This window comes from Pinus tabuliformis, chromosome 3_1, assembly GCF_031772625.1.
Source record: "Pinus tabuliformis cultivar Carrire ecotype Pingquan chromosome 3_1, CPIR1, whole genome shotgun sequence".
In the NCBI taxonomy this organism is placed as follows: domain Eukaryota; kingdom Viridiplantae; phylum Streptophyta; class Pinopsida; order Pinales; family Pinaceae; genus Pinus; species Pinus tabuliformis.
In genome coordinates, this window is record NC_142301.1 from 180,374,896 (window position 1) to 180,519,074 (window position 144,179).

The window sequence follows — 144,179 nt, forward strand, 5'->3', positions numbered from 1 at the left end:
AGTCTTCCATAGAAACAAGTATGCACCTATCTCATCTCCCATGTGCTGCCCATGATCATAGATCAATCAGCTCCCATGTCTCAAAGGTGGTTGAGTCTCGGCTCAACCCATGTCCAAGTGTTGCCATCAATGCATCATCATCGTCGTAACTCCATCACTCCAAAGTGTCTCATATCAATCCTCCACATCAAGTCACTCTTTCAAGCCACACCCATACATGTACTCGAAAGTATGCATCCTATTCTGCATCAAAGTCTCTGACCTCAGCTCCTCAATGCATCAGATCGTCCAAGTCCACCATATATGAAGTCCCCAAAATTCACAACCTCATGTCATCATGGGCTCCATAAGCCATCCCCAACCAACACTCTAGCAAGCATACAAGTTTTGGCCCAAAGGTCTTTGCAAGATGCCTCAGCTCTCCATGTAATAGGAATGCTCCATAGTCTGCTCACAACTCCATCCAAGTCCATGGCCTTGTTGTACAAGAGTGCACAACCTCTCCATCGGCTCATAAGTAAAACATCCATGTCACACCAGGAAATCTACTTGCACAACATCCCTACATTGGCACTCCCCATTAGATGCCCATATGACACCTCTATAAGTGCTCCTACATAATGTCCCTGCATAAGACTGCCAAGATCCATGTCTCCAACCTGATGTCCATGACTAAGTTGTCCATGTAGTCCAACTAAGTAGACCCATCAAAACAATCAGTCATCCTCATCCAAGTTTGCAATCTTCAGTCTAGTGAACTCGGTCACCCAACCATATCATCATCACATGAGTCTCTCCGTCATAGCTCCCCCATTAAAGGTTCCACCAAGACTTCCTTCTTGGTCTCGGCGACGAGAAGTCCACCCAAGCATCATCATACTCAAGTGTGTTCCCTCCTCCAATCTATCCATGAGTCATGCCAGGCACTTAGCCAATTCTCCATATGGCTAAAGCATGACCCATTCCTCCGCAACGATCATCATGTTCCTCCCTTGTCACGAGCCTTTGTACCTTCTACCATAAGGTCACCAAAAACCCCAACAAGTCCTGCAACAGTTAACAATCCTTGCTTCTCCATACAAGGTCTCATCATAGACATCCATGGTAAGATGCTCCCTTGCATCGACAAACTGGCTTTGCCCTTCCCTACATATGGTTCATCTACCAAATGCTCAAGTGAAACACAAGTATCAATACTTACTTCATCATCATCATGAGGCTCCTCCATAGGAGTATCCTCATTCATCCATGTCTGCAAACTACACGATCCTGGTCCAACTTGATCAACCTCAAGTTCATCCTCCACTGTTGTCACATCTGCAACATTCTCAATCATCACAGCTTCCTCTTCTTTGTTAGCACAATCTGCAACTTCATCCTGCTCCATTGTTCAACCAAGTTGAAGAAGTTTGTCTTCAACATTATTTTCCAAGACTTCAAGTTTCTTTCGAATCCGGGGATTCTCTTCTTTCATCCACTTCAACCTGTATAAGGTAAGCAAGAGCTTCCCTTCACGTTCTTCCAAACCTGCCATGCCTTGTCGTTCAGCTTGGCCCAAGCACAATGCTTCACCTCTGCTAAACTTGTTTTACCATTCACCAGCTTCACCAAGTTCCCTGCAATCATGAACCAACCCTTGTTCCACTCATATGTGAAACCAGCTTCCTTCACCTGCAAGTACCTGCTTCCATTGTCATCAACTGTCAAGCTTCTTCAACCCTGAATTAGCTTCAATACCATCTGTTACAAAGTGCAGATCAGCAACTTCAATCTTCAACACCAGCTCCGTGCAAGACTTCTCCAAGTCTTCAGACTAGCTCTGATACCACCTGTCACGCCCCCAGGCTTGCGGTAGTCTTTCAACTGCTCTTGGTGAGGTGCGGCACCACCGAACACTTTCTTTTCACCAATACTTATGTTTGTGGACTACGCCTAACCACTTATCTTACTTAGTTTGTGTTTCGCAACCAAGTATTATTAATGTTTCCTTTATACCAATGAACACCCATACACATTCATTATCAACATCAATTATACAAGAGAACACAATTGCACAGTATAAAGGGAGGGGCAACTCCATGAATAATGAATTTGCTCGAATAATATATTATACATTCTTTCAATATTACAAAGCTTTACAAGTATACTTGGAAACACCAAGTTTCATACTTAGCCAAATTTACAACTTCATCACACCTTCGTGTAATAACCAAGATCCTTTGCCCAAGTCGGGCGGGCACACCTTCACACGACTTGCCTTCCGCACTTCACAACCAAACCTTGTTCTCCTTTTACGACGGGCGGGTGACCTCACCTGAGTCACCCGTGCACGCCTTCGCACAACTGGCAGGCGACCTCACCCAGGAACATCTTTGAACGATGGGTGGGCACACCCTCACACGAGTCGCCACCTGCGCCCAACAATCGGCACCTTCACCCGAGTTCTACCACACCGTTTATTTCCGCACGAAAATCGGTGCCTTCACTCGAACGGTGGGTGCCTTCACCTGCGCCTTCACCCAAACGGTGGGCGCCTTCACCCGCGCCCTCACCCGATACAACCTCCGTGCGAGTTTGCCGTGCAGCCTTGCCCAAGAACGGGCGCATAAGAGCTGTGCCTCTTGCGACTTGCTGCAGCTCACTCTTCTCCTTGTATCCACGAGTGAGTGATGTTCGAATGTCTTCCATCAAGCTCCACCACTTCAGTATTTATACATTTCTTGCATGGTTGTGCCACCCATGGCCGACCTGCACTTTCTTGCCAAGCCGATGCCTTCCATTTGCTACGTCGTTTGGTCAGCCCAACAACGAATGCCTAAACTGCGATTCTTCAACCGTCGGCCTGTCTGAACGAATCCACCAGCTCGTCCTCTATATAAACACGCTCGCTCCTTCACTTTTCACAGGCATGCTCCAAGTGACCGCTCTGCTATTTTATTTCTCAACCGCACGCTCATTTGGCTAACCAACTCATCGCACTTGCGTGGTGGTCATGCCTTGGACCACAGGTCCGTACAGGGCTTGTGCTACACCAACCTAGATTTTTCCCATAAAATAAAAGTTCACATGACAAAGTGACTTACAATCCACCTCATCACCACTTTGAGCAACTTTTAAAAAAATCAAAAGTAATTAAAATATATATATGTTGGCTCGAGAATAAGTCAAAACACAATACATGATTTAAAATTATTCACATTTGTATATTGAGAAATTTTCAGAAAAAATCACGATACTTTTTTAGTCTACACGTTCATCGTAATAAGATGGAGAAGTAGATGGCATACTTTTAAATAGAGAGAGCACAATATAGATATCAATAATTATAACCGTTATAATATAATAACTAGATTTTAAAAATATTATAAATATGATTGTAAGATTAATTTCTAAAATATTTTAATATGATATTAAGTCAACAACTAACAATGAAAATAAAAATAAACTAAAAGAGATTTTTTCATCTATAGGTCAAACTTAAAAATAAATTTATTTTATTTTATTTTAATTTAATAAAATAGAAATTATCACTGTCAAAATTCAAATAAAAGTCAAAATGATAATTAAAATCAAATAAAGTAAAACTACAAATATTATCTTATCATCATCATTATTGGTCATACATGATGTTTTTCATCATCATCATCATCATGATCAATAATAAAAATAAATTATATTTTCATATAAATTGATTTTCAAAAGTAAAAATGATTATTAATGATGATGATGATGATGATGATGATGATTAATGTCCACTAAGACCAATGTGGCCTATCGGAAAGACAAGAAAAAGAATGTAATTGTGATTCTTCAAAATCTTGTTTCTATGATCAAAGAGAAGGGAAAGAAGTGCTCCAATATTGTTACAGTTGGGTTGGGTTAATAAGTCAAGAAGATTGGAAGTTTGACACATGTTAGGGAATTGAGAGCGGATGTGAGGAAGAGTCGGGAAGTATAAAACGAAGTGTGTTTTTCATCTTCCACCTTCTTAGTATCGCAAATTTGACATATTCTATCATCCCAGGGAGTCTTGGCAGTAGAACACTACCCGGTTTTACTTTGAAGCTCATGAGGATTAATTCTTATCCTAGCGATGTTCATTTTTTTCTTAGTGTTGGTCAACATAGAGAGATAATTCTAGTTATCAAAGGTGGGGTTGATCACATCCTTATAGTATCTTAGCTTCCTCTTACCCTCCAGCTCCTTATCATCTCACAACTTGTCCTTAAAATTGGAGGTAATAGTATCTTTGACACTATCATTGCTTCCCATGATGATCTCCTCCTTAATCCCCAATGGTTCATCCAACACTGGGCATCCTTATGCCACTCGTGCTTGAGGTGAAGGTGGAGGTTTTGAATAAAGTTAGAAGCAATTTTTTGGAGGTTCTTGGATTCCATTTTGTAAGGCTTCTTCTTATACATCAAATATCTAAACATAGTAGTAATTTCAATGGGTGACATGCCAAATTTGATCAAGAGGATAGGATAGGGATTATTTCCCTTGATTTTTAGGTCGTAGGTTATGAATTGCTTTTGAATCATCTCAATCTTTCTCCATGACTCTCTGGATATACTACAACCCCAAACTTCACATTCGTATAAGACAACAGGGGTGACAAGAGTTGCAAAGAGGAACCTATTTTTTACTCCAAATGAAAATATTGACCAACCTAATTTTTTTTTTCAAGATTACAATAAGCTTTCCAGCCTCCAATAATCCTTTTCTCAATGCTATAATTTTAGTTGAGTTGATGAGGAAAGTCAATACCCAAATATTTATAAGAAGAAACTTGCTCTAAGAAATAGTTATCATAAACACAACTACCATAGGTGATCATTTTGGATTTAATGATCATGACTTTAGTCTTGTCGGTATTAACTTCCATACACATCTTGGAGTAGTAGACATGAAGAGTCTTAAGTTGCTTGTCTAGGTCATCATGGCTTTTTGCAAGAAGAAAGATATCATAAACATAAAGGAGAAGAGTAATGATTATACCAAGAAGCTTGGTGAGCTTGCAACCTCTAGTTTCCATACACTCCTCTAGCTTATCAATGTATATGAAAAAAAGGGTAGGGGATAGGGGACACCCTTGCTTAACTCTGATATTGCATTTAATATCTTTAGACCACCCTTCATTGGTATTAATCTTGGCAAAGATAGTCTCATAGAGGCGGATCACAACAATCCTCAGTTCAGGAGGAACCATGATCTTTTCAAGTTTCTACTAGATCTTATCTCGAGGAATAGTGCCAAAAGCTTTTCTAAAGTCCATAAAACAACATAATAGATTGGCTTTACTATTGTGACATTCCTCTGCAATGATCTTGAGAGTGACAAGATGGTCGATAGTTGAGTGATGTCTCCTAAAACCAACTTTCCCTTTATCTCTTTTACCATGGTTTTCAAGCCAAAGGTTAAGATTCTTTTCCATAATGAGCCCATATAGCTTGGATAGGATGTGGCTAATCATAATGGTCATGTAGTTAGAGGGAACACTTTTGTCCCCATTTTTAAATATAGGCACAATAAGGCTTTGAGTCCAAAGCCGAGGGAAACCATGTTGTACAGCCAAATTGAGAAGCTTGTGGAGATGAGGAATGAAGATAGATATTCCCATTTTAAAAATCTCAGCTTGGCATCCTTAAATATATTTAGCTTTCCCATTAGCGAGCTTGTTAATATGAGACTCAATGTCTTCCAGAGAAAATACATCCTATTTAATAGGAATGTTTTGTTGGACATTGGATAAACCAATGCTCCCCATGGGTTTCATGATGTTCTTAACCACCTCTCGAGGATCCATGATGTGTCCATTTACTAACACTTGAGGGTTTTGGTGTAACGACAATCATGATTTGACCAAATGGTATTAGATCCAAAGGTCTTGAGTTTGAATCACACCCGACTCATGCTGGGGGGGGGATTGTTGGAAATTGGATAAACAAGTGCTCCCCGTGTGTTTCGTGACATGTGTTTAACTGCCTCTCGAGGATCCATTAACTCTGGCGATGCATCCATTTACTAAAACCGACTGGTTTTAGTCTAACGACAATCGTGATTCCAACATGTTTAAGATGATGCCCATGGTGTCCAGAGATTCATACAACTTCTTAAGATAATTGTCCTAGTTTTCTGAGGGGATATAATGATTATCTTTAGTTTTAGGAACACACACATTCCACCAAAACTTTCTAGGCATGAATTTAGAAAGGTTGAGAAGTTTTTCTTATCTCTTATTAATATATGGCCACTTCTTCCTCTTGATGAGATATTTTTATATACTTATATTCCAGAGCTTAATGATTTCATTAGGAGTGTCTCTGATCGCTTTCTTAGAAATTTTATAGCCTTTGTCATACCAAGGATTGGAAGTTATATTATTCTACTTATACAAAGTCTCATTAGAAAACTTGCTAATGGTAGTGGAAAGGGTGGTAGTAAAATGGTAATAAATTTGATCAATGTTGCTATAATAAGTCAGGGAAACTAAATCCCTAAAGGAAAGGTTGACCTTACTTCTATTGAAGCAAATGTGTCTTTTGATTTCATTGGTCTCCTACATGTGGGTGGTATGCATAAACAAGATTAAGGGATAAATACAGAGATTTGTGGCCAGAGTTAGGCTCAGATCCATTAAGTAGCTAAAAGTGTGTAATATGGTTGAGGACAAGGGTGTCAGAAATCGCATAATCCATGACACTGCTACCCAGCCCATGGAAACAGGTCATCTGACTGGAGAGAGGCCACTTGTTAATACCATTACAAATGATTAGGTCTTGGGAACTACAAAGTTTGAGGAGCTCGGTGTTGAATAAGTTCTCGATTATGTCTCAAATTTTCTCTTGAATCTATTAGCTAAGGTACTATCTTCACCAACCCATAAGGGGTTAGGGTTAGAGTTGTTACTTAACATAATAGCTTGGTTAGTAACAATTCTAGCATTAAAGTCCTCAAGAAAAAGGATATTACCTTCATTCATTAGGTTTTATATATCTTTTTCTAAGGTATTGAAAGGGAAATTCTTATCCAAGTTGTTTTTCTTATAGGATGTAGAGTTGATAGGAGCAAAATAATGTATTTCAAGAAAGATCCTATTGGTGATAGAATTAGAGATCTTGATCCAAATTTATTGATTGAAGGGGTCGATTTTATGAAGTCAGATGTGAGAGGAAACAATGTTCCTTATATAACAGGCTATACCACCAAAACCCCTCTAAGAGGATTTCTTATTCCATGCTGACCAAAGAGTGAAATCGTCAAGGTGAGGGACCCTATATTTATCATTTTACCAAGTGTCAAAATCACTCGGGATCTAACTTAACATAGGACCTTTACACCACGGAAAACCATGACAATTCCAGAAGAGGACTCGAAGTGATGCAAGTCCTTATTTATCACTCGTGTTTGAGACTCTATCTCTAATAATAACTTTCATATTCCTAATGATTGCCCATTTCCCTTCTTTTCTTACCTCCTTGACCTTTTGGACTTCCTTCCTAAGTTCAACTTGGTCTTCTAGAATGAGATCTTCATTTATAAATATTCATGTTCCAATTTATGTTCTTTACGATTGACCTTGACACATATTAGTTTTTGTTTATGCTCAAGTATATTTCCTACCCTTATTGCTTCTGTGAGATAAGTTGTTTGAATTTGAGATTTTGTTTTTAGTTGCTCTTTAACTATTTTTTATGCATCTTCATTGTTTTGTTCTTCTATACCAAAAATTATAAGGTGTAAGTTTGTTTTGTGACGCTCATGGTCGAGTACAATTAGTTTATTAATTTCCTCTTTTATCGGTTTAATATCTAATTTATTCTTTGTGTTATTTAGGGTTGAGTTATTATGTAGTTGTTCTTTTATATTTTTAATATCGCTTTTCAAGGTGTCATTTTCTTTAACCATTGCTTGTTTACTATGTTCTATTTCTTGAATTTTAACTTTCATTCCTTGGAGTTCAGTCTCAAGTGTGATTATAGCATTTTCTAATGATTTCTGATTGTTGTCAAGCATTGTAGTTAATTCTAGTTTAAAACGATTTTCTCTTTCTTCCCTTCATATTTCTAAAGATTTAATGTACTCATAAAGACTCTCTAGGGTAATTTTACATGGTCTGCCTCTGCTAGGGAGGGGCTTAAAAATCTGAGGGGAAGCACTCATAGTGTAACAAAACAAAACATACCAAGAGGAGAGTAAGTGGGAATGTGTGCACTTGTCAAAGTTGTATTGAGTGTCACAAAACTAATGCGAGGCTACACTCATCACACCTCAGAGGATGTATCCTTGGAAGATAGAGATCTAGAGAGTTCAAACCACTCGCACCACAGAGATAATCACACCGCAAAGATCAATATATGATTCACACCACAAAGATAATAAAACGAGTCCTCTTCTCTTTTTTCATGTGTTGATGCAAATATCGCACCTCACTACACCTCAGAGAATGTATCCTTGACAAATAGAGATCTAGAGAGTTCAGACCACTCACACCACAAAGATAATCAAAATTATGCACACAATGATAATCCATTTGCACTGCAGAGGAATTCTTAAAAGTTAATACCACTCACACCGTAGAGATAATCAAAGTTTCAGACCATTCACACCACAGAGATAATCAAAATTATGCATTGCAGAGATAATCCACTCGCACTGCAGAGATATTATGTTCCGTAGAGGAATTCTGCATCGTAGAGATAATCAAAACTTCATACCATTTTCACCGCAGAGGAATTCAAAAATAAAATAAAATAAAATAAAGAAGACAGGGTTGAGACCCAAGAACTATTAATCTTCCAACCATTGTCTCTATTAACATTACTAGGCATTCTTTCGATTTCTTAAAGAATGATAAGTAATCTTAATAGAGATGATGGCTGCAAGATTATCTAGGCCTTCTCATCTTAATTTTATTTTATTGCTTGAAACTTTCGGATATGAATGGTGTGGAATTTTTCCTTGTCCGAAGTTTGACACTCCACCCATCTTCAGGGACTAGAATGTAGATGGGTGGAGTGTCCACTCAAAACTTCGGAGAGAGAAAATTTCCATACACTTGTTGGTTCGAAAGGCGTCAGCCAAAAAATTATCTCATGTGATTTCTACCTAAAGACTTCGTTTAATTCATTATAGATCACAGAAACTTGAATACACAAACTATGGAAATCTCCACTCTCAAATTTTATTTTATTTTTATTTATTTATTTAATTGATGTTAAAAATTATTTCTATGTGTTTTTAAAAATCATTTTAATTTTAAAAATCTGGTTTTACTTTTATTTTTATTTATTATTAAATATCATTTTTAAATGTTTAAACAAAAACATTTTTCTTATTTTTAAAAATTAATATTTGTTTTTAAATCATATTATTCTACATTTATTTGTTTAGTTTTATCTCATATAATCTAATAATCATTTTTACTTTTCACAATCAATTTATATGAAAATATAATTTATTTTTACTATTATATATATATTTTTTATATATAATAATCATTTTTACTTTTTATCATAAATTTATATGAAAATATAATTTATTTTTATTATTATAATTTCTAACCTGACATTAAAATTCTTTTTAATTTTACTTTTCACAACCAATTTATATGAAAATATAATTTATTATTATTGTGATAATTTTTAACTTCATATTATTTTTTTTTAAATTTTATTTTAATTATCATTTTGAATTTATTTATTTATTTTTTTAATTTTAATTATCATTTTGAATTTTAAATTTATTTGATTTTACTTTTGAAAATCAATTTATTAAGGAAAGTCCTTTGGTAGAAATCACACTTGTTGGTTGTCTGCCAAAAAATTTCTCTTAGGTGATTTCTACCGAAAGACTTTTCTTACTTTTCTTAATTCATTATGGATAACAAAAGGTTGAATACAAAAAAATCAATTTATATGAAAATAAAATTTATTTTTATTATTATTTTGATTATAATTTTTAAATGGAGTTGTCTTTAGTGCGACTTTTTGGACTTTTTGAGGTGAAACCTTGATTTGTGTTATTTAAAGTAACACCCCCAAATAATATATATATATATATATATATATATATATATATATATATTTATCCTTCTTAATTACCAAGCCTACGTGTCACCTTAACCCAATCAATGCGATGTGTAAATAAATGGGAAGGGTCATGAATGACTCTCAGCTTGGCGCGTATTAATGGAATTAAATGACACATAGGAATTCTTGCACGACTATCTAAATTAAGCCATGTATATGTGTGCCACCTACCCACACCTCGGTAGAGGTGATGGCTCCTCTGCTTGGTGATTAATGCAATGGTAAGTATGGCATGCTGTGACCCTGGTCATCACAGGTGACTTGGCAGAGGCATTTAACCTGAAATGAAAACCTAATATGACTTTTCATCTCATTTTTCATTGTTGAGAGGTGAAGACACGGCTCTGATAGCGCAAAGGGTAGGAACAATGGTGTGAGGGTTTACCTCTTCCCGAGTGAGTGTTTTTTCCCTTTTCGGAGGCAACAACTGATGCAAAGACGAGGAGGTAAGAAAAAAACTCTGCGCTTTGCTTGGAAAATGAAAATACCTTACTCCTTCTTACCTTAATCCAACGTTTGATACAGGTATGGTTTGATGGACAGTTTAGAACCCTTCTTCCACCCTGAGAGCTGAATAGAGATGTGCTTCTGTCGCCGAGGTCAAGTTCTTTCTAAACTAAACACCCTTATAGTTTTAGACTCGTCTCTGGTATGCGAGTAATGATGATTGCTATTTGATTCCAGGTATTCGATGCTCCAGTAGTGACACCATTCTCCTTAGGTACTAAATCCCTACCATGTTTTTTTTTTCATTTAGGCGTTCTATGTCATTATTCAACCTGAGGTCTGCTTCTAACATGCTATTTGGATGTTTTCACAGGTATGGTTTGATCCTGTTGCTAGGTTGAAGAGTATTTCGAGAGTCATTAACCTGAGCCAAGCTTTTCTGCTATCGACAGGTCGGTTCTCTTTCCTCCATTGTCCATCTACTTGTCTGAGTTGTTATCTCGACTCCAAAATGAGGTGGGAGAGTTTGTTGGCCTTCGACACAGTCAAACCCTCACCACAATATGAAACCCGCGAGGGTTTCCTTAGGGAATGGAGGTTATAGAAACTAACGCATCCGGTTGGGTTTGCAGGTAGAGCTTAAAGAGTAATTCTAAATTTTCTTTGAACTGATCAATAGCATGGTTATGACATACATTGCCTGTTATGATTCTATGAACCCTTTTTTTTGTTTGTATTAAGTGATGGATAGGTTATGGGCCGTTGCCAAGTCTTGGCCCTTACCCATTATGCTGTAGTGACATTCTTATTGAAGTTTATATGAAAACTGTGTAAAGGTGGAATGAATACGTTGAGATTTAGGACAGAGGGATACTTTAGAATATATATTATCTATGTTCTTGAATTTCTCAAAGATTTTGATACTTCTTTTAATCATGGTTTTGTCACCTGTTTGTGCGTTGTAATAATTCAATGAATGGTTCGGCGTATATACAATATTGATTTAGTCATTGGTTTTAATATGGGCATGAGTATTGAAATGTGGAAGTATACTTAGTTTCTTTTTGCATAAACGTGTATATATATATATATATATTTTTTGGTCTCACTCCTGTTTTACCACAAAAGTACTCCTATATGAGATTGCAGACCTTCTCATTTGGAATGCATTGCTAATCCTGTTTAATTATTTTTGGTAAAGTGGTATAAATGTATAGATAGTATAAATTGATTTCCATTCCAGGTTATTTACAGTGTAACAGGTTATGGACAGAAACTGAAACTCTATTACCATAATAGTAGTAGTTGTTTTTCCTTTTATACAATAGATACTAAATAAGTTCACGATTCTACAGTACAATAATTTTCTTCTTTACAAAGCAGATATTAAATATGTTCAAGATACTATAATACAATAGTTTTCTTCCTTTTACAACAAATATTAAATAAGTTTAAGATATTATAGCATTGACGGGTTTAGAATAATCGTACAATGTAACTAGAATATTAATATGCATCTATTTTATTCTTTAAGATGAATACGTCTTGTAATCAAATATTTCCCATAATTTTTCAGCATCTAGCTTAAGACAAGAAATATTGTTGGGTGTGGAGCCTGATTATCTTCTATTCAAAGGTATCGCCACATTGGACCCCAGTTCGAAATTGGGAAGGCAACGCCGCTCGTAAAATATTCGCTGCAGGGGGGGTACGAGGGGGGGGGGGGGGGGCGGCTGCGACCTTTGGGAGCCCCCCCCTAGTGGGGGGTTTCGGGGGCAGCGCCCCCAAAGCTAAAAACAGCTGTAAAATTTCCTTGTAAAAGTATAGTAATTTCTAGTCAATCTGGGCCGTTCATTAGGTGGATGATCTGACGGTAGAACTTATGTTTAGTTTAGGGTTTTTTTGCCCTAGAAGGCAACCCCTCTCTTTGTATGAGGGTATTGTATTTGAGGCTGTGTGATAGATGTGTATTCGGTGAGCGGGAAATAGAGAGGTGAGACTGTGAGAGAAAACAGAGGATATTACAGCGGATCTGTTGTAGGTTGTGTCTCTTCATTTTGCTGGATAATAGAAAGGAAGGACTGGCTGTTTGGGGTGGACGTAGCCCAAACTGGGTGAACCACGTATATCTGTGTCTCTCTTGTTTTATGCGTTTTCTGTGTTTATATTTCTGCAATATTTTATGTGTTCCATTGCTCCATAATATATAATTTCTAACAAAAATGAGATCATTCCTCCTAGTGCCTACCATTTTAACTGTCAGAATTAATTAAATTTTCTTTAAGTACTTATCTCCTATGAGTTGTTTGTTTCATGTAAATCAATAGTCCTTTTGGAAGGTCTCACCACCCAGCCATGGACCTGGCAATCACGTCCACGGTCCCCCACCGAGCACTTCCTGCTCCTAATAGTTGAAATAAATATAGTCGGGTATCTTGGGCGTCAGGACTACTGTCCAGCCTCAAGTCCCATACCCACTCGACTATTTGCCATGAAATGAAATCTTCCCACTGGTATCACAACCCAGCTCAAGGAGAAATTTTTGCAGCCCCCTTGCTGCCCTTTCCTTTTCCCTTTTGGAGAAAAGTGGTGGCAACTGTTTCCAACTGCTCCAGGAGTTGTTATAATTTTTTATTATTATTTTAATAATCTATCCAAAGTATTTAAAATAATAAATAACAATATTTGTTCTAGCTATTTTAGGCCCAATAGTTTAATAGTAACAAAAAACATAAATGAAATTTAAACTTGGTGAAAATAACTCATGATATCTCGCTGTATGTTATAGCTCCCTCCCCTCGAGAGGAACACCATCCTTGGTGTTCTTTCTCTACGTAAACAACGCAGGATAAGCTTTTCACATGACCTCCTCTTCCTCCCAGGTAGCCTCATCCAGGCCAAAGTGCTTCCATTGCACTTTAACTTGGATGATGGCTCGCCTCCGCAAGGTGGTTTCTCTCCGATCGAGGATACGAAGAGGCTCTGCCATAAATTCTCCCTTGGGTTCTACCTGCACATTCATATTATGTTGTTAGAACATTTCAAAACAATAATCTTTTAATCATATTACTTTTCTATTATCATTACCTGAATACTCTCCCAGTTAATAATATGTCGAGGGTCGTAAATATATTTTTTTAACAAGGACACATGAAAGACGTTGTGTACTCGGATGTGGCCTGGTAGTGCTAGTTTATATGCCACATGATCAGTCTGTTCCAAAATTTGGAAAGGCCCACAGTATCGAGGTGCCAATTTTGCACAACCTTTCCACTACAAGGTGCTCTTCCGAGGTTTCACTTTTAGATACACGTGATCACCCAGCTGGAATTCTTTATGACTTCTCTTCTTGTCTGCATACACCTTTTGCCTATCTTGTGCCGCTTTTAAGTTCTGACGAACCTTCTTAACGGTAGCCTCCATATCTTCTAGCATGTTGGGGCCCAACGCCAATTTGTTTTCTAGACTATTCCAATCCATGGGTACCTAACACTTTCTCCCGTAAAGTACCTCGAAGGGACTCATACCCAGAGATTCGTGATGCCCATTATTGTAGGCGAATTCTACCAAGTGGAGGTAATCCTCCCATTTTTGTGGTTGTTGCATTACAAACATGCGCAACATATCCTCCAGAACTTGATTTACTCGCTCTATTTGACCATCTATCTGCGGATGGTAAGCTATTATGAAATGGATTTGGGTCCCCAATCTTGCAAAAAGAGTTTTCCAGAAAGTAAATGTAAATTTTACATCCCTATCAGAGATCACCACTCGGGGTATCCCGTGTAGCCGGAAGATTTCTCTCATAAATATGTCTGCAATCTCTACTATTTTGTAGGTGGATTTTACAGGGATGAAATGAGCAGTTTTGCTTAGCTTGTCCACGACCACCATGATTGAGTCGTGTTGCTTTCTGGTACGAGGTATCCCTGTAATAAAATCTAGAGTTATGGTCTCCCACTTCCATTCTGGAATGGGTAATGGTTGCAATAGAACCGCAAGATGTTGATGTTATGCTTTCACTAACTGGCACTTTAAGCATTTAGATAAATATTTCGCCACATATTTTCTTAAGTCGGGCCAGAAATAATCTCTCTTCATAGTAGAATACAATTTCTGGTACCCTGGGTGGGCAGAATAAGGTTTCCTATGAAACTCATTGAGTAACATCTGCTTCACGGAAATCTGATTAGGAATATAAATTCGATTTCTCAATGTTAACATTTTATCAGAATTAATTGCATACTCACATTGCTTCCCTCTTTCCTGGGCTTTTGAAGCTTGCTGCCATAAGAATGCATATTCTGGATCTTTGAGGGAAGCCTCCCAGATAACCTCCGGTAGGTTAGATTACGCACAAATGAAGTGTATCTCATAGATACAATGTACTTTCCTACTTAGAGCATCAACTACTTGGTTTTCTTTTCCTTTGATGTGTTTCAAGTCAAAATCAAATTCACTCAGAAATGCGGTCCATCTGGCCTGGTGAGCATTTAAATTGGATTGATTAAAGAAATTTGTCAAACTGCTATGGTCAGTTAACAACAAAAATTTCTTCCCCAGGAGATAGTGCCGCCACATCTTTAGTGCATGTACTACTGCGGTCAACTCCAAATCATAGGCAGAGTAATGTTGTTCATAATCCTTCAGCTTTCGTGACTCATGTGCAATGAATTTTCCTTCCTAAGTTAGTACTCCACCAACACCTTCTTTACTTGCATCGGTACATACTACAAAAGGTTTTTCCAGATCCGCTACCTTTAGCACCGGAGTGTTTGTGAGCAATTGTTTTAGCTACTCAAAGCTTTGTTGGCATTCCATTGTCCAGTAGAAAGCCCATCCCTTTTTCTGAAGTGAAGTCACTGGGAAGGTGATTTTTGAAAAGTCCTTGATAAATCGATGGTAGTACCCTACCAAGCCTAAGAAGGATCTTATATCGGCCACATTTTTTAGTGTAGTCCATTCGATAATAGTTTTGATCTTCTCTAGATCCACTGCTATTCCTTCTACTGATATAACATGGCCCAAGTACTGAATTTGAACTTTTTAAAAATCACATTTGCTGAACTTTGCATACAACTGGTTTTCTTGCAAAATCTACAGTACCGTTCTCAAATGTTGTTCATGTTCCTCTTGCTTTTTAGAGTATATTAGTATATTGTCGATGAAAATCAGTACAAACTTATCTAGAAAAGGCTGGAAAATACCGTGCATTAGGCTCATGAATGTGGCTGGTGCATTGGTAAGGCCAAAAGGTAGTACCACGAACTCGTAATGTCCGTAACGAGTTCAGAATGCAGTTTTACAGATGTCTTCATCCTTTATTATGATTTGATGGTATCCAGACCTTAAGTCAATTTTCAAGAACATGCTAGCTCCTTGTACTTGGTCAAATAAGTCATTGATGCGAGGTAGTGGGTATTTTTTCTTTATGGTCAGCTTATCTAGCTGGTGATAGTCGATGCATAATCATAAGGTTTCGTCCTTCTTGCGTATAAATAACATTGGGGCCCCCCAAGGAGACACACTTGGGTGTATGTATCCTTTGTCTAACAACTCCTGCAGTTGCATTTTGAGTTCAGTCAATTCCAGAACACTCATATGATAAGGGGTTTTTGAAACAGGGGCTGCACCGGGTATTAGTTCAATTGTGAAGTCAATGTCTCGCCTAGGCGGTAATCCTGGAATAGCTTCAGGAAACACATCTAGGAAATCTTGTATTACAGGGATATTCTCTAAAGAGGTCATTTTATTTTTATCATTGTTGTACCCTACCTGAACAACATAAATTTGGCACCATTTTCTTATACATTTTCCAAGTTGGTTGGCTGTAATAGGGTGCAACTTGATATTTTTCTTAATTCCTTGAATTTCCTTCTGCTGTCTTAACTCGGTAAGATAACTTATGGACTTTTCTTTGCAATATACCAAGGACCAGTGACCTTCCAGCCAATCCATCCCTATTAATACATCATATGAGCCTAGGGGAAGAATATTTAGATTGACCTGGATAGGCTATCCTGAAATTATAATAGGGCAGTTTTCTGTTTTGGCTGCCACCTTTCTTTTGGTACCAGTAGCTAGTTGAACTAGCCACGACTGTTTGTATTTACTGCTTTGCAGTTGACATTTTTCTACCACTTTAGGACTAATATAACTCAGGCTAGCACCTGGATCAAATAAAATAGAAACAGATTGACCAACAATCATACCTTCGCATTCGATCATGGTGGGCTGATATTCAACCTGATGATCATCCAAAGCCACATTGATCCTGGGCATGCTCCTTGCGATATCCCCTACCGTAGAGGCTTCTTGCATGTTAGAAAGTTGCTTAGGCCGGGCTCTTTTTGAGTAGTTTTTGTAATAATGTGCTTCTCCGCATCCCTAACACTGTAGTGGCGGTTTCACTGGCTGTTCAAGAACAATCTTGATAATTCCTCCAGGTTGTCTATTTTCAATAAATGCCTGAGTCCTGGGTGGGTTTCTTGCAAACTTTCCAAAATTCCTTCGCTGATTGTTTATGCCATGCATGGTTTTCGGATGTCTATTTGGTGGAAAATTTCTCATTTTCTTGGCAGCAACTCCTTTAGATCCTTCATTTTTCTGCTTCATATGTTGATAACAGATATGAGCCTTCTAGATTGCATCGTCCATGGTTTCTGGGTAGTCTAATTCTAATTTATCCTTCATGAAGGTTGGCAAACTGCTAATAAACCGTTGGATGTTAGCTTTTTCTTCTTGCATATATGGTGCGTAACGCAACAAGGAAGTAAAGCATGCTACATATTCATCCATGGTCAAGGTTCCCAGTCTCAATTCATGGAACTCTTTGCTTTTTTGTCATAATAACGTTCTGCTAAATATTTGTCTTTAAAGTGTTTATAGAATTCTTGCCATGTTACTTGCTCCTCATCAATATTTCTTACGGTTTTAATCTCTTCCCACCAAAGGGTGGCTTTTCCTCGTAATTGGTACACTGCGAACCTTGCTTTAAGTTTTTCAGTATATTTGTAAATCTGGAAGTATTTACCCATGTCTATTAGCCAGGCTTTTGCTACTTCTTCTGACTCTCGTTCGAATAGTGAGGGTTTGATTTTTTTGAGCTCACCTTGTAGTTCTATCTTTGGTATTTTTGGCTTCCACTGGTAAAAAAATGTTATCTGAATTCACTTCATCTTCTTTTTTGTGACCCTCCATAGATTCTACCTGATCTTCTTCATTATGAGTAGTTGAGGTCTTTCCCTATTTTCTGTACTGGGATCTGGTCCTCTTTGATTTTTCCAATCCGAAAAACTTTTAAGAATATTTTCTTGCTCCTATCGTAAACGTTCGTTGTCTGATCTAAGGTTCATCATTTCTGCTCGAAGCTGTTGTACTGTCTCGAGTAAGGCAGCATTAGCCTGTCTCGATTCTTCTCCCAATTGCACCCATAATTCTGGGTTGGCCTTCGCATAATGTACCTCTGGCTGGCTCGATGATCTGGGACTCCTATGCATTGTACTCTTGATGCTAATTCACCTTCTCTCTCTCTTTCTCTGTGTTTGCAATTAGTCAAAACTTAGTTTATTTTGCTCTCTCTCTCTCTCTCTATATATATATATATAGGAACATCACAGCTTAATTGATTGTTAAAACTATTGAGAAGCCTCAGTGTATGAATTTGGGCCCTGATACCATTTCTAACACCCCCAAATAAATAATTTTTTTATATTTATTTATCCTTCTTAATTATCAAGCCTACGTCAGAAAACAACTCTGAGGTAAGAAAACAACTCTGCTCTTTGCTTGGAAAATGCAAATACCTTACTCCTTCTTACCTTAATCCAATGTTTGATACAGGTATGGTCTGATGGATAGTTTAGAACCCTTCTTCCACCCCAAGAGCCAAACAAAGATGTTCTTCTGTCGCCGAGGCCAGGTTCTCTCTAAACTGAACACCCTTATAGTTTAAGACTCGTCTCTGGTATGCGAGTAATGATGATTGTTGTTTGATTCCAGGCATTCGGTGCTCCAGCAGTGGCACCATTCTCCTCAGGTACTAAATCCCTACCATGTTTTTTTCATTTAGGCATTCTCTGTCATTATTCAACTCGAGGTCTGCTTCTAACAGGTTATTTGGATGTTTTCACAGGTATGGTTCAATCCTGTTGCTGGGTTGAAGAGTCTTTCGAGAGTCATTAACTTGAGCCAAGCTTTTCTGCTATCTACAGGTCGGTTATCTTTCCTCCATTGTCCGTCTACTTGTCTGAGTTGCTAGCTTGGCTCCAAAATGAGGTGGGAGAGTTTGCTGGCCTTCGGCACAGTCAAACCCTCACCACAATCCGAAGTCTGCGAGGGTTTCCTTAGAGAATGGAGGTTATAGCAACTAACGCATTCGGTTGGGTTTGCAGCCAGAGCTTAAAGAGTACTTCTGAATTTTCTTTGAATTGTTCAATAGCATGGTTATGACATTCATTGCCTGTTATGACTCCATGAACCCTTTTTTTTGTCTGTATTAAGTGTTGGAAAGGTTATGGACCATTGCCAAGTCTCGACCATTACCCATTATGCTGTAGTGACATTCTTATTGAAGTTTATATGAAAACTGTGTAAAGGTAGAATGGATGAGCCGAGATTTAGGACAGAGGGATACTTTAGAATATATATTATCTCAGTTCTTGAATTTCTCAAAGATTTATACTTCTTTTAATCATGGTTTTGTTACCTGTTTGTGCATTGCAATAATTCAATGAATGGTCTGGCGTATATTCAATATTAATTTAGTCAGTGGTATTAATACGGGCATGAGTATTGAAATGTGGAAGTATACTCAGTTTTTGCATAAACGTGTATATGTATATTTCTTGGTCTCGCTCCTGTTTTACCACAAAAGTACTCCTATATGAGATTGCGGACCTTCTCGTTTGGAATGCATCGTTAATCCTGTTTAATTCTTTTTGGTAAAGTGGTATAAATGTACAGATAGTATAAATTGATTTCCATTCCAGGTTATTTATAGTTTAACAGGTTATGGATAGAAACTGAAACTCTATTGCCATAATAGTAGTAGTTTTTTTCCTTTTATACAATAGATACTAAATAAGTTCACGATTCTACAGTACAATAATTTTCTTCTTTACATAGCAGATATTAAATAAATTCAAGATACTACAGTAGAATAGTTTTCTTCTTTATACATCAGATATTAAATAAGTTCAAGATACTATAGTACTGTTGGGTTTAGAATAATCGTACAGTGTAACTAGAAGAATACTATGCATCTATTTTCTTCTCTATGATGAATAAGTCTGGTAATCAAATATTTCCCATAAATGATCAGTATCTAGCTTAAGACAAGAAATGAGATCATTACTCCTAGTACATACCATTTTAACTGTCAGAAGTAATTAAAGTTTCTTTGAGTACTTATCTGTTACGAGTTGTTTGTTTCATGCAAATCAATAGTCCTTCTGGAAGGTCTCACCACCTAGCCATGGACCTGGCAATCACATCCACGGTCCCCCACTGAGCACTTCCTGCTCCTAACAGTTGAAATAAAGACAGTCGGGTATCTTGGGCATCAGGACTACTGTCCAGCCTCAAGTCCCATACCCACTCGACTGTTTGCCGTGAAATGAAATCTATCACAACCGAGCCTTCCCACTGGTATCACAACCTAGCTCAAGGAGAACAGTCCCCTTGTTGCCCTTTCCTTTTCTCTTTTGGAGAAAAGTGGTGGCAACGATTTCCAACTACTCGAGGAGTTTTTATAATTTTTTTTTTTTTTTTTCTAATTTTTAATAGTCTGTCCAAAGTCTTTAAAATAATAAATAACAGTATTTGTTCTGGCTATTTTTAGGTCCAATAGTTTAATAGTAACAAAAAACAATAAATGCAATTTAAACTTGGTGAAAATAACTCATGATATCTCGCTGTATGTTACATTTAAACTCATTTTTTTGGCTGTATATATGGATTGAACACCCTGAAAAACCCTTAGGGCACTTCGATTGTGCAAAGGTTACCCATCAAGCCTATGAATTCAATAAATTCTTGCCATATTTTAGAGAATTTAGACCGGAAAAATCCATTGGAAAAGCTTCCAAAAAGTCGAAAGTCACACTAAAGACAACTCCTCTTAGTTGAAATTAAAAATCTTTTTAATTTTACTTTTATTTATTTTTACTTATCATTTTGACTTTTACTTGATGTTTTGACGGTTATAATTTCTATTTTATTTTATTTTTAAGTTTGTCTTATAAATAAAAAAAATCTCTTTTCATTTTATTTTTATTTTCATTGTTATTTTTTGACTTAATATTATATTAAAATATTTTAGAAATTAATTAACATTCATATTTATAATATTTTAAAAACAATCTTCACAATTTTTGTAATAAGGATTTTGTGATCTATAATGAATTAAGCAAAAATTTTGGACATAATGAATTAAACAAAATTTTTGGCCCATGAGTTTCGAACCAACAAGTGTGGTTCATCATCATAATTATTGGTCTTTGCATTGTATTCTCTCTATTTAAACTTATGCTTTCTTTATCTGCTTCTCCATCTTATCCTGAGATGAACCACAAAATGAGTAGCTAAAAAAACGATGTGTGATTTTTTCTGAAAAAAATTCTAATATACACAATATGTATCACAAAAGCCTCAATTCAAAATTTAACATTTTTTTAACAATTTCTTTTAACTAAATTACATCCAAAAATAGAAACAATAGGTATCATAATAATTTTAGTGATATAAAATCCAATTATCAAATCAGGATTTAACACATTAGATTTCAATTTCAAAATCTTTGTTGCAATACTCACCTTCCTAGCCTTTTACGTTGTCAAAATTACAGTGAGCTTGGGAGGCTTCTTTCCAATCTTTTTGAGCATAGGAATAAAATCTTAAATCAAACTAAACAAAGTTTGGTCTCATTGGTCATTATCATTATTATCACAGAAGAATTTTGGCTAGGAATTTCAAACTAGTAACTTTGACATGACCTGAGAAAGTGACTTAACAATTCACCATATTGCCCTTTATTTTAGGCCCTATAAACAATTTTGTAAAATTTAATATATCTATATATATATATATATATATATATATATATATATATATATATATGATGATGATGATGATGATGATAATGATGATGGTTAACATCTTCTGAGACCCAACTTTGGTCTATTAAACCTAAAGAAACAAATTATTTAATTTGATTTAAGATTTTATTCCTATGCTAAAAAAGATTGGAGAGAAGCTCACTGTAATTTTGACAACCTAAAAGGCTAGGAAGGTCAGTATTGAAACAAAGATTTTGAAACTGAGATCGAATGTGGTTGTAGGCGGGGCACTCTAAGAGGAAGTGATTTTCATCATAATTTTCATATTCTCACAGAGATGGCAGAACCTTTCCATCCATGGTGTTTTAGGAAGTGCCCAACTACTTGTTTCACTATGGAGCTCATGAGAGTTTGTTCTAATCTTGGCTATATTAATTTTCTTCTTTGAGCTAGTTAAAACAGAGAGATACTTTTGATCTTCTAGGGTGGGGTTGATGACCTCCTTATAATATCTTAATTTTCTTTTAGTTGCTAAATCTTTCTCACACCACATTTTTTCTTTCAACTTAGAAGTAACAGTATTTTTAATGTTATTAATGTTTTCCAATGCAACATTCTTGTCGATCTCCCAATGGTTTAACCAAGCCCTGGTGTCTTTATACCAACATGGTTTGAGCCTGATGTGGCTTTGGCTGGAATTTAAAACTAGCTTAGAAAGTCTATAGTCTCCTATGTTATTGAGTTTGTACTTATACAACAGAACCTTAATCATAATTAAGCTCTCAACAAGAAAAGACCCACTTATATATATATAAAACATTTGAGAATAACTCAAAACACAATACATAACTTAATATATATAATCCTTTCTTCGATAACTTAATAAATATAATCCTTTCTTCAAGCACAGTTATAAATAGTTCGAGAATAAGTCAAAACACAATACCTCAAAAGCTGTAAAGATAATCATGGAATTATTTTCTTACACGAGTCATAAATCCCGTCCAGAATTGGTCAAAGCAACTCCCCTCAAAAATATTAGTTTTTCATTTGCAAGTTTTTCAAAATATAAACACTATCGAGAATAGGTCAAAACACAATACATAACTTAAAATTATAAAAAGAAAAAAAAACCAACCTCTAAAGCCCGGAAGATAATCATGGAATTATTATCTTACACCACAGTCATAAATTCCATCCAGAATAAAAGCGAATTTTTAACCCATACACATCCCAAAAAAAATAAAAAAATAAACCAAATTCCAGCTAAAAACTCAGACAACTCCGTATAATAATAGGCTTAGTGGTACCAAATCCAATTACCAACATGGCAGTTAGGAAAATGATTTCTAATCACGTGGCCGGGAGATGATATAGCGTTGAAAATCAAGCGATATTTATCCCCGGATTACGAATGTACTGTTTGGATCATGATCTTAATGTGGAAATTGACATGAAACTTCGACCTCAAGTAATAATGACAGCTCTAAAACAAGTCATATCAATCCTTCCACCAGCTTAACTATAAATGCCGTCATTCTGATAAAGCGGGCACTGCCAAAACATTCCTGGTTTCCATTCGTTGTAGCCTTTTCCTCCCGGTTGGAATTTAGAGCCAAATTGGGATTTGAGAAAACCCTATCTGGCCAGCATGGTGGGAAATACAGTCTATATTGGTAAGAAAACAATAAAAGAAGTTGTCTCTGGTTCTAATTTATCCTGCATTTTTTCTTGTTCTGCAGTGAAGTTTTAGAGTATCCAACATCCTTATCTCACAGACCATGTTTCTGTGCGTAGTGAACTTGGATGGAAAAGTTGACGAGAGAATGCTGTATGAAATCATGGTTCAGGCAGGGCCATTAGTGAGCCTATCCATCCCAAAAATTAGTAATTTCAATGTACACAGGGGCTATGGTTTCGCAGAATATACAACCGCAGAGAGTGCTGAATATGCAGTGAAGCTATTCTCAGGACTAGTTAGTCTTTATGGCAAGAGGCTTGGGTTTAAGGTGAGTCAAATTTAATCCATAAAGCCGTCTTCTGTAAATCTCTTTACTGTTATTGACCTGATTATGATTTTAAGTTTTGGTGTTGTTTGATTAGATTGCAGGCACAAAAAATAATTGGGCTCCAGTCATTAACCAAGAGGGTCATGGACTCTCTCATAAATACCAGTTTACTCCGCCCACATTAAAATCGTGTGTAGGGTATTGCATGCCTTTTATTTTACCGGACCCTCATTTGGCAGCTCATGAGCAGGTGGTCTCTTCTGGACATTTAGCACAGTCCACTCAAGTTACCAAAGCAAAACGCAAGTCAAGTAAGTTATATTGCACTGTCATATATCCAAGGGTTTAGTTTACAAGGGTTTAGTTTAATGTATTGTCATTAATAGTGATGGATCTTTGACTAGTGATGAGATAAAGGTTTGATGGATACATGACTTGTTGCCTTGCCTGCTCATTTTCTTAGTAAAGTGTACAATGGTGATCCTTTTGTGAAAAGTAGACTCCAAAATATTCTAACGAAGTACAGAATATTTTAAAATTTGCTATTTGCAATCAAATTTCTCGCAGATAATAGAATTTTTTTTCCTAACTATATAATTTACTTTCCAGGGTTCAAGTCCAAAACCTCCGCTAGAACTGCTATTAATCAATTTGTGAATGACAAGCAACCAAAACCCAAAAGATGGGATACTGATCGCCATTTTGTGAATGACAACGAACCAAAACCCAAAGGATGGGATACTGATCGACGCAACAGTTCTGAAGCAATAGAAATACAGCGGATATCTTCTTAATTGTCTGAATTTTTTGATTTCATGGACAGTTTCTGAGACAATGATGCATTCAGCGAAGTTTTGCTGACAAAATTTAAAATTTTGAAACCTCGAAAATCCACATCCACAAGTATATATTGCTAATTCTGCTTGGAAACAAGGGCAGCTTGGAAATTTTGTTTTCGGATTCCAAGAAACATGGCTGAAATTTAACATCGCAAGGCAATCGACGCATAAATCTTATTTTTCGGTATGGTATAAGGAAGGGTTAGTTGCACTCTGTAAAGAACTTTTCACGTTTTGAAAGAACCATGTTATGAATATTTAGTTGCACTCTGCACAGAACTTTTCACGTTCTGAAAGAATCATATTATAAATATTTAGTATATATATATGTTTCGAGCTCACCAAGTTCTTACGCATACATGGCTATTTATTTCACCTAAGTTATATTATTATTACAAATCTTTGTGAATTTAATGAGTGCGCTTATATTGCTAACAACTTATGATTACACTTGTTTCTGAACTTAATGAGTGCTTTTAAATTGCTGATTTGTAATAGAAATCTGTAGAGTTGAATTCTTATTAATTTTATATAAAAGCAAATAATTAAATTTAGAAACTAATATATTTTTATTTTATTTTTCCTTATGAGTAGCTATGTAATCCTTTGAGAATGGTGAATGCCTAGGGGTTTCCAACTCCTGCAACATAATTTTGGCGTCCTCAGCTTCTTCCACAAACTTTCATAGATCTCAAACTCTGATAGCCCAAGATGTCAGCCACAAGGTCCTCCCCCCTCTTATCAAAATGTAGCTATTGGTGATTCCACCTTGAAAGGTAACACAAGTTCTCTTCCTCACAAGCTCAAACCGCCCGTGATGACCAACAAAACATTCATAACACAGAGGAATCCACTCGTGGGAGCTACATGACAACATTGCTCCTGCAAGCATTGTCTCCCAAAAGCTACTTAAAACCCTAGATATGAAGTGCACTCACACATGGTAGCAAGGGCGAACTAGTATGTGCAACATCATGCCCAAATTTGTAATTTCATGTGGGCTTTTTTTGACTAAGAAGGATTTTATGATGTGGATAAAAAACAAATGGCAACCAAAGGGCCGTGTGGAGCTCCACCTCTGCACCAAGGGTCTTTTTTATAGTCATCTTCGCTAATATGGAGCATCAAACAAGGGTCTTTGAAAATGGCCCTTATTTCTACAACAATATAATGATTTTCATTAGGTTCTAGGAGGATAGATATAACCCACAGAATGAGAATTTATTGGCAGCTCCTATCTAGGTTAGATTGTACATTCCCCATTGATCACTGGCAAGAAGACATCTTACAAGACCTTAGGAATATGATCAGATCCTTCATCAAGATCTCAAAGGTTACCAAAACCAAAGGATACATGGCATATGCCCACATTTGCGTGTACCTGAATATCACATAACCACTCCCATAATCCATTGAAACTTCCTATAGGAATGAAGATATTCTCCAATAGTTGACTATGAACATATTCTATTTCAATGCTGGCATTCCCATGAATACTGGAACCTATTTAAGGATTTCTCTCTGAATCAGTCAACAGTTCCTCGGCCACAAGGCCCAACATTGGACTCAGATGGATTTCAACATCCTCCCCCTAGAAGAAGGAATTAGAAGGATCCACTTGAGGTGAATCAAAGTAATACCCAATCTAGCAATCGATAGAGTGCCCTAGAAAATCTCAAAAAAGAGATGGAAAAGCCTAAACAAACCCTAGAGGCCATGGACATGGATTCTCAACTAGAAAAGGAAAGAACCTAGAATCCCAAAAAGAGAAATTTGTCGAGAATGAAGTAGAAATGGAGGACCCTCATCTGCATTCACCTCATTGTAGCCCATAGGAGCAATCAAACGTAGTTGAGCAGATCAAGGAGGAGATGGACATGAATGAAATTATTCTCTCAACAATTTTGGATGAATGCAAACCAGGGACCTCACTGCCATCCCTGAAGCTCAATTGAAGTTATTCCAACAATCATATACCAAACTCAAAGATTCCCATGAATCACCAGCGTCAAACCACCTTGACTCAATGGTCAAGAATCCCTCTCTTTCTTCCAAAGATCCATCACCCAACTCTAAGGAAGAGAAGAAACAAGGCCAAAAAACGAGGAAAGAATTGATTCAGAGAGAAGGAAAATTCATGGCTAACTCACGAAAGGTACATATGCTATCTAAGGTTTTTCCCCCATCCTAATATTTTCTCCAAAGAAAATATTATCCTGGAACATTTGAGATCTTAACTGCAAATATATGCAAAGACATATTTTTAAAAGCATAAAAAGGGAACAACCTAACATTGGTATTCTTCAAGAGACCATATGATCATATGAACAACTAGACAAAATAACCTCCAAATGTTGGAGATGTTATCAATCTATAGCTTGGATGCCACAAAATTTGCAGGGGGCTCAGTGGTACAGTATAACAAAATAGAGATATAATTCTCTTATTGGTTTGTGGCATCACGCATCTTGGCAGGACGCTTCATACCCTTAGGATAAAAAAAAAAAAAAATAGGTTTCTTTTCACAATGTATGAGCCTTGTCTTCCAATTGAGAAGTCCCAATTTCTAAACTCTCTCCTACAACTTAGCAAAATTTTCCATGGATAATTATGCTTGGTGGGGAGTGACTTCAACTTAATCAAATCACTATAAGAAAAGAAGGGTATTATCCGCAATATAGATATAGACTTCAACCACTTGAATGAAATGATCAAATCCATGCACGCGGTGGATAAATCGGCCAACAATGACATCCACACCTAGAACAACCAAACAGGATGTATGCACTAAATAGCCTATTGTCTTGACTTCTTTATGATTTATAAATCCTTTTTAACTCAAGTGATTTTTATGGAAGATTTTATCCTTCAGTGCATGGGCTCAAACTTCAAATCACTCGCCCATCTATCTGGAAGTGGACATCAAATTAGGCCCCAACAACAAACCCTTCAAATTTGAGGGCTTTTGGTTGCATGATCCCTGTTTTATTGAAAAGGCTAAAGATTAGAGACAAAACTTAGATTTCCAAAGTCCATCCCCAATGTTCAAATTTCAGTAAATTAAAGGCCCTCAAAAACCAAATCAGATAATGGAACAAGAAAGAATTTGGCAATATCCTTCAAGCCAAAAATTGATTGGAAGCCCAAATGGAAATTATACAAGCACAATTTGTCCTAGATTGTCGCATAGAGGATCTGGATCAAGAGGAAAGAACCATCTTAGTGAAAGTAGAGGACCAAAGAAAACAAGAAGAGTTTTTATGGAAACAAATCTCGAATCAGTTGGCTAAAAGAGTGGGGGAGAAACACTAGTTTCTTTCACAAGCCTATGCTCCAACACTTGAACCAAAACATAATCTTCTCCCTCCTATATATCAAGAAATAAACTAGCTAAGCATAAGGATCTTGAGGCTGAATTGAAAAACTTATATAGCACTCTCCTGTGAGATACTTTTCCCAATAGACTAGTAGCCACAAGTAAGATTGTCTCCCACATTTCTAGTTGTATCACCCCTTATCAAAATGTGCCCCTTATGAGATAAATCACTCTCAAAGAAGTTGAATAAGTTGCAATGAGTATGCCAAAAGATAAGGCCCTCGGTCCTTATGGCTTCACTCCCGATTTTTCCAAGTCTATTGGTCATTCTTGGGCCTAGAAATATTAGATATGCTAGAAGAATCTAAGAAAACCAGAACCCTACTCCCTATCCTCAACTCCACCTTCTGCAACCCATCCCCAAAGATAACAATGCACTGGATCCTAGTGGTTTTCACCACATTGCCCTATGTGATGTTATATACAATATAATCTCCAAAATTATAGGAAATCATTTAAAGCCTCTTCTACCATTCCTCATTTCCAAGCAGTAGTCTAACTACATGGAGAGATGCTAGATCCTAAATGGCATAATAGTGGTACATGAGCTCATTCACTCTTTAGAGAAGCGAAGGAAAGCATGCATGATTACTTAACTTCTCCAAAGCCTTGAAAAATTTAGTTGGCCTTACCTGTACCACACCTTGAAATCCTTTGGATTCTCTTAAGACTAGACTAATTGGATATGCTCTCTTTTTTCCTCCCCATTCTTTTTAATTCTTCTTAATGTAACTCTAACCAAAACCTTTAACCCCTCTAGAGGCATCATGAAAGGGCACCCTATGTATCCTTTCCTTTTTTTCTTAATGGTCGAAAGCCCCGGTTGAGTTCTCCAGGAAGTAAGAAGACACGACTCTGTTTCTAGCATCCACCTAAGAAACCCTATGGACCTCATCACTCACTAGCAATTTGTGGATGATATTATGATTATGGGACAATCCTTAGCCCAAGAAGTAAGAGAATTGAAACACATCAAGAGAATTGAAATGGATGAGTTCATACTTGCATCTAGTACTTCTGTCAACCCCACCAAAGAACACATATTTTTCTTCAATACCCATAATACCATCCAAACCCATCTGGCTACAATTTTGGGTTTCCAACTATCTTCTCTTCCTTTCATTTAGCTCAGAGCCCCTAATTGTCTATAATTCTCTCAAAACTATCCAATGGAAATATCTCTTTGATAAATTCTCTGGAAACCTAGATAGTTGGACCTTCAATGCCTTAAACATTACAAGGCATCTAACTCTCCTTAATTTATTCCTATAAGCATTGCCAATATAAAATATTTCTATTATGGTTGCGCTAAAAGTGCGTTCTTTGTTTCTTTGGGGAGGTGCTACCAAAGAGTGTAAGTGGGCTCTAGTCACATGGGATAAGGGATGCCTTCCCAAAACCAAGGGGGGATTGGGACTTCAAGATCCATAAACACTTAGTAATGTCATGGGAGCCATGTTGTGGCGACATTGGATACAAGGAGGACATGAATTGTGGAAAATCATTTGGCATGAAAAATATAACCCATGCCAATCTTTGCTCCAAAAATTGAAGAAAGGTAACATAGTCCAAGGCTCAAACATATGGAACCTATCAAATGGCAACAAATCATTAATCCACAATCACAACTTTTGGGAAATAAAAAATGGTTCAAAAAATAGAATTTTTAGATCTTGAGACTGTTATCCTCCATAATATCCCAAGGCTGAGAAGGGATATCGAAGGAGGTAACCTCAAACCAAGCTTTTAGTTTGGTAGCTAGCCTTACCAAACCAGAGAGGGCTCTCTGTATGAAATCACAGCCAAAGGTTGACAAGAATGTAAAAGAATATTAGGCTAAGTATGTTAGGCTTAGGTAGGTTTTGAGTCTTTAGGGTTTTGATGTTGCATTAGGGATGAAAACCAGGTAACTAGGTAAAAGTATCAAAGGGTTACAACAACAAATATATAGAGGAGCAAGGTAGCAATACTTTTGTGATGGCTTTAGGGTTTTTTTGGTGTAGTGTAGGGTTTAAAAGAGTAAAAAGGTCTTAATGAGCATGTGCACCTTGAAATTCATTAATTAAGAAGGAAAATTACACAAAATGCTATTCTCATCAAAAAAAAGCTTTAATGAAAAGAAATATGCTTATAACCTTTAAGGAAAATAACTAAAGAAATAAGATATGGAAAGGAGAGATATATATATCTGTTGACACCTAATAATAGGGATTGGGTGAACAACTGTAATTAATGTAAATAAATAATAGAAAAGATGGAGAGTCACTGGGAGATGAACTGAACAATCACTCCTTCTTGTATATAATAATGAACAAATTGAATGAATAATATGATTTAATTTGAGGAGTTACCTCCTGGCATGACATGTTATCAGAGCCAGTGCCATTTTTGGCTTCCCTCTTTAATTTGTAACTCCTATTCTGTATATGTTCTGAATCCTTTATAGACTAACATCTCTCTCATATCCCCTACGACTCACCATTATTCTGCTGATTCTGGCTAAGCCTAGCAGCTCTGACGCTGATGCTTCCACTGGTCTGACAGTTTATTCATTGACTTGAACATTTCTATAGTGTTGCCTTCTCTGCTCCTGTCACTGCACGATACCTGCATACAAAACGCTTAGCCTTTTCTGCGCTCCTTTCTTGCGACCTGCCCTCATTATGGCATTGAGCCATCGTTTGAGCCAATTTAGTGCATCAAGCCCCCAACTACAGGCAGCTTTTCACAAGCTTTGTCGCACTCATACCACTCCCTAGACTGTGTTTCTCTTCTGAGGATGTTCAAAACTGAACTATTGCATTCCCATTACACACTATCCCCTCGACATCACTGTGATTAGAATTTCTATATTGTGTGAAAGGATTGCATGTTGCGTAGTCCATAGTCCACCCTGCTCAGCTCCAAAACGCATCAACTCCCATATGTATCTGTCGCTTTGACTGCCATATGCTCTACTTTGTCGAGAACGATGCTGGACGCAGAGTCCTCCATATACATGTGGTGCTGGTAGTGTGGAAGCCGAGACCCCGTGCTGGTGGCGCCACCCGGACATGAGCTTTGGAGCGTTGGTGCATTGAAATACTCTAGTGTGTTGCGTATAGTGTAAGTCGATTTTTTTTTAAGACTGTGTGGCATGTGCATACATGTTAACTGAGAGTTGAAATATATATATCACACAATACTCTATTTTTTTGAAGACTAGTCAACATATATATTGTATGACAGAGGTGTGAAATTTTTGTATGGTTAGCCTTATATAGTGCATGGTGCAGTGAGCATACTATAAGATTTATGCATTAAAATGGTGTGATTAGCGGTTCCTTTTTAATGTCGAGGGCATGAATGCTTGATATATCATATGAAAGAAGGTTGAAAATACGATGGTATGTCATATATTATGAATGGTGAGTGGTAATATAATAATATTATACGAGTGGTGATATTCTATATGGATAGAATATAACTTTTCTCTTTGTATATTAAATCAATTTCTTAACTAATCAAGAAGGAAGAATAATGCTGCATTATTTTGAAGGACATAGTCCTTCTTGTAAGAATGCATTCAATCATATATATTGTGGGAGTAGTTCTCACTGGCAAGGAGAACTATCCTGAGTGGTCCTGGAAGATAAAACACACCCTCATTTTCAATGAGTTGTGGAAAGGAGTGTGTGTTGGAGACGTAGATAAAGAACCAAAATAGCCTACCTCAGGCAAGGAGTTTTCCATTTGGGAAAATAAGAATAACGAGGCCTATGCATTGATTGCAACATTAGTAAATGAAGAGGTGAGTCGCCATATTTCGCCATTTTCAAATGCTTTCGAAGCCTTACAAAAACTGAAGGAACTCTATGACTCACACTCTGCACTTGAAGTTGTTCAACTCATGATTAAACTCTTCACCCTTGAATTACAAAATAATGATCCTCTTTCTCTTGCATCAGAAGTAAAATCTATAATGCATGATATCAAAGTCACTAATGTTGAACTGGATATTCCTTTGATAGCTTTTCTCAAGGCACTTTATCCCACTTACTCAAATTATCTTGAGTCATTGCAAGCAAATGGAAATCTCAAAGATATTACCTTTGACTCCCTTGTGAAAAAATTTGCTGAAAGAGAGAAAGCTTTTGGCAAGAAGACAGCTCCTGAGTCTTCTGAAGAGGTTGTGTGCCTTGCTCATAGAGAAATGAATCTTGCTCAAGATTCTTCCAGAGGAAGAGGTGGTTGAAGAGGAAGAGGAAGAAATTTCAAAGGCAGGGGATGTAGACACTCTCAAGGAGAAAATTCAGATTTGCACTGCATACACTGCAAAAGAGATGGATCACATGATGCATCCACATGCAAGTTGCCTTGGGACAGAATTGAGCAGGAACGAAATCAACCCAAAGGTAAAACTAATGACAAAGACAAAGGTAAAGCACCTGAATCCGCTCACTATGATGTGGTAAACTGTAATATTGGAGTAAATGAAGGCTTATTTAATTCTTCACTTGCTTCTTGGAAAAATGATTGGTTTCTTGATTCAGTAGCAACTTGCCACATGACTTTTAGAACATAATTTTTTTGAAGAATTTACTAACAATGTTGATGGAGCAGTATACTTTGCAGACAAATCAAAACTCAAGCCATCAGGGCTTGGCACAATCAAGCTTAAACATTAATGGTCTCAAAAGCCTTCCAAAACATCATTCTCCTAGAGGTACTCTCAAAAGCGTAGTGAGCTCTTCAAAAAGAGGGCAAAGAGGTGTTTTTTGAGTAGTTTACAACCTTTTTCACCCACCAAAACTTGTTTAAGGTCTTCTTCCAAAGTATAGAAGTGATGTACAAGTCATGAGGAATATAAATATGCAAAAAAAATGTCATTTGGAGCCTCCCATCAAAAGTGCAACATGGGTCACGCTGCGTTTTTGACCTTCTGACTGTTTCAAAAAATTGCCAAAAATTCTCGGTTTCCTACAAACATAGGTCTCAAATATGGGGCCATATCTCTATAACCATAAAAGTGCTTACCAAATGGAGAGACATTTATCTTTTGTTGTATGTTATGAACACAAACCTCCTCCAGTTTTCCAAAATACGTTCCCATTGGTTCCGAATCCAAGTTTTAATTTGGTCACTCAAAAATTGGAGAAGATTGGCGTGCTATAAGAAAAAAGAAGCGTGGTATATGAGAGGGTGTTTGGAGGACTTCCATGAGGATTTTTAGGCTGAAATGGGTATGGTTGGAAATCTTATGATGTTTGCTACACAATGGGGTCATCAAGCCCTGCAAACACTTTCTCCAAACCACCTAACCATTCAATCTCCCAAGACTACTCTAGAAGTGAAACAATTCTTCTGTAGCAACTATAACACCTGTGTATAAAATGAAGGAATTTTTTGTTCCTTGGTTGATGATTGACAAAAAACTCTTTCAAGTTTGCCAAATTCATCTTCCTTGCTTTAGAAACTAATTTTGAAGTAAGATTGTCCCAATGTGTGTAAAATGATTCGTCTCTTGGAATGATTTCTTGAGAAATGGTGACAACATGATGTCAAGTGCCGAAGTTGGCTCATACATACTGATCTGACCTCCCTTCTACTTCCTCTACTCAGTAATCTCAGAATCCATAGAAAACCCTAGCTCAATGGGAGGGGAAATTAGGGTTTGGTGTAGGGAAAAACATGGGATTTGGGTAGTTTTTGAATTTGTGGGAGATGAAGGGGTTAGGGGGTCTCAGAAAATTTGGGGAGATAAGGGTGGATGTTATGGAGTGAGGGGAAGTGAAATTTTTGGATTTGAGTGATGGGAAGGGATGCAAAACTAGGAAATACAGTCCTAGTCTAGAAATGCATAGTAGGGACTAGGGTTTGTGAGGAAAAGTGATGAAATGAGGAATTTGATGAGGGAAAGTGTGGGAGATGGTGTATTAAGAGTGTAGGAGGGTAGATGAGTGCCAGTTAATTTCTCCTTTGTCTTTTTTCCTTTTATGAGCTGAGTTGACCTCTTTTGAGTAGGGATGGGACCCACTTGTTCTTTTCCAAGAATGACTTTGCATGTTTGAACCTTGTTCTTTTGATATTTTTATGAGAATTATTACTTTTTGATGCCACAAAACACTTGAAAACATCATTTAGAACCTTTTTACAAAATTTCCTCTTCCATTCATGATGACCTAAGTGTGACATGACCTTTATTTGATTTTTGATGGTTTAACTCCATCATGACACCTAATGGACCATGAAACCATGAATTTGATCATTAAACCTCTGAAATGAGCTTTGACCATGATGATAATTGACATGATGATTCTATCCATGAATCATGACTCATGACCATCCATGATGGCAGTACCAAAATGAATTTTTAAAAGCCTAATCATGATGGAAGAAGGAAAACACCTAAACAAGCTAAACTAGTGACCAAATTTTTATTTGAAAACCTATTGAGACATAAAAATTTGACCTTATAACTTCGCCTAAGACATGGAAGAGACCATTTGGTCACTGGTGACTCCTAGACACTAACATTAGATCCATTGGGGATGGTAGCTCTGAAAGATGTGTCAAGAACACTGTAGACCAGGATGCCTTATTTATTAGGTGTACAGTCTTATGTACAAAGAATAACTTAACATAAGTAATACAAATAGAAATGACTTGACTGAGTTACAAACTGAAAACATGAACTGTAGACTAACTGCAAACTTTATTGGAAGATACTACTAAAAAAGACGCTCATAATTGGGCTTATTCATCATACCTACTCTAACTGATCCATACATCACATGATCAAGTGAAATGGGACAACCAATGCAACCATGTAAGCATTTTTTCTCCTAGTTGAATTCTCCACAAGTGCTTGCTAATGAGCAAGAAGGGAAAACTATTGAAAGGTAACTTCCATGAAAACTTGTAAATAGATTGAATCTTAATGAAATTGCAAAGCATGAGCCCACCGGCTGACCTCAATAATGCTGCAAAAGGATCTTCATAGGAATACATATTTATTTTCAGCCCATCTAATACATTACTTTTCTACTCTAGGTAGTCTTCTTACCTTGATTTTAAAATTTTCCCAACATCCGTGTTTTCATGAAGTTTCAAATTAAAACAGTTATGATAAAGCTACAAGATTTCATGTGACCTTTTTGATATATATGATGAGACAATTGATGGACAAGACATTAAAACTGTATGCCAAACTAAATCATTATCGACCAAACTGACAGCCAACCAAAGGATGAGAACTTTGAACACAAAGATCATCTATATAGTTGCCTACGGGATGATTGCAAATATGGGAAATCTTTTGTAACCCATTTTGGATTATTTCTTATGAAACGACATGATCTTGTATAAAATCTTCATGTTCCACATTTTCAGCTTGTTAATTTAAGGCATGTTCTATTCTTAGAGCAATTTATTTCAATTTTTACAGTTAGCTCAATATCTTTTCTAGATTAGAAATCACATCAGCATTAAAGTAAATTGCAGATAGAACATAAACATAAATCGCAGAGGACAAGCCAAGCCAAGAGAACACAAGATGTGGCGCTAGCCAGGGACAAACCACAATGTGGGGAAACCCTTGATCAATTCTTCTTATATGTTCAGTTCAACAGAGAGAGAGAGGGAGATAGTACATTTACAACAGAAGTCAACACTTTAACTTATCTAGATAAGAGCATAGATCATCTCTTAAGAAGATGATACATGAGATCAGTTGAAGACATGCTGCTTCAACTGATTCTCCAAGTTGACTCCTTCACCTATCATTTTGCTGCATCTCGTCATCATGCTGCAACTCACTGTCATGCACCATGCTGCAACCCATCATCACAATGCTGGACCTCATGGCCATGTTGTACACTTCATACTGCTGCCCCTCATGTTGCATTGCTGTACATTGTTGTACCATGCTATTCACTATTGTCATATGAGGCATACAACTGTGATCTAGGTGGATATTGGTGGCCACCCGCCAATTCCACTTGGACCCCCACCATTGTTTCTTTCAGCTTTTTAGTTTTCCTTAATTGTAGCATAGTTTACTATTTTTAGCAGTTTTTCGGGTCCTGAAATTCTGAAGCCATTTTGAGGCCCTAAACGAATTTTTTTGGGAAAAATCGGAGCAACATGGGTCCATGGACCAAATTTTCTCCTCCCAAAGTTGTATTTCTCCGATAGATCTTTCTAACGAGATATTGTACGTGTCAAATGGAGATCGTATGCCAAAGTTACGAACCCGGGAAGTTGATGTACCAGTTTACCCAAACGGGGCCACAGTTTGGCGTTTCATCTTCTAGGGTTATGTTTTTGGATGTTTAGGGTTTTCCATTGTTTCTCAACAATAAATAGGCCTTCAAACCTCATTGTAACATAGTTCAAAGGCATGTAGCCGCAACATATCTTCTCAGAGATAAGCTACCATTGCCCTAGCTAGTTTATTTCCACTTTTGTTTGTAAGCATATTTCAGTATTTTACATTAATGAAATGAAGTATTATTTCCACTACATCTCTGTGTTTATGGTCATCTCTGTAATTTTTTGTGTTCCTGTTTAAATCTAGATCAGTGGTATCAGAGCGGTATGCTTTTTCTCTATTTTTCTTTGCGTGTCCCCAATGAGGTCGGGATATAAGGAGTTAGGGCTTGAATTGGTCGAACCTTTGCAAGACCAGGATCACAAATCCTGACGGTCTCCCATGGTGGATGAAAAGAAAGATTAGGGGACAGGAGATCCTATCAAAATATTGCTCAAAGAAGCCCTCGAGTGACAAAGGAACACGATGATGGACAACTTTTCCCAGATCCTTTAGCGGCTATCCAGGGGTGACGCATTGGCTTCCAATAGCTACTATGGAAAGACCACACCGTTTAGGGTACAAGTTAATTTTGAAATCCCCATATTCAAGGGTTAGATAGACACAGATGCCATCGATAAATGGTTAAATCTTCTAGAGGGTTATTTTTTTGTTCATGATTTTTCCATTCAGGAAAAGTTCATTTTAGCTCTTCTCAAAGCAGCCCCCACGTCAAGGACTGGTGGGAAACGTACTGCGAACAAAAGGATGAAAGTACAGGCTCACTATTTTCAGCTGCACCCACTTGGAATTCATTCTGGGATTCCATCAAGGAGCAATACTACCCTGTCAGAAGCTATGAGGATCAATACATAAAGTGGACCACGCTGCAGCAGGGAAGGGACCAAGACTTGCCAGAGTTTACCAGTATTTTCCATACCCTTCACACAAAGTTGGGTATCAAGGATTTAGAGCAACATTTGGTACTCAAATGCTGCGGCTGCCTGCACAAGTACATCCAGGAAGAAATAGAATTCCATAACATCTCCTCGCTCAGCACGACATACCGATATGCCGTTAAGGTCGAGAAAAATTTTAAATAGAAGAAGCAAGATTTTGGATCTGCCAATCTGAAGCAAGGGAAAGGTGCCCCCAAACTACAGAACAAAGACAAAGCCAAGGCGGGGTGGCCCAATACAACCCGCCAAAGCTGCAAGCAAAGAACAACTCCGTGAAGCCGAAAAAGGACACGGGAAAGTGGTGTGAGTTCCATAAGAGCTCCACTCACAACACAAGTGAGTGCCAGGCCAAGTAGTCACTGGTGGTCGAGCTAAAGGTTTCAGAATCAGATGCATGTTCCGACTTTGAGTCAAAACCTGACAAGGGGAATGACAAAGGGAAGCAGATTATCGATGCAGAGCCGAACTCCACCATTGCCACCACAAAGATCCAGAAGGAGGAACTCGAAGATCCAGAGGAGGAGAAGTGTCTCTTCCACTCCCATATGTGGGTAAAGGGTTCCCTGCTACAATTCATTGTCAACAGTAGGAGCCAAAAGAACCTCATTTAGGTAGAGGTCATGAAGCGGCTAGGCCTACCGACCACAACATATCCACAACCATACACCATCGGGTGGCTTCACCAAGGACGGGATCTTATGAGCCAACAGTGTTGCCTTTTATACAACATCAAGCCCTTCATAGATGAGGTATTGTGTGACATTGCTCCCCTTGAAGTTTGTGATGTATTATTAGGACAACCATACTTGTGGAAGCAACATGCTGTGTATTAATCAAGGCCTCGTGTTGTTATTGTTACTTTGGGAAATAAGTTGTACAGGATACCAGAGGTAGCACCGCCTACCACCATCTCTTTGGTTACTACAGAACAATGTCGTAAGCTCATTTCCAAAATCGGAAAATTTGTTTTCTTGACGATACACCCTCAAGGAAAGAAGAAGATGGTGGCCACAACCTCTAGACTGGGCCCTTCCACACGACAACTATAGATGGACAAGGTCGTGGAGGAGTACGAGGATATCTTCACCCCCCCCACCGGGGTTCCGCTGCACTGTTAGGTCAAGCACTCTATCGATCTAACCCCAGGTGCGCTGCTGCCCAATGGACCAATCTATCGGTGCTCCGTTCTGGAGAACGATGAAATGAAGAGGCAGATTCATGAGCTGCTGCAGAAAGGTCACACCTGTTCGAGTTCATCGCCCTGTGGAAGCCCGATCGTGTTGGTACAGAAGAAGAATGGGACTTGGAGACTCTGTATTGACTATCGGGTGTTGAACAAGATCATTTTCTGTAATAGGTACCTGATCGCACGGATTGATGACCTCCTGGACCAACTAAAGGGGGAAAAATATTTCAGTAAGATCGATTTGAAGTCAAGATATCACCAGGTACCAATCGAACCCTCCGATATGTGGAAGACTACCTTCAAAGTCAAGGAGGGCCTTTTCTCATGGTTGGTTATGCCTTTTGGATTGACAAATGCTCCTGCAACCTTCATGAGGCTAATGGATGACATCTTGCGGCCATTCACCAACTCATTTGTAGTGGTATACATGGATGACATCCTGATCTTGAGCTAGAGTTGGGAAGAGCACATCCACCACATCCGATAGGTTCTCCAAACACTGTGGCAACACAAGTTATGTGCCAATTTGGAGAAATGCACTTTTGGCATGACCCAGGTTCAGTATCTAGGATACATTATTGATGAACAAGGGGTGCATGTGGATCCAGCCAAGATCCAAGTCATTCAGGATTGGCCATCTCCAACCACTCTGACAGAGCTTCGTAGCTTTCTAGGTCTTGCCAACTTCTACCGCAGGTTCATGTTGGGATTTTCTCATATCACTTGGCCCTTGAGTCAAGTCACCAAGGGAGGAGCAAAAGCAAAATTATTTTGGTATGAGTCTCAACGGAAGGCATTCATAGAGTTGAAAGATCACCTTTGCTCGGCACCAGTGCTCGCATTACCAGACTTGCAACAACCATTTGAGGTTGAGACAGATGCCTCTGACTATGCTATTGGGGCAGTCCTTACTCAACACGAGCATCCAGTGGCATATCATCGTGAGACACTTTCAGACATAGTCTAGAAGTATCCCACTTATGACAAAGAGATGTATTCCATTGTGTAGGCCTGTCGACAGTGGAAGCATTACATTTTGGGGAAGGAAACGGTCATCCACATAGACCATCGACCCCTACAGTCCATATAGACCCAAGGGAAATTGCAGAATGATCACCATCAGAAGTGGTCCACGTACCTGCAACAGTTCCATTTGAATATCAAGTATAAGAAGGGCAGCACCAATAATGTTGCAGATTGCCTCAGTCGACCACTGATCATGGCGTTAACCTCTGTGCTCAACTCTTGTGGGCACGAGATTTCTGATTGGCCACTTCTCTACAAAAGTGACCCAAAATTTGGCCACACATACTAGACACTCTTGGAGGGTCAGCATGTTCCAGATTTTCACCTCCAGGATGCCCTGTTATGCCACCTCTGTCACCTTTGTGTTCGTTCAAGAAAGCGTGCCAAGATGATTTGGGAAGCACACTATAGTTGGGCTGTTGGGCATTTTGGGGGCGAGAAAATGGTGGAAGTATTGCAAAAGTATTTCTATTGGCCGAATATTCGACAGGATGTCAGGAAGTATATCAAATCATGCACTACCTGTGCCATTTCCAAACTGACCATCAAGAAGCAAGGCCTCTATACCCCGCTGCTTACCCCTGATCGACCTTGGGAATTCATCTCCATGGATTACATGTTAGGCCTTCCTTTCACTAAGCATGGAAATGACTGTGTTTTTTTGGTCGTCGATAGGTTCTCAAAGATGGCCATTATGGTGGCCTGCAAGAAGAATATCACAGCAGAAGCCACTGCCAAACTCTTCTTTGAACGAGTGTGGGTACACTTTGGGATCCCATAGTTTATCATTTCAGATCGGGACAGCAAGTTCCTTAGTACGTTTTGGTTCAGTCTCTAGTCGATGTTGGACACCAAACTCACTAAGTCCACAACCTTCCATCCTTAAATGGATGGCCAGACAGAGGTTGTCAACGGGATGATCGTACACATTCTGCGCATGTACAACTCAAAACATCCACACACATGGGACGTGAGCCTCCCCTATGTTTAGCACAACTACAACCAGGCTCTCCACAGCTCGACTAGCCACAATCCTTTTTAGGTGGGCTTGGGATTCCAGCCACTATGTCCCATTGATGTGGCCATGCCATTTGTAGCTACTCACGTAGATTCAGCTCATGTCCAGTCCACAACAGATTAGGCAAACAACTTCATTGAGCACATCCAACATATTTGCCAATAGGTCCATGAAATTTTGGAGAAATCAAATGCCAAGTACAAGCAGCGACATGATCAACATCGGGTGCCACACAAGTTTCAGGTGGGTGATAAAGTCTGGTTGCATTTGCAAAAGGAATGCCTTACCAGAGCCTATCGAAAACTCATACCACTTTGATATGGTCCTTACAACATTACCAAGGCTGTGGGAGACAATGCATTTGAGCTCAGAATTCCCCCATTCCTTGGCCTGTACCAAGTGTTCAATGTGGACCGCCTTCGGCCATACTTTCCCCCATCACTAGACACATCCGACATTGCAGAACAACTCACACCCACAGAGTTAAACCCAGATTGCATGGAAAAGCTGCAATTGATTGGATCATGGACACACAGATCAAGCACATTCGCTAGTAGAATATCCAACTATATCGAGTTGTCAAAGCAGGCCAACTCCTTCACCAGGCCAAGTGGTTTACCGGGGACCAAGTTCAGCAGAAGTTTCCTCAACTCATGGAGGAACTCAATGCAATGGGGACCATTACTTCCTAAGAGGGGAGGAATGATCCAGGTCGATATTGGTGGCCACCCACCAAGTCCACTTGGACCCCCACCATTGTTTCTTTCAGCTTTTCAGTTTTCCTTAATTGTAGCACAATTTACTATTTTTAGCAGTTTTTCAGGTCCTGAACTTCCAGAGCCATTTTGAGGCCCTAAACAACGTTTTTTGGGAAAATTGGGAGCGACATGGTTCCAAGGACCGATGTTTCTCTTCCCAAAGTTGTATTTATCGGATAGATCTTTCTAACAAGATATTGTGCACGTCAAATGGAGATCGTATGCCAAAGTTATGACCCCGAGAAGTTGATGTACCAATTTACCCAAACAGGGCCCACAGTTTGGCGTTTCATCTTCTAGGATTAGGTTTTTGGATGTTTAGGGTTTTCCATTGTTTCTCAACAATAAATAGGCCTTCAAGCCTCATTGTAGCACAGTTCAGAGGCATGTAGCCACCACATCTCTTCTCAGAGATAAACTACCATCGCCCTAACTGGTTTATTTCCATTTCTGTTTGTAAGCATATTTCAGTATTTTACATTAATGAAATGAAGTATTATTTCTACTACATCTATGTATTTATGGTCATATCTGTAATTTGTTACATTCCTGTTTAAATCCAGATCAAACTGTCCCATTGTTCATTCCAAGTTTGCTTGCTGTCCCATGGATTTTGCAGTGCTATGTAGCCTGTTGTCCCATGCATCTTTGTTGCACTAGTCACCTTGCTGTCCCATTTACTTTGTTGCACTAGTTAGCAACACCATGTATCCAGCTGTCCTATTTAGCATAATGTTGTCCCACTATTAGTGACATGACCATTCCATGTTTGCTTGCTTTCCATGCTGTCCATGCTCTTTGCCTTAGCATACCTTTGTTGTTGTCTAATAGCCTTGCCATACTACTGTCCATGACACTGCACTACTGCACTGCATCACTAGTTAGGGCATCACCCTACAGCCCTTTATCTAGTTGTTGGCTATGGCCTCACACAGCAGTTGCTGTAGCTTTCAACCTCCCTCCAAACCTTCACCACACTTCCCTAAAACAACGTCAATCTGTCCTTAGGCTTTGTGGCCTTACAACCCTTCAATCCATACCTTAAACAATACTTGTGAAGCCCTAAAACAGATTTGTTGCACCTACAACAACTCGACTTCTCTTCCAGAATTTCCATGTTGCTCCTCAGCCTCCACACTTGCTATTCCTCGGCCTACTCTACCCTATTGTTTCTTGGCCTAATCTGCCAAGCAATACACACTAGGAGCAACCCTTAACTTACCCTCAAAATTTCTCTTTCTCACCACGATGTCACCACAGGCCTCCACAGGCAGCCTCCACACTATCGCTTTGACCCTTCATACTGCGGCTAAGGCTCCGCTGTCCACATAGCTCTTCACGCTGTCTAGGGCAGCCTCTTTCTTGGCTGCGTAGAGGCTAGCGTATAGGCTAGGGCTTCTTCTTGATAGCGTTAGTGCTTAGGCAACATATTTCTTCTTCTAGACTGCATAGATACTAGGGCTGTCCTCCTTGTAGCATTAGGGCTTCTCACTTGACTATGTCCTCTAGATTAGGGCAACGTTCTTCTTCTTGACTATGGCTAGGGAAATCTCAATCCTCCAACGTCTAGGGCTTCCACTCTTAGATTTCTCTTCCATTAAAAACCCAAGACAAGTGGAGAGAAATCAATATAGAACTGTGTATGAGAAACTACTCTCAAGTCATCTCCTTTTATACTAAAACGTTGAGCACATGTGCGGTTTATTTGGTTGCTGGTCGACCTTGTCGAATTGTCTTATAACACAAATAAATTCATAACTCCATGAATACTTATCAGAATTGGATGATCTTTAGATCAATCCTACACCTCTCAATGAGAGGGATCCAAGAAAAATATCAGCTTCCATAAATAAGATGGCCCACATGGATTTATGCCCTAGTTTCCAATTTTAACACTCCCTCTCAACTAGGGAGAACTCCATCCGCTGATCCATTTGTCCGATTGTACTATATGTTCCATCAGTACCCTGCATTGCTCTACTCTGCTCTGCTAAGCTTTGGTCTGGTATGGTCTACTCTACTAAACCATGAAGAAGAAGAATTGATCGAGAATGTCTCATACCATTCTCTACTAACCCGAAGTTAGTTTTATTGATCCCAGATCAATATCACAAGAGAGTGTCTCAAACCACTCATACTGATCCTAGATCAATGGAGGTCATCCTAGCATAGGGAGTATGGTAGATACAACGATGCGTCCATCGATAGTACTACTATGGTCCCTAACCCCATTTCCCTGCTCATTGGCTAGATGAGAGGTACTTCCCATGAGTCCCATACTGCATGGGTAGGATGCCTCGATAGGAGAACCATTCATCCTGTCCCTAAGTCACCTCGGGGTATCACCGAGGATGGCTGATCCATTCACCCTGTACATAGTGCACCATTAGGGGAGGGTGAGTCGCACTATGGTCACTGGTTGCTCCAATAAGTACCCCAAGTCCCCCGGAGCTCCCAGATCTCAATGCATGCAACATGCAGTACCCTCATAAGAGGGTCTCTCAACGACTCCAAGTCGTTCGGGAAAGTCACAAATTTGTCCTTTCCCCGGGGCTTTAATAAAATGTCTGTAACCTGTATATTAGTCTCAATGCAATGCAGCCTCCTCGCTCATCGACGTACCATATCCCAGATAAGGTAGTATCTGATTTCTATCTATTGGAGCAATCATAGAATACAAGATTCCTCAAAGATCGAATCCTCCCCTGGTTAACATAGAGGGTCACGGTGGTATCTGTCATGTGTACAAATAGCTTGCTGAAGAGCTTCCACAACCATGAAGCTTCAGATGAGATCATACTCGTAGCTATGTATTCGGTTTCAGCGGTGCTTATAGAAACCAAATTTTGCTTCTGTCTCATCCATGATGTCGAAGCAGAATTCAAAGAGCACCAACACTCGAAAGTGCTCTTGTGATCCTTCACACTGCTTGCCGAGTTAGCATTCGAATAATCATGCAACTTCACATTTCCGACAGTGCATCTCAATCCATGAGAGGTTGTGCCCCAAAGATATCTCAGAATATTCTTGGCACCAATCCAGTGAGGCTCAACCATATATGGGCTCATCATGCTAACTGCAGAACATATGTCCGGATGGAAGTTCACCAAGAACATCAATGCGAATGAGTTTATGAAACTTAGAGGCATTTCCCAAATCAGGTCCGACATCATTACCATATAAATTCTGAAAGTTAAGATCCTCGAGGTAGTCACAAGCTTGCAGTTTATCATTCCACATCTGGAATCCAACTCCCTCTTACTTCTGCACGTGAGAGGGTCTGCACCTATTAGAAATAGGTCATCCTTAGAAGGTTTTGATATGAGAGGTCTGTCATCCACAATCTTTGAGCAATGGTTTGGATCGACTTCACTTCTAGTGAATCTCCGCTTCATCAAATAGCTATAAATCCTCTCATACTAAGTTCGGGGTGTTTTGCTTCAAGCCATAGAGGGCTTTCTTCCACCTACACACATGAGATTCCCGAACATGAATCTCAAACCCCTCGGGTTGTTCCAAACTTGTGGACCTGCTACATGAGGGGAATGGTCCCCTTGTAAGATTTTCCTTCGGTACATCTCGGACATGTACCTTCATGCTCTTCTTGAATTCAGGCATCCCTATCACCATCTAACTCACATCCGTTAGGGCCCCATAATAAGTAGACCTCCAGTGCTATAGATGAGATGTGACTACTGACATGGTCCCCAATGGATCATCCTATAACTTGATACAAATTTCTAACCTTGAACCCATGAGTAGAAGCATCTTAGAAAATTCTATTTTCAAACACGTACCTTTCCATCGGTGAATGCCACCCTAAAACCTTTCACTTCGATTACCGAGATGGAAACCAGGTTCTTCTTGCGATCAGGTACATAAAAGAGATTCTGTAAATGAATCGAGTTACCCTCATTCAATTGAGGGGTAATATCCAGTACACCCTTTTCGGGATAGGTGGCATCGGCTCCAAGTATAATCCCACGATTGTTTCCATCTCTACTAAATTAGAGAGATCACCCTTCTATTTGATCAAGTGCCTTGAAGCACTATAATCAATAAGACAGATTCCCATAGAATCTGAAGGAGAGGGCCAATACATGATAACGCTTCTTTATCTTATCAGAAACAACATTTGATTCTTCATACCTAGGGTTCCTTGCTTTCTCTGAAGAGTCGGCCATTTCGTTGATGACCTGCATTACCTATCATTCCTCCGATCATTGAAGATGTCCCTGGAATTATTGTTATCATCATCAAGTGATGTGTCCCTACCATTCGGACAGTCCTTCGCATAATGGCTGAACTTATTGCAACTAAGGCATCTGCCTTTCCCTCCACCCTAAGATCCAGACTTCCCATTGAAGTGATCTTTAGGTATGCCACCAGGAACTTCCATTGCGCCATTCTGATAATATTCTCTACTTCGACTTCACCCTCGGTGAATTTGAAGAGGGACAAGGAATCCACCGATCCTTTTGTCCTTTCCCAACTATCTTCGGTGATTGCTCTTTCACTCTTTCTTGGGCTTTGTCTTCACCTCAGTTCCGATACCATGTTAATTTAAGGTATGTTCTATGCTTAGAGAAATTGATTTCAATTTTCACAGTTAGCTCAATATCTTTTCTAGATTAGCAATCACATCAACATTAAAGTAAACTATAGATAAAACATAAACATAAATTGTAGAAGACAAGCCAAGACAAGAAGACACAAGTTGTGGTGCTAGCCAGGGACAAACACCAATGTGGGGAAACCCTTGATCAATTCTTCTTATATGTTCTTCAATAGTTTAGAAGAGCGAGAGAGAGAGAGAGAGAGAGAGAGAGAGAGAGAGAGAGCATTTACAATAGAAGTCAACACTTTGAGTTATCTAGATAAGAGCATAGATCATCTCTTAAGAAGATGATACAGAGATTAGTTGAAGACATGTTTCTTCAACTAATTCTCCAAGGTGAATCCCTCACCTATCATTGTTTTGTATCTTGTCGTCATGATGCACCTCATCATGTTGCACCATGTTGCACCCATCATCACAATGTTGGACCTCATGACCATGTTGTACACTTCATACTACTGCACCTGATGTTGCACTGTTATCCATTGTTGTACCATGCTAGTCACTACTGTCCTATGAGGCATACAACTGTCCCACTATTCATTCCAAGTTTGCTTGTTGTCCCATGCATTTTGCAGCGCTATGTAGCTTGTTGTCCCATGCATCTTTGCTGCACTAGTCACCTTGCTGTCCCATTTACTTTGCTGCACTAGTTAGCAGCACCATGTAGCCAGCTGTCCTATTTAGCATAATGTTGTCCCACTGTTAGTGACATGGCCATTCCATGTTTGCTTTCTTGCCATGTTGTCCATGCTCTTTGCCTTAGCATACCTTTGCTGTTGTCTAATAGCCTTGCCATACTACTGTCCATGATGTTGCACTATTGCACTGCATCATTGGTTAGGGCATCACCCTACAACCCTTTATCTAGTTGTTGGCTACGACCTCACACAACAGTTGTTGTAGCTTTCAGCCTCCCTCCAAACCTTCACCACACTGCCCTAAAACAACGTCAATCTGTCCTTAGGCTTTGCGGCCTTACAACCCTTCAATCCAGCCCTTAAACAATACTTGTGAAGCCCTAAAACAGATCCGTTGCACCTACAACAACTCAACTTCTCTTCTAGAACTGCCACACTGCTCCTCGGCCTCCACACTTGTTGTTCCTCGGCCTAGTCTGCCCTGTTGTTCCTTGGCCTAATTTTCCCAACAATACACACTAGGAACAACCCTTAACTTACCCTCAAAACTGCCCTTTCTCACCACGTTGTCACCACAACCCTTCACGTTGTCTAGGGCAGCCTCCACACTATCCCTTTGACCCTTCATACTGCAGCTAAGGCTCCGCTGTCCACACAGCTCTTCACGCTATCTAGGGTAGCATCTTTCTTGGCTACGTAGAGGAAAGTGTATAGGCTAGGGCTTCTTCATGATAGTGTTAGTGCTTAGGTAGCGTATTTCTTCTTCTAGACTGCATAGATACTAGGGTTTTCCTCCTTGTAGCGTTAGGGCTTCTCACTTGATTGCATCCTCTAGATTAGGGCAACGTTCTTCTTCTTTACTGCGGCTAGGGAAGCCTTAATCCTCCAACGTCTAGGGCTTCCAGTCCTAGATTTCTCTTCCACTAAAAGCCCAAGACAAGTGGAGCGAAATCAAGATAGATGTGTGTATGAGAAATGACTCTCAAGTCATCTCCTTTTATACTAAAACGTTGAGCACATGTGGGGTTTATTGGGTTGTTGGTCGACCTTGTCGAATTGTCTTATAACACAAATAAATTCATAACTCCATGAATACTTATCGGAATCAGATGTTCTTTAGATCAATCCTACACCTCTCAATGAGAGGGATCCAAGAAAAATATCAGCTTCCATAAATGAGATGACCCACATGGAGTTTGGCCCTAGTTGCCCATTTTAACACAGCTGCATTGTCCTCAAACATAATGTTACTTGGCAACTATAATTGTGGTCTGAACAAAGGTTTTATATTACAAACAACATTCTCAACAATTTCAAGAGAAGGTTTCCAACTGCTATTAACTTTATTATTTGCTTCCTTGGTAACCTTAGAGTTTTCTCTTCTTATTTCAAACGAAGAGAAACACAAAGGTAAGGAGTCCTGGTCAAGAATTTCATGGTCTTCTCTGTGCTCCATATCAAAACTGAAAGATTTCTTAATTAAAACTTTGTCACCCTTGTTTTCAGTTTCATAAACAGCTAAAGGAGGATCATTAGGACTGCAGAACCCATCCAAATAATCAGATATCAAATCATTCAAAATCAAGGAAGTTTGTTGCCATTTTAAACTAGCTTTAGATTGCTTCTCTGCTTTGGTGAGTTTATAATTTTCCTTTATCAATTCAAATGCAACATAACATAAAGGTAAAGAGTTACCGTCATCCATTTCATCACTCTCTTTGTGTTCACTGTCCAAGCTGTAAAACTTCTTACCTGATTCAGAACTTTCATCAAACTCCTCCTCTCTATCATAAACCACATGTGCAAGCTGACTATCTTCCTTAAAGTGCTGAAAACATGCTGCTGGTTGCTCATCGAAATCATCATCATATTCATCGTACTTAGGCAAATCAGGTTCAGGAGAAACGTCATCAAACATGAACATTGATAAAGAAGACTGTTTTTCTTCATGTTGATCTATAAATCTAGTTTCAAGATTGTCCTCAAGCAAATACATAAAATCATCAGCTTCTAGCTCACGACAACATGAGTCAACAATGAAATAATTTGGGCCAACAACTTCTTCTTCTTCCACAAAATTTGTTTGAGTATGAGATCTTATTTTCTATTTTGTAGCTATGAGTTTATTTTGCAACATGAAATTTTATATCAATATTCCCATGGTTTTTATTACTATGTCCAGCTTATGATCCGACAATGGAGGAATCTCCTCTTTTATTCCTTCCTTCCTTTTAGCTTTAATATTGGCCCTTTTTATCATCAAATTGGCTTCCACATCAACCAAGACTTTCTACATGTCCTCCAAAGTAGTAAGCTTCGCCTCTCTAAGATGGTAAGCAATCTCATCTTCAAAACCATCCAGAAAATGTAGCATAGCTGAACTTGGGGGAGATTTTATATTTGCAGGTATGGCATTGTAAACTCTGTTGAAACACATAGAAAATTCCTAGACTGATTTGTTAGACTGTCTCTTTAGGTTCTTGTATTCGTCCATGATTTGGAAAGGGTTCACCTTGACCTCCCATATGCTGAGGAAAACATGTTCAACTGCTGGAAAGAGGAAATACTTCCAGCTGCTAGACGTTTATACCATGTCATGACTTCTCCCATAAGGCTTTGAGAAAACAACCTTAATTTTTCATCCTCATAATCAACCTCCTCCAAATCCATAAAATCAACAACACATGTTGCCTAGCTGTAATATTACCTGTAGTATCAAATTTGGGTAGTCTATGAGCATAACTTTGTGATAACTCATGCAAAGGGGCTGATAGTTTTAATGGAGCATACTGAGCAACAAACATGTTTTTTGTTTGAGAGGAAACTATCTCAGTTGGACTATGATTGTCATATGAATCTTGTTTAGGGGTAGTATTACAACCAAGAGATGTACTTGTAGTTTCAATAGGATGACATACAACTGTCAAAGGGGACTTATGTATTGTTTTGTAGTTCAGATTGGAATTAAACAGATAAGAAAAAATCTCTTTAATGTACTCAGGAAAAAATAAGAGGCACTTGATACAATAGAAAATTATATCTTGCAAAGAATTCAATTTTAAGTACCTGACTCTCACACGCTGTTTTCCCATCCTTCTTTGATGAAGTTTGTCTTTCTGCAAATCTGTTTTGAGAACTTGGAGTCACCAGGTGAATATTTCAGCCTTTACTATGCATAATTGTTGTTCACCATCAAAAATCAGATCTAATCATTGTCGTTCACACACAGGGAAAATATGATCTTTCGCTCCTCAGCAACGATGCCAAAAATGTTATCCTCCACAATATCCCAAGGCTGAGAAGGGAGATCGAAGGAGGTAACCTCAAACCAAGCTTTCAGTTTGGTAGCTAGCCCTACCAAACTAGAGAGGGCTCTCTCTAAAATCAAAGCTAAAGGTTGAATCGAATGTAAAAGAATACTAGGCTAGGTATGCTAGGATTAGGTAGGTTTTGAGTCTTTAGGGTTTTGATGTTGGATTAGGGATGAAAACGAGGTAGCTAGGCAAGGTATCAAAGGGTTACAACAAAAAATATATAGAGGAGAAAGGTAGCAATACCTTTGTGATGGATTTAGGGTTTTTTTGGTTTAGTATAGGGTTTAAAAGAATAAAAATGTCTTAATGAGCATGTGCACCACGAATTCATTAATTAAGAAGGAAAATTACACAAAATGATATTCCCATCAAAACAAACCTTTAATGAAAAGAATTTTGCTTATAACCTTTAAGGAAAATCACTGAAGAAATAAGACATGGAAAGAAGAGATGTATATCATTCATAAAAAACTATAACAAAGAAAATACACCATCACAAATGCACTGCACATGAGTTCCTAGATAATAGCGCAACTGCTCCTTTGATTTCTTGAATAAAAAGTTCAAATACAAGCTACAAGTGTTCCCACCTCTGATGTCCAACCTATTCTATAACTGAAAACTAGATACATACAGACCAAAACCATTTTCCTCTCTCTCAGGGTTGAATCCTTTAGTTTAGGAACTGATTACATGAGGTGTTCAACAAAATCCTAATGTCTACGGAGGTTAAAACAAATCCTACATTTAAACTTTGACTAAACTACCCCCATAAATGAGGCCTAAGTTTACATAAAAACAACCTAACAAGCCTATTTACCCTTAATTACATCATTATTACATAAAGGACAAGTAATTACATCATGATAATTTGAATCTAGCTGATAAAACTGAGAAAAAGTGTCTTCAGGCAAAAGCGTAGCATGCGAGGAGAAAGCATAGTGAATTTGGGAAAATTGACATTTGGAGAACTTCCCGAGGTCCAAATTAGGGTCTTGATGGCTCATTGGAAATATGTGGATGTCTGATACATGATGGAATCTTCAAGAGCTGAATTTTTTTTCTTCTAGATCTCCAAAACTTCATTCTCTAAGAGGTACTCTAAAAAGCCTAGCGAGCTCTTCAAAAAGAGGGAAGAGAGGGGTTTTTTGAGTAGTTTATTGCCTTTTTCACCCCAAAAAACTTTTTAAAGGTCTACTCCCAAAGGCTATAAGTGATGTACAAGTCATGAGGAATATAAATATGAAAAAAAATGTCATTTGGAGACTCCCATCAAAAGCATAGTGTGGGGCAAGTTGCGTTTTCTACCATGAGACTGTTTCCAAAAATTGCCAAACATTCTGGGTTTTGTGCAAAACTAGGTCTCAAAGATGGAGCCATATCTCGATAACAATAAAAAATTTTACATAAAGGAAATTCATTTTTGTATTTTGTTATGCTATGAACAAAAACCTCCTCTCGTTTTCGAAAATAATTTCCCATTTGGTCAAAATATAATTTTGAATTGGGTCACTCAGAACTTGCAGAAGCGCAACGTGCTATTAGAAAAAATGTAGCGTGGTCTTTGAGAGGGTGTTCTGAGGCCTTCCTATAGTAATTTTGGGCAGAAAGTTGTATGGTTGGAAATATTATAGTGTTTGCTACACAATGGATTCATTAAGCACTGCAAACACTTTCTCCAAACCACCTAAATATTCAATCTCCCAAGACTACTCCAGAAGTGCGACAATTCTCCTGTAGCAACTATATTTTTGGCATTTCTTCCAAATAATAACACTTGTGTACAAAATGAAGGAGGTTTTTGTTCCTTGGTTGATTATTAAAAAAAAATCTTTCACGTTTTCGAAATTCATTTTCCTTACTTTAGAAACTAATTTTGAAGTAAGATTGTCCCAATGTGTGTAAAATGATTTGTTTCTTGGAATGATTTCTTCAGAAATTGTGAAGACATGATGTCATGTGCTGAAGTTGGCTCATACCTACTGATTTGAACTCCATTATGCCTCCTCTACTCAATAATTTCAGAATCCATAGCAAACCCTAGCTCAGTGTGAGGGGAAATTAGGGTTAGGTGTAGGGAAAAACAAGGGACTTGGGCAGTTTTTGAATTTGAGGGAGATGAAGGGGTTAGGGGGTCTCTAAATTCTTAGGATACTTTGGGGAGATAGGGATGGATGTTATGGAGTGAGGGGAAGTGGAATTTTTGGATTTGAGTGATGGGAAGGGATGAAAAACTAGGAAATATTGTCCTAGCCTAGAAATTCATAGTAGGGACTAGGGTTTGTGAGGAAAAGTGATGAAATGAGGAATTTGTTGATCAGTGGTTGTCATTGATGTCAACCCAAGTAGCACTAGGGGCTACCCCGATCTTGCATGGGAATTTTGACTTGAAAAATCATATTATTTTGCATCAAAGATATTCTCGATGGATTCTACTCGTCGAGATCTTTCTGTTAATATATGGTACACCTCCTAGTTCTTCACGGTTTGAGAGTTATTTGCGTTTGAATTTAGTAACCCTAGTTAGTGGGCTAAAACCCTATGGGGTTGTGGCATGGCACTCATAATTGGTTGTGGTCATTGAATAGTCAATAATTAATAATATTTTTTTGCTCCTAAAATTCCTCCAACGTTCACTTATTGAGGACCCTCTCAAGTCAAGACATTCATATAAATAATGACCCTCATATCCTCCTCTTGTAGGGATTTTGTGGCTTCAAACAGGTCATTCGTGGAAGTTTATCTATAATATTTTTTATGCGAAGCTTCAGAAGCTAAAATGAAAACCCATTTGAATTGAAATCTTGATGAACCTTGTGACCGAATTTTAGATATAGGTTCACTATATTGTCAGCGATATGATCTGAGGAAGTTAGGGTTTTTGTAGGCTCCCAAATGTCATGTCAAACAGGTGACGCTGGGAAAATCGTCATAACTGTCTCTGTGAGCATTGGATTCGAATTTCGTAAATAGTCACAGAATGAGGACAGACTGTAGTGTGTGGAGTATCATTTTTAGGGTCGAAGGTTTCAAAAGTGACACGTGGCACTTCGTACAAGTTCGCTCTATGGAACCATGGTATTCTTAGGTCATCATGGGAGGTTGGGCATAACTCTTTCTTGAATAATTCAATCTTGATCACAGATGTGGGGTTACAAGGAGGACTTAGAGGGCTACCACAGAACAAAATTTTAGACCCTCGAGATACGAAATTACATTAGATAAAACAGATCCAATATCAAGATCCTAGAAGGAAATAAAAAACATGCATTCAAGGATCACTGCAGTAAGGACCACTCATCAAAAATCAAGGGTAAGTCTCCTACAAAAAGGTATTTATGATTAGTGTTTACATTTGAATTTTTAGTATCATCTCTGACATATGTTTTTGCAGGACAACGTAAGTATACACAGTGTCTCGGTTATATCTCTATGTCTCTATATGTCACAATTAGTTTTTCGGATGTCCTATTCTTGATACTACACATTTGATGCTACACCAAGTCTACTAAATCTATATGATTTTGTAAGTTCATGTTACTTGTCTTGTCATAGTTGATAGAATGGTCTCTGTTGTTGTACTTAGAACTTGGTTCATCACAAGTCTAGGGTTTGTCATCTGTTTTTATTGTATATATCTTTAGGTCAGTTTTGGATATAGTCTTGCATAGAGTCTTGGCCTATATCAAGAGTGGGAGTATTTGCAACAATTCAACCAGAAAGGTGACAAGCACACTTCACGTATGCATTGTAATTTTAATTTGTATTTATTCATTATTATGTGATTACATGTGTTTTGCATGCAAAGATAAGTTGAAGGGCATGTTGTTTTGTTTTGGGATTGGTTTTTCCATGTAGTTTTTGCATGTAGGTAGAAGTAGTTTCAAGTACAACTTCAAGCAAGAATTCAAGAGAAGAAGTATCAAATCAAAGGAAGCATTGCAGCGGGACATCCTTTGAAGACATGACAGCCATCCATATATTGTGAAGAAGTTTCAAGGCCAAGAGTCATCATTGTAAAGTTGTAAGATAGTTATTTGTAAAAGTGGCATCATTGGAAGAGTTAATCTGCCAAGAGTCGAAAAGGCATTATTGGGAGGTATAGGAGTCTCTGTTGGGATGATGTCATGGTTGGGTTGTAGGACATAGTGTAATTAGGTGTTCGGTCAAAATCATTGTAAATCATATTGTATCGTGGATCGTTGTCCTTTGTACAGGAATCCACACTCTTGTCTCATTTTAGTAATTATAGGGTGGCAGGGAGGTGCTAGGTAGGTGCATGAAGTTGCCTACAGGTTGGAGCCTATGAAAACTTCAGGGCGGTAGGGTGGTGCTAGGGTGAGTTGTGGCTCGTTGGGATGTTGGGGCATCCATTCAGTTGATTATTGAAGAAACCACGGTGTTGGGGCATCCTTCTAGTGGGACCTGGAGAAGAATTCTTTTCTACAATTCTAGGACGTTGTTGCTTTCATTTCAGTTGGGGCTGAAGATTAAAAAATTTATTAGAAAAGTGTTCGGTGGTTTTTTACCAGAGAGGGTTTTCCACCTAAAATTATTTTGTCTATTGTGTTCTTTTATTTACTGTTATTACTGCATAAACATTAATAATAATTTAAGATCAACTAATGCTCTAAAAATATTTAAAAGTGCTATTTTCTAAGGAATACTGATTCACCCCCCCCCCCAGTATTTCCAACAATTGGTATCAGAGCTTGGTTCCTTTAGTAAGAGCTTAACCACTGGAAGTCAGTTTTCAGAGCATAGAGATGGGAAAGTCAAAGAAGCAGGTTACAAGGATTTGAAAGGAAGGTACATGTACAACAAAATCTGAAGAAAATGAGTATTGTGTACCAACCCCTGATTTTGATGCAGATAATTACTAGATATGGGAATCCAGTATGGAAGTACATTTGCAAGGACATGGAGTATGGGAATCAGTTGTTTCTGGAGACACATCTACCAATGAAGATAAAGTGTTCAATTCAAAGGCCATGAATATAATTTTGGATGTTTTGCCAAATTCTGTGAAAGAAAAAGTTGGTCAATGTTCAACAACTAAAGCTCTTTGGGAAAAGCTTCATAATCTCTATTCAACAAACCAATCAGGACAAGATGTTATTGAAAATTTGGATCCTTCTGATTAAGATGAAGAAATGGGAGAAATAACTAAAATAGAGTTTCAAAATCAAGTGATCAAGGTGATAAAGGAACTTAAAAGTCAAAAGGAAAAGACAAGACTTTTGGAAGCAGAATTGAAGACAACAAAAGAAATCATCACAGAAAATGAAGAGTCCGAGAAGATGATTAGTAGTCTTAGAACTCAATTGGAAGAAATCAAGAATACAAGTACATGAGGCCTTAAGAGAGAAGTTCAACAAAAGCAATGAAGAAATGGGAGAAATGACTAAAATAGAGTTTCAAAATCAAGTGATCAAGGTGATAAAGGAACTTAAAAGTCAAAAGGAAAAGACAAGACTTTTGGAAGCAGAATTGAAGACAACAAAAGAAATCATCACATAAAATGAAGAGTCCGAGAAGATGATTAGTAGTCTTAGAACTCAATTGGAAGAAATCAAGAATACAACTACATGAGGCCTTAAGAGAGAAGTTCAACAAAAGCAACAAGAACTCGTCACAGCTTTTGTGGAGATTAGCAAGATCACACAACAGATGTAGGAAGAAAAAATTGAAAGGAAGGAATACGATCAAAGATACATATCCGCTATTGACCAAAAGAAAAAGGAATTAGAAACATCTTTAGAAGAAATAAGTAGGCTGAGGATTAAAAATGAGAAGTAGAAGGAACAGACACAGGTTCTCAACAGAGAAGTAGAGAAAACCATTCTTCTCAAGCTACAGGTTGAGGAGGCAGAAAAAAGAAGGAAGATCTTGAAAATATGGTTTCAAGAAGATCTTGCTCAAAAGAAAGAACAACTTGATGCAACCTGTGATGAGATCAAAAAACTCAAGGGATCGCAGAAAGAATACTTATAAGATAAGACATATGAAGAAGAAAAAATGAAGGCAATTAAAGATGGTAAAGCTATAGTTGATGAAGGTACAAGCTCCACATCTTTACATGATGATCAAAGTGAAAAGCCAAAGAAGAATGTTGCAACTCCAAAGAACAAGACCAAAGGAATCAATAACAAAGGACCACAACAAACTACAACATTGCATCCAAAGAAGAATGAAAAATCTTCCAGGTATGTTCGTTTCTTTAATGGTTATTGTTTTTCATGTGCTAACTATGGAAATATGGACAAGGATTGTAAAATTTTTGACAGGGACAATCATTATCTGTAAAACCATAGAAGAAAGTTTGCAGGATCACGAGACAGGTTCCACGATCATTTTGTCAGAAGAGAATACGTGCTAGATGGGCCAAACATTGAATGTTTCAAATGCCATAACTATGTCCGTAGTGCTCGTGGTTGCAACTATCAAATGGAATCACCTATGGACAACCTTGAATGCTTCAAGTGTCATAACTATGGGCACATGGATCGATATTGCATGAATAAGAAGGTCTGGAAAAGGAAATAGGTACAGGAAGACAAAGGAGATAATAAGGTTTTAGTAGTTATGCTTTCAGGATTTGTAAAAGCAAAAGGTCACGAGGAATTAGTAGTTGCTTCAGATAATGACTCAATTCAAGAAGGCCCGTTAGGTGAATTACTATTCTGAACAATCTGGCTTGTTGACTCCTTAATGTTTGTAGAGGAGGAGTGTATGCAGTAGTATATGGCACAAGTGTACGATTGACAGGAAGGTAGTTTGAACAAGATGTCAGTTTCATTACAGGTTCAGGGGAGCAAAATAGTTTAAGGATTACAGGTTACCAGGAACAAGGCAAGATTAGTCTGCAAAGGATATGCATAGGTTAAAGGAATCGATTTTGAAGAAAAAATTTCTCTCATTGCCAGAATGGAAGCTATCAGGATGTTTCTCTCTTATGCTTGCTTGAGAGAAATCAAGGTCTACCAAATGGATGTTAAGTTAGATTTTCTAAATTGTGAATTGGAGGAAGAAGTTTACATTGAATAACCTGACGGTTTTCTTCTCTGTGACAAAGAAGACTACGTCTACATATTAAAGAAGGCTTTATATGGTCTCAAGCAAGATCTGAGGGCTTGGTATGCTCGTCTTGATGGATATCTACATCAACTAGGATTCAAGAAAGGAAGTGTTGACAAAAATCTTTATGTGAAAGTGGATCGAGATAACCTAACAATTATCGAAGTATATGTGGATGATATAATCTTTGGAAGCAATGATGATAGATTAACTAAAGACTTTGCCACAAAAATGCAAAGTGAGTTGGAAATGTCTATGATTGGCGAACTTACATGTTGCAAGTTAAGCTTAGAAAATTCGTCAAAGAATGTGGACCAAAGGTTGTATAGATCCATGATTGTTAGTCTCCTATATGTGTCAGCTTCCCAGCCTGATGTAATGCAGACAACTGGACAAGTAGCAAGCTTCCAAGCAGCACCAAAAGAATCTCATATTATTGTCGTCAAAAGAATTCTTCGATATCTTAAGGGCACAACGGAATATGGTCTATGGTATCCCAAAGGAAATGATTTGGTCATCCAAGCTTATACAAATGAAGATTGGGCAAGAAGTGTTGATGATCGTAAGAGTACCAATGGAACAATATTCTATCTAGGTGGTTGTCTTATTTCATGGTTAAGTAAAATGCAATCTTCAATCTCGTTATCCACAACAGAAGCAGAATATATTGTGGTAGTAGCTAGTTGTACACAAGTTCTCTGGATGAATCAAACTTTGCAAGATCTTCAAGTCAAGTTTGATGAGCCTATTCCCATGTTTTGCGATAACACTAGTGCCATCAATATCTCTAAGAATCCTATGATGCATTCCAAAACGGATCATTTCGTTAGAGAGCAGGTCGCCGAAAGGAATATCAAGCTTGAATATGTTGGCACAAAGGAATAAATTGCTGACATATTTACCAAACCATTACCTCATGAAGCATTTGAGTATCTTCGCCAAAATTTTGGGATTCTCCCAAGTTTTCATTAGACTCTTTCTCTTATCTACTCGAGTAGAAAGGGGGAGTGGAGGTGTGTATAGGTCCACAGGATGGCTATTTTGCAGGGGGAGTTACCCTTTTCCATTGATGAGAAAGGGGGAGAGAAGGTAGTAGGAAGAGGTTTCATGATCATAGGGGGAGTACTTGTGTTTCCATCAATGCCAAAGGGGGAGATTGTTGATCAGTGATTGTCATTGATGTCAACTCAAGCATCACCAAGCGATACCCCAATATTGCAAGCGAATTTTGACTTGAAAAATCATATTATTTTGCATCAGATATATTCTCGATGAATTTTAATCATCGAGATGTTTCTGTTGATATATGGTATGCCTCCCAGTTCTTCACGGTTTGAGAGATATTTGTGTTTGAAGTTAGTAACCCCAATTAGTGGGCTAAACCCTATGGGGTTGTGACATGGAACTCATAATTGGTTGTGGTCATTGAATAGTAAATAATTAATAATATTTTTTTGCTCCTAAAATTCCTCCAACGTTCACTTGTTGAGGACCCTCTCAACTCAAGACATTCATATAAATAATGACCCTCATATCCTCCTCTTGTAGGGATTTTGTGGCTTCAAATAGGTCATCGTGGAATTTTCTCTATAACGTTTTTTATACGAAGCTTCAGAAGTTGAAATTAAAACCCATTTGATCCAAACCCTTGATGAACCTTGTGACTTAATTTTAGATCTTGGTTCGCTAATTTTTTGGAGATATCATCTGAGGAGGTTAGGGAGTTTTGAGGATCACCAATTACATGTCAAACAGGTAACGTTGGGAAATGTGTCATAACTTTCTCTCTGAGCATTGGATTCAAAGTTCGTAAATAGTCACAGAAAGAGGATGGATTATGATTTGTTTCTTAGTAGTTTTAGGGCCGAAGGTCGCAACAGTGACACGTGGCACTTCATACAAGTTTGCTCTACTGAACTAGGCTATAATCAGGTCATCGTGGGAGGTTGGGCGTAACTATTTCTTGAACAGTCGAATCTTGATCAGACGTATGGGGATGCAAAGAGGACTCAGAGGGACATCACAGGATGAAATTTTAGACCCTGGAGATTTGAAATTACATAGATACAATAGATTCAATATCGAGCTCCTAGAAGGCGAGAAAAAGCATGCATTGAAGGATCACTGTAGTAAGGACCACTCATCAACAGTCAAGGGTAAGTCTCCTACAACAAGGTATGTATGATTAGTGTTTACATTTGAATTTTGAGTGTCATCTCTGACATATGTTTTTGTAGGACAACGTAAGTATATACAGTGTCTTGGTTATATCTCTATGTCTCTCTATGTCACAATTAGTTTTTCGGATGTCTTATTCTTGATACTACACATTTGACGCTATACCAAGTGTTAAATTTTGGTATGTTCTATTCTTATAATAGTTTAATTCTTTTTCTTATTATATTCCACAGATTAGCAATCACATGTATATAAAGTAAAGTGCAGATAGAACATTAAATGATCGACAAAAAACAAGCCAAGACAAGAGACACAAGATGTGGCGGCTAGCCAGGGAAAAACCCCACAATGTGTGGGGAAACCCTTTGATCAAATCTTCTTTTATCTTCAATAATTCAACAGAGAGAAATAGTACAATAAATCTGATTTATATCAGCAGAAGCAAACCCTAGATCAGCAGCATCAACATTAGCGACTTCATCATAAAAAACAAGGGCAGTCGATATCTCACAAACCGACTGTCGGATCGGCTTGATTCTGCCACCAAAAGTTGCTGCCTTCAAAGGAGGTTCAGATGAACCTACAATGTAGTTCAGATGAGGAGATCTTCTGGTCCACGTAGGTCAAACTTCACTTCTACAGTTGCAGCTTCCTTCAAACTAGGGCAGTCGATATCTTGCAAACCGTCCGTCGGATCGACTTGATTCCACCACCAAAAGTTGCAGCCTTCAGAGGAGGTTCAGATGAAACTATAGCATAGATCAAAATAGGAGGTTTGATGGTCCACGCTGGTCAAAGTTTGGATTTGCAGTTGCAGCTTCAGTTTCAGCAGCTTCTGTCTTCACATGTGTGTGAGAGAGACCCTTTTCTGCGGAGTAGAGAAGAGACTCTTTTCTGTGTAGTAGAGAGAGAGAGATGTGATGAGATGAGTGAGTGAAAATGAGGAAAATTCATCCTATATTTATACACAACTATTGATGTTTGAATAGATGCGACTGTTGGGCTTCTGCACCTACATGAGTTGTAGGTTGGCTTGATAATAATTCCACAATCAAAATAAATTCATATCTCCATAAATACTTATCGAAATCGGATGATCTTTAGATCAATCCTACACCTCTCGACAAGAGGAATCTAATAAAAATATTATCAACCATTAATAAGATCACCCACATGAAGTTTGTCCCTAGTTTCCAAGTTTAACACTCCCTCTCAACTAGGGAGAACTTCATCTGCAATCTGTCTGTCGATCGCTACTATTCATCCATCAAATGCACTACCCTGTACAGCTTGACCCTTGTCCTGCTCTACTCTATTCTGCCTGTTCTGCTTTGTCTTGTTCTACCCTGTCCTGATCTGTACTGCTCTGCTCTACTTTGTTCTGTTCTGCTCTGCTTTTGTCCGAATTATGAAGAAGAAGAAATGATCGAGGATGTATCATACTGACTTAAAGTCAGCCACAGAGTATGTACCACTGGTACTAGACCAGTCTCAACCAACCCGAAGTCAGTGTCATAGTGAGTACAACTCCTACCACTGGTCCCAGACCAGTAACATCCTCCACTGGCTCAAATTCAGTCTTAGAGTGTGTACCACTGGTCCTAGACCAATAACAACTGACCCAAAGTCAATGTCATAGAATGTACCACTCCTACCACTGGTCCCAGAGTAGTATCATTGATCCCAGATCAATGGAGGTCATCCTAGCGTAGGGAGTATGGTAGATACAATGATGCGTCCATCAGTACTACTATGGTCCCTAACTTCATTTTCCTACTCATTGATTAGATGAGAGGTACTTCCCATGAGTACCAGACTGCATGGGTGGGATGCCTCGACAGGAGAACTAATCAATCCTGTCCTCATAAGAGAAAACACCAATCCTACTACAATCACCATGGAGAACACATCAATCCAGGTTGTTATGGCCTAAATCTACCTCAGGCTGAGAAAGGCAGGTCTAAGGTAACATCAAACCACGCTTAACCTGGTAGCTAGCCCTACCAGGTTGGGAGAGGGCTCCCTCCTTGTCAATCTCAGGAAAATATAGCAAATGAGGCTTGAGATGACTAATGTAAAGACTAATTTTAGGCTAGGTATATGTTCAGAGGAGTTTGATTGAGTTTTATGTTGGTTTGCGCGATCAAAAGTGAAAGGCAGTTTTAGGTCCGGGGAATGGACTCAGACCTGCAGAGGTTTCTATGGGGTGAGGTAGGAAAATGCTTTAGTACTTTGAATTGAGTGAAATGGAGAGTCTTAAGACTAGTGAGGAGTTGGAGAGGGCATGAAAGTCTTAGGAATCCTCTTCAAACAGTTGAAAACATGTAAAGCTAAACAAACCCTAGGTAGAGCACTGCAACATCAATGATTTCTACCTTTATCATTGATTCATTTAGTTAAGCTGAAAAGAGAGAGATTATGGCACACATAAACACATGTAAACTTGAATCACATAAGGAAAAACAATACTAAATCACCTTGCCACAAGAATCCCACAAAATGCTGCAAACCCTGGTCTATTTCCTTGCCAAACTGCAAAGATGAATGTACAATAATGCTCAAAGCATTCACAAGAGTCCAACCTTCTGCCAAATTCCAACCCCTACACTATGAAATTTATAAAATATATACATTTTTTCATCCTTGTACTAAGGGAATTGAGCTCAACCGTTTTCTTCAAAATAGAATCAGTTACATTAAACTTGGATCGAATTTATGAAAATAGGTGTTGAAGATGAGCTCGTTTCTCCTAAAACATACCAATTGTTACAAAAATTAAAGAGGTTTTGTAGATAAGGTCATGCTGGAGAAAAACCTCTCTCAAATTTTGGAAATTCGTTTCCAATTGCTCGTAATATGTGCCAAAAAATCATCTCTAAAACAGAAAATCATTAAAAATTTAAATCTGTGAAAATGAGCTGTAAATATCTAGTCACATATCCCAATTCAGGACACTTGTGAATAAAAGGAAAGAGGTTTTTGTTATATGGATTGTGATTAACAAAAACCTCATTGGGTTTTGCAAAATTACTTTCCATCTGTTGTAAAATGGCACCGTACTAAAATGACTAAAACAGTAAAAAATATGAAAAATTTGCTTTGTTTTAATGTAGGCTCCAAATATCACTATATATCTCCCACATAGTAGAACCTGTGCATAAACTAAAGGATGTTTTTGTTACTTGGTATGTTATGAACAAAAACCACTTTCACATTTGAAAAATTCCTTACCATTATTTTAGAAACTGATTTTGTACTAAACTTGTCATTGTGTGCAGCAACTAACCTCAAAACATGCATAACCAAGAATCACTCATTCATTTCGATCATATATTCTAATCCGGGAGCTGGTTATGAGAATATGATATACCATTGGAAATATTTTTCTGAGCTTCTTCTGATGGACACACTTGTGACATGTTTTGTGCTGAAAATCATGTGGAAAACATCTAACAAAACCAGACATAGTAAGAGCTCATGTTGATCCCTGGTGACAGGCTGCGGTGACTGGAACTAACATCAGCTCCATTTGGGATGGAAGCTCCTTGGAGGCTTCATGAACACTGTAGACCAAGAGCCTTATCTATTGGGGAATACGGTCAAACAACTGCAACCCCAAAACAACTCATACCAATCCAAAAACATATACATACTGCAACATGTACATAAACAAATACCGAAAGCTGAAATGCTGCCGCAGGCAGCTTATTTATGTACAAATCTAACCCACTTTGCTGCAAAATTGATAGATCAAGTAATGCTGTAATGCCATATAAACCAGTCAAGTAACTGTGACAAGGATGCTGCTTGAAAGTGCTTCAACCAGGACACAAATGTAAATGCTGACAGCCATACATGCACATAATGAACCTGGTTGTGTAAAAGACAATTTGATTTACCATTCAAACTGAAAAAAATCTATGTATGTTGGAATAGGATCGAAAAAACCAGACTTTGCTTGCTGCCCCAACTCCTCAATACATGCTTCCAGCTGCAAATTTTCAATGCAAATACCCACGAGCAGCCTTACCTTCTATTCCTTTTGCTAAAAAAGGTCCCCAAAGAATGGGACTCGACAGTCCAGATCCTAGGACTGTAAGATCTCCTTCAATTTTGATGGCAAACTCTAGCAAAAAATTGAGCTTAACTTCATGGCTACATCAACAGGATTTTAGATAAGAAGAAAGAGATGAAGCAAAGTTCTCATCTGCCTCATTATCTGTGCACATATCTTCCCATCTCTAAAACCTTGTATAGAGGGCACCTCTATTTTGAATTCATCCTCTTTCTCCATCCATGTTTCAAGAAAGACATGCCAAAAATCTGCAAAGGACTTAATAGATATGATAGGAAAACCTTCAATCCATTTTCTACATTTTCCTTGAAACAAATCAAAGAACAATCTTATGAAGACATCTTCCTTTTTAACTCTAAGAATTTCCACAAATGTTTTAAAATTTTCTATATGTTCTAGAGTCAAAGTCAGATCTTCCCCATTGAATTTAGGGCCATTACTCAAAATGTATGCATCCTTTGGTAATTGATTAGGAAAACTAGGAAGATTAGAAAAATCAATACATGAATACCTTGAACAAATAGAAGCAACATCTGAGTCCTTCATTTAGCTAGTGGAGCCACCATCAATACTTTGAAACTCAGGACTTCGAACAGTGGAGTCGCTAGGTAGATGATTTTAGCCTTCATATGTGTCTGACTGCTGTCCACCATCAACAATCAGATCTGCAACTTGAATGATCTTTCCCGGAGAAGATCTGTCACCTCTTCCCCAGTTGAGTTCAGTTCATAAACTAAACCGGAGATTGATTGAAGCAGCATTCATCTACTATGCACTTGCAGAGCAAGAGCAGTTCGAAGGCTACCTGGCTAACTTCAGGCTCCGTTTGTAGTTTATAAAGCAAACAAAAATAACAAACCAACAAAATTTTCATCCCCAGTGGAGTCACCACTATGTTATGGCCTAAATCTACCTCAGGCTGAGAAAGGCAGGTCTAGGGTAACATCAAACCACGCTTAACCTAGTAGCTAGCCCTACCAGGTCGGGAGAGGGCTCTCTCCTTGTCTATCTCAGGAAAATATAGCAAATGAGGCTTGAGCTGACTGATGTAAAGAATAATTTTAGGCTAGGTATATGTTTAGAGGAGTTTGATTGAGTTTTATGTTGGTTTGCTGGATCAAAAGTGAAAGGCAGTTTCAGGTCTGAGGAATGGACTCAGTCTTGCAGAGGTTTCTATGGGGTGAGGTAGGAAAATGCTTTAGTACTTTTAATTGAGTGAAATGGAGAGTCTTAAGACTGGTGAGGAGTTGGAGAGGGCATGAAAGTCTCAGGAATCCTCTTCAAATAGTTGAAAACATGTAAAGCTAAACAAACCCTAGGTAGAGCACTGCAACATCAATGATTTCAACCTTTATCCTTGATTCATTTAGCTAAGCTAAAAATAGAGAGATGATGGCACACATAAACACATGTAAACTTGAATCACAGAAGGAAAAACAATACTAAATCACCTTGCCAAAAGAATCCCACAAAATGTTGCAAACCCTGATCTATTTCCTTGCCAAACTGCAGAGATGAATGTACAATAATGCTCAAAGCATTCACAAGAGTCCAACCTTCTACCAAATTCCAACCACTACACTATGAAATTCATAAAATATATACATTTTTTCATCCTTGTACTAAGGGAATTGAGCTCAACCATTTTCTTCAAAATAGAATCAGTTATATTAAACTTGGACCGAATTTCTAAAAATAGGTGTTGACGATGAACTTGTATCTCCTAAACCATAGCACTTGTTACAAAACAGAAAGAGGTTTTTGTAGATATGGTCATGTTGGAGAAAAACCTCTCTCAAATTTTGGAAATTCATTTCTAGTTGTTCGTAATCTGTGCCACAATATCATCTCTAAAACAGAAAATCATTAAAAATTTAACTCTATGAAAATGAGCTGTAAAGATCTAGTGACATATCCCAATTCATGACACCTGTGAATAAAATGAAAGAGGTTTTTTTTATATGGCTCGTGATTAACAGAAACCTCCTTTGGGTTTCGAAAATTACTTTCCATCTGTTGTAAAATGGCACCGTACTAAAATGACTAAAACAGTAAAAAATATGAAAAATTTGCTTTGTTTTAATGTAGGCTCCAAATATCACTATATATCTCCCACATAGTAGCACCTGTGCATAAAATAAAGGAGGTTTCTATTATTTGGTATGTGGTGAACAAAAACCTCTTTCAATTTTGAAAAATTTCTTACCATTATTTTAGAAACTTATTTTGTACTAAACTTGTCATTGTGTGCAGCAACTGACCTCAAAACATGCATAACCAAGAATCACTCATTCGTTTCGATCATATCTTCTAATCCAGGAGCTGGTTACGAGAATGTGATATACCGTTGGAAATATTTTTCTGAGCTTCTTCTGATGGACACACTTGTGACATGTTTTGTGCTAAACATCATGTGGAAAAAATCTAACAAAACCAGACATAGTAAGAGCTCATGTTGATCCCTGGTGACAGGCTACGAAGACTGGAAATAACACAGGCCTCATAGGAGAACACATCAATCCTGCTATAATCACCATGGAGAACACATCAATCCAGGCCTCACAGGAGAACACATCAATCCTGCTACAATCGCCATGGAGAACACATCAATATAGGCCTCACAGGAGAACACATCAATCCTGCTACAATCGCCATGGAGAACACATCAATCCAGGCCTCACAGGAGAACACATCAATCTAGGCCTCACAGGAGAACACATCAATCTTGCTACAATCACCATGGAGAACACATCAATCTAGGCCTCATACTAGAACACATCAATCCTGCTACAATCTCCATGGAGAACACATCAATCTAGGCCTCGCAGGAGAACACATCAATCCTACTACAATCGCCATGGAGAACATATCAATCCAGGCCTCACAGGAGAACACATCAATCCTGCTACAATCTCCATGGAGAACACATCAATCCAGGCCTCACATGAGAACACATCAATCCTGCTACAACCATGGAGAACACATCAATCTAGGCCTCACAGGAGAACACATCAATCCTGCTACAATCGCCATGGGGAACATATCAATCCAGGCCTCACAGGAGAACACATCAATCCTGCTACAATCGCCATGGAGAACAAATCAATCCAGGCCTCACAAGATAACACATCAATCTTGCTACAATCGCCATGGAGAACACATCAATCTAAGCCTCACAGGAGAACTAATCATCCTGCTACACAAGAGAGCAAATCATCCTGTTCCACAAGAGCGCGAATCATCTTCTCCCACAAGAGAGCGAATCATTCTATTCCAGTGCGCACCACCAGGGGAGGGTGAGTCACCTTGTGGTCATATGTTGCTCCAGTAAGAACCGCAAGCCCTCAAAGCTCCCAGAGCTCAATGTATGCAACATGCAGGACCCTTGTACAAGGGTTTCTTGACGACTCCAAGCCATTTGGGAAAATCACAGATTAGATCTTTCCTCAGGGCTTTGACAAGGTGTATCGACCTGTACATCATCTTAATGTGATGGAGCATCCTTGCTCATCGACTTACCATATCCCAGATGATGTCTATCTGCTGGAGTAATCGACGAATATGGGATTCCTCAATAATCGAATCCCACCTCTAGTTGTTACAGAGAATCACAGTGGTATGTGTTAAGACATCTCACTGAAGAGCTTCCCAAACTAGGCAGCTTCATACGAGATCATACTCATAGATATGTATCTAGTCTCGATGGTGCTTATGGCAATCGACTTCTGCTTCTTGCTCATCCATTATATCAAAGCAAAATCCAAAGAGAAATAGCACTAAAGGTGCTCCAGTGATTCTCCACACTACCTGCTTCATCAGCATTCGAATAATCATGTAGTTTCATATTTCTGGCAGTGTATCTCAATCCACAAGAGATTGTGTCTTGAAGACATCTCAGAAGATTCTTGGCACCAATCTAGTGAGGCTCAACCAAATATGAGCTCACAATGCTAACTGTAAAACATATGTTCGGATGGAGGTTCACCAATAACATTAACGCAAATGAGTTTTTGAAACTCAGAGGCATTTCCCAAATCTGGTCCAACATCATTACCATATAACTTCTAAAAGTTAAGATCCTTGATGTAGTCACAGGCTTGCAGTCCACCATACCAAATCTTTTCAGAATCTTCACAACATATTTTCCTTGAGATAGGAAAATTTCCCTTGGCTTCTGCCACACTTCAAGTCCTTGTTTCTTCATTTCAAATTCAGAAGCCAAATCCCTCTTACATTTTTGAATGAGAGGGTATGCACCTATTAGAAAGAGGTCATCCACATACAACACTAGTATGAGAGGCCTGTCATCTTCAACCTTAAAGTAAATGTTAGGATCAACTTCACTCCTACTGAATCCCAGCTTCATCAAGTAGCTATCGATCCTCTCATACCATGCTTGGGGTGCTTGCTTTAGCCCATAGAGAGCCTTCTTCAACCTGCATACATGAGATTTTCAATCATAAATCTTAAATCCTTCGGCTTGCTCCACATAGACCTCTTCTTTGATCGAACCATGAAAGGACGCGGTCTTGACATCCATGTGATGTAGGTTCCATCCTTGTGAAGCCACAAGGGCTATGATCAAGCAGATGGTCGTATATCTGGAAACAGGTGCAAATATCACATCATAGTCTATACCTTCCTTCTGGAAGAAACCACAAGAAACAAAATGAGCCTTATACAATTCTATACTTCCATCTACTGCAGATTTATCTTGTAAAGCCATTTTGAAGTAACGATTGTCTTGCCCTGGGGTCTGGGAACTACTTTCGAGACATCATTCTCCATAATGGTCATAGCATCCTTCCATACTTGATGCTTGATGGCATCTGAGAATGATGAAGGCTCATTTTGTATAATTGTGCTCATACTGGTCAGGTATCCTTGATACCTGTTGGGTTTCTTACTTTCACGGAAGGTTCCTCAGGGTGTAGCATGTCCTTCAGCATCATCGAGTACCCCCCTAAGCCATGAAGGCCTCTTCCTAGAAGAGGAAGGCTCAGGTGTATAAATAGGATCCATCGGTTCTTCCACATCAGGCATTGTTACATCATCTACCCATAGAGATAGCTTCCACAATCGTACAGTGCCACACCATTTTGCTATGGAGTATGTGGTGTAGTAGTATCCCTCTTAATGCTAACCTCAAGTTTGCCTAAGTGAACCAACTGTAATATATCAGAGGTCTTGCTTAGGCTTGAGGGGATGGTCCCCTTTTGAGCTTTCCTTTAGCGCATCACAAACATACACCTTCTTTTTCTACTCGGAATTCAGGCATCCCTGTTACCATATGTCTTACATCAAGTAGATCTTTGTAATGGAGGTGGGCAAACCTCCAATGCCAAAGTTCGGACTAAAAAGATGTGTCATGAGACAGACACCTACTTGACTTTCATCGACCTGATATAATGAATCAACACGAAACCCAAGAGTAAAGGCATCTTTAACACTATTTTTCGATACACATACCTTGCCATCGCTGAAGGTTACCTTGTAGCCTTTGTCTTCCATTACCGAGATGGACACCAGGCTCTTTCAGAGGTCAGGTGCATTTAATACATCCTGGAATTTCTAGCTTTCTTGCATGGTTGTCCTCTTCTTTGATTTCCAACATTCCATTTACCTTTGCTATTGAATTTTCCATCCCTTCGATTACCATGAGAGGGATTTTGATCATCGTCATGGTAAGAGTCCTTTCTATCAAGGCATTCTCTTGCATAGTGACCTGCTTTATTGCAAATGTAACATCGTCCTTTTCTTCCACCCTTAGGTCCAGCCTTTCTTTTCGATTTAGACTCGGAATTATTTCTTTTCTTAGCATGAGAAGAAAAGGCAGTAGGAGGACCTTTAGGCAAGGGCATTTCTTGCTCTTCTACCCTTGTTTCTTCTAGAATGCATCTAGCCATTAATTCCTTGAAACTAGGAATTACATGATTGTTCAGAAGAGTAGTCCTGAACACGTACCATTTGGATGGTAATCCTCCAAGAGTCGTGAGTGCCATTTCCTTATCAGTAATAGTCTCCCCAATAGATAGGAGATCGTTCTTGATCTCGGTGATTCTTAAGAAGTATGCTTGCATACTCTCATCTTTACCCTTCTTGATTTCCCTTAGCTTATTTCTAAGAAACAAAACTTGATTTGCATCATTAACTTTAAATAAACTCACCAGTCTATTGTAGATTTCCTTGGAGGTGTTCAGGTCAGAGATGTAGGCCACCAAGTGCTTGTCGATAGAGTCCTGGATGACCTTCTTTGTTTTGACTCCTTCGGTTTTCCATTTGTACTTGGCAGCTGTGGATGTATTTGATGCAGGCTCAACAATATTGCCTCTCACATGGTCCAACACTCCTTTTTCTTCTAGGATAGCCTTGCCTATCTTCTCTTCAGTGATTGCTCTTGCTCTTGCTCGGGCTTTGTCTTCACCTTAGCTCTGATACCATGTTAAGTTATGATATGTTCTATGCTTATAATAGTTTACTTCTTTTTATTATTATATTCCATAGATTAGCAATCACATGTACCTAAAGTAAAGTGCAGATAGAACATTAAACGATCGACAGAAAAGAAGCCAAGACAAGAGACACAAGATGTGGTGGCTAGCCAGGGACAAACCCCACAGTGTGTGGGGAAACCCTTTGATCAAATCTTCTTTTATCTTCAATAATTCATCAGAGAGAAATAGTACAATGAATCTGATTTATATCAGTAGTAGCAAACCCTAGATCAGCAGCATCAACATTAGCGGCTTCATCATAAAAAACTAGGGCAATCGATATCTCACAAATCGATCGTCGGATCGGCTTGATTTCACCACAAAAAGTTGCAGCCTTCAGAGGAGGTTCAGATGAACCTACAACATAGTTTAGATGAGGAGATCTTCTGGTCCACGTAGGTCAAACTTTACTTCTGCAGTTGCAGCTTCAGTTTCTGCAGCTTCCTTCAAACTAGGGCAGTCGATATCTCGCAAACCATCCATCAGATCGACTTGGTTCCACCACCAAAAGTTGTAGCCTTCAGAGGAGGTTCAGATGAACCTACAGTGCAGATCAGAAGAAGAGGTTTGATGGTCCATGCTGGTCAAAGTTTGGATCTGCAGTTGCAACTTCAGTTTTAGCAGCTTCCGGCTTCACATGTGTGAGAGAGAGACCCTTTTGTGCACAATAGAGAAGAGACTCTTTTCTGTGCAGTAGAGAGACAGAGATGTGATGAGATGAGTGAGTGCAAATGAGGAAAATTCCTCCTATATTTATACACAACTGTTGATGTTTGAATAGATGTGACTGTTGGGTTTCTGAGCCTACATGAGTTGTAGGTCGGCTTGATAATAATTCCAGAATCAAAATAAATTCATATCTACATAAATACTTATTGGAATCGGATGATCTTTAGATCAATCCTACACCTCTTGATGAGAGGAATCTAATAAAAATATTATCAACCATGAATAAGTTGACCCACATGAAGTTTGGCCCTAGTTGCCAATTTTAACATCAAGTCTGCTAAATCTATATGATGTTGTAAGTTCATGTTACTTGTCTTGTCATAGTTGATAGAATGGTCTCTATTGTTGTACTTAGAACTTGGTTCATCACAAGTCTACGGTTTGTCATTAGTTTTTATTATATATATATATCTTTAGGTAAATTTTGGATATAGTCTTGCATAGAGTCCATGCCTATATCAAGAGTGGGGGTCTTTGCAACAAGTCAACCAAAATGGTGACAAGAAACTTCAGGTATGCATTGTAATTTTAATTTGTATTTATTCATTATTTTGCACTTACATGTGTTTTGCAAGTAAAGGTAAGTTGAAGGGTATTTTGTTTTGTTTTAGGATTGGTTTTTCCGTGCAAATTTTTCATATAGGTAGAAGAAGATTCAAGTACAACTTCAAGCAAGAATTCAAGAGCAGAAGTATCAAATCAAAGGAAGCATTGTAGCGGGACATCCTTTGAAGACATGACAACCATCCATATATTGTGAAGAAGTGTCAAGGCCAAGAGTCATCATTGTAAAGTTGTAAAAGTGTCATCATTGGAAGAGTCATCATTGTAAAAGAGTCAATATTCTTAGAGTCAAAAAGGCATTATTGGGAGGTATAGGAGTCTCTATTGAGACGATGTCATGGTTGGGTTGCAAGTCATAGTGTGATTGGGTGTTCGGTCAAAATCATTGTAAATCATATTATATCATGGATCATTGTCCCTGATACATGAATCCACACTCTTGTCTGATTTTAGTCATTATAGGGTGGCAAGGAGGTGCTAGGTAGGGGCATGAAGTTGCCTATAGGTTGGAGCCTGTGAACACTTCAGGACAGTAGGGTGGTGCTAGGGCAAATAGTGGCTCGTTGGAATCTTGGGGCATCCATTCAGTTGATTACTGAAGAAACCATGGCGTTGGGGCATCCTTCTAGTTGGAGATGGAGAAGAATGATTTTCTAGAATTCTAGGAAGTTGTTGCTTTCATTTTAGTTGGGGCTGAGGATTAAAGAATTTATTAGAAAAGCGTTTGGTGGTTTTTGACTTGGAGTGGGTTTTCCACCTAAACTTCTTGTGTCTACTATGTTATTTTATTTATTGTTATTATTGCACAAACATTAATAATAATTGAAGATTAACTAATGCTCTGAAAAGATTTAAAAGTGCTAATTGCTAAGGAATATTGATTCACACCCCCCCCCCCCCCCCCATAAGTATTTCCAACAGAATTTGATGAGGGAAAGTGCGGGAGATGATGTATGAAGAGTGTAAGAGGGTAGATGAGTGCCAATGAATTTCTCCTTTGTCTTTTTTCCTTTTATGAACTTAGTTGACCTCTTTTGAGTAGGGATGGGACCCACTTGTTCTTTTCCAAGAATGAATTTGCATGTTTGAACCTTGCTCTTTTGATCTTTTCATGAGCATTATTACTTTTTGATGCCAAAAAACACTTGAAAACATAATTTAGAACCTTTTTACAAAATTTGCTCTTCCATTCATGATGACCTAAGTGTGACATGACCTTTATTTTATTTTTGATGGTTTGACTCCATCATGACACCTAATGGACCATGAAACCATGAATTTGACCATTAAACCTCTGAAATGACCTTTGACCATGTGATGATAACTGACATGATGATTCTATCCATGACTCATGACTCATGACCATCCATGATGGTAGTACCAAAATGAATTTTTAAAACCCTAATCATGATGGAAGAAGGAAAACACCTAAACAAGCTAAACCAGTGACCAAATTTTTATTTGAAAACCTATTGAGACATAAAAATTTGACCTTATAACTTCACCTAAGACATTAAAGAGACCATTTGATCATTGTTTTCTCCTAGACACTAACCTTGGCTCCATTGGGGATGACAGCTCTGAAAGAGGTGTCAAGAACACTGTAGACTAGGTCGCCCTATTTATTGGGCATACGGTCATATGTACAAAGACTGACTTAACATAATTAATACAAACAGAACTGACCTAGTTGAGTTACAAATTGAAAACCTGATCTGTAGACTAACTGCAAACTTTACTGGAAGATACTATTGAAAATGATGCTCAAAATTGAGCTTATTCATCACATCTACTCTAACTGATCCATACATCACCCGATCAAGTGAAATGGGATAGCCAATGCAACCATGTAAGCATTTTTTCTGATAGTTGAATTCTCTGTAAGTGCTTGCTGATGAGCAAGAAGGGAAAACTACTAAAAGGAAAATTCCATGAAAGCTTGTAAACAAATTGAATTTTAATGAAATAGCAAAGCATGAGCCGACCAACTGACCTAAATAATGCCATAAAAGGGTCTTCATAGGAATACATATTGATTTCCAGACCATCTAATACATTACTACTCCGCTCTAGGTAGTCTTCATACCTTGATTTTAAAATTTTCCCAACATCCACGTTTTCCTGAAGTTTCAACCTAAAACAATCATAATAAAGCTGTAAGATTTTGTCTGACCTTTGTGATAAATGCAATGAGACGGATGATGGACAAGACATTAAAATTGTATGCCAAACTAAATCATTATCAACCTTATCTTCAAACTAACAACCAACCAAAGGATGAGAACTTTCAACACAACGATCATCTATATAATTGCCTACTCGATCATTGAAGATATGAGAAATATTTTCTAACTCATAGTGGATTATTTATGATAAAACTACATGATCTTGTATAAACTCTTCATGTTCCACACTTTCAGCTGCATTGTCCTCAAACAAAATGTTACTTGGTAACTGCAATTGTGCACTGAAAAAGGTTTTATATTAAAAATAACATTCTCAACAACTTCAGGAGAAGCTTGCCAACTCCTATCAACATACTTATTTGCTTCCTTGGTAACCTTATAGTTTACTCTTATTATTTCGAACGAAGAGAAACACAAAGGTAAGGAGTCCTGGTCAAGAATTTAATGGTCTTGTCCATGCTCCATATAAAAACTAAAAGATTTCTTAATTAAAATTTCCTCACCCTTGTTTTGAGTTTCATAAAAAACTAAAGGAGGATCACTAGGACTGCAGAACCCATCCAAAAGATCAAATATCAAATCATTCAAAATCAAAGAAGGTTGTTTCCATTTTAAAACTAGCTTTAGACTGCTTCTCCGCTTTGGTGAGTTTATAATTTTCCTTTATCAATTCAAATGAAACATCACATAAAGGTAAAGAGTCATCGTCATCCATTTCATCACTCTCTTTGTGTTCATTGTCCAAGTTGTAAACCTTCTTACCTGATTTAGAACTTTCGTCAAACTCCTCTCTGTCATAAACCACATGTGAAAGCTGACTGACTTCCTTAAAGTGTTGAAAACATATTGCTGGTTTCTCATCGAAATCGTCATCATATTCATTGTACTTAGGAAAATCAGGTTCAGGAGAAACATCACCAAACATGAACATTGATAAACAAGACTTTTTTTTCTTCATGCTGATCTATAAATCTAGTTTCAGGATTGTCCTCAAGAGAATACATAAAATCATCAACTTCTAGCTCACAGTAGCATGAGCCAACAATGAAATAATTTGGGCCAACAAATTCTTCTTCTTCCACAAAATTTGTTTCAGTATGAGATCTTATTTTCTGTTTTGTAGCAATGTGTTTATTTTGCAACATGAATTTTTGATATTCCCATGGTATTTATTACTATGTCCAGCTAGTGATCCGAAAATGGAGAAATCTCCTCTTTTATTCCTTCCTTCCTTTTAGCGTTAATACTCGCACTTTTTATCATCAAATTGGATTCCACATCAACCATGGCTTTCTGCATGTCCTCCAAAGTAGTAAGGTTCCTTTCTCTAAGATGATAAGCAATCTCAGCTTCAAAACCATCTAGAAAATGTAGCATAGCTAAAACTGGGGGAGGTTTTATATCTGCGGGTATGGCATTTTAAACTTTGTTGAAAAGTGTAGAAAATTCCTGGACTGATTCGTTAGACTGTCTCTTTAGGTTCTTTTATTCATCCATGATCTGGAAAGGGTTCACCTTGACTTCTCATCTGCTGAGGAGAACATGTTCAAACTTCTTGAAAGAGGAAATACTTCTAGTTGCTAGAGTTTTATACCATGTCCTGACTTCTCCCATAAGGCTTTGAGAAGACAACCGTAATTTCACATCCTCATAATCAACCTCCTCTAAATCCATAAAGTCAACAACACTATTGACATGCTGCCTAGTTTTAATCTCACCTGTACTATCAAACTTGGGCAGTCTCTGAGCATAACTTTGTGATAACACATCTAAAGGGGCTGATAGTTTTAATGGAGCATATCGAGCAACAAACATGTATGTTGTTTGAGAGGAAACTATCTTAGGTGGACTTTGATTGTCATCTGAATCTTGTTTAGGGGTATTATTATAACCAAGAGACGTACTTGTAGTTTCAATAGGATGATATACAATTGTTAAAGGGGACTTATGTACTGTTTTGCAGTTTAGATTGGAATTAAACAGATAAGAAAAAAATATCTTTAATGTACTCAAGAAAAAATAAGAGGCACTTGATACAATAAAAAATTATATTGTACAAAGAATTCAGGTTTAAGTTCCTGACTCTCATACACTATTTTCCCATCCTCCTTTGATGAAGTTTGTCCTTCTGCAAATCTATTTTGAGAACTTGGAGTCACTAGGTGAATATTTCAACTATGCCTAATTGTTATTCACCATCAAAAATCAGGTCTAATCATTGTCATTCACACCCAGGGAAAATATAACCTTTCGTTCCCTAGCAACGGCGCCAAAAATGTTATCCTCCACAATATCCCAAGGCTGAGAAGGGAGATCAAAGGAGGTAACCTCAAACCAAGCTTTCAGTTTGGTAGCTAGTCCTACCAAACCAGAGAGGGCTCTCTTTATGAAATCACAACTAAAGGTTGACTGGAATGTAAAAGAATATTAGGTTAGGTATGCTAGGCTCACGTAGGTTCTGAGTCTTTAGGGTTTTGATGTTTGATTAGGAATGAAAACCAGGTAGCTAGGTCAAAGTATCAAAGGGTTACAACAACAAATATATAGAGGAGAAAGGTAGCAATACTTTTGTGATGACTTTAGGATTTTTTCGGTGTAGTGTAGGGTTTAATAGTGTAAAAAGGTCTTAATGAGCATGTGCACCATGAATTCATTAATTAAGAAGGAAAATTACACAAAATGATATTCCCATCCAAACATAGCTTTAATGAAAAGAATTCTGCTTATAACCTTTAAGGACAATCACTAAAGAAATAAGATATGGAAAGGAGAGATGTATATCATTCATAAAAAACTATAATAGAGAAAATACATCATCACAAACTCACTACACATGTATTCATAGATAATAGCCGCAATTACTCCTTTGATTTCCTGAATAAATAGTTGAAATACAAGCTAGAAGTGTTCCCACCTCTGGTGTCCAGCTTGTTCTATGTCTGAACACTAGATACATATATGCCAAAACCATTTTCCCCTCTCTCAAAGTCAAATTATTCAGTTTAGGAATTGATTACATGAGGTGTTCAACAAAACCCTAATGTCTAGGGAGGTTAAAACAAATCTTGCATTTAAAGTTTGACTGAACTACCCTCATAAATGAGACCTAAGTTTACATAAAAACAACCTAACAAGCCTATTTACCCTTAATTACATCATTATTACATCAATAACAAGTAATTTCATCATGATAATTCCAATCTAGCTGATAAAATAGAGCAAACATGTCTTTAGGCAAAAGCGCAACGTGCCAAGAGAAAGGGCAACGAATTTGGGAAAATTGACTTTTAACCTAGGTCCAAATCAGGATCTTGATGGCTCATTGGAAAGACATGGATGTTTGATACATGATGGAATATTCAAGATCTAAAAAATGTTTCTTATATCCCTCTAAAAATTCATTCTCCAAGAGGTACTCTCAAAAGCACAACGAGCTCTTCAAAAAGAGGGCATATAGGTGTTTTTGGAGTAGTTTACAACCTTTTTCACACACCAAAACTTGTTGAAGGTCTGCTCCCAAAGGTAGGAAGTGATGTACAAGTCATGAGGAATCTAAATGTGCAAGCAAATTTCATTTGGAGCCTCCCATCAAAAGTGCAACCTGCCCCATGTTGCGTTTTTGACCATGTGACTATTTCCAAAAATTGCCAAAAAATTTGGGTTTTTTGGAAACCTAGATCTCAAAGATGGAGCCATATATCTCTAACCGTAAAACATTTTACAAAAAGGAGACCGGTTTTTTTTCTTTATTATTCTATGAAAAACAACCTCCTCCCGTTTTCAAAAATAAATTCCCATTTGGTCAAAATTTAATTTTGAATTTTGTCACTCAAAAATTCCAAAAGCGCAGCGTGCTATCAACAAAAACGTAGCGTGGTCTTTTAGAGGGTGTTTGGAGGCCTTCCCATCAGTGTTTTGGGCTCAAGTGGTATATTTGGAAATATTATGATGTCTTCTACACAATGGAGTCATCAATCACTGCAAACAAGTTCTCCAAACGACCTAAACATTCAATATCCCAAGACTACCACAGAAGTGCAACAATTCTCCTGTAGAAACTATATTTTTATAATTTCTCCCAAATAATAGGACCTGTGTATAAAATGAAGGAGGTTTTTGTTCCTTGGTTTCTGGTTGACAAAAACCCCTTTCACGTTTACCATATTCATCTTCCTTGCTTCAAAAACTAATTTTTAAGTAAGATTGTCCCAACATGTGTCAAATGATTTGTCTCTTGGAATGATTTCTTGAGAAATGGTGAACACATGATGTCATGTGTTGAAGTTGGCTCATACCTACTGATATGACCTCCCTTATGCCTCCTCTACTTAGTAGTCTCAGAATCCATAACAAACCCTAGCTCAATGGGAGGTGAAATTAGGGTTTGGTGTAGGGAAAAACATGGGATTTGAGCAATTTTTAAATTTGAGGGAGATGAAGGGGTTATGGTGTTCTCTAAATTCTTAGGAAAATTTTGGGAGATAGGGATGGATGTTATGGAGTGAGGGGAAGTAGAATTTTGGGATTTGAGTGATGGGAAGGGATGCAAAACTAGGAAATACAGTCCTAGTCTAGAAATGCATAGTAGGGACTAAGGTTTGTGAGGAAAAGTGATGAAATGAGGAATATGATGAGGGAAAGTGTGGGAGATGGTGTATGAAGAGTGCAGGAGGGCATATGAGTGCCATTGAATTTCTCCTTTGTCTTTTTTCCTTTAATGAGCTGAGTTGACCTCTTTTGAGTAGGGATGGGACCCACTTGTTCTCTTCCAAGAATGAATTTGCATGTTTGAACCTTGCTCTTTTGAGATTTTTATGCAAATGATTACTTTTTGATGCCACAAAACACTTGGAAACATCATTTAGAACCTTTTTACAAAATTTCCTCTTCCATTCATGATGACCTAAGTGTGACATGACCTTTATTTGACTTTTAATGGTTTGACTCCATCATGACACCTAATGGACCATGGAACCATGAAATTGACCATTAAACCTCTCAAATGACATGATGATTCTATCCATGACTCATGGCTCATGACCATCCATGATGGGAGTACCAAAATAACTTTTTAAAACCCCAATCATGATGGAAGAAGGAAAACACCTAAACAAGCTAAACCAGTGACCAATTTTTTTTTTGGAAACCTATCGAGACATAAAAATTTGACCTTATAACTTCACCTAAGACATGAAAGAGAGCATTTGATCACTAGTGACTCCTAGACACTAACATTGGCTCCATTGGGATGGCAGCTCTGAAAGAGGTGTCAAGAACACCATAGACTAGGCCACCTTATTTATTGGGCATACAATCATATGTACAAAGATTCACTTAACAGAAGTAATACAAACCCAACTGACCTGACTGAGTTACAAACTGAAAACCTAAACTGTAGACTAAATGCAAACTTTACTGGAAGATACTACTCAAAAAGATGCTCAAAAGTGAGCTTATTCATCACACCTACTCTAACTAATCCATACATCACCTGATCAAGTGAAATGAGATAGACAATGCAACCATGTAATCATTTTGTCTACTATTTGAATTCTCCGCAAGTGCTTGTTGATGAGAAAGAAGGGAAAACTACTGAAAGGAAACTTCCATGAAAACTTGTAAACATATTGAATTTTAATGAAATTGCAAAGCATGAGCCCACCAGCTGACCTCAAGAATGCTGCAAAAGGATATTCGTAGGAATACATATTGATTTCCAGCCCATATAATACATTACTTCTTTGCTCTAGGTAGTCTTCATACCTTGATTTTAAAATTTTCCCTACATCCGTGTTTTCATGAAGCTTCAACTTAAAACAGTCATGATAAAGCTTCAAGATTTCCTGTGACCTTTGTGATAAATGTGATGAGATGGTTGATGGAGAAGACATTAAAACTGTATGCCAAACTAAATCATTATCAACCCTATCTTCAAACTGACAATAAGACAAAGGATGAGAACTTTGAACACAAAGATCATGTATATAATTGCCTACTCGATCATTGCAAAGATCAGAAATATTTTGTAACCCGTTGTGGATTATTTATGATGAAACTACATGATCTTGTATAAACTCTTCATGTTACACACTTTCAGATGCATTGTCCTCAAATAGGATGTTACTTGGTAACTATAATTGTGGATTGAAAAACTGTTTTATATTACAACCAACATTCTCAACAATTTCAGGAGAAGGTTTCCAACTGCTGTCAACTTTCTTATTTACTTCCTTAGTAACCTTATAGTTTTCTCTTATTATTCCGAATGAAAATAAACACAAAGGTAAGGAGTCTTGGTCAAGAGGTTCATGGTATTCTCCATGCTCCATATCAAAACTAAAAGATTGGTTAACTAAAAATTCCTCACCATTGTTTTCAGTTTCATAAACAATTAAAGGAGGATCACTAGGACTACAGAACCCATCCAAATAATCAGATATCAAATCATTCAAAATCAAAGAAGGTTGTTTCCATTTTAAACTAGATTTACACTGCTTCTTTGCTTTGGTGAGTTTATAATTTTCCTTTATCAATTCAAATGCTGCATCACATAAAGGTAAAGAGTTACCATCATCCATTTCATCACTCTCTGTGTTCATTATCCAAGTTGTAAAACTACTTACTTGATTCAAAACTTTCATCAAACTCCTCCTCTCTATCATAAACCACATGTGAAAGTTGACTATGTTCCTTAAAGTGTTGAAAACATGCGGCTGGTTTCGCATCGAAATCATCATCATATTCATCGTACTTAGGCAAATCAGCTTCATGAGAAATGTCATCGAACATGAACATTGATAAAGAAGACTTTTTTTCTTCATGTTGATCTATAAATCTAGTTTCAGGACTATCCTCAAGCGAATACATAAATCATTAGCTTCTAGCTCACGACAACACGAGTCAACAACAAAATAATTTGGGATAGCAACTTCTTATTCTTCCACAATTTGTTTGAGTATGAGATCTTATTTTCTATTTTCAAGCAATAAGTTTATTTTGTAGCATGAAATTTTCTATCAATATTTCCATGGTTTTTATTACTATGTCTAGTTAATGATCTGACAATGGAGGAATCTCCTCTTTTATTCCTTCCTTCCTTTCAACTTTGATACTAGCCCTTTTTATCATCAAATTGGCTTCCACGTCAAGCATGACTTTCTGCATGTCCTCCAAAGTAGTAAGGTTCCTCTCTCTAAGCTGATAAGCAATCTTAGCTTCAAAACCATCTAGAAAATGCAACATAGCTAAACCTGGGGGAGATTTTATATCTACAAGTATGGTATTGTAAACTATGTTGAAATGCGTAGAAAATTCTTGGATTTATTCGTCATACTATCGCTTTAGGTTTTTGTATTCATCCATGATCTGGAAAGAGTTCACCTTGACCTCCGATTTGCTGAGGAAAACATGTTCGAATTGCTGGAAAGAGGAAATACTTCTAGCTACCAAAATTTTATACCATGTCCTGACTTCTTGTAAAGTTTTGTAGATGTTCTATGCTAAGAGCAATTTCACTTTTCTCACAACAATCATACAAGTAGATAAGCAAAATGCAGATAGAACATATAAGCAGATCTTACAGAAGACAAATCAGAAACAAGAAAAATGTATGTGTTTGTTTCGGCGGTCAACAGGATGCTTCAACCAGCAAAGTCTCCTTTGGTCAGCCAGCCCAGCATGTGTCACAACAACCCTCCAACCAGTAGATGAGTCAACCCAAGTCAGTTCTACAAAAGTCAACGCTGTCCTGAAAAGTCAACGCAGGGGCAGCAAGCTAAAAGTCAACGCAGCAGCAAAACGGTCAACCCTTTGACCTCAATTTTTGTGCCAGGTAGTATGGCCTTCAAAAATCGAACCTCCCACAAGTTTTCAGCTTGTTTGGACCAAGCGTTGACCAAAGTCAACGCTGGTCAAACTTCTGCGAAACCCTAGCAGCAGAAAAATCCTCTTCGTCCTTCCCACGTGTGGCTGAAATTCGTCCTCCAGGTAGCTCGTACTTTTTAGGATGAGAGAGGAAGATGTGAGTTGTTTTTTTTTTGTGATCAAATTCTCTCCAACTTTTCCTGTATATATATATCCATCAATGAGGGTGTGTGACACATCTGTTGGGCATGTGAGCCTACATTACAAAACTGGCTGACCTTTGCACATATAATTTATTAAGAATAATAAATTCAAAATATAAGTTCTGCTCATCGGATTAAGACTATTTTTATATGGATTTTACACCTCTCAGAAAGAGGAATCGAACAAAAATATTAGCCTCTTAATCTGAGCATCAGAACATGGAGTTTGGACCTAGTTGTCCAAATTTAACACTCCCTCTCAACTAGGGAGAACTCCATCTATTAGTGCAATTAACATCGTGAGTCATCCCGCCGAAACTTGCTTTGCTGGCTTCTTTATTTCAGAACAGAAGTGGGTCAATCACAAAGACATCATTCCCCGACTGACATAATCAGTCCAGAGGTCCCAGACCTCACAAATCTTGATCCTAGATCAAGTGGTTGGACCATGCCATCCTAGATAGAGAGTACGGCAATCTCTGATGCGTCCATCAGTCTTTGCTAATAGTCTCTAGCTTTTCCACACCTCATTGGCCAAATGAGAGGTACTTCCCATGAGCCCTGAACTCAATGGGTAGGATGCATACGGGGCACAGATTAAATGAGTGGCGAACCAGCTCAATAATCACAAGGGTGGGGTAGAAGCATTATGAGTGCTTATAGCTCCGAGAAGCTATCCCCAAAGCCCCCCCGAGCTCCCAGAGCTCATTGTCCAACAGGACCCACATCATAGGGTCTTTCCACGACACCAAGACTCTCACGGAAGGTTAGGAACTTGACCTTCCCCAGGGGCTTAGTGAGAATATCCACGACCTGCTCATCAGTTCCTATATGATCGAGCCTTACGGCACCTCGCTGTACCATATCCCGGATAAAGTGGTACCTGATATCAATATGCTTGGATTGGTCGTGGAACACAGGATTCTCAGTCATACGAATCCCACTCTGATTATCACAGAGTATTACACTGGTATCTAGCACATGTTGGAACAGCTCACTAAAGAGCTTCCTGAACCAAACTGCTTCACAACAGGCCATACTAGCAGCAATGTATTCGGCCTCCGCGGTGCTCAAAGCCACCGACTTCTGCTTCCTGCTCATCCATGAGATCGAAGCAGAACCAAGATTGAAACAACATCCAGATGTGCTCTTACGATCCACCACACTACCAGCCCAATCGGGATCAGTATATCCCCGGAGTATCACACTCCCGGCAGTGTATCTCAGCCCATGGTTTATCGTGCCCCGAAGATATCTCAAAAGATTCTTGGCACCAACCCAGTGAAAATGATGAGGCTCAACCATCTGTTGACTCAAAGTATTCACTGCAAAACATATGTCCGGACGGGTGTTCACTAAGAACATCAAAGCTCCTATGAGTTGACGATACTCAGTAGGATTGGCCAAGATAGGCCCTGCAACGCTGCCACTCAACTTCTTAAAGTTGAGTTCCATTGGTGTCGACACGGACTTACAGTCCACCATCCCAAATCTTTCCAGAAGCTTCACAATATACTTTCCTTGAGAAAGGAAAATCTCTCCAGGTCTCTGCCAGACCTCCAGGCCTAGGAAATAGTGCATCAGTCCTAGGTCTTTCATCTCGAACTTAGCAGCAAGCTCCCTCTTACATTTATGAATGAGAGGGTCATCACCTGTCAGGAAGAGGTCGTCCACATACAGCACTAGAATGAGAGGCTTTCCTTCCTCAACCTTAAAGTAAAGGTTTGGATCAGCATTGCTTCGAGTGAAGCCCAGCTTCATCAAGTAACTATCCATCCTCTCATACCAAGCTCTGGGTGCTTGCTTTAACCCATAGAGGGCTTTCTTCAACCTGTAGACATAAGTGTCTCGACTTTGAACTTCAAATCCCAGAGGTTGTTCTACATACACCTCTTCCTTTATTGCACCATGCAGAAAAGCAGTCTTGACATCCATCTGATGAAGACTCCATCCTTGCGTAGCAGCAAGGGCTATGATGGATCGAATGGTGGTATATCGAGCCACAGGTGCAAATATATCGTCATAGTCAATTCCTTCCTTTTGAGAGAAGCCACGGGCAACAAATCTTGCCTTAAACTTTTCAGCACTCCCATCAGATCCATGTTTAATCTTGTAGAGCCATTTAGCGGTGACAACAGATTTGTCCTTCGGTCTCGGGACCACATCCCAGACATCATTCTTCATAATAGCCTCATATTCTTCATGCATAGCATCCTTCCAGACTTGATGCTTGATGGCTTCTTCAAAAGATCCAGGTTCAGATTGTATAATAGTACTCATGGCAGCTAGATACCCTTGGTATCTACACTGCTTCTTGCTTTCTCGGAATGTTCCCCTTGGGGCAGCATGACCCTCAACATCTTCGAGGGTGTCCCTGAGCCATGATGGCCTCTTTCCTAGAGAAGGGGAAGGATCAATAGGGTCTGTTGGCTCTTCAACATCAGGCATAGTCTCATCCTGGGGTTCTTCCAGATTTCCAGGTCTTTCTTCATGGTTTTCTTCAGATCTAGGAAGATCTACTACTTTCTTCAGGCAAGCATCTTCGTCAAAAGTGACATCATGGCTTATCTCTACTTCCCTTTGACCAGGTACATAGACTCTATATGCCTTAGAAGTCTCACTGTAGCCCACAAACATTCCTTTCTTCCCAGTAGCGTCCAGCTTACTTCTCTTTTCTTTCGGCACATGAAAATAGACAGGACATCCAAAAATTCTAAAATGTGAGACATCAGGTTTCTTACCAGAGAAAACCTCTTCGGGAGTTTTGGAGTCCAAAGCGGAATGAGGGCATCGGTTTTGAATGTACACAGCAGTATTTGCAGCTTCTCCCCACAGAAACTTTGGAAGACCCTGGTCACATAGCATGGCACGGGCAGCTTGCACAATAGTCCTATTCTTGCGTTCAACAACACCATTCTACTCAGGAGTATATGTAGTGGTAGTCTCCCTCTTAATGCCAGCTTCTCTGCAAAAGTCTTTGAACTCATTTGACTCATATTCAGTGCCATTGTCCGTCCTCAAAATCTTGATCTTCTTTCCGGTCATATTTTCCACCAAGGCTTTGAAGGTACAGAACCACATGAAAGCCTCATCCTTCTTCTTCAAGAAGTATATCCAGGTTTTGCGAGAGAAGTCATCAGTAAATGTCATATAGTAAGAACATCCCCCCAGGGATGTTACAGGCAACATACCGGAAAGATCAGAATGGACCAGTTGCAATATCTCAGATGTCTTTGTGACACTTGAGGGGAAAGGTCCCCTTGTATGTTTTCCTTCAGCACAGCCCTTACATACACCTTTATGATTATTTCCAAAATCAGGCATCCCTATCACCACCTTCCTTGCTTCGGGAAGAGCCTTGTAATGAAGGTGTCCAAATCTTCGGTGCCATAGTTCGGTTTGACGGATAGTATCACAAGTCATAGCTCCCAACGGACTCCCTCCAACCTGGTAGAGTGTACCAACTCTAAAACCAATTGAGATAGCTTCCTTGAAGCTCTTCTTCCACATGAGTACCTTTCCATCAGAGAAAGTTACATTGAATCCTTTGTCTTCCATGGCAGATACGGACACAAGGTTCTTCTTCAATTTGGGTACATAGAGTACATCTTGTAGATGGAGGACTTGTCCTTGAGACAAGTGGAGGGTCACAGTCCCGGTCCCTTTCACAGGATAAGTGGCATTATCCCCAAGGGTAATTTCTAGATTAGTATCCCTTTCAACCATGTCAGAAAGTGCTTCCTTGAATCCGGTGATGTGTCTTGAGGCACCACTATCGATTAGCCAGACATCCATAGTGTCGGGAGGAGATGCAGCTGAGAGAGCAGATATTAGAATATACTCATTTCTTTTATCAACAACATTAGACTCCTCATACCTAGTATTTCTGGTCCTTTTAGAAGGTGGATGGTTTCCTTCAAAGTGAGCCTTCCTCTTTCCTTTGGATTTGTCATTTCTTTGATTCCCATTCCTTCGGTTGTTGTTGTTGTCGCCACTATCGGGAGAATTCTTCTGGAAGGGGCATTCTCTAGCATAGTGTCCAGTCCTATGGCAGGTGAAACATTTACCCTTCTTCTTTTGAGTCTTAGTCCTTCCTTTGTCCTTGGAACCACCAGAGTTCTTCTTTCGGGAATGAGCAACATAGGCAGCATTTCTTTCATTATCAAATTCCTTCATCCTTGTTTCTTCTTGCATACATCTAGACAGAAGCTCATCAAAGTTAGGGATGGTATTATTGTTGAGAACGGTAGTTGTGAATACTTGCCATTCATATGGAAGTCCTCCAAGTGCGGTGAGAACCATCTCACGATCAGCTATTGTCTCCCCAATAGCTAGCAGATTGTTCCTGGTTTCGGTCAACTTCATAAAGAAAGTTTGAATAGACTCGTCTCGGCCCTTCTTCATATTCTTCAACTTGTTCTTGAGGAATAGCACTTGGTTCACATTGTTTACTCGGAACATAAGTATCAGTTTGTCATACATCTCCTTGGATGTGCCTAGTTTAGATATGTAGGCAACCAGACTCTTATTTATGGATTCCCTGATCAGCAGTTTTGCTCTGATTTCTCCCTTCTTATACTTGTGTTTAACAGCAGCAGAGGCATTTGATGGAGGTTCTTGAATCTTCCCTGTCACATGATCTAGGAGATCATGATCTTCTAATTTGAGATCTAATAACATCTTCCAGGCATGGAAGTCATCACTTCTAGTCAGCTTGTCATTCTCCCTGAATTCAAGCTTAGAGGAATCCATTTCCTTCGATGATGATTGCTATAGATAGAGTTTGTCTTCACCTCAGCTCTGATACCATGTAAAGTTTTGTAGATGTTCTATGCTAAGAGCAATTTCACTTTTCTCACAACAATCATACAAGTAGATAAGCAAAATGCAGATAGAACATATAAGCAGATCTTACAGAAGACAAATCAGAAACAAGAAAAATGTATGTGTTTGTTTCGGCGGTCAACAGGATGCTTCAACCAGCAAAGTCTCCTTTGGTCAGCCAGCCCAACATGTGTCACAAAAACCCTCCAACCAGTAGATGAGTCAACCCAAGTCAGTTCTACAAAAGTCAACACTGTCCTGAAAAGTCAACGCAGGGGCAGCAAGCTAAAAGTCAACGCAGCAGCAAAACGGTCAACCCTTTGACCTCGATTTTTGTGCCAGGTAGTATGGCCTTCAAAAATCGAACCTCCCACAAGTTTTCAGCTTGTTTGGACCAAGCGTTGACCAAAGTCAACGCTGGTCAAACTTCTGCGAAACCCTAGCAGCAGAAACCCTAGCAGCAGAAAAATCCTCTTCGTCCTTCCCACGTGTGGCTGAAATTCGTCCTCCAGGTAGCTCGTACTTTTTAGGATGAGAGAGGAAGATGTGAGTTGTTTTTTTTTTGTGATCAAATTCTCTCCAACTTTTCCTGTATATATATATCCATCAATGAGGGTGTGTGACACATCTGTTGGGCATGTGAGCCTACATTACAAAACTGGCTGACCTTTGCACATATAATTTATTAAGAATAATAAATTCAAAATATAAGTTCTGCTCATCGGATTAAGACTATTTTTATATGGATTTTACACCTCTCAGAAAGAGGAATCCAACAAAAATATTAGCCTCTTAATCTGAGCATCAAAACATGGAGTTTGGACCTAGTTGTCCAAATTTAACACTTCTCCCATAAGGCTTTGAGAAAACAACCTTAATTTCGCATCCTCATAATCAACCTCCTCCAAAACCATAAAATCAACAACTCTACTGACATGCTGCCTAGCTGTAATCTTACCTGTACAATCAAATTTGGGTAGTCTTTGAGCATAACTTTCTAATAACTCATGCAAAGGGGCTGACATTTTTAATGTAGCATACCGAGCAACAAACATGTCTGTTATTTGAGAGGAAACTATCTCAGGTAGACTATGATTGTCATCTAAAACTTGTTTAGGGGTATTATTATAACCAAGAGATGTACGTGCAGTTTCAATAGGATGACATACAACTCTAAAAGGGGACTTAGGTATTGTTTTGCAGTTCAGATTGGAATTAAACACATAAGTAAAAATCTCTTTAATGTACTCAGGAAAGAATAAGAGGCACTTAATACAATAAAAAATTATATGCTGTAAAAAATTCAAGTTTAAGTACCTGACTCTCACACGTTGTTTTCCCATCCTTCTTTGATGAAGTTTGTCCTTCTACAAATCTGTTTTGAGAACTTGGAGTCAATAGGTGAATATTTCAGCCTTTACTATGCCTAACTGTTGTTCACCATCAACAATCAAATCTAATCCTTCTCGTTCACCCCTAGGGAAAATATGATCTTTCGTTCCCCAACAATGGCGCCAAAAATGTTATCCTCCACAATATCCCAAGGTAGAGAAGGGAGATTGTAGGAGGTAACCTCAAATAAAGCTTTCAGTTTGGTAGCTAGCCCTACCAAACTATAGAGGGCTCTCTCTATGAAATCATAGCCAAAGGTTGACTAGAATGTAAAAGAATATTAGGTTAGGTATGCTAGGCTCAGGTAGGTTTTGAGTCTTTAGGGTTTTGATGGTGGATTAGGTATGAAAACGAGGTAGTTAGGTCAAAGTATCAAAGGGTTAGAGCAACAAATATATAGAGGAGCAAAGTAGCAATACTTTTGTGATGGATTTAGGGTTTATTTGGTGTAGTGTAGGGTTTAAAAGAGTAAAAAGGTCTTAATGAACATGTGAACCATTAATTCATTAATTAAGAAGGAAAAATACAGAAAATGATATTCCCGTCAAAATAGAGTTTTAATGAAAATAATCATGCTTATAACCATTAAGGAAAATCACTAAAGAAATAAGATATGGAAATGAGGGATGTATATCATTAATAAAGAACTATAAGAGAGAAACTACATCATCACAGACTCACTGCACATGAATTCCTAGATAATAGCGGAAATTTCTCCTTTGATTTCCTGAATAAAGAGTTGAAATGCAAGATAGAAGTGTTCCCAGCTTTTATGTCCAACCTGTTCTATGACTGAAAACTATATACATATAGACCAAAACCATTTTTCCCTCTCTGAGGGTCGAATCCTTCAGTTTAGGAACAGATTACATGAGGTGTTCAACAAAACCCTAATGTCTAGGGATGTTAAAAAAATCCTCCATTTAAACTTTGACTGAAATACCCTCATAAATGAGGCATACGTTTACATAAAAACAATCTAACAAGCCTATTTACCCTTAATTCCATCAAGGAAAAGTAATTACATCATGATAATTCGAATCTAGCTGATAAAACTGAGAAAAAGTGTATTCAGGCAAAAGCGCAACAAATTCGGGCAAAAATGTAGTGTGCTAGGAGAAAGCGTAGTGACTTTCGAAAAATTGACTTTTGGAGGCCTAACCGAGGTCCAAATCATGATCTTGATGGCTCATTGGAAAGTTGTGGATGTCTGCTACATGATGGAATCTTCAAGAGCTGAAATATTTTGCTTCTAGCCCTCCAAAACCTAATTATCCCAGAGGAACTCTGAAAATCACAGCTTCTAGCCCTCCAAAACGTCATTCTCCCAGAGGTACTCTCAAAAGCTTAACGCGTTCTTCAGAAAGAGGGCAGAGAGGTGTTTTTTGAGTAGTTTACAAGATTTTTCACCCACCAAAACTTGTTGAAGGTCTACTCCCAAATGCTATAAGTGATGTACAAGTCATGATGAATCTAAATATATAAAAAAAAATGTCATTTGGAGCCTCCCATCAAAAGCACAGCGTGGGGCACGCTGCATGTTTGACCATGGGACTGTTTCCAAAAATTGCCAAAAAATTTGGGTTTTCCGCAAAAAAAAAGTCTCAAAGATGGAGCCATATCTCGCTAACAATAAAACGTTTTACAAATATGTGGGAGGTTTTTGTTTTTCTTATGTTGTGAACAAAATTTTCCTCTAGTTTTCAAAAATACTTTCCCATTTGTTCAAAATCCAAGTTTTACTTTGGTTGCTCGAAACTTGCAGAAGCACTGTGTGCTCTTAGAAAACACGAAGCGTGGTATTTGAGAGGGTGTTTGCAGGCCTTCCCTGAGTATTTTTGAGCTAAACGTGGTATGGTTGGAAAAATTATGATGTCTTCTACACAATGGAGTCCTCACAAACTACAAACACGTTCTCCAAACCACCTAAACATTTAATCTCCCAAGACTACAAAAGTGCAACAATTCTCCTCTACAACCATATTTTTGATATTTATCCCAAATAATAACACCTACATATAAAATGAAGGAGGTTTATGTTCCTTGGTTTCTGGTTGAAAAAAACCTCTTTCGCTTTTTCCAAATTCATCTTCCTTGCTTCAGAAACTAAGTTTGAAGTAATATTGTCCCAATGTGTGTCAAATGATTTGTCTCTTGGAATGATTTCTTGAGAAATGGTGAAGACATTATGTCATGTGCTGAAGTTGGCTCATACCTACTAATCAAACCTCCCTTATGCCTCCTCTACTCAGTAGTCTTAGAATCCATAGCAAACCCTAGCTCAGTGGGAGGAAAAATTAGGGTTTGGTGTAGGGAAAAACAGGGGATTTGGCCCGTTTTTGAATTTGAGGGAGATGAAGGGGTTAGAGGGTCTCTAAATTCTTAGTAAAATTTGGAGAGATAGGGATGGATGTTGTGGAGTTAGGGGAAGTAAAATTTTGGGATTTGAGTGAGGGGAAGGGATGAAAAACTAGGAAATACAATCCTAGTCTAGAAATGCATAGTAGGGACTAGGGTTTGTGAGGAAAAGTGATGAAATGAGGAATTTGATTAGGGAAAGTGTGCGAGATGGTATATGAAGAGTGCAGGAGGGCAGATGTGTGCCAATGGATTTCTCCTTTGTCTTTTTTTCCTTTTATGAGCCGAGTTGACCTCTTTTGAATAGGGATGGGACCCAATTGTTCTTTTCCAAGAATGAATTTGCGTGTTTGAACCTTTTTCTTTTGAGCTTTTTATGAGAATTATTACTTTTTGATGCCACAAAACACTTGAAAACATAATTTAGAACCGTTTTACAAAATTTCATCTTCCTTTCATGATGACTTAAGTGTGACATGACCTTTATTTGATTTTTGATGGTTCGATTCCATCATGACACCTAATGGACCATGAAACCATGAATTTGACCATTATACCTCTGAAATGACCTTTAACCATGTGAAGATGATGGACATGATGATTCTATCCATGATTCATGGCTCATGACCATCCATGATGGCAGTACCAAAATAACTTTTTAAAACCCTAATCATGATGGAAGAAGGAAAATACGTAAACAAGCTAAACCAATGACCAAATTTTTATTTGAAAACCTATTGAGACATAAAAATTTGACCTTATAACTTCACCTAAGACATGAAAGAGACCATTTTATCACTGGTGACTCCTAGACACTAACATTGGCTCTATTGGGGATGGCAGCTCTGAAAGAGGTGTCAAGAACACCGTAGACTAGGTTGCCTTATTTATTGGGAATATGGTCATTTGTGCAAAGTTTCACTTAATAGAAGCAATATAAACATCACTGACCTAACTCAATTACAAACTGAAAACCTGAACTATAGACTAAATGCAAACTTTACTGGAAGATACTACTGAAAAAGACGCTCAAAATTGAGCTTATTCATCACACCTATTCTAATTGATCCATACATCACCTGGTCAAGTGAAATGGGGCAGACAATACAACCATGTAAGCATATTTTCTTCTAGTTGAATTCTCTACAAGTGCTTGCTGATTAGCAAGAAGGGAAAACTACTGAAAGGCGACTTTCATGAAAACTTGTAAACATATTGAATCTTAATGAAATTTCAAAGCTTGAGCCCACCAGCTAACCTCAAGAATGCTGTAAAAGGATCTTCATAGGAATACATATTGATTTCTAGCCCATCTAATACATTGTTGATCTACTCTAGGTAGTCTTCATACCTTGATTTTAAAATTTTCCCAACAATCGTGTTTTCCTGAAGTTTCAACTTAAAATAGTCATGATAAAGATGCAATATTTCCTGTGACCTTTGTGATAAATGTGATGAGATGGCTGATGGACAAGACATTAAAACTGTATTCCAAACTAAATCATTATCAACCTTATCTTGAAACTGACAGCCAACCAAAGGATGAGAACTTTGAACACAAAGATCATCTATATAATTACCTACTAGATCATTGCAAATATGAGAAATCTTTTGTAACCCGTTGTCGATCATTTATGATGAAACTACATGATCTTGTATAAAATCTTCATGTTCCACACTTTCGTTGCATTTTTCTCAAACAGAATGTTGCTTGGTAATTGTAATTGTGGACTGAAAAAAGGTTTTATATTACAAACAACATTCTCAACAACTTCAGGAGAAGGTTTCCAACTGTTGTCAACTTGCTTATTTTCTTCCTTGGTAACCTTATAGTTTTCTCTTATTATTTCAAATGAAGAGAAACACAAAGGTAAGGAGTCTTGGTCAAGAATCTCATGGTCTTCTTCGTGATCCATATCAAAACTGAAAGATTGCTTAATGACCATTGTTTTCAGTTACAAAAAAAACTAAAGGAGGATCACTAGGACTACAGAACCCATCAAAATAATAAGATATCAAATCACTCAAAATCAAAGAAGGTTGTTGCCATTTTAAACTAGCTTTAGACTGCTTCTCTACTTTGGTGAGTTTATAATTTTCCTTTATCAATTCAAATGCAACATCAGATAAAGGTAAATAGTTACCGTCATCCATTTCATCACTCTCTTTGTGTTCACTGTCCAAGCTCTTAAACTTCTTACCTGATTCAAAACTTTCATCAAACTCCTCCTCTCTATCATAAACCACATGTGCAAGCTGATTGTCTTCCTTAAAGTGCTGAAAACATGTTGTTGGTTTCTCAACGAAATCATCATCATATTCATCATACCTAGGAAAAAACAGTTCAAGAGAAACGTCATCAAACATGAACATTGACAAAGACGTCTGTTTTTCTTCATGCTGATCTATCAATCCAGTTTCAAGACTATCCTCAAGCGAATACATAGAATCATTAGCTTCTAGCTCATGGCAACATGAGTCAACAATGAAATAATTTGGGCCAACAACTTCTTCTTCCACAAAATTTGTTTGAGAATGAGATCTTATTTTCTATTTTGTAGTTATTAGTTTATTTTTCAGCATGAAATTTTCTATCAATATTCCCATGGTTTTTATTACACTGTACAGCTTATGATCCTTCAATGGAGGAATCTCCTCTTTTATTCCTTCCTTCCTTTCAGCTTTAATACTCGCCCTTTTTATCGTCAAATTGGATGCCACATCAACCACGAATTTCTGCATGTCCTCCAAAGAAGTAAGGTTCCTCTCTCTACGATGATAATAAATCTCAGCTTCAAAACCATCTAGAAAATTTAGCACAACTAAACCTAGGGGAGGTTTTATATCTGCAGGTATGGCATTGTAAACTCTGTTGAAATGCGTAGAAAATTCATGGACTGATTCATTAGACTATCTCCTTAGGTTCTTGTATTCTTCCATGATCTGGAAAGCGTTCACCTTAACCTCCCATCTGCTGAGGAAAACATGTTCAAACTGCTAGAAAGAGGAAATACTTCTAGCTACCAAACTTTTATACCATGCCCTGACTTCTCCCATAAGGCTTTGAGAAAAAAACCTTAATTTTGTATCCTCATAATCAACCTTTTCCAAATCCATAAAGTCAACAACTCTATTGACATGATGTTTGGTTGTAATTTACTTGTACTATCAAATTTGGCTAGTCTCTAAGTATAACTTTGTGATAACTCATGCAAAGGGGCTGACAATTTTAATGGAGCACACTGAGCAACAAACATGTCTGTTGTTTGAGAGGAAACTATCATAGGTGGACTATGATTGTCATCTGAATCTTGTTTAGGGGTACTATTACAAGCAAGAGATGTACTTGCAATTTCAATAGGATGACATACAACTGTCAAAGGGGACTTATGTACTATTTTTCAGTTCAAATTTGAATTAAACAGATAAGAAAAAATCTCTTTAATGCACTCAAGAAAAAATAAGAGGCACTTGATACAATAGAAAATTATATCCTGCAATCAATTCATCTTTAAGTACCTGATTCTCACATGCTATTTTCCCATCCTTCTTTGATGAAGTTTGTCCTTCTACAAATCTGTTTTGAAAATTTGGAGTCACCAGGTGAATATTTCAGCCTTTACTATGCCTAATTGTTGTTCACCATCAACAGTCATATCTAATCCTTGTCATTCACACCCAGGGAAAATATGATATTTTGTTCCTCGGTAACGGTGCAAAAAATTTTATCCTCCATAATATCCCAAGGCTGAGAAGGCAGTTCGAAGGAGGTAACCTCAAACCAAGCTTTTATTTTGGTATCTATCCCTACCAAACTAGAGAGGGATCTCTCTATGAAATCACAGCCAAAGGTTGACTGGAATGTAAAAGAATATTAGCATAGATATGCTAGGCTCAAGTATGTTTTGGGTCTTTAGGGTTGTGATGTTAGATTAGGGATGAAAACCATGTAGCTAGGTCAAAGTATCAAAGGGTTACAACAACAAATATATATATATAGGAGAAAGGTAGCAATAATTTTGTGATGGCTTTAGGGTTTTGTTAGTGTAGTGTAGGGTTTAAAAGAGTAAAAATGTCTTAATGAGCCTGTGCACCATGAATTCATTAATTAAGAAGGAAAATCACACAAAATGATATTCCCATCAAAACAGAGCTTTAAAGAAAATAATTATTCTTATGACTGCTTAGATTATCTTTTGGATCCATCGCATAAGGATTCTTTTTCATCGACGTTTCGAACCAGCAATGGTGGTTCATCTTCAGGATGTGAAAATATTTTCACATCTTGAAGATGAACCACCATTGCTGGTTCAAAACGTCGATGAAAAAGAATCCTTATGCGATGGATCCAGAAGATAATCTAAGCAATAATGAAACTCGCAGAAACCTCAAAGACAAGATATTCTTATGATATTTAAGGAAAATCATTGAAGAAATAAGATATGGAAAGGAGAGATGTATATCATTCATAAAAAACTATAACAGAGAAAATACATCATCACAAACTCACTCTACATGAATTCCTAGATAATAGCAGAAACTGCGCCTTTGATTTCCTGAATAAAGAGTTGAAATACAAGCTACAAGTGTTCCCACCTCTGATGTCCAACCTGTTCTATGACTGAAAACTAGATACATATAGACCAAAACCATTTTCCCCTCTCTTAGGGTCGAATCCTTCAGTTTAGGAACTGATTACATGAGGTGTTCAACAAAACCCTAATGTCTAGGGAGGTTATAATAAATCCTCCATTTAAAGTTTGACTGAACTGCCCTCATAAATGAGGCCTAAGTTTACATAAAAACAACGTAACAAGCCTATTTACCCTTAATTACATCATTATTAAATCAACAACAAGTAATTACATCATGATAATTTGAATGCAGCTGATAAAACAGAGGAAAAGTGTCTTCAAGCAAAAGTGCAGCGTGCCATGAGAAAGCACAAAAAATTTGGGAAAATTGACTTTTGGAGGCCTTCCAAGGTCTAAATTAGGATCTTTATAGCTCATTGGAAATATTTAGATGTCTTATACATGATGGAATCTTCAAGAGATGAACAATCTTTCTTCTAGCCCTCCAAAACTTCATTCTCCCAGAAGTACTCTCAAAAGCGCAACGAGCTCTTCAAAAATAGGGTAGAGAGGTGTTTTTTGAGTAGTTTACAACCATTTTCACCCACCAAAACTTGTTTAAGGTCTACTACCAAAGGCTAGAAGTGATGTAGAAGTAATGAGGAATCTAAATATGCAAACAAAATGTTATTTAGAGCCTCCCATCAAAAGCGCAGCGTGCCCCACCATGTGACTGTTTCCAAAAAATGCCAAAAATTATGGGTTTTCTCCAACAATAGGTCTGAACGATGGAGCCATATCTTTTTCAAAATAATTTTTTTACAAAACTGAGAGAGTTTTTGTTTTTTTTTATTCTTTGAACCAAAACCTCCTCCCATTTTCAAAAATATATTCCCATTTGTTCAAAATCCAAGTTTTAATTTGGTCGCTCAAAAATTTTAGAAACACAATGTGCTATCCGAAACAATGCAGCGTGGTATTTGAGAGGGTGTTTGGAGGCCTTTCCTTAGGAGTTTTGGGCTGAACGTGGTATTTTTGTAAATAGTATGATGTATGCTACACAATGGAGTCATCAAGCATTGCAAAAACTTTCTCCAAACCACCTAAACATTCAATCTCCCAAGACTACTCCAGAAGTGCAACAATTCTCCTATAGCAGCTATATTATTGGTATTTCTCCCAAATAATAATACCTGTGTCTAAAATTAAGGAGATTTTTATTCCTTCCTTGATGATTGACAAAAACGTTTTCACATTTTCCAAATTCATCTTCCTTACTCCAGAAACTAATTTTGAAGTAAGACTATCCCAATGTGTGTCAAATGATTTGTCTCTTGGAATGATTTCTTGAGAAATGGTGAACACATGAAGTCATGTGCTGAAGTTGGCTGATACCTACTTATCATACCTCCCTTATGCCTCCTTTACTCTATAGTCTCAAAATGCATAGCAAACCCTAGCTCAATGGGAGGGGAAATTAGGGTTTGGTGTAGGGAACAACAAGGGATTTCGATAGTTTTTGAATTTTAGGGAGATGAAGGGATTAAGGGGTTTCTAAACTCTTAGGAAAATGTGGGGAGATAGGGATGGATGTTATGGAGTGAGGGGAAGTGGCATTTTGGGATTTGAGTGATGGGAAGGGATGCAAAACAAGGAAATACAGTCCTAGTCTAGAAATGCATAGTAGGGACTAGGGTTTGTGAGGAAAGGTGATGAAATGAAGAATTTGATGAGGGAAAGTGTGGGAGATGGTGTATTAAGAGTTTAGGAGGGTGGATGAGTGAATTTCTCCTTTATCTTATTTTCCTATTATGAGCTGATTTGACCTCTTTTGAGTAGGGATGGGACCCACCTGTTCTTTTCCAAGAATGACTTTGCATGTCTAAACCTTGTTATTTTGATACTTTTATGAGCATTATTACTTTTTGATGCCACAAAACACTTGAAAACATAATTTAGAACCTGTTTACAAAATTTCCTCTTCCATTCATGATGATCTAAGTGTGACATGACCTTTATTTGATTTTTGATGGTTTGACTCCATCATGACACCTAATGGACCATGAAACCATGAATTGGACCATTAAACCTTTGAAATGACCTTTGACATGCGATGATAACTGACATGATGATTATATCCATGACTCATGACTCATTACCATCCATGATGGCAGTAAAAAAATGACTTTTTAAAACCCTAATCACGATGGAAGAAGGAAAACACCTAAACAAGCTAAACTCGTGACCAAATTTTTATTTGAAAACCTATTGAGACATAAAAATTTGACCTTATAACGTCACCTAAGACATGAAAGACACCATTTGATCACTGTTGACTCCTAGACACTAACAAAGACCATCATAATTGAAAATGGATAACATAGGTTAAGTAATACTAGAAACTGGAATTAGATAAATATTTGTGGTGCACATGGAAAACACTTGAGGACTGGCCTTTAAAACTCCCTCCCCAAGTATGTATGCATCTATACCATCATATCTTACAAACATAGTACCAATGGATGGTGGAGATCAAAGAAAAACTACGTTGGGGACACAAACTTGTAGTTTCCTTTACAGTGTAGGAAGCATACACTTTGGCAAATGGCACAAACCAAGTGCTTAAGGGCCCCATTTGGAATCATGTATGGAGCTCAAAAACGTGGCCCATGATTGAACACTTCATGTGGATTTTGGCCAAGAAAAAATGCTAACATGGGATAAAATCGTCAAGCATCATCCTTCATGTTATCTCTACAAAGTATATTAAGAGATGACAAAGCATTTGTTTATCAATTGCGTCTTAACACAACAGACTTGGATAAAGCTAGTCCTTTAAGCAGACAAAAACGAAAGGACTCACTCTCTTGAATATTATCTCTGCATGGAAGCCATCTCCTTTTTAATGTGACTTTCTTAACAAAGCCTGGAACCTCTTTCCAGGGTTCATCCTATGGTCTCTATGGAAAGAAATAAACAACTGAATTTTCAAGAATTGCTCTTTTGATCCAATCAAGTATGGTCTAAATTGTTGTAAGGAATTCCATAAATTAGCATCCTTTCCCCTAATTTTCTAGGGATTGGGATCCTTCCCCCTCTAAGACCCCTATTCTTTCCTCCCTCTCCATATTATATCCTTCTTCCCTGCCCTTATCATCCTCTTACTATCAATTCTCCCCCTCATCCCAGTCCTCATGGTCTCCTCCACCTCCAAGATATGGCTTTCATCGGTAACCCATGCCCTATTTTATATGGAGGAATATTTAGGGATGACAAATGAATTCCCCTCTTTGTGGTCATAGTCCTTGGGATTCTCCACCAACAATACTACAAAATTCAATGCATTGAGAATAGGCTTACAAAAAACATTTCAACAAGGGTTCACTAGGCTCATGGTGGAAGGAGATTCTCAAATAGCTATCAACACTCTCAAAAAACTCCAACATGGTACCCATAAATTCAAAATCTCTACAAGTTAGAATCTAGATCACTACCTCCACAAAATCACCTCACATATCTCCTCCACCCTCACTATCATTCGCACACATATCGATTGTTTTGGAAATAAGCATGGTGATGCTCTATCAAATTTTGGTGACTCACAATAGATCTATTTCTTCTCTACTTCATGGTCGCACATCTCGTCCCCTTTTATCCAACCTTGTAACCATGGAAAAGTTTAGGAGAAAAAATGTTCCCATGGCTGAAATTATGGGGTTTAGAATTTTGATTAGGCCAACTTTTTGAGTAATAGTTCACTGTTATCAATCACTCCAAATTTATTTTATAAGAATATTAGGTATGGATATTAGCCTAACCTTATTTCAAGAGAGGGGAAAAATAAATTTAGCCCCTGAAATTAGGATTTACAATTGCCTCAAATTCTAGGAATGGGGATTTATGATAACTATTTAGCCCTTTCCATTTGACGTGAAAGGAACTTTTTTCTTTCATTCACCCCAACTTCATGGTATTTGTATTAATTTGGATAAAATTCCCTCATTTTTTGGAATAGATGTCCACAAAAAAATGATTAGTGTATATTTAGTTGTCTTCTTCCCATTTTCTGAGTTTGCATGTGCTTAGTCATAGTCATATTTTGCAAAGCAGTGGAATTTGGATTTCAAATTCAAGACTCATGAGGAAATGGTAAAAGTAGCTCATATTAATATGTTGTGTATTTGTTCTATATTTTAGTTCCTTGTGCATACTCTCCCTTTCCCTCTTGATTTTTTTTGCTTCATTTTTAGGAATTGTAATACTTTTTGTTTGGAAAAGTTATGGGTTTTGGTCTAAAGTTGTGAAATTATAGTGTCATTATTATATAAATATCTACCTTCTAGTATTATAATATGTATATCTAATTGTTGGAGTAGAGTTTCATTTTTATTGTGAGGCAACCATGTAGCTAGAGTTATCTTTAAGTTCATTGAAGCAACCTCCCATGTTTTTATTGAAGTCTAGACCCTTATAAAACAACTTTGTCTTCTTTATTGCTAAATGATCTTCATTTGTATTATAGGTTAATGGAACTTACAATATGAATTTTATGATATAACCAATACATCTAAATATATTTACTTTTTAAATACTCAACCCTAAAATTATAGATTCATAACAAAACTCTTGGCTACCACCATCTTGTAGGACTTAAATTACCCTAATATTTTTATGATATTGGGAAGAATTTCGAAATGTTACAATATTTATACATCATTGTACCGATGAGTCTTTTGGTGCCATATTTTCTTGTTGGAAATTGTAGATCCTTTGTTTAGTAGGGTTATTTTTCTTGTGGAAATTGTAGATCATTTGTTTATTAGGGTTTATTTTCTTGTTAGAAATTGTAGATCCTTAATTTAGGGTTCATCTATGGATTTTATCATTTTAGTGATGGTAACCTTAACAAATATGTTCATAATTTTAAATGTTTAGTAAATCTTGAATTAAGTGGTTGCTACTATAGCTAACACAAAATTTATGCAGTTAAGTAGTGTTGTTTTATGCTTGAAGATCTACATTAGTGAATTAATATTTTTTTGAGTGATGGATTGGAATTCAGCCCTGAGTAGTAATCCCAAGTCTATTAAATATTGACCTTCCCTGATATTTTATTATAACTATAATGAACTCATTTAATTTAAATATGATTCATTAAAGCTGTATGGAGATAGATTTCATTTTCAATTTCACATTACCCTTGAAATAATTTAATCAAAACATGTATTGAAAAACATTGAAAGTTTAATATTGGACTAGTATTACAACCTTAGCTGAGAAACATTAATCTTCATTAATCTTCAGATAGACCATCCACGTGTTTTAAACTCTATATTTTTATAATCACTTTGGAGAAGCTTCAACATATGTTTGATGTAAATTATAGTTTTTAAAACATTTTTCATCATCTCTTTGGAGAGCATTGCTACTCAGTAGATTGGATTTCAATCATATTTCCAAACCAAATTGCAACAAATTGATAGGTTTTTAATTTCCTAGGTTTTTTCAAAACATGAGGATTTATTATTTCTTAAAATGTGGTTTTAAAAATGGTTTCTTTTAATTTAGCTGGTACAAAATGCCAAACATTTTGGAAAATTTCATTTTTAAAACCTTAACAAAGAAAAATTTAAAGATGAATTTTGCTATAAAATTATTAATATGGCTAATGTAAATTCTCTTTATTTTAAATATCATAATATTTGGCTTGAGTGGTTCAGGATTTGTTATTTGGGTAGAGGAGAATATTCGGTAAAACATATTTAAATTAAATATATTTTACTCCATATTTCCCACCATAACGACCCCCATAAACAAGGGACGATGATGGAAGGAATATAGGGTGAAACATATTGGTGGGAGTGTGAAGAAATATAGGGTAAAACTTATTGTTTGACCGTATATTTCCCACAATCCTCACCCTCATGGCCCATGGAGGTGGTAGTGGGGACAATCTCACCATGAGAGTAGGGGTCAAACATATTTAATTTTTATTTTATATTGGTGATTATCCTCACTCCCATGGTCCATGAGGGTCAAAGTGGGGCTGAGAGGAATCTCACAAAGTGTGGGGAATGTACGGTAAAACATATTTGTGGACAACTATTGGGTAAAACATATTAACTGGGCAAAATCATAGTTTATATAATGTGTACATAACAATAAAAATAAAACAATCAATTATAATATAGAATGATAAAAATATGCAATAAAGAAAAATAGGAGAAAACAATAGATAACAATACAACTAGAATCTATAGCTAGAAAAGTTAATAGAGAATAATAAAAATAGAGAAAACCATAGTTTACACTAGAGTGCTAAAGAAATATTTAATAGTTTGTAATAGATAATGAAGAATTATACACTATAAAGGATGAAAGAAAACAAAGGAGAATTTGAATAATAAAGGAAAATTAGCAACAGAGAATGAGAACAATAGAGAAAATAAAGAAAATGAGAGAAAACCAGGAAAAAAATCCAATTATTAACAATAGAAAACATGAGAAAAAAATTGTGAATAAATATTTAATATAAAAAAAATGTGATAACAACATAATACTAAGAGAAAAATAACAATAGAGAAAATAATAAAGAATAAGATGTTAACTTTCAAATTGTTCTATGTTGTTTCAGTTACTTCAGCCCAATTCAATTATACAATTATAAATATTTCCGATAACAATTAATCTTTCCAATCATCAACAATAATTGAAGATAGAAGAATAAATGAAATGAAATAGGAGACAATCAACACATCAACAAGAGACACTAGGTTTGGTAAAAGACCAAGGAAAAACCCCACAAGGGGGAAAAACCCTTTGAAATTATTCTTCTATTAGATTGTAATAAAATGTTCAACAGAGTGTGCAATGAGACCAATACAATATCATCCAGCAAAATTTGTTGGAAATAACACTAAGAGGGGGGGTGAATCAATATTATCAGTTCAATAATTTTTCATTTCCCAAATAGATTTATATACGCTACTTCTGTGAAGTGAACTAGCGTTTACACGCTATTGTTATTAGAGAAACCAACGTATACCCAGATAATTTATTATTTAATCAGATTATCATGTGTTGATTTTCAATGAGTGCATTAGTAACTTGTTAAACAGTGCAGTAAAACCATAATAAACAATCACACATAAGCAACACAGATGAACACCGAGATTTAAGGTGGAAACCCATTGTGGGAGAATAACCACCTGTTGTTATCATCTCTATCTTCTTTTAATAATAAGAAAATATGTTTACAATCTTGTACTGGTCTAAACTCGTACCAGTACATAGACACCCACCTGTAGAAGGCTACAACCTTCTCTTGTTTTCTAGCTTCTACTGGAAGGGAGCTGCAACCCCCTAGCTCTTGTACTAGCCAATCTATTTACTAGTACGATGGCGCCCACCTATAGAAGGCTATGACCTCCTGTTTTCTTCCAGGGACCACATTTCATAAATTTTTAGACTGGATGGTCAATAATACACATGAAGGTGTCGTTTCATCAAATTTTCATACTGGACCCTATAGAAATTTCCCACTCTAGATCAACATATTATGCAATATACTAAAGCAAAATACAAGATCTACTTCTACAACAAACTTTCCAAAGGCTTAATCGAATATGAGCAAGATCAATAAGAACACATATAACTGAGAATGAGAAAGCAATCACACATGAACATAGAAGAATATCTTGGGGAAAGCCTCAACCTAAAACCCCAATCTCTGTAATATCATACAAGTGGAAATATATTCAGATTACAAAAAGAATAAGCTCTCAAGATATCTTGCTCTCTCTGCAATAGAACAATACAACTCACAGACTAAATAGACACAACGTATGTCTTCCTCCAGCCCTCCAAGCCTCCTATTTCCTTGCGCAGTTTTCCTTGGGGTCTAGTGACGCCACCTGTGTGAATTGGGCTGATCACACACTCGCTAAACTGAAGAAGTAACTGTGCAATCTCTAAGGAATGAATTCCTTCTGCATGCAAGAGATATCCTCCAAGGAATATTCCTACAACTGATAATACATTGTCCCATCACCTGATCTCAATTGGGTCTCTGACTGAACTGACATGCATGAGTTATTTATGAGAGAATATTTAGTTATTTGAAGTGCAGCAGTTACATGCATGCATGCATTAACTCACTGAACTCACAATTAGTTCAACAAACTATTTGAACTAATCTAAATGGACTTAACTTAGATAACTGAGCTAACTAATTACAACTCAAAGTACAACTCATCCTCATCTCCTTAACTAAGGGATAAATTCCTCAATCAATGTAGAAATTGTTGCATGTCTTCACATAGACTTCATGTTTGATTTTCTACATCTAATTAACTCATGGTGAATTAATTAATTATTTTACAAATAGCTGCTAAGATCAAATTCGAATTCTACTTCTCTATTCTAGTTTAGGGACTAACTAAAATAGGAAGGTATCCCGAAATTTTATTTATAGTAGTGCTATTTTTAGCACTTCTATTTTTAGCATTTCTTACTGCTATTTTCAACACTCCCTCTCAACAAGAAAGGGATTATCAGTAACCCCAATCCTATCTTTGTGGAACTTGAACTTGCATTTTGACAATGCCTTCGTCAAAATATCTACATCCTATTCCTCGGTCGAAACATACAGCAACAACATGATCCTCTTCACCACACAGTCCCGAAGATGGTGATACCGGATATCTATGTGCTTGGACCTGTCATGAAAAACTGGATTCTCAGAGAGTTTAATACAACTCTGATTGTCATATTAGAACACTATAGGATCCATCCTTTGACCAAACAATCCCACTAGAATCTTCCACATCCAAATGGCCTCACATGTAGCCTGACTAGCAACCATGTATTCAGCCTCTGCTGAGCTAAGTGCAATTGATCTCTGTTTCTTGTTGTACCAGGAAATTGTAGTTGAACCAAGGTTGAAGATTCCTCCAGAAATGCTCTTCCAGTCTGATGGACTCCCTACCCAAACCGCATCTGTGAAGCCTTGAAGCTTCACTCCCTCTATCCGTCTGTACCACAATCCAAACTGAGATGTGCCTCGGAGGTATCTCAACACATGCTTCACTGCCTTCCAAAACAGCTTGGTAGGATGAACCATAGCTTGACTCAGCTAGTTCACCACAAAGAATAAGTCGGGTTGTGTGTTCACCAGATACATAAGTGAACCCACCAGCTGCCGATAAACAGTAGCAGCTACTACCTCACCTGAAGTAGCATCCTCCTTCCTCTAGTTCCTAGCTAGAGGAGTCTGCATGGGTTTGCACTTCTCCATATGGAATTGCCTGAGGATCTCATTGGCATACTTGCCTTGAGACACAAAAACTTCTCCATCTCTCTTCCACACTTCCATGCCTAGAAATAAGTGCATAAGACCCATGTCTTTCATTTCGAACTCTTTTGCAAGGTCCTCCTTGCAATACTGGATCAGTTGATCATCACTTGTCAAAATAAGATCATCAACATAAAGAACAATGATCAATGGCTTACCTTCTACCATGATGTGGTAAAGGTTCACATCTGCTTCACTCTTGGTGAAGCCCAACCCGGTGAAATAGCTGTCGATCCTGGTGTACCAAGCACGGGGTGCTTGCTTCAACTCATAAAGAGCCCTCTTGAGGCGGCACACATGCGACTCACGATCGAAGGTCTAAAAACCTTTTGGCTACTCAATGTACACCTCCTCCTCAATCTTCCCATTAAGGAATGTTGTCTTCACGTCCATCTGATGGATCCTCCAACCCATCTGAGCTAATAGTGCCAACATCGATCTGATAGATGAGTACCTTCCAACAGGAGCAAAGGTCTCATCGTAGTTGATCCCCTCAACCTGTGAGAAACCATGGGCAACAAACCTTGCCTTGTGTTTCTCAATACTGCCATCAACTACCTCCTTTACCTAGTAAAGGCATCTGGAACTCACCACTGACTTGTCCTAAGGTCTTGAAACAACATCCCAAACACAGTTCCACACGATGGAGTCATATTCCTCCCCCATTGCACCAACCCAAACTGGTTGCTACACTACCTCCTCGAATGAAGAAGGCTCGAAATCCACACACTCCCCAACCAGGGCCATGTAACCAGTGTACCACTCGGGCAACCTCCTCTATCTGCGCTGAGAAGATGGCTGTCCCAAATTCTCCCGCGCATCTAGCATCAACTTGTCAGCTTCACTTGAGCGTTTTCTCCCATCTCTGGAAGTCTCAGCATGAGTGGATGTCTCCACTCCCAGATCCTCTGCATGCAGCTGCTTCGCATCAATCTGAGGCTTCTCCTCCTTAGGAACTGAAATTTCCTCATCTGCATGCAACTTGAGCTCCCTCTCAAGTGATACTCGCATGGCTTTCTACTCGTTGAACTTCAGATCCCTGTGTACCATTGTCCTCTGACTGGTAGGCAGGTACACTCGATAGTTGTGGGGTGTATCTGTGTACCCCACAAGTATTCCCAACTCATCTGTGGGATGTAGCTTCTTCCGTGCATCTTTGGTCCCATGACAGTAAATTGATGATCCAAAGATTTGGAAGTGACTCACATCTAGTCGCTTCCTGGAAAAGGCCTCCATAGGCGTCTTCATTCCTAGTATACGATGCGGGCTTATGTTCTTCAAGTATACTGCTGTATTGCATGCCTTAGCCCACAAATGCAGTGGTAGGCTTTGGTCATGCAACATCACTCGAGCTGCTCCTATAATCGATCTGTTCTTCCTTTCGGCCACCCCATTCTTCTGTGGGTTATGGGGTGCTGTCAACTCCCATTTAATTCCTTTTGTAGCGCAAAAGTCCTTAAAATGTTGTAAGACATACTCTCCACCATTATTGCTATGCAAGGCTTTTATTTTATTTCCAGATTCTTTCTCTGCCAAGGCTTTAAACTCACAAAACCTCAAGAAGGTCTGATCCTTCTTTTGCATAAAGTACATCCAACATGTACGAGAAAAATCATCAATAAAAATAACATAGTACCTTTGTTTAGTGGTGGAGGCTGTAGAGAATGGTCCACAAACATCTGAGTGAACTTGCTCCAGGATTGCTCCAGCTCTACTGTCTCGATTTGGAAAGGAAGATTTCACATACTTACCCAGGGTACAACCTTTGCATGTATTCGTCTGCGCCAGTTTTCCCTTGGGTAAATCGATAGAAATCTGCTGCATGATCTTCAGGGCTCCATGGTGCAAGTGGCCCAATCTTCTATGCCATAGCTTGCCAACATTTTGGCTCTACACCATCTCAGCTTTGGAACTCAATGCAGCACAGTCGTCTACATCCATCTTGTAGAGATTCTTGACTCAAATCCCTATTCACTTGGTCTATCCAGTGCTGATATGCCTCAAGAATACCTTTCCTTTACTAAAGACTACATCATTGCCTTTATCTTCTAGCATGGCAACGGACATAAGATTCTTCTTCAAACTTGGTACATACTTTACATCAGTCAGGGTGAGGGGAGCTCCATGCTCCCTCTAAAACACAATCGTACCTTCACTCGAAACATGGTGCTTTCCATCATCGCCCATATCGATCCGCATTTGGAGATCCTTCTCCTCCAAAGTACTGAAAATATTCTTGTCACCTGACATGTGGAGGGAAGCTCGACTGTCCAAGTACCAAACACATCCCACCATGGATGAAACAATGCATGCGATAAGATAGAAATCTAGCTCAAACTGTGAGGCCATTGCCTCACCATTAGATCCCTTCGAGGATCCCTTCTTGGATTTCTTCTGTAGACAATTCATAGCATAATGGCCCACTTCATGATAATGAAAGCATCACACTTTCGATTTGTCAAACTTCTTCCCAGCATTAGAAGAACTAGATTTGGAATGGGATGCCTTTTGTTTCCCCTTCCTCGCCTTACTCGCTAAGGCTAGATTTTCCTCATCATCTTCCTTCGATGAGGATCCATCTTTGGTGCTTCTTCTTATCTCCTCCTGCATCAGATCCGACCAAAGTTGTTTCCAATCTGGCAGTTTTTCTCTTCCATTAACCGAGTCTTGGTAGTTATGCTAGCTCTTAGGAAGACCGAGAAGTGCAAGACTCACCATGTCATCATCGGTTGTTGTGATCCCACGCTTCCAAGCTCATCCCTACAGGTGGTGAGCCTGTTCAAACACGTAGATATCGTGTCACCCTTTTCACACTTGATTCTCCGAAGCTTTTCTTTTAGCGCCATCTTCCTCTGATCGTTGCTATTCTGATATAAATCTTTCAATGTTTTCCACATCGAAAATGGTGTCTCCTTCCCATGGAGACTTGAGACTATGTGGTCTCGAACTCCCTCCAGAAGGATTCTCCTTGCTCTAGCCACACATTTCTTCGATTTCGCCAATTCAGTAGCATTAGTTGCTGCGGGCTTGGGGACTTCTTCATCAATGAAGTCCTTTAGACCATTATCCTCTAATACTGCTTCCATGCGATCCTTCTAGGCTATATAATTCAAACTGCCGTCAAGAGCATATTTGAGTCTTAAACTATTGAACGCCATTGGTGAAAATGAGATGTGATAAGAACTCGATTTCAATATTTAGGAACCTTAAACTTCAAACTTCTCCCTTCTTGTATACAGTTCTCTCCTTTGATCACCTTTGCTCTGATACCATGTAGAAATTTCCCTCTGTAGATCAACAGATTATGCAATATTTGTAGGTTTTAACCCCGTACATAAATTACCTACATACGAATTCTAAAACACAGAAAATAAATAATGCTAGAGCAGAACACATAAAACACATATACACAGAGATTTTCTCCTGGATCCCAAAACCGGGATTACCAGCTTGATTTTTCATTATGTTCCTTTCAATGTTATAATACATATTTATACATGCCAAAGCATCCAATACCATGGACCGAAAACCATCGAGTCCAATATCATGGTCCGAAAACCATCGCGTCCGAAAAACATGTGCGAAAATCATGCACAAAACCATAGGTGGGTCCACCCAACCTAACATAGGGTCCAAAACCAAAATTTTTTGGGGCGTTGCCCTAGACCCTATAAAGTGGGGTTACGGGTGCCCCTCAAACCCCCTATTAACTACATGGAAATAATATAACACAACCCAACATTTTCCCACTTGTTGTTTTCTTTCCACAGGGGCCCACAAGAGAGCTTAGTCATTTTTCCAACCCTGAAATGCCCATTGTCTCTCTACACCAAGAGAACTTCTCAGAGCTCACAGATTTTGTCAATGCATCTGCGGTATTCTTCAAAGTGTCCACCTTTACCAGCAACACCTTTTTGTCTTTTATCATATCCCTCACAAAGTGATACTAAACATCAATGTGCTTTGTCTTTGAATGATATGCGGGGTTCTTTGCCAAGAAAATTGCACTTTGGTTGTCACAGTCTATCCTTATAGCTTCCTGTACTAACCCCATACTTGAACACAATCTCTGCAACCAAACTACTTCCTTAGTTGCATTAGTGGTTGCCATGTATTCTGCCTCTGTAGTTGACAGTGCCACTACAGATTGTTTCTTACTCATCCAACTGACTGCACCTCCAAATAGGTTAAACACATACCCACTTGTAGATCTTCTCTGATCCAGATCTCCAGCCTAGTCTACATCAACAAAGCCATGAATATCCAACACTCTGTCCAATCCTGGTCTTACTTGGTAGCACAAACCATAATCACTAGTGCCATGCAAATACCTGAAAACTCACTTCACTGCTGTCCAGTGATACTTCCTTGGTTTTGACATAAACCTGCTCAATACTCCCACTGCATGTGCAATGTCTGGTCTAGTACAGACCATTGCATACATCATGCTACCAACTGCACTTTCATATGGAACACGGGACATGTCCTCTTCCTCTTCTTGTGTCTTGGGACACTGTTTAGCAGATAACCTCACACCTACAGGAATAGGAACCTTCACCAGTTTACTATCCTGCATATTAAACCTCTGCAATATTGTCTCAACATACTTCCTCTGGTTTAACCAGAGCTTCCTCTTTGCCTGATCTCTTTTAATTTCCATGCCCAAAATATAGTTTGCAACACCAAGATCTTTCATGTCGAATTTGGAGGACAATTGGGTCTTCAAATCCTGTATAACTTCTTTGTCATTTCCAACCAACAACATATCATCCACATACAAGACCAGATAAATAACATGGTCACCAATTAATTTAAAATACACACAGTGATCTGCTTTGCTTTTGGTGAAGCCAAGTCCTTGTATAAATGTATCAAATTTCTGATACCACATCCTTGGTGACTGTTTTAACCCATATAGAGACTTCTTTAACTTACATACCAGTTCTTTCTTACCCTTCACCGCAAAGCCTTCAGGTTGCTTCATGTAGATCTCCTCTTCCATATCCCCATGAAGAAATGTTGTCTTCACATCCATCTGTTCTACCTCAAAATCAAAAGCAGCAACAACAGATAAAAGTAATCTAATAGAAGTTACCTTGGCAACAAGAGAAAAAAATATCACCAAAATCAATTCCTCGCACCTGGGAATAACCTTTTGCTACCAACCGAGCTTTGTATTTCTCCACTTTTCCTTCTGCATTTATCTTGTTTTTGAACACCCATTTGCTACCAATGGGTTTCCTTCCAGCCGGCAACTCCACCGGATCCCAAGCCTCATTTTTGCACAAAGATGCCATTTCATCAACCATGGCCTCTTTCCAGAGTTTTCCATCCTCTGAATCCACTGCTTCCTTCACAGTTCTGGGATCATCATCAGTAACAGAAAAAGAAAAATTTGAAAAGAAAGCAGATGGACTATACCTTTCTAGCTGCCTTCTTTCTCGAACTGATCTTCTCTCAGTCAGAGTTTGTGGCTCTCCATCTTCTGATTCCTCCTCTGCTGTAGAGTCTGATTCTTCCTCCTTTAGCTCAAACTCTATCTTCTTAGGTTCCTTTGGTTGGAATTCATGTTTAATAACATCTTTCACCTCTCTGAACACAACATCTCGGCTGTACATAACCTTCCTTGTTATTGGGTTCCAAAGCTTATAACCCTTTAAACCATCCTTATACCCAATAAAGATGCACTTTTCAGATTTACTATCCAACTTTGTTCTTTTCTCCTTTGGAACATGTACATATGCATCACATCCAAATACCCTCAGATGTGAAAGAGAGGGTTTCTTACTAGTCCATACTTCTTGTGGACTCTTATCCTCCAACGCTGATGAAGGTGACCTGTTGACTAGGTAACATGCAGTATCCACTGCCTTTTCCCAGAATTCCTGTCCTAACCCGGCACCACTGAGCATGCTTCTTGCCCTTTCCATCAACGTATTTTTCATTCTTTCTGTAACTCCATTTTGTTGAGGTGTATATGGAGTAGTCTTCTACCGTGCTATACCACACTTCTTGCAGAATTCTTCAAATTCCTTACTGCAAAATTCTCCACCATTATCTGTCCTCAGCACCTTTATCTTCTTCTCTGTCTGGTTTTCCACTAAAGGCTTAAATTTTTTAAACCTATCAAAGACTTCAGATTTTTTCTTAAGGAAATATATCCATGTATTCCTTGAGAAGTCATCTATAAATGATACATAGTACACAGACTTACCCACTGATTGAACCCTCACAGGTCCAAACACATCACTGTGCACCAGCTCTAATATATGTTTCACCCTCTTACCACCAGAGGGGAAACTCACCCGATTCTACTTCCCGTATACACAATTTTCATAGAAATCAAAATCCAGAGAGCTATTACTCATACCTTCTACCATACCTTTTCCATGAAGTATTCGAAGGTCCTTCTCTCCAATATGTCCAAGCCTTCAATGCCACAACATGGTCTTTTCTCTAGAGACCACTAGATTTTCTGCTCCACTTTCAGGAACCACAGAACTGTTGCACCCATCAATAATAGTGCTACCTTGTAGCTTGTACAAAGTTCCAATCTGAACTCCTCGCATCAATACCAGTGCTCCTTGAACCATCTTGTAGGTATCCTTCTCAAACACTGTTTTTACACTTGCATCATCTAGCTTACTAATAGAAATCAGATTTCTCGCTAATGCAGGAATATGCAGAACACCCAGAAGTGTTCTAACCCTTCCACCTTGTAGCTTCAACTTTACTTTTCCACGACCAATGATTCTAGCCTTCCTATCATTCCCCAAGAAGATATCACCACCATCATATTTCTCATACTCATAGAACTACCCTCTGTGGGGAGTGAAGTGAAAGGATGCACCTGAGTCAATCAACCATGCCTCATGATCTACATGTGTACTTGAAGAAGCCAAGTACACATCCCCACCTTCATCTGAGGTGGTTTTCACCTCTGCAAAAGGAGCCTCATCAGATCCCTTTCCTTTGTTAGGAGATTTAGATTTACAGTCCCTTTTGAAGTGGCCTTCCTTTTCGCATTTCCAGCACACCACCTTTACAGGTTTTACTGGAGATTTAGATCTCCCTCTAGATTTAGATCTCCCACTCGATGACTTATTTTTGTTTATGTTCTGGGACTGTCCTTGTATAGACAAGGCATCACCATTTTGGCTCTCCATATTTTTCTGTCTCATCTCCTCCGTTAGCAAGGTTGAGACTATTTCATCAAATTGCAAGGCAGTTGCATTGATACCTAGTGCAATAACCAGACTATCCCACGAATCTGGTAGAGAACACAACAAACTGATGCACTTATCTTCATCTGAAATTTTAATATCAACAGATGCTAACTAACTTACCACAGTATTAAATGCGTTCATATTCTTTGTCACCTAGTCTCCATCTTTCATCCTCAGGTTATACAGATTTTTCCGTAGGAACAGTTTATTCACCAGAGACTTAGATTGGTACAAATTCCCTAACTTGTCCCACAAAGCCTTTGTTGTAGCTTCCCCTGATACATTCAGCAATACTGAATCTGAGACACACAATCGTATTATGCTCTTTTCCTTCCGATCCAACTTATTCCATTCTTCATCGGACACTCCTATTGGTTTAGTACTCGGATCTACTGCAATCCATTGATCTTTATCCACCAATAGATCCTCCATCTTGAGTTTCCACAACTCAAAACTCTGACCATTAAATTTCTCGATCTCTATCTTTCCATTGCTCGAAATCTTCTTTCACCACTAGAATCGACCTTGTAGATCTCCCACTGAACAGGGTCTACCATAGGCCTGAGCGAAACCCCTCAGCAACAAAGACATCCCCTTGAAGCCAAATTTCTATGATACCAAATGTAGGTTTTAACCCCGTACAGAAATTACCTGCATACGAATTCTAAAACACAGAAAATAAATAATGCGAGAGCAGAACACATAAAACACATATACACAGAGATTTTCCCCTAGATCCCAAAACTGGGACTACCAGCTTGATTTTTCATTATGTTCCTTTCAATGTTATAATACATATTTATACATGCCAAAGCATCCAATACCATGGACCGAAAACCATCGCATGCAATATCATGGACCGAAAACCATCACGTCCAAAAAACATGTGCGAAAATCATGCACAAAACCATAGGTGGGTCCGCCCAACCTAACATAGGGTCCAAAACCAAATTTTTCGAAGGCGCTGCCCCAGACCCCATAAAGTGGGGTTTTGGGTGCCCCTCAAACCCCCTATTAACTACGTGGAAAGAATATAACCCAACCCAACAATATACTAAAGCAAAACACAAGATTGTTGGAAATAATACTGAGAGGGGGGGGGGGGTGAATCAGTATTATCAAATTCTTATCAATCTATCTTCCTTATTTATACTTTGAATAATTCTTCAAATATTGATCATTACTTTGTATGTCAGTATCATAAAATAATGAGCAGGAACAAGAAAAGCAAATAGTCACACAAAAGAACACTAGATATAAGGTGGAAACCCAATGTGGGTGAAAACCACCTGCTACAATATGTCTCTATCTTCTTTCAATTAGAAACTCCTTTTACAATGATTTTGTACTGGTGCAATCCTTTACCAGTACGCAGGCTACAACCTGCAGAGAGTTACAACCCTCTCTCGTTCTCCAGCTTCTCCTGGAAGGGAGCTCCAACCCCCTTAGCTCTTGTACTAGCCAAGATACTAGTACGTAGGTGCTGGCCTACTAAAGGCTACAACCTTCTCTTTCTTCCAGGGACCACGTTTCATAAATTTTCAGATTGGATCCATGAACATCAATCAATCATCAAGTATATATGCATCAAACAATCTCCTTTTCCCAATTAGCACTGAATCAAGTAAACACTTCTCTGACAGCTGTACCCAGAACACAGTAACAGTAACCACACACCAAATTCTGAACCCAGAATACTGCAACAATAGACAGAGGCAGCTAGATCATAATTTAAAGATATACGCTACTTCAACAACCTGAAACCTGCGTGCAGATCTATAAAGGATAATTCCTTCTTTCAAATATTCAGACACTAAATAACCCAGATTGTCAGATTTATAGATCAAGCATGCACCTCATATAACAGATCAAAATCATGCAAAGATACTATTATTCAAGCATAAAGATTATGACCCATCAAAAGAACTTATCCTTCTTTATGCGCTAAGGTTCCTCCTTCATTCAGATCCAGATCTGCACCATAACCCAATCACAAATATTTCATATCTAGCACTTATTAGATATTCAATTCATTCGATGATACTTTGCCAAATGATCTCCTTCCTCTTTTATAGTCTTAAGCCTTTCACAATACCACGGTCCAAAACCATAATAACACAATACCACGGACCCAATACTTGGGATCAACACTTTTGGATGCAATACCACGGGCCAAAACCATAGGATCAAAAACTGTCGGACTAATACCATGAACTAATCATGAAAGTGCGTGAGATCAACACTTTTGGATGCAATACCATGGACCAAAACCATAGGATCAAAAACTATCGGACTAATACCATGAGCCAACCATGAAAGTGTGTGAACTTTTCTCTTCATGAAAGGAACTTTTCTCTGCATGAAAGTGCGTGAACTTTTTCTCTACATGAAATAAACTTTTCTCTGCATAAAAGTGCGTGAACTTTTCTCTACATGAAATCAAATTTTCTCTGCATAAAAGTGCGTGAACTTTTCTCTACATGAAATAAACTTTTCTCTGCATAAAAGTGCGTGAACTTTTCTCTACATGAAATAAACTTTTCTCTGTATAAAAGTGCGTGAACTTTTCTCTACATGAAATAAACTTTTCTCTGCATATAAGTGCGTGAACTTTTCTCTACATGAAGGAAACTTTTCTCTTCAAGAAAGAAACTTTTATCTTCATGAAAGTGCGTGAACTTTGCTGCACTATAATTTATCATCTAAGATGAGTGGGTTGCCATCAAGTACAACATATGTATCATAATGCCAACAAATATCTACTTCTACAACAAACTTTGTGGAAGCTTAATCGAATATGAGCAAGATCAATAAGAACACATATAACTGAGAATGAGAAAGCAATCACACATGAACACAGAACAATATCTTGGGGAAAGCCTCAGCCTAAAACCCCAATCTTTGTAATATCATACAAGTGGAAATATGTTCAGATTACAAAAAGAATCAGCTCTCAAGCTATCCTGCTCTCTTTGCAATAGAACAATATAGCTCACAGACTGAATAGACACAACATATGTCTTCCTTCAGCCCTCCAAGCCTCCTATTTCCTTGCGCAGTTTTCCTTGGGGTCCAGTGATGCCACCTGTGTGAATTGGCCTCATCACACACTCACTAAACTGAAGAAGTAACTGCGCAATCTCTAAGGAATGAATTCCTTCTACATGCAAGAGATATCCTCCAAGGAATATTCCTGCAACTGATAGTACACTGTCCCATCACCTGATCTCAACTGGGTCTCTGACTGAACCCACATGCATGAGTTATTTATGAGAGAATATTCAGTTATTTGAAGTGCAGCAGTTACATGCATGCATGCATTAACTAACTGAACTCACAATTAGTTCAACAAATTATTTGAACTAATCTAATTGGATTTAACTCAGAAAACTGAGCTAACTAATTACAACTCAAAGTACAACTCATCCTCATCTTCTTAACTAAGGGATAAATTCCTCAATCAATGGAGAAAATGTTGCATGTCTTTACATAGACTTCATGTTTGATTTTCTACAACTAATTAACTTATGGTGAATTAATTAATTATTTTAAAAACAACTGCTAAGATCAAATTTGAATTTTACTTCTCTATTTTAGTTTAGGGACTGACTAAAATAGGAAGGTATCCTGAAATGCTATTTATAGCAGTGCTATTTTTAACACTTCTATTTTTAGCATTTCTTGTTGCTATTTTCAATAGACCCATTAGAACTTTCAAACTGCATCAACCAATAATCAGTTAATCTGAACAGTCAGATCACTATCACTAGAACACTGTGGTGAACCTAGAAACCTGCATCATCATTCATAACCAACTGCAACCTCAAAAATCATGCATCATAAAGTATACAATACTTTATTGAACCCAACTTGTGTGTATACGCTACTTCCTTTAATCAAACTTGCGTATACCTTCAAAACTACTGAAACATAAAACTTAAGAATCAAGTTTGTACTAACCAACAATATACTTGAACATCTACTGTCAATTTATAGAGCTTTACACAGGCAGTGGTAGAGATCACCCTTCTCACTTATATAATCAATCAGTTAGATACCAAACTCCTTATGCATTCAATTTTACATTCATATCTAAGAAGACTTCATTGACAGACAACAGTAAAACAACAATACTGATTAGATAGATTAGTTATATCTGAAGAATAGGCTTTTCTTTTGTATATGCTACTTGGAAGAGTAGAACCTACATGTACATGCACTTTTACCAAGACGAACCATCATATAGATATGGAAATATTAACTCATAACTTCACTGCTATTCCAGACTTCAAACAAACTCACATCATGACATTTAAAGAATAAAATAGGTGTACATGATCAGATCTAGCCCAACCAATATCAGATCATTCAATGATAATTCAATTCAGGTCTCATGATCCTGATCCAACATTGAATTTAAGGTGCACAAAATATTTCAGATCAAATCACAAACATAGCCCCTACAACATAAAATATACTTCAAATAGAAGTATTCCTTAGAAACCCTTTCACCTGCACACTTTGGCCTTATGATCTTCTCCTCCTTATATAGTTTTAGACCTTTCTCAATACCTCGGACCAAAACCACTTAGGACGTGTGGTATTCTTGGACAGGACCAAGTAGTCATTACCGTGCTCAATATTGTGGGATAATACCATGGTATTGACTCTTGGTATTGTCTCCTCTTGAATTTACTTGATTTTCCAACATATACATGCTTTTCTTCTTGCGAAAGTGCATGTATATGTATACACTCTTTTTGTTCTGTGAACTAGCATGTATACGCTGTTTTGACTAAGTGGACCTGTGTATACATCTTAAACCACTTTTCACCATCCTTTTCCTTCAACTTCTTTATTCTAATCAGTAGACCTTAGTTCCATCTTCCTATTCATCTATACCAATGTCGTGTTACCTCTGAATAGACCTGTTACACTGTGGGTTGCCTTTCATCAAAACTGAACTAACCTGTGAGTGATTTTCCATCAAGGACAACACTTGTATCATAATGCCAACAATCTCCCCCTTTGGAATTGATGGCAAACATGTTGGTGTTTATCACTGCAAGCTGTAGAAATTGTTATAGATAACAAGCAACACCAAAATACTCTCCCCCTTTGACATCAAGGGCAAAGGGCAGACCAAGCTATTCTCCCCCTTTGATATACATTATGCTATCCATGCTCCCCCTGAGTACATGCCGAGTCTGCAGAGATATGTTTCAAAAGAATGACATGACTCTATAACTCAACTAAGTCAGTATGACCTCCCTATGACCAATGACTCATACATACATCAATCACCCAACCAAGTGGGGATACACCATATTTGACTCATCCACCCAACCAAGTGGGGATATACCAATTGTTTATACATGATAGAAATACAACAATTATTACATCCATCCCATGAAAAGTGGGGATACAAATTACATCATTTGTCTAATAGGCTCATTCAAATATAGATCATGACAGAAGAAGTCATATCACACCCTAGATCTTTACACGACTTATGCAACAAATGATATAAGTGTCTGAAGCCATAGCTGAACTCAGCAACCATGATGCCAACAATACAGAATGTGTGTGAAGGATAATGCTCCCCCTGAACCTGCGGTACTTGTGCATTTTCAACAAGTCATTCATCAAGGCATCTTTGTCAGTGAGATAAAAATTAATGAACAAAGCATATCGTCAGACTATAATCATCAATATTAGATAGAGCACCCATATCAAAGTTTGACCCACTTTTTTTCTATCAGAAAAACATATACGCTCCTTCAGCCATAGAAACCCATGTGTATACGTGACTATACTTCATGAAACCCGCATATAATAACCTTCCTCTGAAAATTGGATTTAACAGCAGGATGATGCATCAACTACTCCCAACTTTTATCTGAGATATTCAAATGTTTCTCTGCGAAGCAATTTAGTGAATATATCAACGACCTATTCTTTGGAGGGAACATAATCCAATTTAACCTTTTGCTCAAGCACTTGTTCTCATATAAAATGGTACTTAATGGGTATGTTCTTGGTCTTGGAGTGCATGACTGAATTTTTCAAAATACTGATGGCACTTGTATTATCACATAGAATGGAGATGGGTGGAGTACATGTGATTTGAATTTCTTGCAATGTTTGCATCATCCAAAGTAGTTGTGTGCAGCAAGATGCATCAACCACATATTCTGCTTTAGCTATAGATAAGGCAATCAAACTTTGTTTCTTGCTGAACCAAGACACCAATCATGAACCCATATAGAATGCTTCTCCACTAGTACTCTTTCGATCCTCCAAATTTCCTACCCAATTTGCATCTATATAAGCCTGAAGGGTAAGATCTGTATCTTTAGGATACCATAGACCAAAGTCTTGAGTTCCTTGAATATATTTAAAAATTCTTTTTACCGCCCGAAGATATGATTCCTTTGGATTTGCTTGGAACCTTCCAACAATTCCTACTGCATGCATGATATCAGGTCTGGTACCTGTTAGATAAAGTAGACTTCCAATCATATATCTGTAAGTTAGTTCGTTTACTGCTGGCGATTCATCATTAGAACTGAGACTGCATCTTGTTACCATTGGAGTACATATTGGTTTAGAATCTTCCATTCCGTACTTCTTCAGGATCTGCTTGAGATATTTGGTTTGTGAAAGAAAGATACCATCTTTTGTTTGTTGTACTTGTAGACCAAGAAAATAAGTAAGTTCACTAAGTAAGGACATTTGAAATTCTTGCTGCATTACTGAAGCATTATTCTAACTCATGGATTCTTCATTGCCACCAAAAATAATATCATCAACATAAACAACAATAATTAGTAGTTTATCATTTTCAATCTTTGTGTATAAATTGTTGTCTATAGAACCTTTTGTGAAACCTTGTTGTTGTAGATATTTGTCAAGGCAGTAATACCAAGTCCTTGGAGCCTGTTTCAAACCATAGAGAGCCTTTTTGAATTTTCATACGAGTTTTGCATCATTTCCAAGAATGAATCCTTCTGGCTGTTCAATATAAACTTCTTCTTCTAAATGTCCATTAAGAAAGGTTGATTTTACATCCATTTGATATACTTTGAATTTTTGAAAACTAGAAAGAGTAAGAAACATCCTTATGGCTTCAAGTTTGGAAACATGTGCAAAAGTTTCTACAAAATCTATACCTTCTTGTTGAGCACACCCTTTGCACACAAGTCTTGTCTTGTTTCTAATAACTTCTCCATTTTCATTCAGCTTATTCTTAAATATCCATTTTGTTCCTATAACGTTTTTATCATGAGGTCTAGGAACTAACAACCAAGTATCATTCTTTTCAATTTGGTCAAGTTCTTCATCCATGGCCTTAACCCAACATTCATCTTTGTAGGCTTCACTTACATTCTGAGGTTCTATGGAGGATAGTAATGCTAGAGAAATTGAGGTCCCTGTAAGAGTTCTTCTTGTCTGTACACCATCCCCTTTTTCTCCTAGAATTTAAGATTCTGGATGTTTCTTTTGAACATACCTGGATGGAGTCTTTTCCCTGTCTGTTGTATCCTCTTCTGGTGCTTCATTGGTTTCTTCTTCTATATCATTTTGATTTGATGCGGGAAATAATTCCCCTTCTTCCTCACTATCATCTTCCTTGATTTAATTTGTTATGGATTTCTGCATGCTTCATCAATTACAACATCAATGCTCTCAACAATTTTTCAAAGTATTTTATTATAACATTAGTATCCTTTACTTCTGGATGAATAACCAAGAAGAATTCCTTTGTCTACTCTGGGTTCAAACTTACCAAGTTTTTCATTAGTCCTTCTGATGAAAATCTGCTTCCAAACACTCTAAAGTGTTTTACAATAGGAGGTTTACCATACCAAAGTTCATATGGAGTTTGATTGCCATTTACCTGAACATTTGCTTTGTCGAGAATAGTCACAACACCAAATGCAGCTTCACCCCAAAAGGTTGCAAGAGTTCCAGATTCATCAAGCATTGGTCAAGCCATTTGTTGAATTGTTCTGTTCATTCTTTCCACCACGCCATTTTGCTGAGGAGTTCTTGCGATGGAGAATTGCCTCTTTATTCCATGTTGTTCACAAAAGTCAAATAATTCATCTGATATGAATTCTTCCCCTCGATCAGATCTGAGACATTTGATTTTTCAATCTGATTCATTTTCAACTAAAAATTTGAAGGCTTTAAACATTTCAAAGGATTCATCTTTATGCTTTAGTAGACCTATCCAACACGTCCTCGAAAAATCATCAATAAATAAAATAAAGTATTCTTCTTCACGAGGTGACTTTTTCCTTGTTGGTCCACATAAATCAATATGGATGAGTTCAAGAGGCTTACTTGTTGATCCTTCTTTTTCATTGAAGTGAAATTTTGTTTTCTTACCAACCATACATGGTTTTCATATGGTATTTTTTGGGATGTTGATATCTGGAAGATAATGAACTGCCTTGAGCCTGCATGATTTTCTTATTTAAGAAAAGCTTAGATGTCCCAATCTTCAATGCCATAGCCATCTTTCATCTGTTTTGCTTAGATAACATTGTTGTTGTCCTCCTTTGAGTATGTATAAGTTTCTTGGAGTTCTTGTACCTTTGATCACGGTCTTTCTTGTATCAAGCTCACGAACCACACATCCGTTTGATCGAAACACAACTTCATTTCCTTGATCACACATTTGACTGACACTCAACAAGTTATGCTTTAAACCATCTACATACATGACATTTCCAGATTTAACCTTTTCTTTCAAGAAGACATAACCTTTACTTTTAATGACAGCTTGAGTGTCATTTCCAAATGAGACATTCTTTTCCTTTTCTAAAGCATTATATGAATGAAGTTTCTCTTTATCACCTGTCATGTGTTTAGAGCATCCACTATTGATGTACCATTGATTTTCTTGTCCTTATGCATATAGAGCTATGCCACATCTTTCTGATTGAGTTTCCTTATTTCTCCACAGTGTTGGTTGAAATTTGCTCCTGCATTCAAATTCTTCATGACCAAAGTTGTTAAAAATCGAACATTCTATTTCATTTTCAAGAGGAGAAAATATATTATAGGAAATTTTCTTGATTCCTGTTATGCTCCTTTGATTTTGTGCTTCTCTAGTCATGATGGTTTTGTAAGCAACACATTGAGCAACCTTATGCCCAAAGTTATGACATGAACAACATTGCCCATTGAAAAAATTTCTGTGATCATAGAATCATTTATCATTGTTTACCTGTTGGTTGAAGCTTCTACTGATATTCATCCTTGAAGTAAATTGAGCATGATTTACTTGATGAGTAATTTTAGGCCTTTGCTGATGATTGACATATTGTTCACTGGTCTTTGCTGCATCAAGATAACTTCTAGTGGAGGCTGACGACTTTTGTGATTGAGATGATTCTTTAGTATATCCAAGACCTGTCTTTATCATAGGAGAACACTGAACTTTGATGATTTCTTTTAAAGTTTCAAATCCTTTAGCAAATCTAAGATTAAGAGATTATGTCTTCTTAAGATATTTTCTGAGACCCACAATTTTACATTCTATATTTTCATTGTATTTTTCTCTTTCAGTGAGTTGGTGTGTCAATGTATCTATGATCATATTATTTTCTTCTAAGAATATTTTAAGTTTTGTGATTTCTTCAGGAAATTCTTCCTTTTCTAAGGCATCCAAAAAATCATCATTGTCATAATCCATGAGTAGTCTATAATCTTGTTCAGTTTCATCTTCATCACTATTGGATAAACCATCACTATCTTCATGTGTATAGTAACTCCTTTTATTGACAACTTGTTTTCTATTGCCTTTTGCATATTCCTTTCCCTTTTCATATTTATCTTTACGAGGACATTTGATAGCATAATGGCCAACTCTACCATAAGCAAAGCATTTGAATGGTAACTTACCTTTGAATCTTCCAGAAGCCCGTTGAAGCTTCTTGACAAAATTTACCTCATCTTCTTCTTAAATGTATCTTGGTTCATTATGCTCTTCCTTTTATTTTCCCTTTGTTGAGGCTTTAAAAGTGGCTTCTCCCATATCTGATGGACCTCCTTTCCTCATTTCAAAGGCAGTTAGGATTCCATGGAGTTGAGTCACAGTAATAGTTTGAAGATCTTATTTTTCTTCTATGGAAGACACTTTTGACTCAAATTTAGAAGACAAATATCTCAATATTTTCTCAACTAAAGTAGATTCCTTTATCTCTTCACCCATATTCTTCATACAATTAACAATCTCATCTATACGTAAAAAGTAACTAGATACACTCTCATCACTATGAATCTTAAGAGTTTCATATTGAATTCTGAGAGTTTAAAGCTTAGCACATTTTACCTGAGAGTCTCCTTCATAGCTCTGAATGATTTTATCCCATATCTCTTTGGTTGTCTTAAGCTACATAACTTTGACAAATTCTGATTCTGATAGACTTCCTAATAACGTATTGACAGCTTTGGCATTGGTTTCATATAAATTCTTACTTGTAGAGTTTGTAGGTATTGCTGCTGGAAATTGATATCCTCCTTCTACAATTTCCCAAACACTAGCTCCAAGCGATTGAAGATATGCTCTAGTTCTTATTTTCCAAAATACCAAGTTACTCCCATTGAAGATTGGTGGTCTAATGGATCCCAAGCCTTTGTGATTATTCATCTTGAAAGATCTTCCTTCAAGTGATCAAGCTTCTTTTGAAGGACCTACTCTGATACCAACTGTTGGAAATAATATAGAGAGGGGGGCTGAATCAGTATTATTGGGTCAATAATTTTTCATTTCCAAAACAGATTTATATACCCTACTTTTGTGAAATGAACTAGCATGTACATGCTACTGTTATTAGAGAAACCAATGTATACCCACATAACTTATGATTTAATCAGATTATCATGTGTTGATCTTCAATCAGTACAATAATAACTTGTTAAACATTGCAGTAAAACGATAATAAATAATCACACATAAGAAACACACATGAACACCAAGATTTAAGGTGGAAACCCATTGCGGGAGAAAAACCATCTATTGCTGTCGTCTCTGTCTTCTTTTAATAATAAGAAAATCTGTTTACAATTTATTGGTCCAAACACACACCAGTACGTAGGCACACACCTAGAGAAGGCTACAACCTTCTCTCGTCTTCCAGCTTCTACTGGAAGGGAGCTGTAACCCCCTAGCTCTTGTACTAGCCAATGTGTTTACTAGTATGTAGGCGCTGGCCTACAGAAGACTACGACCTCCTCTTTTCTTCCAGGGACCATGTTTCATAAATTTTCAGACTAGATGGTCCTGGCACACAGCAATACACATGAAGGCCTTGTTTCATCAAATTTTCATACTGGACCCATCAGAACTTTCAAACTGCATCAACCAATAATCAGTTAATCTGAACAATCATATCACTGTCACCAGAACACTGTGTTGAACCTAGAACTTGCATCATCATTCAAAACCAGATGCAACCTCAAAAATCATGCATCAGAATGCATACGCTACTTTACTGAACCCAACCTGCATGTATATGCTACTTCCTTTAATAAAACCTGCGTATACCTTCAAAACTACTGAAACATAAAACTTCTGAATCAATTTTGTACTAACCAGCAATATACTTGAACATCTACTATCATTTTACAGAGCTTTACACAGGCAACAGTAGAGATCACCCTTCTCACTTATACAATCAATCAATCAGATACCAAACTCCTTATGTATTCATTTTTACATTTTGATCTAAGAATACTTCATTGAAAGATAGTAGTAAAACAACAGAACTGATCAGTTAGATCTAAAGAATAGGATTTTCCTTTGTATATTCTACTTGGTAGAGTGGAACCTGCGTGTATACGCACTTTTACCAAGACGAACCAACGTATAGATCTGAAAATATTAACTCATGACTTCACTACTATTCCGGACTTCAGAAAAACCCAGATCATGACATTTAAAGAATAAAACATATGTACATAATCATATCTAGCCCAACCAATATCAGATCATTCAATGATAATTCATTTCAGGTCTCATGATCCTGATCCAACATTGAGTTCAAGGTGCACAAAATATTTCAGATCAAATCACAAACATAGCCCCTGCAACATAAAATATACTTTAGATAGAAGTTGTTGACACCTAATCTTCATGATTGGGTGAATATATGTAAATAGATAAATAAGTAATATGAACAGTCATCGGGAGATGAACTGAACAGTCTCTCCCTCATGTATATAATGAAGTCCTACCTGATGGAATAACACACAAGAATTATTTTTGCCTTATGGAGTTACTGCCTAGCCTGACATGGTATCAGAGCCAACTCCCTTTTTTAGCTTTTATGTCCTTTGTAACTCCCTAATTTGCTCCTCTGCTGCTCCATATAAAAGCGCTGCTCCTCCATACAATTTACTACCCATATAATTCAGTGCCTGACATTTTCGCTATCCATATAATTCGTTGTCCATATAATTCAGTGCCTGTATGCTTGTCTGCTACACTGCTTGTGCTCTCTGGCTCTTTGGACTATCCATAAACGTTAGTGGCTGCACCTCCTTTCAGATAGGCTATGGCATGCTCGTGTCCATTTCCACTGATAACGATCAATTTCTAAGAAATTGAGATGTTCGAATATTTAGGTTTTCTGCCATACTGTTCAAGGGAATCAAAGTGCATTAAGTCATTAACAGTGGTCCTCCTAACCGGGATTGTTCCTTCTGGGCAACTTATTCCACTGAAATCCATCGCCTCTGCCATTATCGTGAGCCCATGCAGTCCATTTGAAGAACGCTGGTGCGTGAGTCGAGCTGCCGCCACCACTGAAAGCCATCGCCTCAGCCAAGGTTCTAACTATTCTCAGTCATAGTTTACACAGCTGTCATGCTGCCACCATAGTGGCTGCCGCTGTAACTCTCCTCCATAAGTCCGGTCCGTTGCCAAAGGAATCAAGCCACATTGCATAAGTTTCTAAGTTTCTGCAGCGGAAGCACACCGCGGTCGATTGGCCCGGAAAGGGTTCCTTTTTTTGGTAATCTTTACACTTTCGAATCAATGCAAAGCTAAAGCTAAATGTTGTTTCATATTTGTCACATATTTGGAGTAGTATTTGTATATAATGCTGGATGCATTTGTATTAAACATTTGAGCATTTAAGACGTTGGATCATGCATGTAATATGTTGAAGGAATTAGTATGTTAACACATTGGAGGCATTTGGAGCAAATACGTTTAGAGAAAACATGTTGGAGCAAATATGTTTGGAGAAAATTTGTTACATAAAGATGTAGCGTGAGGTATTGGCGTCCATTTTGGTATATGAGGAAGAGATTTGAAATCTTTTGAAGAATTCCTAGCTAATTTATGTTTTATATTTTCATTAAAAACAAAGACAATACTATATATTGGCGGAAGTATTTTTCTATCAGCAGAAGTTTTTTTACAGAATGCATTCAATCATATCCATGGTGGGAATAGTTCTCACTGGCAAGGAGAACTATCCTAAATGGTCCCGGATGATAAAACACACCCTCATTTTCAATGAGTTGTGGAAAGGAGTGTGTGTCGGAGACGGAGACAATGAACCAGTACAGCCTACCTCAGACAAAGAGCTCGTCATTTGGGAAAACAAGAACAACAAAGCTTATGCATTATTCGCAACATCTGTAAATGAATAGGTGAGTCACCATATTTCATCGTATTCAACTGCCTTTGAAGCCTTACAAAAGCTGAAAGAACTCTATGACTCACATTCTGCACTTGAAGTTGTTCAACTCATGATTAAACTGTTCACTCTTGAATTGCAAAATAATGATCCTCTTGCTCTTACATCTGAAGTAAAGTCTATAATACATGATATCAAATCCACTAAGGTTGAATTGGATATTCCTCTTATAGCTTTTCTCAAGACACTTTATCCTACTTACTCCAATTATCTTGAGTCATTGCAAGCAAATGGAAATCTCAAAGATATCACCTTTGACTCTCTTGTGAAAAAGTTCGCTGAAAGAGAGAAAGCTTTTGGAAAGAAGACAGCCCCTGAATCTTTTGAAGAGGCTGTGTGCCTTGCTCATAAAGAAAAGCATCCTATTCAAGATTCTTCAAGAGGAAGAGGTGGTCAAAGAGGAAGAGGAAGATATTTCAGAGGCAGGGGGGGCAGACATTCTCAAGGAGAAAAGGCAGATTTGCACTGCATTCACTGTAAAAGAAATGGATCACATGATGCCTCTACATGCAAGCTACCATGGGACAAAATTGAGCAGAAAAGAAACCAACAGAAAGGTAAAACTGATGATACAGACAAAGGTAAAGCACCTGAATCCGCTCACTATGTTGTGTCACAATGTAATATTGGAGTAAATGAAGATTTATTTAATGCTTCACTAGCTTCTTGGAAAAATGATTGGTTGCTTGATTCAGGAGCAACTTGCCACATGACTCATAGAAAAGATTTTTTTGAAGAATTTACTAACAATTTTGATGGAGTAGTATACTTTGTAGACCAATCAAAAATCAAGTCATCAGGGCTTGGCACAATCAGGCTTAAACTGATTGGTCTTCCAGAATTTCTTTTGCATCATGTTCTATATCTCCCACAGCTCAAGAGAAACTTGTTGTCCTTGGTCCACATCTGCCAGCAAGGTCACTCCATTCATATGTTTGATGGCAAGCTTGAGGTAAGAAAAGAATCTGACCACTCACTTGTCATGAGGGGAATAGAAGAAGAAAGGCTTCTTAAGCTGCAAGGAACTTCTGCTCGTGCACAACATTTCTCATACAATTCTTATCATGAAGAAGGTACACTTCCATCAAGTTTATTATGGCATGCTAGATTTGGACATTTGAACTATGATAGTCTCCGCTTGTTGAAGAAAAGTGGTGTTGCTGGTTTGCCTACAATTCCTAGGAAACTTAAGCAATGTGATGCTTGCATTCTAGGAAGGCATAGAAAACAGTCTTTTCATGATTCTCATTCAAGAGCACATAGAAGAATTGAACTCATTCATTCAGATTTATGTGGTCCAATGCCTATTCCTTCTGCAAATGGAAATAAATATATGATGACATTTATTGATGACTACAACAGAATGTGTTGGGTTTATTGATTGAAGAACAAATCTGATGCTTTTCAAACATTCAAGAATTTTCATAAATGGATTGAAAATGATGCATAATCTCATATTGGGTCTATTCGCACTGATAATGGAAAAGAATACACATCAAATGAATTTGAAAACTATCTTCATCAACATGGGATCAAACATCAAACAACTGTGCCTTATAATCCCCAACATAATGGTGTAGCTGAAAGAATGAATAGGACAATCTTAAATATGGTACAATCCATGCTCTTCTTCAAAAATGTAAAGATAATGTTTTGGGCTGATGCTGTTCTATGTGCTGCATATATAAAGAATAGATGTCCATCTAATGCTATTAGAAACAAGACTCCTTATGAAATGTGATATGGACATGTTCCTTTGGTAAATCATCTCAGGGTCTTTGGTTCCACCTATTATGCCTTGATACCAAAGGTACATAGAAACAAACTTGGTGCTAGAAGTCGTAAGTGTATCTTCCTGGGGTATTCAAACACCTCCAAAGCATACCACCTCTATGATGAAGTAAATAAGAAGTTTGTTGTATCTAGAGATGTAATTTTTCTTGAATCATCCAAAAATGACAATGTTGTTGAGTGGCAACTTGATCACTTGGATAGATTCACAAAAGCAAAATCATTTCAAGAATTTGATAATCAAATTCCACATCTTGAAGGGGGGATTCCTATACTAGATCAACATGTGGAATCTTCTTCTGAAGAACACTCTCCCCCACATGAAACTCCAACAGCGAATGATGCTTTAAGTGATGTGATTGATATAATTGGGAGACTCAATCTTGATTCAGTCCCAACTCAATCAACGGAGCACCTTGGACCATCTCAAAAAGGTCCCCAAAAGTGGCTGACAAAGACACTTGAAAGTGTTCATCCTGATGAGGTTGGAAAGACAGGAACTAGAAATTCAAACCGGAAAAATGGAGGTGATGTGGATGACTCTAATTCACCTATTGATATGGATGTTTCTTATGATTGTGAATTGAAATTGTCTATAGATTTTGAACCAACTTCCTTAAAAGAAGCTGCTTCTCATGATGAATGGAAAGAAGCAATGCAAAAGGAGTATGATGCCCTCATAAAGAACGACACTTGGAAGTTGGTTGATCATCCATTAGGAACCAAACCAATTGGCTGCAAGTGGGTCTACAAGAACAAGTATAAAGCTGATGGCTCACTTGACAAGCACAAAGCTAGGCTTGTGGCAAAAGGTTTTGCACAGAAGGAAGGGGTCAATTATGAGGAGACTTTTTCCCCCACAACAAAATGGGCTACCATCCGGACACTCTTTGCACTAGCAGCTCAGAATGGTTCGAAAGTCCATCAAATGGATGTAAAAACTGCTTTCTTAAATGGAGATCTAAAAGAGAATGTTTTTATGTCTCAGCCTGAAGGATTTGTTGTGAAAGGACATGAACATAAAGTATGCAAACTTGTGAAGTCCTTGTATGGCCTCAAACAAGCACCGCGAGCCTGGTATGAAAAACTAACTGAGCATCTTCTGAAACTCAATTTCAAACATTAGGATCTTGATGATGCAACTTTATTTGTCAAGAAAGTTGGAAAAACAATTGTATATCTTGTGGTATATGTAGATGATCTTTTGATGGCAAGAAACAATGAAAGCTACATTGCATACATAAAGAAGGAATTGGGGAAAAGTTTTGAAATGACTGATTTGGGCTATGTTCATTACTATCTTGGCATTGAAGTAACCCAATATCCAAAGTCCATATTTCTTTCTCAAAAGAAATACATTGGAGATCTGTTGAACAGGTTTGGCATGACAGAATGCAATCCTCTTACTACTCCAATGGAACAAAACTTAAAGCTCACATCTATTGAAGGAAAAGAATTTGAGGATGCAACAAATTATAGACAGCTTGTAGGAAGTCTCAACTACCTAACTACTACCAGACCAGACATTTCATTTGCTGTTGGAATCCTCTCCAGGTTTATGCAAAAGCCTTGTGAGGGACATTGGTCTGCTGCAAAAAGAGTTCTAAGGTACTTGAAGGGAACTCAAGACTTTGGAATCAAGTATACTCAGGTGGACGACTTCAGCTTGATTGGATACTCTGATTCAGACTTTGATGGAGACAAAGAAACTGGTGTATCTACTTCAGGGTATGCTATGAGTCTTGGATTAGGAGCTGTCTCCTGGAGATCACGTAAACAATCAGTTCCAGCAGATTCCACAACAGAAGCAGAATACGTGGCAGTAGCTGAAGCAACAAAAGAAATTCTGTGGCTCAGGAAAATTCGTGAATATTTTCAAGTAAAACAAGTACAATCAACTCCACTCATGATTGACAATACCTTTGCAATAAAGTTTTCCAAGAACCCAAAGTTCCATGATCGAACGAAGCACATCAATACTAAATATCATCTAATTCGACATCATGTTGAGGCCAAAACAATCCATCTCCGTCATTGTTCCACAAATGAGCAAATTGTAGACATCTTCACCAAAGCGTTTGGAAGAGAAAAGCTTGAATGATTCAGAATGATGCGTGGACTCACCAACATCCCTTCAGATTAAGGGGGAGAATTTTGACACCTAATCTTCATGATTGGGTGAATATATGTAAATAGATAAATAAGTAATATGAACAGTCATCGGGAGATGAACTGAATAGTCTCTCCCTCATGTATATAATGAAGACCTACTTGATGGAATAACACACAAGAATCACTTTTGCCTTATGGAGTTACTGCCTGGCTTGACAGAAGTATTACTTAAAAACCCTTTCACTTGCACACTTTGGCCTTATGATCTTCTCCTCCTTATATAGTTTTAGACCTTTCTCAATACATTGGACCAAAACCACTTAGCACCCGTGGTATTCTTGGATGGGATCAAATAGTTGTTACTCCACTCAATATTGTGGGCTAATACCATGGTATTGACCCTTGGTATTGTCTCCTCTTGAATTTCCTTGATTTTCCAACATATACACGCTTTTCTTCTTGTGAAAGTGCGTGTATAGGTATACGCTCTTTTTGTTCTGTGAACCAGCTTGTATACGTTGTTTTGACTAAGTGGACCTGTGTATACATCTTAAACTTCTTTTCACCATCCTTTTCCTTCAAATTCTTTATTCTGATCAGTAGACCTTAGTTCCATCTTCCTGTTCTTCTATACCAATGCCCTGTTACCTTTGAATAGACCTATTACACTGTGGGTGGCCTTTCATCAAAACTGAATTGACCTATGAGTGAGTTGCCATCAAGGACAACACTTGTATCATAATGCCAACAAAATTGCCCCAAAAATATTCAATAATATGTTTCTGGCATCAATATAGATCAGAGACAACTTTTCGTATCAGTGATCAACCATGGTCAACTGTGATCAAATGTCAAATTTTAGCCCTACTTTCTATTCATGGGGAGGAAGAGGTATACGAGCAACTGAGAGATTCCAGTTGCTCCCTTGAGCCTGCTAGCCAATGAATGTAACCCTAAAATCCTATAAACATATGTGAGCTTCAGACCTTGTAATCTCAAACCTTTGTGAACCTTTTTCGTCAACCTAGCCTCAAACCTATGTGAACCAATCAATGAATAAGAGAAGAGGAAGATTCCTAGTGATGTCCAAATGATCTTGAGGTCACTTGTATTTATAGGCTTCCAAGGGTGACCAATTTCTTGTTAGGGTTGACCTATCCAAATGTGCATATGTGAGATTTTCTTCATATGCTCACTTTCCCTTATCTGATTTGAGTGCCTCAATATTTAAAATAGGTCCCCTCGAAAAAAGGAATCTAGTCCCATGGTTGGAATTTGTCACTGAGATACCAAAATTAACACCCTCTCAGCTAGGGAGAAATTCCAACTACATCATGTCATGTGTATCATGTTGTCATATTATGTCCCATCTCTTCTTAACTCTATTTTCTAAAACATTTTGTAATCTAAAGAAGAAGAATAATCAAGGAGCATTAGACACCACCCTCTATAATGTCAGAGATAACATCTCAATCCAAAATAATATCAGGGAGCACATCTCAACTTGGGATCTCATGGGGGAGCTAAACATCTACAACTTCATGTCGAGAAATAGGTGATATAGGGGAGCACATCTCAACCCATCCTATTGCCTATTGATCTTCCCATCCATGACCCTCAAGAGTCATGTGGTAGAACACCTGCATCATAATCTGAGCTTGGGTGAGATACTCGAATTACCAAAAGTTAAGCATTACACGCCCCCAAGCCTCCCCAACCCGTTGGCTATATGGGGAGGGAAAATCCCAACAAGCTCAGCTTATAGGTATGATTCCAACTAGGGTATACTTTGCAAATACCAAAATAGGGGAGAAACATCTCCAACCCTATGGGTAACAGATAGGGGTGATACCCTATTTTCAAGAGATCTCTCAACCCTAGGAGCCCTCCATCTCAATTCCACATCCTGGGAGTTCAAACAAGGGGGGAGAGTTGGATCAGTGTCCTTGATCAGTGATGCCCATTATCAGAAGGGGTTACATATTTCAGTCCAAGCCACTCTCTGAAGATCAACAACTTCCCTTAGTGAGAATATCTACAATCTTCTCATCTATCGATACGTGATGGAGCCTAACAACTTGTCTTTTCACCATGTCTCGAATGAAATGATATCAGATCTCTATGTGCTTGGACTTGTCATAAAATATATGACTATATAACAGACGGATCCCACTCTTATTGTCGCAATATATCACTATAGTTTCTAGGACCTACTCAAATAGCTCTCCAAGGAGCTTCCTTAACCAAACTGCTTCACAACAAGCGATGCTAGCAGCTATATATTCTTCCTCAGCTGTGCTCAATGCTATGGAATTTGGCTTCCTGACCATCCAAGTTATCATGGCATATCCAAGGCTAAAACAATATCCAAACGTACTCTTCTTATTGAAAATATTTCCCTCCCTCATTGTCTATATATCCATGAATTCAAACATCTCCGATAGAATATCTCAAACCAAGTGTGATCGTCCCATGTAAATGTCTCAAAGTGTGTTTGGATATGATCCAATGTGCATGGAAAGGCTTGGTCATGAATTGAATCAATGTATTCACTCCATAGCATATGTCTTGATGGATGTTCACTAAGAACATCAAATCCCCAAATAACTGTCTATACTCGATGGATTCGCCAAATTAGGTCCTGCAACTTCTCCACATCACTTCTTAAAGTTCATTTTCATTGGTGTGGGTAGGGAATTGCATTCTATCATTCCAAACCTCTCCAACAAGTTCACAAAATATTTTCCTTGTGAAAGGGAAATCACACTGGACGTTTACCACACCTCAAGGCCTAAAAAGTAGTGTATGTGTCCAAGTACCTCCATCTCGAATTCAGAGGCTATCTCCCTCTTACATTCGATCATCAACGACTTTCTACCTGTCAAGAATAGATTGTCAACATATAAAACCAAAATCAATGTCATACCTTGGACTACCTTGAAGTAGAGGTTAGGATCAACATTGCTTCTTGTGAATCCCAACTTCACCAAATAATTATCAATGTGGGCATACCATGCTCTGGGGGCTTGCTTTAAACCATATAATGCCTTCATCATCCTTCAAACATGTGCCTTTTGATCCTCTACTTCAAATCCCTGTGGCTACTTAACGTACACTTCTTGTTGCAACATACCATGGAGAAATTTTGTCTTTATGTCCATCGGATGAAGGGTCCATCCTTTACTTGCGACAAGGGAAACTATCGAATGAATGGTTGTATATAGAGCTATAGGTGCGAATATGTCTTCATAATATGCTCCCTCTTTTAAGGAGAATCCAAGGGCTACAAATTGACGAGCCTCATCATTGGGTAATTATATGGGCCTTAATTCGCCTCCTAGCTTAGTGAAACCAACTTTTCTCATAACTTATTACACGTTTTTTATTATATTTTGTTTATGAGGTGAGTTAGAGTTGGATATTATGCTTTGTCGTCTAATATGCATTGAATGCAGGAATAAAGGAGAAAATCAAGGAATTTTGGCAAATACCAAGGTCAAAAATCGAATGGGACAAGGGAGAGGGATTATAGGAGGTAAATCCTCCTCATTTACTACTCCTCCATTTGAATATTCCTCCATTCATCACATCAGCTCGGAGTGCAAACAACCAAATCATGAGGACTAGAAGGTAGCCAAGCAAGTGAGAGACAAAGCACCAGTTTATCTTGAGTTTGGGAGCCGAGCCTCCCTAATTTTAAGGAAGTCGTTGGGGACTTCAGATGTATAAGTAGAGAGGCCTAGGACCTCAGTAGGATTCATATTTTTTATTGTAAAACTCTAATCTATTTTCGAGCTGCAAAACTTGTGACAGTTCTATTGATGTAATTTGTTGTTTTGGTAATAAGAATGAGTTTTGTTTTGAGCCAGCACTGAGTTAACTCAGAGGGCTGAAGCTCTTGGGTTAGGGCCCAACCCTAGTAGCCAAGGCTCCTCTTTATTGTACATGTATGTTTAGTGTAGATTCATAGCTTCATTGTTAATTTTCTTTTTAGATGCATTTCCATTACAAGTAGTGTAGATTAGATTGGTTGTTTAATAGTTTGCTTCCATTTGTGCCTTATTTCAAGTAGCAGGTTAGCATGTGTCTCGGCCTCACTTCCTCCCTCTGGGACCATGACTTGAGGAAGGGACCCTTAAGAAGCTCCAAAAACATAGATTTCTAGTTGTTTTATGAGCTTTGGAGTTTGTTGTCGTTAATTTACTATTTGGTTAATGTTGCAAGGTAGATTTCATTGTCATATTTTTCATCTCCATTTCTGTAGTATATCTCACTCATGCTTTCATTCCTTTCAGCAACTTTCTTCATGCATAGTATTGGCAATTGATTCATTAATTCTGCTTTTCTAGTTTATGGAAATGTATCTTGTTGCATAGCTTTTTGGAAGACACATGTTTTATGCAGAGCAGGTGCTTCAGGAGGAGAATAAGACTTCATAGCCAACAATTGCCTTCCACTTCATCCACCTTAGCCATCACTTGTTTTCACCATCACTTTTCATAGAAATTATTCCAAACACATTGAGTGAATCTGGCCATCTATTACATTGGATATTGACTCCTGAGTGATCCTAGACCTTCCACCACTCCATCCACCCATCAAACACCTTTCCTAATCCTCTCATCACCTCCAACACCTCACATTTAGCTCTTGGCTGTATCCTGTAGGTTTATTGTAATTCTTATAGGATCATCCTGTAGGTTTCTAGTACATCCTATAGGTTTTCCTGAAACGGCCTGTTTTGAGGCTGAATTGATGGAAAACCTCTAAGAAGTCACCAAGAGCCTCCTAGGGACCCCCCATGCCATCAAACCACTTCATAAACCTTATAGCCATCCTCGAACACCCTTAATCCACCTGCCACATCCACAAGAACAATTAGTTTGCATACTTGATTTTGCATAAAAAGACCAAAAAAAGCAAAAACATATTTAGTTTAGTCTCTTTACTTACACATTAGTATTGCTTGATGCTTCTTACTTCTGCAACTTAGATAATAGCATTTGTTTTATGTTGATTTAGCATTTATGCCTAGCATAGCTTCTTAAATGATTAATTAGGGAATGGTGTGATTTTGCATTACATGTTGACCTTCTCCATTAATGCAATAGAGTAACTCTCTTAGAGCAAATTTACCTTTCTTCCATCAAAGAATCAAGCTTCTTCTGACTCCGTAGAAGTCTGGCTTGGAACCCCAGTTGTCTCTCGCTAGCTAAACAGTCACAACAGGCAGAACCATCGCTTTTACTTGTGCATACAACACTGTTACCTCCAAGTTTGTACAAACCCCCGGTTGATAAGTAAAGCTGGTAGCCCAGGAGTTGCAACATCCTTGTTGCAATACTGGCACTCATCACTTTTTGGCACCATTTTCGGGGAGGTGTCCAAGTAGAATGTGATTACTGCTTTCTTTTCTTCTATTTCTTGTCTTCAATATTCTGCCATTAGTTTATTTCTGCAAGAGTAATCTAGTTGTTTCCTTTCTTTAATTTTGCATTGTCTTCTTTCCTTTCCATTTTGCAAGTAAGATTTCAATTCAGTAAATAGCTTTTTCATTCTATCAGTAATTTTCATTCAATCAACAATTTCAATTCTGCAAGTACTTTCCAAGTTTACAAAAAGTACAAAACCAAACCAAAAATATTTACTTTCATACCTCGTAGGAATAGGGACAACTTAGGGAAATTTTTGCCAAATACCCCTGCTGCATCCAACAGCCAACCTTCTCTATTCTTCGATGGCTGTGAACTAGAGGAACCCTTAGGTGAGCAACCTGACATATTTGAAGAACCTACAGGGGAAGAAGAAGAAGAGGAACCCATTCCTACTGAACCAAAAGCTGAAAACAAAAATGACAAAGGGAATAGAGAGAGAGTTGAGGGTGCCTTCCCCATCAGGGAAACCAATGGGGACACTAAGATGAAAAATATAAGCCCCTCTTCCCTACCTCATTTCCATGGCCTAACCACAAAGGACCCCGACACTTTCCTATTTGAGTTTGTTGTTATATGCTGAACCTATGACTATACAGATGATGAGAAAAAGTTAAATCTATTTCCATCTACCCTCAAGGATGCAGCATTGTGTTGGTTCATGGGTTTTCCTAGAGATAGAATCACAACTTGGTCTCAGATGCAACAAGCCTTTAACAACAAATATGAAGGCTACTGTTGGTCAAAGGATGCGAAAGAAGAAATTTTCAGGATGACCATGGGCAATGATGAATCCCTAGAGGATTATGAAGAAAGATTCCAACTTAGTTACAAAACGTCTAGGTGCACACTTGACCCTGAGTCACTAAAGCTGGTCCTGCTTAGCGGAGTAAGAGAAGATCTTCTGGATACCTTACATTTGTTAGCAGGAGAAGATATCTACCAATTACCCTATGAGGATATCAATACTATCTTTAGAAACCATTCTAGGGCAGTCAGGAAAAAGGGTAGGGGTAGTCAACTTATGGTTATTACATCGCCTTCCAACTCATCCATCAAGGGTGAAATGAGAAACATGTTGGAAGATTTTAAAAGTGAGATGTTGCAAACCCTTGCCTTGCAAATGGACACCATGAACATTAACAGGAAGCAGGAGGAAGAAGAGAGAGCCTTGGCCATTTTTTGTCCTAAATGCACCAGGAGGCATCCTAGGAATGAATGTCAATTGAACTCTATTGAAATTTGCTTGGTCTTTGAAGAAAACCACTCCACGACAAGTGCCCTTCTTTGCCTGGACTCAAAGCTGTATACCAAAGAGTTGAAGGTGTCATTGAGTAGCTTTGCTACATTAACTAAAGGAGACCTCATGGGCCTATACCATACCAGTAGGGCATGCAAGGGTTGTCCCATGCATATTACAACCCCAACCAAACCACAACCATACCTTCTTGGGGACACCCTTCTCATCCTTCCTGGTCTACACCCCCTCCTTGGTCCTATGCATCTTAGTATCACTTCCAGCCAGCCAGGCAGTCATTTCAACCTTATGTTCTGCCACAACCTTGGTGGAATACACCACTCTACAGGTGAAGGCCCCAATACAACAATGCTCTAGCTACATTTCCTCCACCACCTGCCCAACCACAGCTCCTACACTCTGCTCCACCCAAGCAACCCCAGATGCCTGCCTAGCCAAATCCAAACCTAAACAACAAGAAGGCTCAGCAAGTATACAGTGAAGAGACATCATATCCAGCTTATGCTGTGGAAATCTAGGAGATTAACTTGAGATCTGGGAGAGTTCTCCTAGATAACCAACCTCCACCTCCACCTAGGGAGGTTGAGGAAGAAAGAGAGGAAATCAAACTTAAAGTAAATCCACCATTTCCTGAGAGATTAGCCCAACCACTCCAGCCTACCCCAGAAGAGACCGAACTTCTGGGACAATTGAAAAATCTATGTGTAAAGATCCCACTTCTCTAGGAAATAAAAGATGTTCATATCTAGTATAAGTTGATTAAGGAGAAGTTCTTCAAGCATCCAGGGGGGCGAAAAACGGATGCCCCTACCATTAATGTCATTAGGAATCTATCTGACTTAATGCTAGGGTAGGTAATCTATCCAAAATATCTGGACCCTGGAAGCCCTGTAGTAGATGTGCACATCAATGGCACCATTGTCCCACACACTCTAATCCATCTTGGGGTTGCCATTAATGTGATGACCAAGGACACCATGCTCAAGCTCAACCTCTAGGGTTCATTTAGGAAGACCACAATAGTTATGTAACTTGCAGACCATTCCACAGTAACCCCTGAGGGAATTGTGGAGGATGTGATGGTATCCATTGACTCTTGGGAGTACCCTATAGATTTCCTAGTTCTCCAGCCTAAGGCTAAGCTTATTGGTTACCCTCTCATCCTTGGGAGGCCATGGTTGGCCATTGCCGATGCTTACATTAGCTGCAGAGCTGGGAATATGACCATCAAGAATGGGCATATGTCCAAGTAGTTAGTACTGTACCCTCCTGCTCAACCTTCTCTAGGACATGCCTTACCTTTATGGTTGGAGGAGGAGGAAGAAGATGAAGTTTATTCCGCCCAACTTTATGTTGTAGAAGCAACCATGGGAGGAGGACAACAGGATGAGGATGACTTGATTGAACACCTACTCTAAAGTCCAACTCCCGGTTCATTACCCTTAGAAGAAGTAGTAAAGGAAACCCAAAACAATCATCCAATTGACTTATGCTTGGTCGATTCCAACCCAATTCATGTCAAAACCATAAAATTCGGCCCAGAGGGAACCTTGAAAATCAATCCATCTCTTTCTGCTCTCCAAGAAGAGAAGTTATGCAACATGTTAAAGGAAAATCTATAAGCCTTCGCTTGGAGTTACAAAGAAATGAAGGGAGTACACCCCTCAGTGTGTACTCACCACATATACATCAAAGAAGGTTGCAAGCCGGTCTGGCAACCACAAAGGAGGATGAATCCAACTCTTAAAGATATAGTCAAAGAAGAACTGCAAAAACTGCTAGATGCAGGATTCATTTACCCTATCTCCGACAGTGAGTGGGTCTCTCCTTTGGTGTTAGTTCCCAAGAAAAATGGTAAGTGGAGAATTTGTGTCGATTACAGGGAGTTGAACAAGGCCACAAAGAAGGATCAGTTTCCTCTACCCTTCATTGACTAAGTGCTAGATGGCCTGGCAGGGAAAATGTTTTTCTCTTTCCTAGATGGATTTGGTGGGTACAACCAAATCTAGATCTACACAGAAGACTAGGATAAGACCACATTCACTTGTGCTTGGCATACTTTTGCCTATAGGGTCCTTCCTTTTGGCCTATGCAATGCTCCTGCCAATTTCTAGAGAGCAGTCTTGAGTATTTTTGCCAAATTAGTCCATGATGCAGTGGAGATTTATATGGATGATTTTACACCTTATGGCTATGATTTTCAAGAAGCCCTATCTAACCTAGGCAAAGTACTGCACAAATGCATTGAAATGAACCTATCTCTTAGTCCTGAAAAATGTGAATTCTTAATGATTGTAGGGACCGTGCTAGGTCATTCAATATCTCAGCAAGGACTGTAGGTGGACCCAAACAAAATAGTTATCATCCAAAGGGTCCCACCTCCTCAAAAGTAGAGAGATGTTAGAAGTTTCCTAGGGTTAGCTGGATACTACTGAAGGTTCATAAAGGACTTCAGCAAGTTCACCTCTCCTTTATTTGGTTTGTTGGCCAAATACTTTGAGTTTATAAGGTCAAAAAGTTGTCAAGAGGCCTTAGACATCCTAAAGGATAAGTTAACCACTACACCGATTCTCCAAGGCCCAAATTGGGCCCTCCCCTTTCATATTCATGCTGATTCCTCACACAAATCCATAGGAGCAGCCCTAGGTCAGATATATGAAAAACTACCTTATGCTATCTATTTTATCAGTAAGAATTTATCAAAGGTTGAACTAAATTATACAATGACTGAAAAGGAACTCCTGGCTGTTGTGCATTCATTAAACAAATCTAGGCATTATATTACAAGGTATCAGACATTTGTGCATATTGACCATGCTAAAATCAAAATGAAAAAACCAGATGTGAATGCTCAAATTATAAGATGGTTACTTTTATTACAGTGGTTTGATCTAACAGTTGTTGATAAGCCTGGTAAAAAAATGTTGTTGCAGACTTTTTGGCTAGAGTAAATTTGCCTGCAGGTGAAGAAGGAATGGTGGATGACCAGTTACCGAACGAGCACTTATTTTCTATTTCAATTCTCTCTTTGTGGTTTACTAATATAGAAAACTATTTGGTATCAGCATAGTTCCCACCAAACTTGTCCTCCAAATAAAAGAGAAAGATAGTCAGGAAAAGATTCCCCTTCACTTGGATTGGGGGAAATCTTTTCAAACTTGGCCCAGATCAAATCTTGAGAAGGTGTGTTAGGGAGGAGGAAGTCTTTGACATCTTTCTGACCTGTCATGATGGGCCTTGTGGAGGTCACTTTGCAGCAAAGAGGACAACATTCAAAGTGTTACAAGAAGGCTATTATTGGCCCACTCTTCATTAAGATGTAAAAAAATACACTAGTCAGTGTGATCGGTGCCAGAGGATGGGAAGGCCTACTCCAAGAGATTAAATGCCTCTGCAACCTCAAGTGACTTTTGAGCCATTTGACAAATGGGGCATAGACTTCATTGGGCCTATTGATCCTCCCTCAAAGAAAAAACAATACACTATTGTGTGCACTGATTATTTGACTAAGTGGGCTAAAACCAAGGCAATTAAGGTAGCAACAGAAGAGAAGGTGGCTGAGTTCCTAAGGGAGAATGTCTTCTACAAATTTGGGTACCCTAGAGAGCTAGTCACAGACCAAGGCAGCCAGTTTACCTCCAACATGATTGAAGACTGGCTCAGCCATCAGAAGATCAAGCATAGAACCTCCACTCCCTATCATCCACAAGCTAATGGGCAAGTGGAGGTGACCAACAGAGCACTAGAGGGAATCTTGACCAAAGTGATGAGCAATAGCAGGAAGGATTGGGAAGAAAGACTAGTTGAGGCCACCTGGGCCTATAATACCACATGGAAGACCACCACTGAATTCAAACCCTATGAGTTGGTCTATGGGAAAAAGGCCTTGCTGTCCATGAATTTGAATATAACACATTAAGGATGGCAACCCAGCTAGATTTTGATCTCAGCAGTGCACAGAAAGAGAGATTTTTCCAGTTGAATGGTTTCGATGAATTCAGAATGCAGGCCCTCCTACATACAAAGGAAGATCTGGCATGTTAAAAATATCAAGGAGAAGAAATTTCAAGAAGGTGATTGGGCGTTGTTATATGATTCTAGGTATAAAGACTTCAAGGGCAAGTTAAGGACAATATGCCTCGAACCTTATGTTGTGGAAACATGCCATGATAATGGTTCAGTGCAAATCAAAACCATAGATGAAGAATCCATTCCTTTGCTTGTTAATGGACACCAATTGAAAATTTACAAGAGAGCTTTATCAAAACAAGAGTTCATTGATGATATCAATAAAACAATGATGATAGTGGAGCAAGTTCCAACTCCTCCCTCATCAAATCACTAAGAAAAAGAAAGAAGAATAAGGACTCAGGTGAAATTCTCCCTGAGGCGCCTGAGTCCCATCATTCGATTGAAAACCTCTTGAGGCATCTCAGTGGTTTCAAAACAAAAAAAAGGAAGAGAAAGAGAATAAGAAAGATACTTGGGTGAAAACCTTTCTTGAGGCGCCCAGGGCAAATAGCTAAGGTGAAAACCTCTCAGAGGCAGCATAGTTTTTTTTCAAAATATATATATATATATATATAGATTTCATGAAATTTCCATTTGCAGGTTAGAAAGAAGGACGGACAAGGAGTAAAGGAGGATCCCAAAGAGACCCCTGCCACTCACATATTTATTTTTCTACTCATTACCATGCATCCCTCCATCATTTTTGTCGTTCTTTCACTCCATTGCTTCAGTTTATAAAAAGACTGTATTTTCTATAGGATCCCCTGAAAACCTACAAGATGATCTTGTAGGAATTACAGTGACCCATAAATCCTACAGGAAGCAATCTGAAGGAAAATGATGGACTTTTTAGGCCCCTAAAATTCACCCTCTTCATCATCTATCACCACACCTTGTCCACCATCATCATCCCTGCACTCACCATTAGAAAAAAAATCAGTTTCAAGAGTATTTTTTTCTCCAGTCTTCGGAAAAAGGGAAACAGAGAGGAATAAAGAGCATCACCTAAATATTCCTTGCTCTCCACACTCCCACTCCTTTCCATCCATGTCACCATCCTCATAGCTCCAACAAGAATAATGATTAAAGAGTTTTGAGGGAGAAGGAGATATACGAAATCATGTAGCAACCTATCCCACAGAATACCAATCATACCAGCAACAAGCCTTCAACATGATGATCTAGGAGCTCCAAAGAAATAGCATCATATCTTCAACCACATGTACCTGCAAAAACAAAGAAGCCATAAGCAGACAACAAGAGGAGGAAGAATAGCATGCAACAAATAGACACAACATCCCCTCTGGTCTTCGACAACTGCAGCATAGCATTGGAACCATAGGTAAGTATCCCACTCACTCTCTCATATGCATCATGTATTCAAAAAAATGTAAGGGTTACGAGATAGTTTTTTTATAAGTGAAAAGGTGGCCAGTTAACTTGGCCACCTTTGTTCAGTCAACACATGGACAACTGGGTGTCCTCTCACACGTGGTTGCAGTTACCTCAAAGACTGAGAAGGAGTAGGACAAAATTAGTTAAAACTACTGTTGGCTTATTGGGGCTTGACCCAGGTTCACAGTTAATTTAGCCAAACAAATCCCAGTACTACTGGCCCTTTCAGCAATAGTCCGCGGAGCGTGGACTGAGGTCTCACCCGAAGTAGTATGGGAGGGTGCTAGAACTAGGTTTCCACACCCTGGAGGGATGAGTTCAAGTGGTCCGTGGTTTGACCTTGCGTGCAAGTTGCTTCGCGCACTTTCCCATACCTTGCAGCCTGATATACTACCTTCTCGCAGCCCTACCCAGGGGTTGAACGCTATGCTCTACATTATTACCCAAGACCTTACTAGTATTCCAATGTTAGGTGACTATCTTAGCCTAATTTCATCATTTAAGTTATACTTAACAACATAAACCATTCATACATGTATGCACAACAAAGAAATAATATATTTGCAAATTATATCAAACATGCATTAACCCAAGAATAGATACATAGAATTATGACAAAACTTCTCTTTATTAATTCCTTCCTTGGTTACATACTCGACTCGCCCTGTGCACTCAACTGTGGACTATTAGGCCTCTGCGCACTCAGCTGCAGAGCCTTCTCCTACTCTATGACCCAAAGACAGACTTTGACTTAATCACTTAGACCTTTTCCTTCTTCCTTTTCTCTTTCACACTTAGAGTCTCGCTCTATTTATACAATCCCATGGTCCATGGACCATGGGTAGGTCTATCTAGCCAACATTACATTACAACACTAGGGTGGACAACCCTGTGACTCTATTATACTTTCGCACCCCGCGCCCACAATTCGCGAAGCTTTACAATGAGATTCGGTCAAAACTTTGGCTTTGAGCCCCAAAACATGCCTTGGGGGGATTCCATGCCCAATAGGCCCCCAACACAAACTTCGTGACTCATCCTCGAGTCACTCTGTCAGCGCGACGATCTTTGCATGGAGTGCCTCCAACTTTTCTTGAACTGCGCAGAGGTCAGCAGCACACTGAGCTACTGCTTGCTGGATCTACTGCATATGCTGTTACAAGACCTCTGTGTCAGGAGTGCTTCTCTGCATCAATGTGTGCATCCCCTGCATATGTGTGAGCTTGTCTTTGATGTCTACCGTGATGGTGAAGGCCTCGTCAATCCAAGGCCGGAAACGCACTTTGAGGGCTGCTTCCTTACATCGTGTTGCGTCGACCTGCTCCTTTAGTGCTTTAGCCTGCTGCATCTACGCAAGCCTCTGGGTGAGGACCACCGTCTGTGCAGTTCCTCGGACACTGTCATAATACTATTGGAGTTCTCGTGCCTCTGTCTCTAAGCGCTGGATGTTGGGGTCATCCTGTAGAGTTGTGAGGACCTAAAGTGATTCTTCCAACATGCTGGTGCAGTCTCGCACTACACCTCCGATTTCCTCCAATCCTAATGTGATAGTGCTAGCCGGCTGTTCTCTGACTTCCAGGAGAGTGGATGGTTGCACCTTTAACCGCAACTCAATGATTTGAAGATTCAGCTCCAGTTGAACCTTTGTCATTTCCTCCCTAGCCTCGCAGAGCCCTGCTACTAACCTATGGATCGGTGCTTTCGCTGGTATATCTACTGGGATGGCCAGCTCCGAGACGCTTTGGCAAGTGTCCTCTGTAACTTGTACCAGCTGTTGATTTTACAACACCAATTCACTGCGCTGCAAGCTTAGCTGTTCCATATTTATTTTCTGCTCATTGAGGACTCGGAGCACGCGGTTTTCCCTAGCTTGCAGGTCTGCAGTTATCCCATCCTGCAACACATATAATGTCTCGTGCGAGAGGGTAGCTATATTAACACCAAGACCTCTCACTATGCTAACCAAAGGCATTTCAGCCTCATTTGATGTCACTAGTGCCCCTTCCGGCAGAACTATTGTGTTCGTCATCCGCGTGTGCAACATCTGCTCTACTACCGTGGATCCAACTGTGAGGCTGGTCAAAAGGGTACCAACCTAAGGGGGGCACGCCTGTAATTCCTCCAACTGCGGTCTGAGGGCACCCAACACAATTTGGTTCTCCTACATGAAATCTTGGAGAGCCTCATTAGTGACATAGTGACATCGCACACCATTTCGCCGCTGTCATGCAAATGACCCTTGATTAGGGTGATCAAGTCAATGGACAATTTCGAGGCCTTGACCTTCTTCCACAACCTTGCCCACTCTGCTGGTTGTTGGTGCTTCAGCTATGTTGACATTGTTCTTGGGTCTGTTCCTCCTTCTTCTGTTTCTGCGTCCTCGGCTTCCTACCCATGCGAAGGCATTGTTTGGCCCTAGCCCACCTTCGCAGCTGCTTCCTGTGCTGTTGCTGCTACTGCTGCAGACTTTTCCTGCTTGGCTGCTTTCTATACCGCATCCTGCGTTGCCCGCACTTCTGCTACTGCTGTTTCCTTCCTTCATTTTTCGGCCAACTGTGTGATGCACAACTTGGCCTCATCTTTCTTCTTTTGTGTTGTCAACTTCTTGATTTCTGCAATGTCTGGGGTGCGCCATTCCAGTGGCCATGCCTCCAGGACATTGAAAATGGCATCGTTGGTGGCTACAAAGGGTAGCTTTTTCCACTGTTTAGTCGGGTCCTTACACACCCTGATATATATGTTATGCATGTTTGCCTTAAATTCTGCAAAACTTTGCAAACTGTTGTAAACCGTGGGTGACAACTGTGGCTTATGGTTGATCCACTTTCTAAGGTTCATCTCCATGAATACCCATAAGATCTTATTGTCGCATATCCTTTTGGCATCCTTCGTGGCCCAGAGTGAACCATACTTCGTGGCCTCTGGTAAATCTCTATCAATTATGGGGAATTGACTATCCTCCGACAATTCCCCAGCTACAAGCACTATGGACAACAACAATCATGCATAGTGGAATGTTTTGCCCTGTTCTTGGGCTTCGCGGAAATTCTCTAAAAATTTTGTGCAGAGGAATTCAGACCAGTTAAATTGGACCCCATCCGTGCACTGCTCAGCCAGTGCGACCACTGGCGCAAGTACCTTGTCTGCGCGGAACTTGCGCATAACTTTTCTTGCCAAAATTTGGGTTGCCACGCATACTACTTTTTCCTTGATGTTGGAGATGGCATAGCCCCTCTTCTTCTTTTCCAGCCTGTACTTTTTCTTCATGGCCTCTGCGATGGCCAAATCACTACCCTTCCCTTTCGATATGGCCGCGGGGTCCTCTCCTTTGTATGGAATCTGGGAGACGTGATGAATCAAGTCTACCACGATGGGGATGGGCTCCTCCAGCCATAAACACCCATCATGCGCCAGGCAGAGCAGCTGCTTGATGATAAAAATGGTTATTGGGGCGCGGTGGAAATGCGGCACCGAGAGTAGGTTCAACAACCCGACCTTTTCCACTCCACGCAACCACTTCTGCGGCTCTAATGCTTTCACCCCCACCCCCCTCGCGATGTTTTGCTTCATGACGTTTCGGGTCTCAAGGTGAGGGAACTTCTCATGGTGAACAAGGTCCCAATCTTTGAATTTTAGGCTCGACATGCAGCCCAAGTGCGTGCCTTCAAACATAATGCCATCTGGGAGGAGCGGGGTCTGGAGTGAGCTCTTGGTCTCGTCCAGGTCCTTGGG